Here is a 143,436-nt window from a genome sequence, read left to right as displayed (position 1 = left end):
GTACATACAAACTTAGAAAAGTTGCAGTGTTATTTGCCTGTCCTGGTAAGGAACCTACACTCATGCTTGAGAGGTTGGTACTTTATCCGCTTGACCACAACGACTTAATAAAAACAAATAATCGTATTTATATCGAGCGACTTTATAATAGAGTTCTTACAACGGCTGCAGATCTGACCTAATTGGACTAGAATGCTTAGTTACATAAATATAATTACATATTCCTATCGAGTTAAACTTGCTACAACTCGAGTCTGCGGCGATGCTTGAGATTTGACGATATTTTTTGTATTTAAGCATGATAATACATTTTTATATCTATACTAATATTAATTTGTTGGTTTGTAAGTCGTGGTGGCTTAGTGGGTAAAGAACAAACCTCTCGAGTATGAGGGCGTGGGTTCGATTCCAGGTCAGGCAAGTACCAATGCAACTTTTCTAAGTTTGTATGTACTTCCTAAGTATTACTTGGACACCAATGGCTGATAAAAAGGTGAAGGAAAACATCTTGAGGAAACCTGGACTATACAGTCCGAAATCACCCGCAATGAGCAAGTGTGGTGATTAACGCTCAATCCTTCTCCGTTTGAGAGGAGGCCGGAGCCCAGCAGTAGGACGATAAAAAGGCTGTGACTGTAACAGTTGTACCTACCCTAAAGGCTACTAAACTACTAAACCGATTTGTAAGATTCCTTCACTGTTGGAAAGCTACACTAACAGTAGTTCTAACGGGAAGCGGCTAATATTGCTGGAAAACGGCTAGTTAAACCATAATGTAAAGAGTGTTTGAATTTTCTGATCTCAGGATTAAATTTTAATAATAGGTACATTGATCGCGGAAGGCTATAGCTATTTATTCATATAATATTAGTGTTAAAAGTTTGATTAAATTCAGGATTACCTTCAAAATGGTGGTTGGTGGATGCAGTTTGCATCCACCAACTATTGGCCGACAGTTTTCAGTCTACACTGTCCAGAGCCTCAACTATGATTTATTTCACAAAAGCAGACAGCGTCAGGTGCTATAACGATGTTTACAATAATATTACAAATAACAACACGTCTAATGCGCTAAATGGAATTTAAAAGCATTGGATTTCTCAGTGCTGGGGACAGGGTTATGCGGTAGAGTGAGTGATTTCAAGCAATTTTTAAGGTGAAGAAAAAAATAACAATCATTCATGAATGGTGAAGGATTTAAGCATATTTTTCTTAAGCTTTTCTTAATATAACAACTCAGCAATTTATTGTGATCGTGATTTTTATTTTGCTTACTTTATTATCACTAAGAAAACCTGGATTAAGTCCAGGATTCTGGTCGGTGATGTGTTTTCCTTCTATCTGAAATCGCTAATACATCTTGAGCAATCGTGGTATTTAAAGCTTATTCTTTCTCTATATGAGGAAAAACAAGCTTGTCGTGGTGGCCTAGTGGGTGAAGGACCAACCTCTCAAGTATGAGGGCGCGGTCAGGCAAGTACCAATGCAACTTTTCTTTGTATGTACTTTCTAAGTATATCTTAGACACCAATGACTGTGTTTCGGATGGCACGTTAAACTGAAGGGTTGCGGCTGTCATTGAACATCCTTGGCAGTCGTTACGGGTAGTCAGAAGGCAGTAAGTCTGACATCAGTCTTACCAAGGGGTTGCCCGGGTAATCGGGTTGAGGAGGTCAGATAGGGCAGTCGCTCCTTGTGGCACACTGGTACTCAGCTGCATCCGGTTAAACTGGAAGCCTACCCCAACACAATTTGGAAGAGCCTAGACAGATAAAATATTATATAGGAAGGTATTAATTATCAATTAATGACATATTAATTACTTGACTAGGGTTTTTACAAAAATCATTTCTTGAGAAATAGATTAGAAATCAATTATTAATGGATATTACTTGTAATCGGTTTTATCTTATATCCTGCTTTGTTTTTGTAGATTATATCTTTGTTAACATAATGTAGATTTTTATCTGTATGTTGGTTGTTGCTACTGAAAAAACTTGATTAACGTTTATGTTTTATCTACTTGTAATAAGATATTGCAATATTTAGGTAAGTGCAGTACATTAAACAATGCCTGTTCTTAACTAACTTATTATGAAAGCTATTGAAGCGCACGCTATGGAAAATCTTCGTAAAAAGTTCAGATATAAATTAAATAAAATGTCGATGTTTATAATTCTATGTAAGTACAGAAATTATTTAATTCCTCTAAAATCACTCTTATATTCAAAATCATAATCACTTACGTAGGTGCACATAATTTTTTTATTTGGTTTATTTTCTAAAAAGAAGGTGTCCATAATTCCATGTACCTGCTTCTTATTAAATTCCTCTAAAACTACCATTTCACTCTACTAAATCATTTACTTATTAACATACGTATGTAGGTGCACACTTATTTTTTTAAATAACTATCTCCCTCGCCTTTTCCCAACTATGTTGGGATCGGCTTCAGTCTAACCGGATTCAGCTGAGTACAAGTGCCTTACAAAGAGCTGCTGCCAATCTGATCTCTTCAACCCAGTTACCCGTGCCACTTATTTTTTAAATATGTTTAGAAAATACCAAATAACGTGAATAATAATAAAAAATATTTTTCTTGCTCCACTCTTCCACACCGCCATCCCATCCCCCAACAATCAGACCGTGACTGCTCTGCCGGGGGATGAGACAACAAAACGATAATACCTCACGACTACCCTCGGGGATGAAGTTTAAAGTAACGGTAATGATTGTACAACATCTCAAGCGGTTCACGTGTTTTTGAGATGGATTGTCATGTAGGTGCAGACAGTCGCTTTAGCTTTTTTGGCTATGTTTTGGTCAGTAAGTTTATAATATATTAATTAGAGCTAAGTAAGAAAAAGCCAGTAATATTACAAATTAAATTACCAGTTTATATGGAATTGTTAAACGAATGTGGTAGTGACAACCAGTCTTACTAAGGAGTATCGGGTTGTACGGGTAACTGGGTTGAGGAGGCCAGATAGGCAGTCGCTCCTTGTAAAGCACTGGTACTCAGCTGCATCAAGTTGGGACATCACTAGATAGATGATGATGATGAAAGTCAGTAGGAGGAGCTAGCATGTGTTTGCTTACCCTTGCTGCCAAAGATGTTCAATGACAGCCGGGACCTACAGTTTAACGTGCCCTCCGAAACACAGTCATTGGTGTCTAAGATATATTTAGAAAGTACATACAAACTTAGAAAAGTTGCATTGGTACTTGCCTGACCTGGAATCGAACCCACACCCTCTTACTCGAGAGGTTGGTTCTTTACCAGTGGGTAGGCCACCACGACTTTTTACCACGAATAACAGCTTTGACAAAATCTAATAAGTTCAGCACCTACAGCCTTTTCCAATGGTTTCTCTCGCTTCGAGTAATAACATAAAGATATAGCAAATCCCTTGTAACAAGGGTGTAAGCAGAGTTGTAAAGAATCCTGACTTACATGTCATGTTGTCTTGTCAATGTGTGGTCGTGGAGGCGTTTTTGTATAGTCGGCTAGGAACGTATTGGTCGTTGTTTTTCGGTATAATATTTGTTAGATATTTTTTGTGTTTTTTTTAGGGTTCCGCACCTAAAGGGTAAAACGGGACCCTATTGTTTTCGCTCCTCTGTCCGTGGCTGTATCTCATGAACCGTAATAGTAAGAGAGCTGAAATTTTTACAGATGCTAAATTTTTGTTGCCGCTATAACAACAAATACTGAAAACTAGATTTAAATAAATATTTTGGGGGGCTCTCATACAACAAATGTGATTTTTTTGTCCGTTTTGTTAAGAATGGTACAAAACTCTCGCACTTGGCCGGTTGTGTTTTGTATTTTCTTGTATTGTGAGGTAAGTAATAGTTGCATGGTAGATGGAACATAAGGTTTTGTAACGCTTGGCATGGTCGGTTCGTGAGTGACTGTCTTGTCATGATGAGTTCCTCCGTGTTTCGGAAGGCAACATCAAATTATTGCGCTTTTTAAGAAGGTAATACCTACCTTTATCATTTGGTATCTTTACACCTAATTAACTTCCAAAAAGATTATAATATTTAATTAATATATTTGATCATCTTTCCATGATTATAATAAAACCAGATTAAAAAAAGAATTTTTTAACATACTATTTTTTTTCCCTAGCCTGAACTGTCTCACTGCTAGGCAAAGGCATAATATATTTGTATTTGCTTAGTTCAATATAAAATGTACATAGAATTCATGTTATATTTTTTTTATCATATCATGGCCAATACACAACAGTACGACTACGGATGACACTATAAAAAAGCTAACAGCCGTAAAAATACCGCGACGACTCACGGTACACATTGATACTTCAATATGTAAGGTGGTACAGGTCATGAGCGGGAGCGAAAATGGGTAATAGAGTTAATAGCGCACATAGAACTGAAGGATCCGTTCTCGTGATTAAATATCTAAGAAAACTGTAAAAAAATCTTAAAAACAATGTTTGTAGGTAAGTATTTAATGAACAAATACATGATGCCAATCTGGAAATATTTTCCTAAAACTAATACAATCCTATTTTAATTAAAAAATATATAAACTTTTTATAAAGTATTAACTTTATTAAGCTTTTTAAGACTATCGTGGCTAATTCAGAGTATCGGTACGTCCTTCCGTAACCATCTTATCAAAACGAGTTAATTCGAAGTTCATAAGGCACTGCCAGGACTGTGAGTACCAGTACAATCAATCTTACCAAAGGGTTTCAGGTTGCCGTATCGAGGAGGTCAGATAGGCAGTCGCTTTGTAGGTAGTAACACACTGGTACACTGGTGCTAAACTGCATCCAGTAAGACTGGAAGCCGACCCCAACACAATTGAAAAAAGACATACATACATGATGATGTTTTAGTAACGTAGTTTCCAAAATCGCTACCGCCTATGACACAAACCAGTTCCCCAGCTAATAACGTGTATTCCAATGGGCGAGTTTACGAGTAGCCCGTAACAGCGGGATTGGAAGGTGGCTCATGGCTCATGGCTTATTAAGATCCGCCTGTAATTGAATCCTGGTTGGATCTTTGCGGGAAAAAGGGTTGGTTTTCTGACTTGGATAAGTTAATTGAGGAATTTTAGATGTTTGTCATGGTTTTACTCGCATATTTAGAGAACAACTTTGCGTATCTGGATAAAAACAATTATGTTGTGTTCTTGCTAAAAATAAAATAACATAGGTACCTAAGCTATTTTCTTTTATATATTTTACTAGCCGTTTTCCCGCGGTTTCACCCAGGTCCCGTGGGAACTACTGCCCGCACCGGGATAAAATATAGCCTATGTTACTCGCAGATAATATAGCTTTCTAATTGTGAAAGAATATTTAAAATCGGTTCAGTAGTTTTTGAGTTTATCCATTACAACCAAACAAACAAAGTTTTCCTCTTTATAATATTAGTATAGAAGTGTATGTAGATTATATTACTTACCTAGTCTTATCAAATTATTTCAAGCTTCTGCCAGCGGTTTCACTCGCGCCCCCTGAAAACTCTACTTCGCATATCTGGATAAAAAATGACTTTCCTCTTCAATCGCGCTATCTAATACTGATTAACATTTTTTTAATCGAATCGATAGTCGTTAAAATTAGGGCGTCATTACTGCTACTTCTCAAATTAAAATTTTGTTTGTTTCTGCTGTCGTGGTATGGGCATGTGATGTGGAAGAATGAGAGTCATGTTGTGAGGAAGGTGATGAGTACGAACGTGGACGGATATAGTGGAAGAGGAAGACCAAAGAAACGATGGATGGATTGTGTGAAAGTAGATATGGTAAGAAAGAATGCTACTTGTGAGATGACGGCAGATAGAAGAGTATGGAAGGAGAAAACATGCTGCGCCGACCACGAATAAAATTGGGATAAGGGTAGGACGATGATGATGTTTGTTTCTCTCAAGCTTTAGAGTTTTTTGTTGCTACTGACCAGACAGTTAGCTAGACCAGCTAGAGTTTGAGAAAAGCAATAGGCTACTGCTTATCCGGGTGCGCGGAGTATCACTGCAGGTGAACAGCTTTATAAATTAAAATTAGAAAGATACCTAGGTACCACAGTTTTCCTTAATTTCTTACATTATCATTACATCCTAACCAGAACATACCCAAAAGCCTAAAAATCACCAATAGCAAATACCACAGGAATCGAACATCGAACATCATTAACGTAGGGTGAGTGCGCCAGTTATGTGCTCTGCGCACGGCGCCCTTAAATGTGCCCCGCGGGAACAGACCTTCATAAACCTGTTTACCTTAGATCGTGTCGCGTTGAGATGCAGGGTTCTGTGAGAAAAATTGGGTAGGAAAACCCTTTGGGTTGAAGTGGTGGTTTTGGGTGTGTAAGAAAATTGGGTGGAATTGAAATTATGTTATTGGTGGGGTAAAAAAAAGTATGTAAAAACTTATTGTTGACTATTCATTGTATTCTGGTTCTGTCATCATCTCCCGAGCCTTTTTCCGTCCATTCTGGTCCTGTAAAACCTATTATTACTACCACAATGGTGAAACAACTTTCATGAAAATAAACCATTTGCAAACCAGTTCATCTGTTCATGAGCTACAATGCCACAGATAGATATAAATAGCGGTAAAAGATGGAAAGAAGAGAGGCGTCAGAAACACCCACTTCTACCTACGTCGTAGGGGGTCAATAATACTTAAACCTATTTAAATTACATTAAAATTTCCAATCTACAGTACTTTTCTCTCTACACATATAAATCCACTGTGAACCACCAATATATAACTTCAGCAACAACACAAATACATCCATTTTTTCAAAGAATTCTAGAACATTTTCTCTCAAAATACATACGGAACCATAGCCCCACAGTTGTAACATTTGATCTCACCGCCCGGGACACATCTAGTGACGTGTGTAATTTATGACCATCTGTCACTCACATATTAGCTGACAGGGCTGCTACGAGGTGGAAAATGGAAAATTTTTGTTTAGGTATTTTATTTTTGAAGTGCTTTTGTACATAACACAATTAAAGGTATTTCTTAAATAAAAAGAGGTAAAGTTGTGTTGGGTTATTTCTTCCTCTTTGACTGGCTTGCTTATTTTTACCGACTTTAGAAAAAGAAGGAGGCCCAATTATTATGTTAATGAGACTTTTCTTATAAATTACCTGTTTTATGAAATCCCTATTTTACATGCACTGTAAAAGGACCATTTAAATTATCCATTTAAAAAGCATATAAAATCAAAATTAAACACCCATCCAATTGAAGAAATTACCTCAAAAACACATAAAACAATTTCAAATTTCTAAGATGAACTGTGCTTAAATGATGACCCGTTAAAACAAAAGTTTTATCTAAGTATATAAGACACACTTTCTCTATAAAAAAAAACATGTCTACTGCTATTTCCACACGTTTTCCCATCCCTGCCAGCCCTAACCTCCAACCATGTTTACGTAGCCCACCTCGAACAGTTTAACCTCTTTCTTTATTTATCATTCGGCCACATTTACATTCTGCGGGCCCCCAACCCTCAGAGAACTAAGATATTCTAGAGGAAATATTGTAACAGACAAGAGACGAACACTGGTGTTTTGACCCTATTTTTTTGTGGTACATATTTTGGGTAAAATATTTTTAGTCAAGTCGTGGTGGCCTAGTGGGTAAGGAACCAACCTCTCGAGTATGAGGGCGTGGGTTGGATTCCAGGTCAGGCAAGTACCAATGCAATTTTTCTAAGTTTGTATGTACTTTCTAAGTATATATTAGACACCAATGACTGTGTTTCGGTTGGCACGATAAGCTGTAGGTCGCGACATCTTTGGCAATCGTTACGGGTAGTCAGAAGCCAGTAAGTCTGACCACCAGTCTTACCTAGGGGTATTGGGTTGCCCGGGTAACTGGGTTGAGCAGGACAGATAAGCAGTCACTCCTTGCAAAACACTGGTACTCAGCTGCATCCGGTTAGACTGGAAGCCGACTCCAACATAGTTTGTGGAAACTGGCTGTCATGGTATGGGCATGTGATGCGGAGAAATGAGGATCATATTGTGAGGAAGGTGATGAGTATGAATGTGGACGGATATAGTGGAAGAGGACGACCAAAGAAACGATGGATGGATTGCGTGAAAGTCGACATGGCTAGAAAGAATGTTACTTGCAAGATGATTTGCGTAGCCTAGTTATCATCCTCCAAGCCTTTTACCCAACTATGTTGAGGTCGGCTTCCAGTCTAACCGGATGTAGCTGAATACCAGTGCTTTACAAGGAGCGACTGCCCTATCTGACCTCCTCAACCCAGTTACCGCCCGTAGTCTAGTAGGTACACGGAAAGGCTAGGTATATAATTGAAACCCAGAAATACCTACAACGTTCAGGTAACCATATACTTCAGTCTATCACCAATAAATTGCTCCCCAAAACTTCAAATTGACATTACGTTCCCCAGAAGACCACTAATACATCCTCCGAGCAATTATTTTGTCGGGAAAACGCAACGTATCAAATATACTTTTATTGCTAAACCCTCGTAAAGTGTTCGGAGCAATATTCTTGAGTGATCTTAAAAAACCGTGTAAGTATGGAAGCTGTAGTAAGTTTTGTATGAGCGGTAAACATGTTCAAATTGAAGGAAATGGGCGTTTTAGGGTGGTCATGTATTAACGAGAGGTAGCGGGGATTGTCATGAGAGGTAGCGATTTTAGACGTACAGTTCCATGAGAAGTAGAGATTTAGGAGGACACTTAAAAAGGAAGAAAGAAAGTGTATTTCTAATTTAAAAGAACATGTCGCATAAATAGATAACCCAAAGGTAAGAAGTACAAAAATACGCAAAAACTAATAAGGAGAGAAACAAGACCGAACTCAGATAAACAGCCTACACTAGACAGAGTTCTAATGCTGATTGTCCGTGAGTGAAAGCTTCTGGTCGAGTAGTTATTTGTCCGATTTCGGTTACTTGTGATTTCAAGATAGTCAAAATACATGAACGAAAAACCATCTGCTAAGCGTTTTTCCGACTACACTACTAAGTGACTCAAAACGACTTTGGTTCCTTGTTTACATGGAGCGTCTACCTATCTGATCTCTTCAACCCAGTTACCAGAATAACTCAATATCCCTTGATAAGTCTTCCTATCAGACTTTCTGCGGGTTTTAACAACCCGTAAAGACTGCTAAAGATGTTCAACTGACAACCTACTAACGTGCCTTCCAAAACCCATTTTTAAACAGATCATATCGCCTCTGCTTATCACGACTTGTAACCTTATAGCAATAGAAAATGTACTTAAAGTATAACTCAAGATATAGGATCTAAGTGTCTTCATCAAACTTCGTTATTTCAATTTTGGAGGACTACGAATATACTTTTTACGTTTCTCACTGTTTACTTTTTTTTAACGACGTAAAAAATCATCAAATGCCCCCTCCCGCTGTGGGTTAGCAGCGGTGAGGGAGTGTCAGACTCTTACTGACTAAAAACCGTCGTGTTCCGTCGTAGTCCGCGTATGTACCAGCGCCGCGGTAACTCTTTCGAACAACCCGCAGCCCCGGCAGGACCCGCAGCCCCGGCAGGCTCTAATTTTTATGTACAGACAAAATAGTATTTACACTAAAACTGAAACAGGCCAAGTGCGAGTCGGACTCGCGCACGAAGGGTTCCTTACCATTATTTCTAAAACGAACAAAAAAATCACGTTTGTTGTATGGGAGCCCCCCAAAATATATATTTAATTCTACTTTTGAGTATTTGTTGTTATAGCGGCAACAATAATTCATCATCTGTGAAAATTTCACCTCTCTAACTGTCAAGGTTCATGAGATAGAGCCTGGTGACAAACGGATGGACGGACAGACAGAGGAGCGAAAACAATAGGGTCCCGTTTTACCCTTTGGGTGCATAGGCATATTAAGGACATAGGTTATTTTTTATTTGGGTGCGGAAATGAGCTCTTTTGGAATGTAAGCAGAACTACGTTACATAACTAGTTCGTCATATCCATAAAAATCATCCATAAAATCCTTCTTTAACTTGAATACCAACCTTTTTGCTACCAGAAACGCCATTAAATAACTTAAAAAAGTAACTTCCAAATGTCATAACGAATATGGGAATAAGTACAAATAGGTAAGAGTTTTCTTTTGCTATCTTTTACAAGAAAAGATTAGGTAAGTGACATTCATTTTGAAAATTTTCAGAAGTGTCCGTGGTTTGTATTGTGATGGTCCAAAGCAGTTGAAATATATTTTGTTCCTTAGTTTGTGTTGTCATGTTGAATCCCCTAACAAGCTTTAGTGTCAGAGTTTTCTAAAATCAGCCTGATGGCTAGGGCACATATCTCGTGGTGTACTCGCTGTAGCAAACAGTAACACATTGCGCGCGAACATTACTAACATGGCCGCGACACTGCAGCTAGCTGTGGACTCGCGCCGTAGCTTACATATTTTTGGTGTAGGTTCTTAGGTAAAAAGTATGTAGAAACGCAAAATATTGAAATAAGTAGGTTTGTTTCAGCCATGAAAAGATCGATAAAGAAACCCAATCACCGCTGTTGAAGATATTTAAAGAAATTATGACGAGGGAGAAAGAGTAAGATATTGTTCGTTATTTCTATCATCATCTCCCGAGCCTTTTCCCAACTATGTTGGGATCGGCGTCCAATCTAACCGGATGCAGCTGAGTACCAGTATGCCACAAGGAGCGACTGCCTATCTGATCTCCTCAACCCATTTACCCGGGCAACCCGATACATTTCTAAAAATCTACACTGTCTATAGGTACTTACTAATATTGTAAATCTTAAGAGTTATTCACTGTTATATGATAGTCCATTTACCGAAGAAAGCCGTAGGCTACAATTTTTGGTTTGCGGTTCCCACAAAAAGCCTTTGAAATCATGGCTGGGATACAGTCTCTTGAATCAGCCAAACCTAAAATAGACACACTAGACACATAGGATGTCCCTTTTGACTTTAATGAAATGCTGAGAATCACTCTCTTATAACTGTTAAGTCTGTAAATTTTAAGAAACATGTGTTTTCCAGTGATCCCGAAAAAAGAAATCTCCTTACGGAGCACAAAGAAGATAAAAAGAGACGACAATATTCCGGATCCAGAAGCAAAACTGATCGAGTGAGTATGACAGAGCTATTTACAAGTGTATAGGTCCACATTATTCTTCTAACTGTGCCTGACCTCTATACGGTGGTGTCAGATTGCCCTGTGAGTGCACCTGTGTCTGCGCAAATGCTCGTGCACTATAATATGTTCTGCGCAGCTGGCTGATCTCACTAGAGAGAACAGTCGCTGTGACTAACAATAGGTCTTCAGGCCATTATATATTTTTTATCTTTATCATAGAACTGTCGAACTGTCCCCAATTTGCGGTTGTTCATCTTGTGTTTTCGGTTCGTTAATCGTCATTTTCTGCAAGCAGCTTCGTTTTTAAATAATTTTCAACTTTGCAACTTCTTGCAGAGATCCTGTGAATCGAGCAGCTCAGAACATCGCAAAAGAAGTGGACAGCAGCACGTTTACAAGTCCTCGTCCACGGAGCACAGAGACTTCAAGCCCAGGACTCAGAGCATAGTAATATACTTCATATTATTTCTATCCATCATCATCAGCCTTTGTATCGTCCCACTGCTGGGCTGCGGCCTCCTCTCACACAGAAAGATTCAGCATTAATCACCATGTGCACTCAATGCGGATTAGATTTGCGGGGGTCAGATAGGGCAGTCGCTCCTTGTAAAGCACTGGTACTCAGCTACATCCTGTTAGACTGGAAGCCGGCCTCGTAGTTGGGAAAAAGGCTCGGAGGATGATGCTCAATGCAGATAAGTCTTGCGACGAGAAAGAATAGACATGAAACCAAGAGTGTATTAAGTATGAATGTGGATAGATAGAGGAAGATGGAAGATATGGATTGTCTGATAGATGACATGATTAAGAGAGTGAATGTTAGTATGATGAGTGACAGAGAGGAATGAAAGCGGAAAACATATTACGCTGACCAGAAATAAGATGGGACACTCTAAGGAGAGCCTAGCCTACACATATGTTTTGGGTAATAATATCAGCAACTTGGGTTGTACATGACTAAGTAAACTATGTGTATGTTACTTGTGAGATGACGGCAGATAGAAGAGTATGGAATGAGAAAACATGATGCGCCGACCACAAATAGAATTGGGATAAGGCAGGAGGATGCAGTGAGACAGAATGTCTGAAAACCATTGTTTTATCAACATTCCGTGGGATCTACTATCCGTATCGAGATAAAACATTACCTATGTTAATCAGAAAGAATGTAGTTTTACAAAAGTGAAAGATTTTTCAAATAGTTTTGGAGCCTTTCAACAGTCAAACAACAAATGTTTCCTATTTATTATATTAGTAATATAGATAACATATCTGTTTCGTTGTTACAGCCTTACCAAAGTGAAAAGAAAGACAGTTGGTGGTTCTGGGTTAGTTACTTTCATCATCATCATCATCATCATCATATCATCACTAGGACCATTACAGCTTAAGATCCTCCATCATCACCTTCCGAGCCTTCTCCCAACTATGTTGGGGTCCGCTTCCAGTGTAACCTGAGGCAGCTGAGTACCAGTGCTTTATATATAGCGACTGCCTGCCTGACCTCCTCTAGCCAGTTACCCGGGCCACCCAATACCCCTTGGTAAGACTGGTTGTCAGACTCATGCTACCCGTAACGACTGCCAATGACAAACATTAAAAGCCTTACTACAAAAAGTTAAACATCTGTTGAACACTTGTCTAAAAAAGGTGTGGCTGCAAAATGGACCTTATTTCAACGTTATAATCGGACATTTTTTAGACAAGTGTTCAACAGACGTTTAAAAGTTTTTGTGGTACGACGGTAAAACTGTCAGCTGCATCCGGTTAGACTGGAAGCCGACCCCAACATATTTGGGAAAAGGCTCTGGAGATGATGATGTGACGAGGCAGTCCAACATGTTCATAAAAATCCATGATTATTTTCCATCCTCTCGACTTGTTTTTGACACTATACTAACGCAGAAAGACAGTCTTTCTATTCCCAGCAAAATACCAGAGAGCCTACGAAGAAACCACCGCCTGAAGAAACATGCTCGTGTGTGTCTTGCGCGTGAGTTGATTTTCATTAACTTTTGAACCTCGTCCTCAATGAGAATCAGCAAACACCAGTAGGACTTATCAGGGTCAAGGCCTGCCGGGGCTGCGGAATAGTTCGAAAGAGTTACCGCGGCGCTGGTACATAAAGGGCTTCAGAAGGAACATAACGGGTTTTAGTCAGTAAGAGTCTGACACTCCCTCACGCTGCACCTACAGTAGGGGTCATTTGATGATTTCCGCGTCGGAATCGCTCTATGGGTCTTAGAAATTTTCACAAATTAGCCCGGAGTCTGCAAGTTGGTGATTGATTCACCCATGCATCGGAGAGCACTTTAATGTCGACCCTTCTTCTTTCTTGTATTAAAAAAAAGTAACTTGAGCTACTTTACGACAAGTTGCATCTTGTAAGTACCTCTAAGTTTAACGATAACTGAAGTTGTCATATCGCTGATTTGATCAATGGGTGCCAAGTACACGGCTTGTAATCATTATATGGGTCACATTGTGTAATCAAAACCTTCAAAATTTACTTAGCCGTTTTGGGGAAATCTAACAGCTACGCTACCATAGACAAACCCACACAACTGATTCTCGTTACCCTCTTCTTGCATCAGGTTAAAAACACCACCATCTTTTATAAATTTTTAAATTCGCCACTGCATTTCCTGACAGATTAATACATACAGATATACTAGTTTCTGTAACAGACTCAAGAAAGTGGTGAGTACGGAGTACGCCTGCGTCATCTGTCTCCTTCTCCTGTTTACCATCACCATCGTTGTGGCCTTCCTCATCGTCTTCAAGAGCGTTCCCATGGGGGACAAAGAGTGCAAGTGCAAGACCACTACAACTACTACAACTACTACGTGCAAACCGACTACGACAACTTGCAAACCGAAGTGTATGTGTGATAGCGAGAGATTGAAGAGGAAGATTGAGATGCTCAATGAGAATAGGAAGGATATGATGATTGATGACTACAAAAAGAATGAGTAAGTTCTCTTTATTTGTTTAATATGTAGCTGATTAGAACCTGTTTGAAAACATATCTGGATAAGAAGTATAAAATACTAGCTTCCGCCCACGGCTTCGCCCGCGTCGAGTTCGGTTATATCGCATTTCAAAGAGAACTCTTCAAAAGTTCGGGATAAAATCCTATGTTCTTTCTCAAGTTCAACTCTATCTCTGTACCAAATTTTGTTAAAATCAGTTCAGTGGTTTAGACGTGAAAACGTAACAGACAGACAAACAGAGTTAATTTCGCATTTATAATATTAGTAAGGATTTGCTTCTGCCAGCTGAGGAGATCTGATAGACAGTCGCTCCTTGTAAAACACTAGTACTCAGCTGCATTTTAGAAGCCAACTTTGTTAGGAAAAAGGTAGGCAGATGATCATTTACGATTTACAATTAATTAGTATATTCCCGACATAAGTATTGGACGTATTAAGTGACTTCAATGGCTGATAAAAATTAATATAAACCTTTTTTTTCAGGAAAAAATACGATGATCCGTTGTCCAAGCAATATGGTATCCCGGGCGTGGCTGGAATAGGTACGTTATTTAACAAATAGGTCTAAACATAGTAAAGAAAGATGAGCGGAGGTACCGTAACGGAAACCCAAGCGGGGCACAGTAGGGCCAAGCCCTGCCGGGGCTGCGGGATTGTTCGAAAGAGTTACCGCAGCCTTAGTACATAAAAGGCCTACGACGGAACACGACGGTTTTTAGTCGGTAAGAGTCTGACACTCCCTCGCCGCTGCTAACCCACAGCGGGAGGGGTCATTTGATGATTTTTGACGTCGTTAAAAAAAAAGATGATGTTGGTATCCCTCCTTATACCAACCTTTTGAAACTGTGGCTCTGTCATTTGCATATGTTGCGTTACATTATATTATTAATAGTTATTTTGGCGGTCGTTACGGGTAGTCAGAAGACAGACAATCTGTCTTAAAAAACTGTTTGGATTTAGCAACAATTTTTATGAAATATATGATTTTTGCTTTCAGATTTCGGACCAAGTTTTCGTGAATTGGTAAGTGATTTTATTTTTGTAAAAAATGTTAAGTCTTTTATATTGTCACTCAGTGGATACCACAGGATGGCCACCGCAGACGTGGTAGGCCCCGGAAGAGGTGGCGTGACGATTTGGACGCCTACAACCCTGACTGGTGGGAGCACTCTAAGGATCGAGAGGTGTGGAGTTGATGAGGAGGCTGTTGCCCAGCAGTGGGACAATAAAGGCTAAGAAAAATTGTAATATAAACAAGTTAACTATATTAACTTAGAAAAAAATATCTAGTAAGTTTTCAACGTTAGGTTTTTTAAACTACCAATTATTTCACCTCACAACAAAAATATACCATAGCAAAAATACAAAAAACTACCCATAGATACATAAATCGATCACTAAAGTCAAACGCAGTAAACTCAAATCCTACCATTACTCTCAATAGCGTCACCAATTCCCCTTGGTGTTGCCACTAAATAAATAACACGTTTCATGGTAGTTTTGGGAATGATTTTTCACAATCAGTTGGTATGGTTTTTTGTGGTCTGTGTTTTGTTAAAAGATAGGAGACTTGTTTAGGTGCTATCGCTTGATTTAGAAGTAGGTAATTTGAATATGAAAAATAAGAATTAGTATATGATTAAAGTATATAGGTCGTAGGTATATGTGGGGTTTCGAAAAAGACAAAAATTACGTATTTATTTTAACCGTCTTCCTAAAATTGAGATTGTTCTTTATATTAGGATATTTATATTTTGTAAGGTTTCGTTTCTTAAAACAGGGACCCTTATAAGGTCACTTTGTATGATCGCTATTTTTTGAATAGACATTATGAGTAAGAGAATAGTTACATTATTTTTTGGGACTAGAAGCTACATTGTCAAAAAGTAATCTCATCAATACATAAGCTATCTACTCTGAAAGCTTTTTACAAGTTGGTCGAGCAGTTCCTTAGAAATGCACATTTTAACAAACATCTTCTCAACTTAATAATATTAGTACAGATAACTTGCAATATTAGTATGTTTGACCTATATATTGCAAGCAAGTCGGTCCCCTTGTAACTGTGGTATTGAAATCAACCCTCAGTTTAGGGTGACAGACAGACTGATGTAGTGAGCATGTTTTGTATTGGCCGTTGTTATATTGTTATTAAATCGGATTAAGTTACTTTTTTTGAAAGTTAGGACTGGTGTTATGGCTGCTGTTAAAAACCTAGCGTTCTCATTGTTGAAAAAAATTAAGGAGATTTTTTTTTGTTTCGGATGTCTTTGAACTTCCAGTGTGCTCAAGTAGTTGCTGTTGTTATAATATCGCAGCGCTATTTATTCTTTGAAAGGTTTCACTATTTTTTAATTAAGCGTTGTGAGCGCCTACACTTGGATGCTAACTGATGGGTGGACTGCTCTTTATTGCAATAGGAATAAAAAATCGCTTATTGATAAAATGGCCAGAACTTAGTCGAAAATTATTTATAGGTACAAAAAAGTTCAGTTTCAACACAAATTCAACTCGTACAGTCGTAGACTGATGTGGCAAGAAAACTATCTGATGTCCTTCTCCCGGGTCTAAGCTATCTCCCTTCCAAGATTTATCTTTATCGGTCCAGCCGTTTACGCGTGATGGCGTCACCATAAAGAACATAGCGATAAATTATTTATTTTTTATTTTTACGCCAACGCTCTCCATCCAAACTACCCTTAGTCTCATCATCGCAGCCTCTCTGTATTGCATCTCCCTTTGTCTCACTGATGTATTACTGCGCTTTGAGACTTAAAATATTACCTAGCTCATTGTCTAGACTGGACTGTAGACTGTAAGTAGGCACGATAATTGTGAGGATGACGGTTAGATAATTTTTTGTTGAAACTTGTGGTTAGCAGTAAATCTCAAAAATTCCAAATTATCTAATTAAGAGCAGGAGGTTAGTTTGAGATTAGATATTGGCTTGGCATAAGCTCCATGCAAATTGTGTCAAGTAATCTCAAGACAATGGATAGATCAGTTATAGAAATCCACAGTAAATAGGAAACATCAACGGGTTCATCAATCTTAAGGTTAAACAACACTTGCGGTCCGTGTGACCAACCTCCGAGTCTTTTCCCAACTATGTTGGGGTCGGCTTCCAGTCTAACCGGATTCAGCTGAGTACCAGTGTTTTACAAAGAGCGACTGCCTATCTGACCTCCTCAACCCAGTTAGCCGGGCAACCCGATACCCCTTGGTTAGACTGGCGTCGAACTTACTGGCTTCTGACTACCCGTAATGACTGTCAAGGATGTTCAATGACAGCCGGGACCTACAGTTTAACGTGCCATCCGAAACACAGTCATTGGTGTCCAAGATATACTTAGAAAGTACATACAAGCTTAGAAAAGTTGCATTGGTACTTGCCTGACCTGGGATCGAACCCGCGCCTGTGTGACCATCTTGTCATAGCAAGTTTCGGAAGCCTCCTAGAAATAGTTGGTCCGAGCTGTCGTTTGAATGTCTTAAGCAGTCAGAAACCAGGTCTCATCCCAGTCGTACTAAGTGTTACGGGGTTATCCGGGTAACTGGGTTGAGGAGTAAAATTAGACAGTCCTAGGCCATCAATAAGCACATTTAAAATAATAGAAGAATCTGAGTTCTGACTAGTGAAAAATTAGGTACTGTCATAGATCTACAAATAAAAGTCACGTACCTTTATAATCTCTTTAAAACAATGGTGACCCATCTACAAAACAACCGCGGTAAGCAAAGCTTAACCATGATCCATTCGACAGTTACGTAAAAAACTTTGGGTCCCTTTTAAACGTCACCCATGGGAACTTAATTAAGTGATCTATTCCTACCAAGAAAATACCGTAAGTTCACCCTAAGAAAAAAAACTTTAAAACGCCCATAATTCAAAATATAACACCATACACTATGGGGAACACATTTTATACTTAAGATTCTATGCAAAATTCATTTTGCAATCCCATTGATAAATATTACAAAGTTAACTTTGCTATTTTTTCTAAAAAACACTTTTAATATCAACCTTATATCTAGTTACACAAAGTTCAAAATATACCATCAACTTCGTTGTATTTTTGCCAAAGGAAATTCGACCTTATTGTTATAACGATAAGAGTTAAGTGTTCTTGTGTGGGGTGAATGTGTAAGTTGGTTTAAATATAAGCTACCCTCTAGAATGCGATAAATATTGAAACATTATGGTCCTAGGTACGAACAAGTCAATTGGTAAACGTCTTAAGTGTATATAGGATGTTTAAATTTAGTGAAACACTAATTTTATTTATTTAAAAGTCGTGGTGGCCTAGTAGGTAAAGAACCAACCTCTCAAGTATGAGTGAGTTCGAATCCAGGTCAGGCAAGTACCAATGCAACTTTTCTAAGATTGTATGGACTTGCTAAGTATATCTTGGACACCAATGACTGTGTTTCGGATGGCACGTTAAACTGTAGGTCCCGGCTGTCATTGAACATCCTTGGCAGTCGTTACGGGTAGTCAGAAGTCGGTAAGTCTGACACCAGTCTAACCAAGGGGTATTAGGTTGCCCGCGTAACTAGGTTGAGGTAAGATAGGCAGTCGCTCCATGTGGCACACTGGTACTCAGCTGCATCCGTTTACACTAGAAACTGACCCCAACATACTTAAAAAAGGCTAGGTACACATCTCACTCAAAACATTCTTCACTAAAACCCATCATTTTCTAACTGTATCACGTACAAAATCCAATTTAATAAGAAAACTTGTAAACCACACCCTGTATGTGTTAGGGCGACAACAAATCATGCTTGTCTGGGACACCTTAAGACTCGTCCCATGTGGATGAGCCCTAAATGATTTGTGGTCGCCCGACGCATATAACTCTTTTTTCTGTTGTTTGGATTTATTTGTAGTCTATTTATTTGGTAAGGGTGGAAATTGAAAAGCTGTAAAAAGGTGTGGTTTCCTTGTGTATGAGCAAAAGGTGTGGTATCAAAATCATAGGTTATTACTTCTCATGAATCAGTTACACGTTGTTATGCAATGTTAAAAGCTAGGTTTCACATGGAGCGACTATCTGATATCCTCAGCCCATTTATTGGGTACCACAAACTGGGTTCGTTATCTATCTATCTATTATTGTGTGTTTTGTTCATACATGGGCCACTACTATTTATTTTACCACACTTTAGAATACTTTACCCACACCATTCTTATTTCTCGCTGGTCACTTCAGACTACCCTCTAAAACGAGTGTTTAGTTACACAAGCGTTTAACAAGCCGATTTCTCGTGGTTTCTCCCGCGTTCCATGGAAACTACTGCCCGTACCGAGATAAATTATACCCTGTTACTCGGGAAGAGTGTAGCTTTCCAACAGTGCAACAATTTCAGATCAGTTCAGTAGTTTCAAAACTTTTAGGGTACAAACAAAAATGTAATACATGACCCACCCTTTTTCATTTTCTTCACCTATTTAAATCTACCACACTTTTTAACTACATTACCCACACCGCTCTTATCGCTCTACCGGTCATTTCAGACTATCAGACTACCTGCAAAACGAGTGTTTAGTTAGACGCACGTTTAAGGTGCACCGTGAATGGGACGTCTGGTCTGTTGCAAGTTGCAACACAAATGATGGGACACTTTATTTTTTTGATTTCCTCGTAATGTTGTGGTCGGGGAGTCGGGGAGAGTACTTATTGTGTTACTTTGATGGAAATATTTTTCTTTGGTTAAGTAAATATGTAATATATTTTTTGTTTATTAATTAGTCGAAAAATAAAATTACAGAGATGATTTCATTTAAATCAGTTCAATGGTCATGGCCACAGAGAGATAACCTTTGGTTACTTTTGAATTAAGTTATAAAATAGGAAAAAGATAAGAAAGAATACTATTAATATCAATATTTTTTTAATGATATAAAAAGTTCTCAGTTCTGTTTCGTCCAGTCTTGCCTAAAACTAATCTAAAGACGTACTAATTTAAAAGTAAATTTTGAAGTGACGAGTGAAAAGTAAATTTTAAAGTGAGTTTCAAAAGTTACTTTATTTAGTAACACAGTAGGGTAACAAAAGTCAATACTACGCTTTTAAATCGCTACAAAATGATATATTGATGTACTTTTAATATTACACCGTCGATGAAAAGCATATATTTTCCTCATTTCCATACGTGCACATTATAAAAACTCATACTTACATTATTATAATTTTATAAGGCTAAGATCCTAGCCCCCGTCTCTTAGCCTACAGTACATAGCGCTGAACACAAGTTGAACCGAGTTCGGACGACATTTTTTATACCTCGCCAACCCCTTTGTGTGGCGTAATGATAGTCTGATGTTTTTCATTGTTGTGGCAAAGCTATGAAAATATCAGTCCCGCCTGCCTTTTTGATGATTCCACAAGTTATTTTAAATGTAAATGTGTACATGGGTAAATGTGTTGTTATTGTAGTATAGATCATATACCTAGTTACTAATTAATTGTGCATGCTGGGATAAAATATAGCTAATGTTATTCGAGAAGAAGACTTTAGAAGAGTGAAAGAGATTTTAGTTTTTTTTTATTCTTATATATTCATTCTGTAAAAGTTACACAAAGTGTTCGCCAGCAGTTTCTGGAACTATTCTGCTTATCTGAATAAAGAGTCGACTTCCTCTATAAATGAGCTGTCTTACACTGAAACAATATTCAATCGCTCCATTAGTACCTGAAATCAGAATCACAAACTCTTCAGCTTTATAACATAAAAGTTTAAATATTTTACTAAACACATTCAAATTGTTCATTTCACCGACAACATTAACCACAGTTTTCTTAAAAGCACGCTCCACTATCAATTTTCAAACTAAACAGTTGTTTTCACGAAAAACTGCCACCAATATGGATCTAAGTAGTTCACAACCACATTTCACTCCCACAAGGTTTACCAACCATTCAAGTACTTATTGTACTTGTACAAACATTATACCTGTGTATACATATTTTATACATACGTATATACATTTATATATACATAAAACACTACTAACAAAGAGGTACGTCCGTCTGTCTGTCCACAACAATAGGATCCCTCGGGCACCTCGGAGATTAAAAAATTTCTTGTTGCTATCGTGATGAGAAAAAATTTCTAGATAGGTATACCTAGGTCTGGGTGGAAGATTTGGTATTATTATTTTTTTGTTTGGGTAAAAGGGTTTTTGAGATATAAAGTTATGTGTGCTTTTCGATCGTTAAGTTAATCAATGTATCAATAAGTTAAGTGGTCAAATTGAGTGTTTTTTTTTCGTGTAAAAGCAAAAAGGGAGGTTGTTGTAAGTTTGGCGGATATTGTGTGTTTGGTATCGTCGTAGCTTGGCAGTCGTTACGGGGTAGTCAGAAGCCAGAAAGTCTGACACCAGTCTAACCAAGGGGTATCGGGTTGCCCGGGTTACTGGGTTGAGGAGGTCAGATAGGCAGTCGCTTCTTGTAAAGCACTGGTACTCAGCTGAATCCGGTTAGACTGGAAGCCGACCACAACATGATTGGGAAAAGGCTCGGAGGATGATGATGATGGTATCGTCGTAGCTCTTGAATGGATGAACCTATTTGAATGATTTTTCTTAAGACGAATGCTAGTATTTTGCAACCATGTTTCATCGAAATTGGCTTAGCCGTTTTAAAGTTTATTAAAAATGCATAGGAATGGTTTAATGAAAACATTTTAATAAGATTTTTACATGTATCAAACCCTTAATAAGAAGTGCAACATTTACCTATTTCAAGATAATCCCATCTATAGGCCAACCTTACCAAGAGTTGCTTGACCTTATTATCGAACGACTGTTCCTCCGAACTACACATCCAATTAAATTAAAAACACACCTGTACTTACGACATAATTAAACAAAATAAATTGATCACCCCCTCTCTTTAAGACTCTATTTATAGTCGCTATAATTGCAAGGGTGGGGCGACGGGGCGAGGGGGTGATAGATATGCCATAAATACACTGTAATTACAATTTAGTGCCTCGTTGATCTAGCTGTCGCAAGCGCGGCTGCTGAGCACGAGGTCTGGGGTTCGATGCCCGAGTCGGGCCGCTTTGTGGGTTTTAAAAACTTTCACGAAGCAGCCCGGAGCCTGAAAGTTGGTGATTGATACACCCGTAAATGTCGGTCCTGCGCCTGATCTCTCTGGTCGTGGTGGACTGCTGTCCCATCGCGCTATGAGAGTGAAGGAATAGTGAGTGCGCCTGTGTTTACGCAAATGCTCGTGCACTATAATATTATCACCTGCGCAGTTGGCTTTTCTCCTTACATGAGAATAGCCGCGGTAGCCGATCATCGGCTAGGAGGACATCATCATCATTAATTACATCTTAATATACTGTCAGGTGCGACCTGCCGGGGCTGCGGGATTGTGCGAAAGAGTTACCGCAGCCCTGGTACATAAAGGGCTTAAGAAGGAACATGGCGGGTTTTAGTCCGTAAGAGTCAGAAACTCACAGCTGGATGGGGTCATTTGATGATTTCCCACTACAACACTTCAGAATACATTATTTCAGAAGCCAAAAAGTGTGCTCGGTGGCTAATGCCCGTTTTCACCTACAATCTCTTAACGTTTCTCTAACTAAGTGTCACTTAGAATAAGGGCTCCCCCAATAATAATTGCTATGAAATGCTATGCACTTAAACTTTGGTGATAACGAAATTCGTATTAAGTGTTCCCTAAATGCTCTTAAGGGATCCCTAAATTTAGGTATTTGTTGTTGAAAATGGGCATAAGTCAAAGCCAATCGATTAATCATAAGTTTAAGCAACGCGTGGTCGGTCCGTGGATGAGAGACCAAATAGTCATGACGATTCTTCGTGTTTCGGAAGGCACTATAAACTGGTGGGTCCTGGCTGTCATTTGAACATCTTTGGCAGTCGTTACGGGTAGTTAGAGGCTAGATAGTCTGACAACCAGTCTTACTACGGGGTATCATGTTACCGGGGTAACTGAGTTGAGGAGGTCAGATAGGCAGTCGCTCCTTGTAAAACACTGGTACTCAGCTGCATTCAGTAAGACTAGAAGCAGACCCCAATACATGTACCTAGTTATGTAGTTGGAGCAGACTCGGGAGATGAGTTTAAAAAAAATATTATTTTACAAAAATGTTGTCTCTGAGTTTGTTGTTTATTTCCGTAAAATATAAACAAACAAAATTATATCAAGACCTTCGTACGTTGAAAGGATTGGCAATTTTATTTTCTAGGGTGCGGTTCCACTGTTCAGTTTTAGTATAAGTCAAATTGTAATTGAACAAACAGGAATACATTATTATTATATTACATAATATTACACACTAATAATATAAAGAGGAAAACTTTGTTTGTTTGTTTGGTTGTAATGGATAGGTAAACTCAAAAACTACTAGACCGATTTTAAATATTCTTTCACCATTAGAAAGCTATATTATCAGCGAGTAACATAGGCTATATTCTATCCCGGTACGGGCAGTAGCTCAGTCTAGTATTATTATAAGAGACTAGTTTCTACCAGCAATTTCACTCACGTCCCACGGAAACTAATTCGCGCAATCGGATAGAATATAGCCTTTGTCACCTGGTGAAAGAATTTTTCGTTCAGCACTTTAAAAAATTAAACTAAAAATAATAATTCCTCTTTCTAATATTAGTTTTATTCAGACGGTTGGATTTGGATGGTATTTCAGGAAAGATGTTACAATTCGTAATTTTGTTCAGAATTAAGGAAATGTAAAAAAAATCAAGGGACGTTTCTGTAACGTTGAACAAGCAAACATTTTTCTCTTCAAAAATAATGTCTTCAAAAATCCTCTTCTAATTAATATAGTTTAGATTACATAAATATATCCTACTCAAATACTTACATAAAAAAATCTGCAGACAGTGTGATAATTTCTGTACCAAACTATCATTTTCTCAATTACAAATTATATTAATTTCCTTCAATCGCTTTCACTGAAACCCAACCAACCCCCAACTGGCAAGAAAACCGTGGAAAACAATTACTCTCTCAATATGTTACTGCTGACTCTATCTCGCTCTCCACTGAGCAGAGTGAGCGAGACGGAGAATGATTTAGCTCGACGCCCGTCACATGTTCTTAATGACCGGTTAATATAGACGATTTTGTTAAGGGAAAGTGTGTTTCAAAATGTATATTTTAGTTGCTAAGAATTTTCTTTGAGGAAAAGGAATATTTGAGAGTTAATGTGGGTAGATGCGAGTCGACGTTTCTCAGTGATAGACAAAGGTAAAGTTATTTTTTTTAAACTAATATCACAAACGAAAATAAATGCCAAAACGAATCCCTTCGATAAATGTGCTTCGTAATACAACGGTTTACATGATTCAATTGAAATATGAATACGGGGATAGTTTGATAGTAGCAACAGGGTAAAATATATTTTAAATCACAACAAAAACGATGGAAATTCTGAAAATATTACCTTCAAGAGACTAAAACATATTTTTTTCTCCGATGTAGGTAATATTGGAAACTGTATATCTACACCTATTAATGTAATTTTTATAGTGTCTACAAAAGTATGAAAATTTTAAATAGATTAATCGACGAAGCAAGACACTCTGAATTCCACTTTTGGCATTTATAATGCAATGTGTACTCTAAATAAATAAAATAAAACTCATTTTCAACAAAAAATCAATTTCACTTTAATCCATTATGGTATCGAAATAAACTAAGAATTCAAGATTTCCTCACTAACTTCCCCTTAACAAAATCCACACGAGTTAATACGCAAAGTTAATTCGGAACTGTGTTTTAACTGAACAAAGTTTCGGGTCAGCGCTTAACTGTAACTTAATATTAATCAGTTAACAATATAAGTGATCGCCATTATTGTTATAATCTTACGTTTTAAACGTGTGTGTTTCCGGGTTTTCTTCGAAGTGTTTGTTTGTAGAAACTTTGGTAAAATTTAATTTTAAGTGAAATGTGTTGTTTGTTTTGGGAGTATGGATGCAGTATTTTGTTAAGTTTTAATTTATTGTGTTTAACGTAGAAGTAATGAAGTAGCTTCCACGTGGTTTTATCTATGTCCTGGGGGTATTACTTCGCGTACAAAAAGTAGTCTATAGCTTTCCTTGATAATCGTCAGACCAGGAGTTCTTGTTAGTAGCGCATTTAAACGAACATCCACCCCCTTCTTATTTAGGCAGTCTATCCATCTTTTCCTCTCTATAATAATCTCAAATATCAACGCTAATTCGGAGTTAGCGAGTTAGTATATTTAAACTTTTCCATGTGGAGTTTATTATGCTTTTTACTGTCATGAAAAATGTATATTGACGAGATGATAATGCATTTATTATAAGTATAAAAAAAATACTGTATTCAATATTACATTAATTGTAGTTTGTAGTTAAAGGCTTTAACTGTATCATAGACTATAAATATAGCGGTAATTTTTAAAAGTAACCATAAAGCTTGTCTAGAAAATAAACCCGAGACCACAGCGTTATTATTATTGTAAATTACTTCGAACTGTCGCAACGCAAATTGCTTTTTAAAAGTAAGTCGCTTTTAATAGAGTAGACAGGAAATGGAGTATCAACTGCTATACTATAAGTTAGAGTGCTTACAATGGTTGACTCTCATCATCATCCTCCGAGCCTTTTCCCAATCATGTTGGGGTCGGCTTCCAGTCTAACCGGATGCAGCTGAGTACCAGTGCTTTACAAGAAGCGACTGCCTATCTGACCTCCTCAACCCAGTTATCCGGGCAACCCGATACCCCTTGGTTAGACTGGTGTCAGACTTACTCTAATATAAGTAATTATAAAGCATAATGACAATTTTATAACAAGAGAACTAAATTTTTATTTGGAATAGAGAAACAAGTGTTTGTTACGATCATTCTTTTAACTTACATATTATAATCTCATCGTCTTGTCCTGACTTAGAATTTTTTTCCCCAAATATGTTGGGGTCGGCCTCCATTTTAACCGGATGCAGCTGAGTACTGTTTTGCTATTTGTGACTGCATGTCTGTTAATATCAACATTTCTTATCTCTAGTAGATCATAAGATAGATAAGCAATTAAAACCCATCATTAGTAATGCAATTTTTTAATTGTCAATACGGAAGCAATTATCATTATTTTTTAAATACCTATCTACATAATTTTTCAGAGCTAAAAATACAGCACCCAATTCAAGGCCTGAAAACTTAGAATTTTATTGTTTATTTATTTATTAGGATTGCCAACAGGAGTCAACACAAGTACATAATTTATGTCATTTTATAGTTTAGGTTAAGTGTGCGCTCCCAATTACAGGCGACCACGTCATTTACATGCAATCCATAAATATTGCTAAAACTACATTATTTAAATAACTATTTTATACCAAACCTAGTCTCTCCATTCACACCATCCTCTTTGTCCCAGCTTAGTTAGTTAACCCTGCGAACGCCTACAAACGGTACCGTTACTCAAACTGTCCCGCGTACCACCTGGGCACTTTTAAATATACCCTGACATATTTATTGCAAGGGTTAATAACACAAAGTACCCCCTTTCACGGTGCTAATGGGCCCCAGCATTTTGGGGTTAATTGACCGACTTATAAATAAGTTGTAAGTTTTTGGCTGAAATTTTTATTGTTATGTATTTTTTGGTAATTGTTTTAAACAGTCAGTAAGTCTGATACCAGTCTAAGGGGTATTGGTAACTGGGTTGAGAAGGTTAGATTGGCAGTCGCTATTAGAAAATAGTAAATACTTCTTTTCTTTCGCGTCGATGACATGTCTTATAGTGAGACTACACTTTGTCAGCCCAATATGCCGCCACAGCGAGAGCCCGGCCAGTTGCTAAATATATAAAAAAAACATATAATTAATAATTCGTTTTGGTAACCTGAAGTTTGAAAACTTTTTGAACAAGATTGACCTTGGTTTTCGGCTTAATCTTGACTTTGTCATCAACTATTACTTTTACCTCTTTACTTGACTTTGATACCAAGTCTTGATAATTAACTTCTGTCTTATTGTTCACAAGTCTTGATAATTAACTTCTGTCTTATTGTTCCCAGAATTCCTTAGAAGAGTCGGATAGTAAGATGTCAAGTGAGATCGACTGGTCGAACGTTCTGGATTCCGACAAGAATACAGACTTTCAGAGTGCTGAAAAACTAAGAGGTTTGATATGAGCCAAGTGATTTATTACTCTAGGGTGTTAGTGATAGAGCTTAATTTTCTTTGTAGCTTTAAGGATTTATACACCTAAATGGTATTTTTGCTGAGGTATTTAGATATTTATTTCGTTGTACTATTATTCTAAAATATTCTTAAGATGTCCCTAGATTTTGTTTAAATGTAAAGTACCTACGTAAAACCTCTTTCTAGTTTTGATTCATTTTGCGCCCTTTCATATTCATCCCACTTCCTATTCCAGAATTCTACAAGAAACTAGTTCAAACAGATGCAAAAATAAAAACGCTAAAAAGACTCAGCGTACAAAATGACCCACCGTACATCGATGACGATTTTATGGCAAAACCTCCTGAAAGGGCCAAGAGGTCACTCAAAATCAACAAACACCCACCACGCTATGTCATCAGGCATAGAAGATCAGTCTTTAATAAACACCATAATATTAATGAGAAAAGAAAAGCAAACGGCACAAGAATGAAAAGATTTGGCGCCGACCCTGAAGAACCAACAGGCTTTGTTATAGAAAAGAAGAAACTTATAGTACAATACAAACCAGTAGCTAAAACGAAACTACCAGTGAAAAAGTGTTCGCACGCACCAAAAGACCAAATTTCACACACACATGAGAATCAGCTAAAACATCCTTTTTACAAAAATACTCAACGACTAGACGAGTTACTAGATAGGTTTTTGAATAAGAATCTACCTGAACTAATGACTGATCCTTTTGGTTTAGACACGCTTTTCAATAAAGACAAAGAAAATAAACTTTGTAAACATCCGAATCCTGCGAAAAATGTTAATATTATTGGTAGAGATCAGCTGGTTGATCAGATACCAAAACCGAGGCTGAAATATAAGAAGGTGAATGTAGTTGAAGATAAAATGGGTACACAGTCGGCAGATCTGGTGAAGATGCTGAAGCCAGAAGCTTCGACACAGTATGAGAAGGCATTCTATAATCATGAAGCTGAAATGATGGGACAAGAGAAACAGAAGATTGTCACTTCTAGTCCTAGTGACTTTGAAGTTTTGCTCAGTGTTTCGACAATTATGTAAGTATTAGTAGAATAAGTTTTCATAGACAGTTTGAAACTAATGACTAAGAAACAGCCGCGGTTGATCATAGGATATAGTTTCGAACAGTCGGTCCTAGGAGCAATATATCATTGTCTATGTGCAATATATCATTGTTTATGTGCAATATGTCATTGTTTATGTACAATATATCATTGTCTATGTACAATATATCATTGTGAGTTATTTCGTGTTTCGGAAGGCTTGTAAAATTGTGGGTGTCATTTGAATATCTTTGGCAGTTAGTCTGATGAGCAAGCTTATTAAGGTATATTGGATTGCTCGGGTTACTAGGTAGAAGAAGTCATATAGTCAGTCGCTACGTATGGCATACTGGTACGCGGCTATATTCCGAGTGTCAAGCATTGATTACATGCGTGTGTGAGTGACATTATTACGAACGTTATTATTATTTATTACTAGCTTCCATTCGCGGCTTCGCCCGCGTAGAGTTCGTCTATATCGCGTTTCCAAGAGAATTCTTCAAAAGTCCGGGATAAAAACTAACCTATGTTCTATGTTCTATGTTCAACTCTATCTGTACCAAATTTTATTAAAATCAGTTCAGTGGTTTAGATGTGAAAGCGTAACAGATAGACAGACAGACAGACAGAGTACTTTCGCATTTATAATATTAGTAGGGACGTAGGGATTTTATGACATACAGTACGTAGCTTCACAGCTTACAAGATAATATATTTAAACTATGGCTGTACTAATCTTAGTTATTTTTCAGGAACCCTGATCTAAAGAAAACTGGGAAGGTCCAACCTACCCAACCGTATAGGGACAAGGAGCCCCTTATAGATAAAGTGCCGAACATCAGAAGACTGATGCAGCTTGAAACTGGTGAAGATGATGAGAATCTGGGTTACGAGGACTTTAAAGAAGTACTGACGGATGATATGGAAGGCCATGATGATATGGATAAGGCTGGGGATAGGAGGAAGAGGATGAATGTAAGTGGAACTACTGTAGTACTTGCAAAAGTTGGGTAAGACGCAAAGGGTTGACTTGGCAAATCAGCTTTCAAATCGATTCATCAGTTTATTTGTTGCGGTTATGGGTACAGACCCAGACATACATAGTTTTTGCCACATATATAATTTTCAATTCTGAATTCAATCATTTGACTCTCTGCCTATTTGTTTATGTTGGTATTGTAGAAAAGCTTTTCTAGACCGTCCTTGACTTCAGAATAGTCTAAGAGTATTGACCAAGCGCGTGACGGAACTCACCGTCAGTTGCACAAAGCTGCATTAAAGTTAAAGCTTCTTTAAATCTATTGCTGTCACCTTTTTATCTTGTTGACAAAGAAAGAGTCAGCAATAGATTTAAAGAAGCTTTAACTTTAATGGAGCTTTGTGCAACTGACGGACAGTCTAACTTACAACACTCCTCTTTTTGCGTAGTTGGTTAAAAAAGCGAATGATGAGTGTGTGGTTTGCAAGTTAAAATGTAGTAATTAGAATTTGCAGGACCAACCGGCAACGCCGAATGAAAAAGTGAAGTATAATCCTCCTGGGGTTCATAACCCGAACTGGAAAGGTCCGATGCCTTTGTACCCTGATGAGCTGAACTCCATGATCAGGCATTCTGCTCTTAACGTTAATAAGGTAGGAATCTGTTATTATTTACAAGCTTTATATTCTCTGAAAGGGTAAACGCTATCTACTTAGTACAATCATAAAAATTCAGTGATGTTTAAGAGCTCGAAACACTCAAACGCTACTTAACTTGTAAGTCTTTCCCCCGCACTCAAAGATATTTATGATTACGTCACTCCTTAGTGACAGATTCTCATAGAAATTCTGCACTAAGGAACGGCTTAAGTAGGTAACCATATGCCATCTTATTATAAAACGTGGTTTAAATAAAGTACCAGCTATTGTACCACCTTTAAACCACCGTCCCGAAATCAGTGGACTAAAGCTATTACTAAAACGGGCACTTCTTTATATCACGTTTTATAATAAGGTGGTAAATGTCCCCGTGTCGACGGCGCGCGTTGTTCCACGCGCTCCTCAAAGAGATGTCAGCAACCCCAGCGGGGCCCAGCAGGGCCAAGGCCTGCCGGGGCTGCGGGTTGTTCGAAAGAGATACCGCTACCCTGGTACATAAAAGGCCTATGACGGAACACGACGGTTTTTAGTCAGTAAGAGTCTGACACTCCCTCTCCACTGCTAACCCACAGCGGAAGGGGTCATTTGATGATTTTTGACGTCGTTAAAAAAAAGGTGGTAAATGTCTCTTGTATCCATTACTCTCTATCTTTGAGTAGCACTTGAAACTAGGTTGGGACTTTTAGCCGATTCAAAATTGGGCCGTTTCAAAGCGTTTTCCAAAACGTTGATTAACGGCAAAAAGGGACTATACGACCTAGTCTTGTATCATCTATATAGAAGAAATATTATACATAAGTACTTCGTTGTACCTTTCTTGAAAATATGTGTCAGTTTCTTTATACATGACATTTATTTATTTCTCAGGTCGACAGTCCCCCAAAAACGCATGAAATCCAATCAGTATTCTTACAAAGGAAGGGCCGAGATTTATCAGACGTTGAATACGTAGAAGACTACTTAAAGAATAAATATGAAAGTCTAGTTGAAATGGCTCAAGCATACAGTGATTATGGCGTATTAGATGGTAAAAAAGATGCTAGGAATGAGAAAAACTCGCCATCTGAAGCAACGGCTACTGATCATAGAATCAAACTGTCGGTAGATGATGGTTCTTACAAAGCTGGTCTACTCGGGAGACTCAAAAGAGGTAATTTCGATTTGTATACTCAGTAAATGTTTAAGATAACGAGTTTGTTTGTACAAGCTAATTTATGGAAATACTAAACTGATTTAAAAAATTCTTCAACATAATACTGGTCGTTCCTCAATCACGTTTAAGTTCTGATTTTCGCCAGCGGTTTCATAAAAAGTAGCATTCCTCGATGAATAGGCTTTCTAAAAATGAAAGAATATTCCCAATAAAGGCCATTACCGCGTACAAGCAAACTCTTTAGCTATTTAATTTCATTTGTAGAGATTATGTTTAACAATTAATCATTGTTCTCCTGCCCCTATCCCAATTTTAATGTCTTCTTCTTCCATACTCTTATATCGTCATCTCACAACTGATATTCCTTCGACCTTACTATTGTTAGAATTAAAATATGCTTTTATTGGTAAAGGCAGACTCCCAAACTTACTGAAGACCACCAGTCCTGGCGTTCGTCTGCAGAGGACTGTCTTGGAAGATGAGATGGCAGATACCAGTACTCGTTTGTATCATTTTTAATCTGCATTATTAAGAGGAGACTTTGTTTGTTTGGGCTGCAAAACTACTGCACCGATTTGGTAAATGTTCGCTGTTGGGAATTGGGAAGCTACACTATCTTCGGGTGACGGAAGTTAAATTTTACCCGGGTGAGAGAAGTAGTTTCCATGAGACGCGGGTGAAACTGCGGGAAACAGCCAGACGATTATACATATTTTTCCTTAATTTATTAGAGTTATGTACTCAAACGGTATATGATATATGTAGGATCCTTTTCCCAATATTTCGACATCCAACTGTCACCATCAAGTTATGCCTCATGAACTGTGATAACTAGACAGTTGAACACCCATGCAATAAACATGTCATCGATATCGGCCTACAATCAGTTTGGATGTCAATATTATTCTTATTAATAATAGCTAAGTTAGCTCTATTTCAGATCCACTTAGCTTTCTTTCAGCTATATCGTTCATCATATCTCTTGTCACCAGAGCAGACCGCAAACATTGCTAGTGCAATTTACTACACCAGCCCATACAACTCGGAAGGCATAAGATTCGAATTACGACCAACAACCAAAGCAAGAGAAGACGATGCCATGAATGTTATCAGAATGCTCTCAAAACATCTCAAAATCAAATCGAGCTCCAAATCCAATTTCAAAGTACAAAACAGCAAAGATAACGCAAACGCCAAACAAACCAGTTTCATACATTCTACTCTAATCTCTTCATACCCAGATATGGAATTGGTTTACAGTACTAAATCTAATAGCTATAAGACTACTGAATCCACAACTATGCAAGATTTTAAAAGCCCAGAGGACGACAGTGAGAGCGGTGGACTAATTTTTGCTCTCGGCAGAGGCAAGAGAAATCTTCTGTCTACTGATTTTAATGACTACCCCGATGCTAATTTCTACAGGACAGGCACTCTAGCCAATGGAAGTGCTTATGATCAATTTGTTGATAAATTTAACATGAAACAGGACATGTACAATGCGACATATGAAAATGATCTCGAACCCTACATTGAAAGAGTTACACAGAATAATATCGAGGTTTTTAGTACTGCTCATCCATTTTTAGCGAATTATAGTGTACACGAACAGATTGTAACTTCTGCGACTACAGTGAGACAGATTAATGATGCTGATAGTAATGCTGCTAACCTTTCAGCAGCAGATACTATAATAACAATCAATAACAGTGAAATAAGACGAGATTTTTGTTCAGGCAATGGTTTTCTAGGAAAAATATTACTAACAGTAAAAAACCCTGTCATAGGAGTTGAAAATGTAGATGTCCAATTTGATTTACCTATAATAATTAACTTCAATGATGAACTGATGATGATGAATGATAATATAAATTTCCCGTTTGAACTATTTACGGAATCACCGGATTTAAGTGAGACGGAATTCGATTCATATTTCGGGACGGTACTTGATAATATTTTGGATACCAAAAGCTATTTACCAAACATGAGAAATAGAAGAGAGAGTAAAATTACAGCCACATTGGTGACTGTATCGAATGGTACAAAAATATCTTTTGATAATCCAACGAATGTTACTGATATTGAAGATTCAGCAGATACAACTACTCCAGTGATACCTGATAAAACAACTAATGTTACTGAAAAAACTACTACTAGTACAATGAATGTTACTGAAACAACAACTCCTAAGACTTCAAGTGGTAACGAAAGTACCACAATTTGGACCACAAATGTTACTTTAAGAACTTCTCCTGACTTACCTGCAAATTCCACTGGAAAATATTCAGTAAATTACAGTATATCGCTGAAACCTGATAGGTCTATTCGTTCAAGTGAATCAGAGAATATGACGCTAAGTGATTTCTTTTCAATGGTCTCTGATTGGTTCAAAGCGCTAGAAGGTGTTAAGTTAGAGAAACGGAAAGAGGAAAGTGATTCTCGGTTGGTATATTTTACTTACTTATGCCTACTTTAAATGCGAAAGCCTGTGTTTGTTATGCTTTTCACCAAAACGATTGAACCTATATGAATCTTTGAGCTGTGACGCGCACATAAATGACTCTGCTGCCTCTAGCAAAAATAATATCATCCAAATACATGGGATTTAACCCCCGCACTCAGAGACATTTAATGATTACTTAAGTCACTCCTTAGTGGCAGATTCTAACTACTCTAATGGACACACTCAGAGACATTTAATGGTTACTTAAGCCGTTCCTTAGTGACAGATTCTCATAGAAATTCTGCACTACGGAACGGCTTAAGTAACCATTAAATGTCTCTGAGTGTGTCCATTAGAGTTGCTCTTTAGATAAACGTACTACTACTACATTAGCAAGTTGACAACCAGCTGCTAATTCATGTTTTATAATAAATCCTAAGATGTCCAAATGACAGCCTGGACCTACCAATTTAACATGTCTTCATACAACAACAGACAAGATGGTCACCCATCCAAAGACCGACCGCAACTTGCTCAACCTTATAATTAATTTATCGAGCCTTACAGCTGTTACTTACCTTTTAAACACTTATTCTTTTCAGTCCGGAACGCTCAGACATGATAATATTTATAAATAGCTCCAATGAATCTAACTTAACAACAACAGAACCTACATATGCCGTGTACGATACTGAAATGATTGAGAACATCGGCCATCGGTCCAGGGTTCTACTCTCCGTTGATGATGATGACAAACAGCCGAACATAACAAGAGAAATGACTACTTTTGAACATACTAATATAACAAGCGTCAGAATATTGCCCATCGATGGTAATGGTAGGTATGTTCAACTTTTTATTTATCTGTCCTTGTATATGTATAATAAAGAAGAAACATTTTTGTTTTGGCGATTTGAAAAATTCTTTCGCTGTTGGAGAGCTACACTCTTTCCGATTAACATAGGCTATATTTTATCCCTGTACGGGCAGTAGTTGAAACCGCGTGAAACCGCGGGTGGAAGCTAATATTAGGTACAGTTACAAACGCAATGCCAATTTTATTACATTGCGTGGTGAAATTTGGTAATGTATTTATGGAGTTACAGGCTTCGGAGCTATAAATAAGTCTTTCTATTGTCCCACTGCATGGCATAGGCCTCTTCTCATACATCAAGAATGCCACCAATGACTGATTAAAGATGAAAGAAAACATCTCGAAAAAACCTAAACTGTAAGGCTGAAATCATCTCCACATTGAGCGCACGTGGTTATAAGCGCTGAATCCTTCTCTGTGTGAGAGGATGCTGAGGCCAACAGTGGGACGATACAAAGGCTAATGATGATGACGACTAACTTATATTTTCAGACGAACCTATGAACATAACATCAATGGCACCAATTTTATCTAACATTAAAATCAACGTAACTGCTATAACAAGCAAGGCTCCCAAAAATACCTTTACCCAAGTAACTAAGAAAAAAGCGAATCGAAAAGCCGTCTTCAAGAGAAATGCTGAAGATAGTAATTTAATATTTTGGAATGATATTTATGATGACGAGTATGGTATACAGAATGATAAATTGGATAATTCTATCAGAGACAAACACTCTGTGAAGGAGAATGATTTTATTAAGAGATCAGGTGAGTATAGGCTTAAAGATTTTTAATTAGAATTGTGGGGAATTAAAAGCCAATATTTTTTAATTTATCTACAATGATTTAGAAATATAATTGTAAATGGATGGCATGAGAGAAGTAAGTTAAAGATATGTGGTGATGATTGCCGAGGCCAAGACTCTACTAAAGTGGAGCGAGTAAGTTTTACGAAACCGCATAATTCTCCTCAGTGGATACCACTGAAGCTGTTTGAATTGAACTCTATTGGTTGTATAAAAACACCGCTCCACTTTGTTAGAGTCTGGGCCTGAAAGATGAGACGAGATGAGATAAATAGTGGTACAGGTGCTAGAGTAAAAACATCCTTAATAATTTGTTTTATAGGCAGATGGGTACACGACAAAATAAAGAAATTTGCTGAAAACCTAAAGATAAATCCACACACTGATGAAGTGCCGATCCTGAGAGCTGATGAAACTGTCAAGCAGCGGATGCGAAGATCTGTCAAGCGACGTGGGTAAGTTCTAGAGATCACGAAGTGAGTAGTATCTATATAATCCAGCTGTTTCCCTACATCATCAACGTACCGGGAGTTCACCCCCATTTACGCAACTGGGTAAAAAGTAGTCTCGATACGTACTTTCCCAGGTTCAAGACTGTGCTGTGTATTCTTTAAATTTTAATCGTGTACGAACCTTGAGTAACTGCCCTCCTCAATCATTAACCCAACTTGGACAACACGATACTCCCTGGTAAGATACCAGTTGTCAGGTATCTTCTGAATACCCGCAACAACGGCCTAGAATATTCAAATGACAGCCGGGACCCGGGAGGAACTGATCATGATTTAAACAGTCTTCTATGGACCGAGTGTTGTTTTACCGTATGATCGGTCAACCCCTCCAAGTCCCTTCAGTTTTATTAAATAAATTAAACTCTTGTTTGTTTTTCAGCATGGTCACATATCCTAGGTACATCTATGATAGACTTTATGATCATAGAAGAGAAGCCGACGAGGAGGAAGTGAGTATAGTCACCGTTTTAGTAATACAATAATATAGCCTATGCAATAAATAAAATTCTTTAGTAAAGCATCTTAAAATAATTCCAGTTAATTTGCTCATAACAGTCTTGGTGGAAAAAGTTTTTTTTTATAGATAACTTTGCAAAATAAATAGTCCGTTTTTTGTGAGACATGCATAAAAATTGCATACATAGAAAGGTCTGAAAACGTCAATAAAAGTATTCAATTTGACTAGTGGTCAACTATCCCATTCTGACGTTAGAAAGCCTGACTACAGTTTTATTTTTTGAAAGCCTTGATAAAATAGAAGTTATTGATAATGACATTTTTCAGGAAGATTACGATGTAGACCAGAAGACCATATTCACGCAGCTGTCTGCCAATATGAAGAATGTTTGCAAGCAAGCAGCTAAGGCAGTTGAACAGACGAGAAACGTGCCAAATTCTAATGACAACCCAAAAGCCGGTATGGAATTAAATGACTAGATGTTAAGTAAGATAGATAAGAATCCTAGTTGTAAGCCCGACGCGGTGAGTATGGGTAGATTGTAGGAGGCAGTAGTCCAGCAGTGGACGTCTTTCAGGTGTGACAACGAGATATGGAACAAGCAATACAAATAGATATACCTAGGAAGATATGAAGGTAAACGTGCTGATGAGAGCAGGAAACTTTGTCAAAGCTGGGAATCTGGAAGTTGGTAATTGATACATCCGTGCATCGGAGAGCACGTTAATGTCAGTTCTGCGCCATATCTCTCTCCGGTCGTGTCGGATTGCCGTCCCATCGGGTTATCAGAGTGAAGGAATAGTGAGTTCACCTGTGTCTGCGCTAATGCTTGCGCACTATAATATGTGCTGCGCAGATGGCTGATCTTAAATAACTGCCATGGCCGGTTAATCAACTTGGACACAATTCTTACATACCTACATATACGATGACGTCTATAATTTTATATTATTTGGTAATTACACAAGTATATAATTTTTCTTGCAGGCAGAGAAGAAAATACTCAAGGATCGATAGCGTCAGCGCTGATGCAGCAACTGGTTCGTCTGCTCACAGACTTGGTAGACTATCAGGTTCAGCAGAAGACTTGCACCAGTAAGTTGATCATCATATAGATATAATATAAAAGAAAGTCGTGTTAGTTCCACTGCCTATGATTGAAGAACGGCTGAACCAATTTCGGATACTAAACTTGAGGGGAAGGACTTAACTTTTTATCCCCTCCAGGGTAATAGTTGTTCTTTCCCTCCGGTGAAACCGTTGGCAAAAGATAGTTAAATCATACGACGTTTAGAAAGATATTGCAGCATACCAAGGAACTGACTTTATAACCAAGAAACATTGCTAAACCAATTAAAATGAAATTGGTGAAGATAAGTACTGACAGTTGCCTTAATTGAATAAATCCGTAAGTGGAAAGAAGACATAATTCGATGAACTCTGGAATCATAAGCATGTGTTTTAATTTCACGCAATCCTAAATGCCATTGTGAATCTTTGGCATGCGTAAAGGATAGTTCTGAAACCAATCTAACCAAGAGGTAGGTACCAAGCTTCCCAGATCACTAAGTTGAGGAGATCAGGCAGTCAGTCATCATCATTAGCCTAACATTCTTCTTCTCTCTTCAGAACTTCCACCAGACCTCCAAAGCTTCTTAGAATGGCTCACATACCCCAAGGACGATGCTCAGGAGCATGAACCGGACATACAGACTTTCAGGACTCCGTATCAGGAAGAAGAAATCATGGAGGAGTTACAGGATCTTCAGAATGAAGGTTGGTTCTATATGGTGATGGTATGATGGTGCTGGGGAGTTTGTTGCGCCACTTCTTCCCACCAATAACATATGGGAAGTGGTGAAGGGCGGGCGTTTTGAGGGCTGCTTTTTGTTAATTTTTGACGTTCAAAAAGTGTTATTTTGCAGCCAAGTTTGAATAAATGATTTTGATTCCTAAAACTATGTACAGTCGTGGATGTTAATGGTTTTGCAACTTTTAAATCTTACTATTTCCAAAAAAGGAGCCGTTAGTCTTCCAGCCCACGTCAGACTTTTTGTAAGACAGATAATGGGGCCGATTTTTGTAGGACATTCTAACCGGGTTTTTGTAGGCCGGGTGCATTGCACTATTGCTATTAGAGTGTTTTACTTTTCTCCTACAAGAAATCGGTCACCGATTGTCGGACGTGGGTGGAAGCCTTATGCATAAATATCGTATTATACAGCTAAAATATAAACAATCGCAAGTATCTAGACGTTTTTATATGGTTGATTTTATTGCCATCTTATTTCAGAAAAGGTAGATCGCCTTGAAGAACCCAGACCAGCTGACAAAGCAGCGTCGATGGATATCAGAACACATTACCTGGACTGTTTACACTCGGTCCAGGATCTGCTGGACTCCTACGAGGAATTGAACGATGATGAGAAGGTGACTCTTCAATTTTAATATTTATTGATTCATTGTCATCGTCGCTGCTATCGTCATCGTTGGCATCATCAGCCGCTGAACGTGCTGAAATAATTAGTACCTATGTGTATTCTTCTAGAAAAGATATATGAAAGATGAATCATACATAAGAAGACATCATACAAAATTACTCTCCCTCTAGAAAATATTTTCACTTTGACATATTAATCCCTACTGATATTATAAATGCGAAAGTAACTCTGTCTGTCTGTCTGTTACGCTTTCACGTCTAAACCACTGAACTGATTTTAATAAAATTTGGTACATAGATAGAGTTGACATTGAAAAAGACCATAGGATAGTTTTTACTACCCGGACTTTTGAATAATTCTCTTGGGAACGCGATATGACCGAACTCGACGCGAGCGAAGCCGAGGGCGGTAGCTAGTATTACTTATACCTAACTTTTAAATTAATCTTGTTTCAGAGTAAAATGTCAGGCGTGAAGACTTATTTAGAAAATCAAATGCAATTTCTGAACAGGCAACTTTCTGGTTACGATTTATTCACAGTAAGTACCTATTTCGGGAAACAGTCTCTCATCTTCATCAGCCTTTCTCTATCTTACAGCCTCTTCTCATACAAAGAATGAATGAGTCTAAATCACCACTTAATATGGATCAGTGATTTCAGACTTTAAAGTCCAGGTTTCCTCAAGATGTTTTCTTTCATCTTTGTCTAAGATATCTATACTAATATAATAAATAGGAAGCATTTTTTTGTTTGTTTGTATGCATCGGAATCTACTGAAATAATGTAAAGAAATCTTTCACTGTTGGAAAGCTACACTCTTCCCGAGTAACTTAAGCTATATTTTATCCCGATACGGGCAGTAGTTCCCACGGGGCACGGGTGGAACCACGTTAAAATGGCTAGAACATACATTTAGAAAAGTAAGTCTGACTCCAGTCTAACCAAGGGGTATTGATTTGCCCGGGTAACTTGAGTTGAGTTCAGATAGGCAGTCGCTCCTTGTGGCACATTGGTACTCAGCCGCATCCGGTTATACTGGAAGCCGACCCCAACATAGTTGGGAAAAGGCTCGGGAGATGATGACTTACATTTTAGGAAAGTGACATTGGTAGGCTTGCCCTGCGCAGCGTAGAACGTCCACCAATAAGGTGGACAGACGACCTTATAAAGGTCGCCGGAAGACGCTGGATGCAGATCGCCTCCAACAGGTATCTGTGGAGATCTAAGGGGGAGGCCTATGTTCAGGAGTGGACGTCCTATGGCTGAGATGATGATGATGATAATGAGGCTTGCCCTGAAGAGGCTGGTGGTTTTTTTCCAACTGTTTCACTTGATTTAGCAACAGATGTCGCTATTAATACTGTAGTATTATATCCCACAGCTTTTCGAGAAGAACAACTCACTAAGATACAAGAGAGAACTTCATACTAAAAAGGATCATTCCACAAAGCACAGACCACGGAGAAAATTACACAAATTCATTAAGAACTTTGGCAAGAAACACACTAGGACTACAGCGAGCTATTACGATGGAATTCAGCTAACTATGAAAAGGAAGACAGTTAAAAACTATGAAAGGATAGACTCTAGAAATCAAAATGATGGTGATCAGAAACTCTCAAAGCGTAATTTGAAAGACGTTTATTATAAGGCTGTAGCAGAAGCTAAGAAATATGCGACAGTTAAGAATATTCATAAGAAAGATGAGATCACTCATTTTCAGACTAGCACTTCAATAGTTCATCACTAAAACTACAAATTTCAATAAGCTATCAATCTTTTCATTTTGTAACTGGAGATAGGAGTATAACGTTACTTGTATGCAGCTAATGTTGAAAGTTCTATCTCTAGTAGTCAAACCAAAAGATGGATAAGTTATTGAAATCGGTTGTAAATAATCTTGTGTATATTTTAGACTAGCTTCAGCCAGTTCTTTCAGCAAATACTATTCAGGATACATGGTCTATCTAAAACTGAAAGATTTTTCAAATTGACCCAGCAAGTCTTGAAATTAGTGTCTTCAGACAAACACTCCAGTTTTATAATATTAGTATAGATTTACAATAAAGATAAAAAAAACGAAAACTAAAAAACTTAGTAGGTGGTATAGATTGTATAATTTGCCCTTAATTTTATATCCGTGTATCTTTCCATAACCTATCTATTCTTTTTTTGAGACTTCGCAAATCAATGGATAGCTAGCTAGATAATCGGTATTATTGATATTTGATTATGAACCTTATTACAAGGTGTTAAGTTTGATTTTTGTCTGCCACTTGTCTGATCTTTTCTCCTTAGACAGTATCTGTCGATTACGTACTAGCTTTGTAAATGTTTTAAAGTATTTGATTTTTTTAATGGCATTATTTGTAGTAGAGTTTATTTTTAGGATTTATGCGACATAGAAAAAAATAAAAATTATGAATTATAAGTTTTCAAGTTGTTTCATTTTTGTTCACACACACAAACATATTTACATACCCACCTACACAGTTACCTCTTTTATTTGAAGTCGGTAAAAAAAACTTACTGTTACAGCCTTTTTATCGTCCCACTGCTGGGCTGTGGCCTTCTTTCACACGGAGAAGGATTGAGCGTTAATCACCACGCTTGCTGTCTCTTTTGCCCTTTTGTCTGCGGGTTGGTGATTTCAGACTATATAGTCCAGGTTTCCTCAAGATGTTTTCCTTCACCTTTTTATCGCCATTGGTGTCTAAGATATACTTACGGCCAGTTTCTTATCAAAAGTTAAAGTTAAAGTAATGTCTAAAGTTAAAGTAACGGTCAAATTCGTTTTTTCAAGGCTAAAGTGACAGCAAAATTCATAGAAAAATTGAATTTAACCGTTACTTTTACTTTAGACATTACTTTGACTTTTACTTTGGCTTTAACTTTTGATGAAGAAACTGGCTGTTAGAAAGTACATACAAACTTAGAAAAGTTGCATTAGTACTTGCCTGAGCTGGAATCGAACCCACATCCTCATACTCGAGAGGTTGGTTCTTTACCCAGTAGGCCATCACGACTTATTTTTAAAAAAACTTCAGCAGTCGTTGTTACAATGCCACGTCAGAGGCCGTCAGGTGGATTTGAGAAAACTCTGACACTAGGGCTTGTTAGGTGATTAAACCTGCAGCTCACTCGATAAGAAGACATGTTAATTTGACCTTTATGCATCTATTAATAAGGTACAAATTCTAACAAACACGCCAAAAACCCTAAGGACACATTCTTCAACTACAAACAAACTAATATATTTTGTTCAGTTCATGCAATAAACTGCAGTAATAAACGTAAAAGCATTCGTTTGAAGTTAAATATTATATTTGTCCGTCCACCCTGTATGTGCTGGCTATAAAATGCAGACACACTCTGTATTATTAACTAGTTCAAGTCTGGAAGACAGATTAAAAATGTTTACGAGGTTGCTAAATGGAATTTAGATTTGTTTAATGTAATTTAAATAGTAAGAAAACTTACTTACTAGGCCTAGGTAGAGCACATTTGAAAAAGTTATTTACAGTAGGATTAAACTTTACAGAGTGAAGAAAATACGCCAAAGGTTACCTATAGGAAAAAATATTTATAATTGTAAGTTCTACGGAAAAGTTGTGCGTGAAAAATTAAAATCTACAAGATCGTGGTAAACCAATTTTGAAACCAAAAATCCTACTAAAGAGTCTACAGATGAACAGATGTCTAACTTTTATGTTTGTATGTATAAATGTTTATTGTTCTACCACGCAAAAACTATTCGTTCGAATTATATGTGACTTATCTGTATTATAGCTTGTATATCAGAATAACATAAGGCTCTTTTTTATGCGTTTGCGAGAAGCAGTTCCTTCAAGAAACGACATGCAGTAACGGCATGCTCGGTCAGCAGTTGCAGCCAGCACAGAAAAACGTACCTTAAAGAATTGAAGAATTCAATTTTATTTATTAAAACCTTCACAAAACAAGAGTTATAATCCATTTTATCTTCAAAGGTACAAGCTTGTAAAAAGTATATAAAAATGGTTTTAAACCCAAACGTGTATGTTATTCACTTTGAGAGCTGTTATACGCCATTTTGTCTACTTAAATACCAGTCGAACGGTTTTCATTGCACATAAAATATAGGGACCAGGAATTGGAAAATGTGAGTACTTCCATTTTTTTACCTAACTGTAAGTTTTTATCTTACAAGCTTCGTAAAAACTACTCTGTGCACTTATAAAAACTAAATATATTATTGATACATACCTATAGTCTTCTATACTTATGTAAGAAAGATGACACATTTTTTGTTTGTACATCTAAAGGCTTCGACATTTTTGAGCCCATTCTTATTCAGCCTCGTGCTGGACACGCTCACCGAGGACGCTCAACAGAAAGCATCGTGGACTTTTGTATACGCGGATGATGTAGCAATCTGTACAACGACTCGTGAGGCTCTGGAAGACGCTCTGGAGGCATGGAAGAGGCAGTTGCAGGCAGGTGGCCTAGTTCTGAGCGTTTCGAAGACCCAGTATATGGAGTGCAATGTGCCTATCCCTCGTACTGACCCTATAGTGGTTGATGGACAAGTAGTTCAACAGTGCGAGAAATATAAATACCTGGGTAGCATAATTGCCAAATCCGGAAGCCTGGAAAATAACATTCAGAACCGAATATCAGCCGCCTGGCTTAAGTGGCGCGACCTTACGGGAGTTACCTGCGACAGTCGAATGCCCATTAAACTGAAAGGGATTATTTACAAGTCAGTCATAAGACCAGTTCTCATTTATGGAAGCGAGACGTGGGCCGTAACAAAAAAGCATGTCAGTACCATCCAAGTTGCCGAGATGAAGATGTTGCGGTGGATGTGCGGAGTAACGAGGCTCGATAAAATCCGTAACGAGTACGTACGCGGTAGCCTTGGAGTACGCGATGTCGCCGACAAAATACAAGAAAAACGGCTGCGATGGTACGGACATGTTAAAAGGAGACCACCTGAGTACATCGGCAATGCGACACTCAATCTCGATATACCCGGTCAAAGGCGCAGAGGCAGGCCAAAACTACGGTGGTTGAGGGTCGTAAAGAAAGACATGGAAATCTGCGAACTCAAAGAGGAAGATGTCCAGGATAGAGCGAAGTGGAAGAAGAAGATACGGAAAGCGGACCCCGTCACAAGACGGGATAAACGCTAAGAAGAAGAAGAAGAAGATCTAAAGGCTTCGACACTACCTACTGAACCGATATAAAAATTCTTTCACTGTTGGAAAGCTACACTATTCCCGAGTAACATAGGCTATATTTTATCATGGTCCGGGTAGTTAAGTAGTTAATAAGCAATCTTGCATTGAAATAATTTTTCAAATCGGTCTAGTTTTTCCTTAGATTAGCCCGTTCAAACAAACGATATAAACTTACTCCTGCCAGTGTTTCACCTACATCCCAAGGGATACAAATAAATCCCCGGATAAAAGTAGCCTACATCCTCAACAATGTAATTTTGGAATACTAATTGAAATCGCTCCATTAGGTACTTCCCGAGTTCAACACGTTCAAACAAAAAAACGAAATATAGGTACAGCTTTATAAATATATGGACAGATTTTTACACCGTGCCCAGAATATCCTCCACCATCTTAAAGCCTCGTCACCCTACTGTAAGCGCACTTGATAAATGTTTATAGTTGTGTCCCACGCGATCGCGCCCGTCACGCCGCCGTCCCGGGAAATTTGCTCGAGATGTACACCGGTCTAAGAGATTTGTTTTGTTATAGCCTCTTTTGAAGATTATTGGTGATTTTTTACAAATATTTTTATAACTCTTCATTTGAATAGTTACATAGGTACCTAACATTAAATAAGTATTGATAGAATTGTGACGCGCTTAGATACTTAAAAAAAAATCAGGTCATCATGGGCTTCCAGTTTAACCGGACGCAAGTGAGTACCAGTGTTTTACATAGAGCGACTGCCTATCTGACCTCCTCAACCCTGTTACCCGGGCAACACGATACCCCTTGGTTAGACTGGTGTCAGACTTACTGGCTTTTAACTACCCGTAACGACTGCCAATGATGTTCAAATGACAGCCGGGACCTACCAGTTTATCGTGCTTTCTGAAACATGCTAGCTTCTGGTAGCTGAGGTGAAGAGGTCAGAGAGGCAGTCGCTCCTTAAAACACTGGTACTCAGCTGCATCTGGTAAAGGCTAGGCAGATGATAAAATGTATTTTATATAGGTTTTAGAGTAGAACATACCAATATTTCCTTAACCACTTTGTCGAAACGCTAGCCAGACTTAATAGTGATGTAAACTAAATACATTATCGATACGACGACTGCTATACGATAATTAGTGGTGTACATTATCGACATTATGATGTCGAGACTGCACTTTCGACGGACTATTAGGCTAGTGAGGGGAGTAAGTTTGTGAAATTTATCGATTTTTAATGATGTTCGTGTTTTGGGTATATTGGAAGTTTTAAACTAGTGTTTTTATTTGTAGCTTTGTTTATGGTTTTAAGATTTAGGTAGATACTTATTAAGATATTAAGATGAGGATATTTGAAAAAGAAAAGAATATCCTTTGCTTTTGGGAAGTCGGTTGAAAATGTTTCTAGATTTTTTAACCATTTTGTTCAATTAATAAGCATTGGTCCAATGAAAATAATGCGTCAGTAAAAAATGAGATTATGACGAAATAATACTCCAAATATGTGACGAAATATTTAAACATACCTCTGAAAATATATATCAAAAAGGACGGATTTTACCAAGTAATAGATACACTAACATCTCTTCCACACCAATAACAAATTCTTTTTAAAAAGCCTTTTACTATATTGTCGATATCAAACCACTCAAAATCATCGACATTCCCCCCTCACTACACAGTACCAATGCTATAATTTTCGTACAAAATACAGCACTTACCGCGTTGGTTACTTTCGATACAAACTCACAACCCTAACGGATACAGGGTGATGTTTTTTTGACATTTTAAAATGCAGCTTTTTAAAGGAAGTAATGGATATTTTCTGAGAGCCTTTGTTATGTCAAGTTGTAGTACAGTTCATAACATAGAAAAATGATTATACAAGATATTTCATATTTGAACTATTCAGGTATGTTCTAAACTTATTAAAAAGTGGTTTCATCTATTGGCGGATGAAAACCCGTGTCCTGAGTTGAGAAGTTTTTTTGTACCAGTACTTATAAATATGGACTATGACACTAACAAACAATGTGACTTTCAATTGTTAAAAGAATTAAAATATCGAAGAATTGTAATGGATATCAGGATATTTTAATTAGTTTGAAGATGAGAAATTCAAAAATGAGAAAATTGGCGTGCCTATCTGATAAACTATATCTATCAGTCTATCTTATCATTCAACAAAACATATTTTTCTTAAATTTAAAAAGTTTTCCGTTTTAAAACACCCTTTACATAAATAATGAGTGCGCACGTATATTCAGCATGTATATTTAAATTTGATGCGAACAGTCGGCTACATTGCTAAGTGTATGTATAATGTATAAAAGTATACATGTATGTATGTACCATGGAGAACATAATGACTAGTGGAGATGTCATCTCCAGAGCCTTTTCCCAACTATGTTGAGGTCGGCTTCCAGTCTAACTGGATACAGCTGAATACCAGTGTGCAACAAGGAGCGACTGCCTATCTGACCTCCTCAACCCAGTTACCCGGGCAACCCGATACCCCTTGCTTAGACTGGTGTCAGACTTACTGGCTTCTGACTACCCGTAACGACTTCCAAGGATGTTCAATGACATCCGGGACCTACAGTTAAACCCTCTGAAACACAGTTCTTGATGTCCAAGATATACTTAGAAAGTACATGCAAACTTAGAAAAGTTGCATTGGTGCCATACCTAGAATCGAACGCACGCACTTTTATTTGAGAGGTTGATTCTTTACCCACTAGGCCACCACGACTTTCCGTTCCTTTACCGTTCATAATTTCCAAAATGAAATCACCAATCTGTCAAAGATTTTGATTTGACAAGGAACCCGACTCGTTAGTTCTAGAAACTGATCACGCCTACCGTATAGCTTGGCCTACAAGAAGGCGCCTGACCTACCTTCCTTATAGCATCTCTGTTATATTTCTTTCTCCGTGGTAAATACACCTGCATGTCTGGTAGGAAATGTGGCTACGTGAGATGAATCCGGATCATCTTAGATACAGCTTACATGAAATTTTCAAATTGATTTTTGTCGATAAGTATTTCTTTTAGCTTTTTTATTTTGTGGGCTCTTGCAAGTGTGTGGTGTTGTTAACTAATTAAGTGGTTGAGATCGTGGAAAAAAATGCATATCTGGGCTTAGAAGGTCGAAAAAAATGCAAAGCCTTTAGGTATAAATCTATTTTTAAGTATTTCTAAGGAAGTGGTTTTACAAGGGGTTTTAAATAAAGCAAATTACATACTTAGGGTAAGTGTGTACAAAATAAAATAATACGTTAAACGTTTCTCATTCATAATGTTTTTGAAAAGGTTTTTCTGAATATCGAATGACTCTCCGAGTTTAACCCACGTCTTGGAGGAACAACTTCCTGCAATCGAATAAAAATTAGGCTCCAGCCTTTCTCAATAAATGGACTATCTGGAACTGAAAGAATATTTCAAATCTCACTCCACGGGATGCGGGTGAAACCGGTGGCAGAGTTGAAAAATTTTCAATATTTCGCGATATGACATATAATATTATGATATACAAGCCCTGCTGCCCGTACAGGGATAAAATATAGCCTATGTTACTCGGGAAGAGTGTAGCTTTCCAACAGTGAAAGCATTTTTCAGTAGTTTAAGAGCCTTTAGTGTACTTGAAACAAAAAAAAACTTTTCTCTTTATTATATTAACCAGTTTTATTCTAAGCCTATGTAAACCCCCGTTATTTTCCAATCGTTTTATATCGATATAAAACCAATACATCACTTCGAAAATGGATAGATTACATTTAATAAATATACGCGGGCAGACATGACTTGGATTATAATTATATCTGTACTAATATTATAAAGCTGAAGGGTTTGTTTGTTTGTTTGAATACGGCGCTAAACTCAGGCGGTTTTAAAAAAAAATGCAGATTTAGACAAATAAAAAGTTTATCTATAAGTCTATCTTCATCTCTCGGGTACCACTAATTTTTTTTCAGCATTTCATCTCAATTATTTTCTAGCAGTTTTTAATATGTAGTAACATGCAAAATTTAAAATCAATTTTATGTTTTTGTACGTATTCATACCCAATAAAAGCAGGTGCATTTTTTTTATTATTTATCCACTTAAAAAAAAAATAAGAATATGTAGAGCTCTACACTTATTCATTTTGATAATTTTTCCAAGATTTTTGCAATGCTCGACAAGAGCTTTTCAAAAATCAAAGCTGTAAAACAAATATTACTTCCCAAGATTCTACTACATAGAGAAACATGCAAAATAAACCTAAAATATACTTACTTAAACAAAAATAAAAAAATATTAAATCCCCAATAAAGACCAACTCCCAAACAGCTAATCTTTTTGCTCCGTCCAATACAAAAGTTATAAGTATAATGATTCTATAACAAAATTCTGAGACACATGGGGCCCAAAGTTCTGAAAAACAATTGCTAGTATAATCCCTATATTTGACGGTGAACTGCAGTTTTGTTTTTGTTTTGTTTGCTGTGTTTTTTGGAGTCTGGCTTTATTTTATTTATGGGAAAAATATGGATGTGAAACCAATATTATAAATGCGGAAGCGACTTTATCTGCACCGATTAAATATGTATGAAGATAGTTTAGATTCTGAGAAAAGACATTAGACATTTTTCTCAGAATTCGGGAAGTTTCATCAAGGCGCGGTAAAAATCGCCGGAAACTAGCATACAATTTAAATAACTACATAAGTATTTACGTATATTCTGTTGTTTTAGCTAGGAAAAACTGCTGAATTGATTACCTATCTAAAACTTTGTATTTTTTTCTAAATTAGGTACCCCTCGAAGTATGATCAAATAATATGACGACTGACATTCTGATGTCAAAAAAATTGGTAAATGATCCTGTCTATATCCCTATACACCTGTTATACACATATCTACAATTTTTCTTAAAAAAAAATTATAACTTAAGGCTACTCGTTCACGTCAGACTTTTTATACAATAGATAATAATCGGGCCGATTTTTTATAAAACGTGAGCTTTACACTATTGCTATCAGTTATTCTACGATTCTCCTACAAAAAATCGGTCACCGATATAATCGGACGTGTTAACCCTAATCAATTTCATCACATTATCGACCACCTTGTCAAAATTAACAGAAACATTTCCAAAATAGGGTAAAAACACCACAAACCAGCACTAGGACCGCAGTCATAGGGTGAACACACCAATTGTCTCACCTTCGACGTTTCGTCTATAAAAGTCGTTTGCAGTGGTATCAAATATTTACAGTGCATCACCCTCGTGCGGGAAGTCGTAAACTTGCAGCAGTAATGTCCAGGGGTCAGTTGCAGTCACGTGTGTGAGAGGTAGATATGGTTTTCTTATTTTTTTGGATTTTTCTTTGAATTTATGTTTTCGGAAAAAAAAATTTGAAGTGAGACTTGACTATTTTGTAAAAAAAAAGTTTTTATGCTAATGTATTAAAAAATCGGGTAATTTTCTGATCATACCTACATCCTTGGCAAAAACTTACTCTCGTGCGCGGCTCGGTGTCTCGTAAATTCTTTTAATCAGGAATGGTGTAGGATTCTAATAGAGAAATAATTTTGTTTTATTTAATCCGTTATTTCCATATTTTTTTTTCTGTTTAGATAAAATTAATAAGAAGAAAAAAATATGTTTCTTATATTTCTTTTACTACTTATACATAGGTAGATAAGTAATGTTAATGTTGTATTAATAGTTTGATCCAGGTTTCGTCATCACCCTCGCACATCATTTTTTTTTAACAAATCCGCTTTAATATGGGAAGTCGACAAGAACGTAGAGTTGTTTTCTTTTGCGTTTATGGTCAACTTCGAGTCTCAAAATTTGCAGCTGAGTACCAGTATTTATAATCCACTAAATATCATATAGCTTGGTCCTGAGCTTGAAACATAGGTAGATACAACTTCAGTCTGCTACTGTCTGCCTGTAGCAGATCGATACTCCACCTTGTCTTAACGTTACACTCGTTTTAGCCGTGGTATTACCATTAAATATACGACTAAAGGTCTCTCTCCATCTCTGTAGAGCTGATGGCTAGGGTAACAGCCGCATAGATCGCTCGAAAATAGGATAAAGTAACGCTTGGCGCGGTCAGTCTGTAGATGTGCGACCATTTTATCATGACGAGTCCCTCCGTGTTTCGGAAGGCACGTTCAATTGGTGTGTTCTGGCTGTCAATTGAACATCTTTGGCAGTTGTTACGAGTAGTCAGAAGCCAGAAAGTCTGACAACCAGTCTTATCAAACCCAGAACTAAGTTGAGTAGCTCAGATACGCAATCAATCCATGTGGCACACTGGTAGTCTGCTGTGGCAGACTGGACGCCGACCCCAACATACTTAGGCAAAGGCTAGCCAAATGAAATTCCCCCTGCTAAAACTTACAACCTATCCAATACTATTCAAAAAACATACATTCTACAGAACATTGAAAACAAAATCAATAAAAAACTAACATAAAGCAACTTCGTAGGCAAAACTGTAATGGTTGACGTAGAAAACTTTTCAGAACTGACTGTTTCATAGACAAAGGAAACATTGCAGACAGCCTATGTATTCAAGCTATGTATAGTTTTATCTTTTCCGTGTTTAGACCACGCCTAATTTGGGCGGGGCGATCGTGGGCGTGTTTTTAAAGTGTAGCATGTGAGAAGATTTGGATGTGGCGTTTTAAGAGGGATTATGTTAATGTAAAATTGCGTTTGTTTTAACATAAGCAGAGTTTGATATTATATCTTCAATATCCTTTAAGATTATGTATATTTTCACAGAACGAAAAGTCATCCGAATTTAAAAGAGCTTTTGGAAATTGAATTTTTACATTTTCAGCTTTTCGTATGATTTGTAAACATGGCTTCTTTTTAAGCAGATTAATCGAGTAATTAATTGAATCTAATTTGCCGAGCCTTTTGCTAACTATGTTGGGGTCGGCTTGCAGTCTAACCGGATGCAGCTGAGTACCAGTACGGGCTACGGCACTTGGAGCGAGTGCCTATCTGATTTTCTCAACCCAGTTCGTCAATCAACTCTATAATAGTTTGAGAAACTCGCTTCTGTATCGACTGTCAGGACTGGCAGGCTGTTACTATTTGATTATTTTTTAGCTCCATAGCTTAGACGAGCGGGTAACTCTATTCCTCCATTTCCATCTGTCAGTTTATTTCTTCCAGATTGATGGGTTTTGGCAGTTAAATAAAATGTTTCAGTAATATAAACTTTTCAACTTATTTTCATTATCAGCATTTTTTGTATGGAAATGCAGGGGTGCAGCCTCGTCTCAAACAGAAATAGCGGATGCAATTCCTGACTTTATATAAGTCCAGGTTTTAGAAGGCATTAAAGCAAACATAATATCACTTTATAGAAAGATTTTTTATAATTTATTTAATCCTTTGACATTTAGAGCTTGAAAAACAAATTCAGAGAGAGTAGTAGTAGGTAATATGCAAATAAAAAACTTCACATTTAAAATTTTCAGAACCTTTTCCTAATTTCACATGTTTATCCACTTTTAACTATGCATTCAAACGTACAATCCAAACAGCCCACAAAAATCAACCAACATACCAACTCAATTCACCACCTCTGCTCTCTCCCTTCGTACCTCTAAAAAGCTTTTCAATGGGCGTATCCCTACCATCTCATTGGCCGCTAAAATGTAACACGAAAATCAATATCCAGTACATTTTGTCCATAAATGTTTGATCCAGCAACTTGTATGTGGCACATTTTATGGCTCCGAACCCTGGATTTATCATTACGGACTCTCTTGGGGTATGGTCGTGTCATATTTCTTGGGTATAGCCTTAGGAGATAGAAATGGACTTGTTTGTGGACGTATTGAGGAAGTAGAAGAAAATTTATGGTTGTTTTTTTGAAAATATTGGTACTTACCTATATGGGATCATGGGTAAATAATTATCCCGGTCTGAGCTGACTGCTTATGAACTTCACCATACTCATCATCATCTATATAGCCTTTTCCCCATTACTTTTCCCAAAATGTATAAAAAGAACTACAGGTTTCGTTAAATATGTATCTTCGCGTTTCTTAAGTGACTTGCCACTTCATGGCACTTAAACATCTTTGGCAGTCGCTACGGGTAATCAGAAGCTAAAAAGTCTTACAACCAGTCTTACCGAAGAGTATTCAGTTGCCTGGGTAACGGGGTTGAGGTCGCTGAGGAGGTCAGATAGGCAGTCCTTGTGACACACTGATACTCAGGTGCCTCCGGGTTGGCTGGAAGCTAGTGATGTATACAGCCTCTTCTCATACAGAGAAGGAACGAGCGTTAATCCCGAGCGATGGCAGACAGGATTCCTCAAAGATGATTTCCATTACCTTTAGACAGTCATTGGTGTTCCCCTTTTCGTCAATACGTTTAATAAAAATCTGATTTAAGTTATTAAGTACTTAAAATTAGTAATACCTTAAGATCTTCTTTGGGAAGCCTCAATCAACTGTAAATCCTACTTCTTAACAACTGAACAGTGTTAGAGTTTTATCAAATCCTGATGTGGAATTGTAACAACGATTGCTACTGAGTAGCATTCGAAGACGCCGGCTTTTGTACAGTTTAAATTACATATTATCTCGCTTGAAACGTAAAATAAATAATTATAATATTAGCACATAAGGCTAAATAAAGGAAATTCTATATTTTCTTAAAAAAGAAAAAATGCTGGCAGCATTGCCCATTGAATGGCAATAAGCATAAGTATATTTTAATTTCTTATTCGATTTCAAGATGGTAGCTTACTCTAATATACCTATCACCAAGAACTTTATTGATCTATACCTACATAATATTTATTACTTTTTTCTATCTAAAATATTCCACATTTCAGTCGTACATTTCACCTCTAACCTCCTTCGATCTCACCCCACTCGATACAGTTAACGATATAACATGCATTTTATTGCAGTGTATTTGTGTCGTAAACTGTTTCTACCCCACAGCATGCATTTTATATTGATACTGTTGGTTGTGGGTTTACCTGCGTTTTGGGGTAGTATTTCGCGTATCAGGATAGGCAGTTTTGTAATGGTATAAGAATTTTTGAAATTGTGGCAGTGGTCTTTGGGATTATTTATTATACATCAAAATATTTTATACTAGCTTCCGCCCGCGTAGAGTCCGGTTATATCGGTTCGGAGAACTCGAAACTCGTAACAGGATGGTCACACGTCTTCGGATCGACTGGGCCAATATTACTTATCCTTAGGTATACCTACGATCGATCGACCCGTATGTCTTTTATCTACCCACGGGCCTATTAAAACTATAGAGACTAAATACTTACCAAGCAAATAATATTGTCTATTCATCTCCCGAGAAATTTCCTAACTATGTTGGGGTCGGCTTCCAATCGAACCAGATGTAGCCGAGTACCAGTGTTTTACAAGAAGCAACTGCCTATCTGACCTCCTCAACCCAGTTACCCGAGCAAACCAAAACCCATATGCAAGACTGACTATAAAACTTACTGGCTTCTGACTACCCGTAACGACTGCCAAAGATGTTCAATGACAGCCGGGACCTACAGTTTAACGCGCCCTCCAAATTAATATTGTCTATCCAATCTCTTTAAATACATTTAATCCAAACCAAAACTTCTAAAACACCAATAAAAGACAAAAAACAAGAACAATAAAAACAATTGCAACTCAAACGTAAAGTAAACAAAAACAAAATACAGAATAAATGTTAAAATTAATAAAAAAGTATCAGAGACTTATTTAATATTCCGGTAGCGACAAATAATTGGTATTTTATACAGATCTTCGGGCCACGCCGGCTGTAAAAACCAGTTTGGATTTGTGTGGATATGACGCTTTATTTTTTTTTTAAATAAAATTGTACTTGAAAATCAACCAGTTTCAAATACACATTAAGAGCTTAAAATCTCTTCACCCTTTATCACATACAAGTCGAAACATGATTTTCTTTCAGGATTAATCATTTTAATAAACTGTAAAAAAACAATCATCGGCGTCCAGATATAGCTTTATATGCGGTAAGGGGTTAAGACGAGGTCAGATAGGCAGTCACTCCTTAGAAAACACTGATACTGAGTCCGGCTAGACTGGAAGCCGACCCCAACATAGTTGGGCAAAGGCTCGGGAGATGATAAACTTAAAACTCTTCAGTTGTAAACTCTTCATCTCCTACATTTATCCACAAAAAAAAATCAAACAGGTGTACAATAAGTTACATACTTTTCAGTTGAAAATAAAACTCAAAAATATACCTTTAAGTTAGTTATCATATCCACGTTAACCTACCGCCGCTCATTTCCCTAACCCCCGCTCTCGCTGGAGCGGAGACAAACAGACACGATACTGCATCTTATTACCAAACCTTACTTGTTGCTTTGTCTTTATTCTTTCAAATGGTTACATCTGTTTGTATGGCAGCATCTTTGGGGTTATAAATCTATCTATACTTGTACCTATACCAATATAATAAAGATATCTTAACTTCTATACTACCTATTTATACTAACTAGCTTCTGCCCGCGGTTTCTCCTGCGTCCCGGACGGTGACAAGAACTAGGTATCCGTATCCCTTGTCCTTTTTCCTGGTCTAAGCTACCTCCCCTCTAATTTTCAGCTTAAACGTTCAACCATTCTTTAGTTATCTAATGTGTAACTAACACGACTTTCTTTAAGGTATAACAAAGTTGTACCCTAAAGGCTCCGAAACTATTGAATCGATTTGAAAAACTCTTTCACTGTTGGAAAGCTACACTCTTCTCGAGTAACATAGGCTATATTTTATCCCTGTAGGAGCAGTAGTTCCCACGAAACCGCGGAAAAAGCAGATAGTCCCCAGTATTAATATACCATACCTAAAGCTGAAGAGTTTGTTATCTGTTTTGCGGGAAATAGAGTTATTGAACAAAAAAAAAATATTTAGGTAAATAAGTTTAGCAGTTTTGGCGTGAAAGCCGGACAGACAGAGCCAATTACTTTCACATTTATGATATTAAATTAATAATTAAAGATATTAAATTAATAGTAATAAGATATTAAATTAATTTAAGGACTAGCTAATTGCCAGTGGTTTCACTCGCATCTCAGTAGAACTTCGTACCCAGAAAACATAATGACAAACAGTGAAATAATTTTTCAATTCAGTTCAATACTGTCGGAGCCTTGGATTAAATTACTACCAAGCTTAATGTCACAAACAGCCCCAAGTTAAAAGTCTCAAAACAATAACTACTTATTTGATATTAAAAACTATAAAACGAAAATACCCGTAAAACAGTTTAACGGTAATGTTTCAGAAACCGGTTAGCATACTAATTGGTTTTAAAAAGATTTTTATCGTCTGTTTAAGAAATCTGAAATGGTAATTTTAGCTTCATAATAGTATGCAGTTTAGTTTTTAACCCCCGTCGCAGAAAAGAGGGTGTAAAAATAATGATTTGGTTTGTTTTTTGTGTGACTGTGTGTCTGTCTGTGAAACTATAGCTATTAAAGGGTATTAAAGTAAATTCCTTCAACTTATAGAGGGAAATCTATAGGTTTAATAAACAGAAAACATTTTATGGTTTGTTCGTTTGTACCGTAAGGGGTCCGAAAGTACTGGACCGATTCGAAAAATTCTATCACTGTTGGAAAGTTTTACTCTTCCCGAGTAATATAGCGTAATATAGAGTAGAGTAGAGTAGTAATATAGAGTACCTAATATATGTATAGCGTATTTTTATGTTTTTTATACTTTTATTTATCTGTGAACAGTGTTGTGGGCTAGAATATTGTTAATTTTAATTATGCATATTTTTATTTCTGCTGTATACTGTATTTTCTAGCTGTTTGCAAAGTAAGGCATATTTATTTATCAAGATACGTGCAGTAGTGCCCGCGGAACACGGGTGAAACCGCGGGAGAAATTCTAGTACTTATCTAACAACCACATACAAGACTTTAGTATCGCTATGATATCGACAAAATAGTAGGAAAACAAAAGTTCACCTTTTAAAATTGAATTAATCTTAAAGTATTGTGTCTGAAATTTCAGGACTGTTTCCATTGTAAAAATTGTGTAACGTTCTTTAAAAGTTTTATAGCGAGACTCCACCAAAATTGTTCACAAACAAAAATGAGTTAATGGAAAAATTTAAGAATTTCCTCACGAGAAAAAATATGGAATCAATGAACGCTTTTATAAAATTTGCGCTTACGTATAATTTTAACCGACTTCAAAAAAGGGAGGTTATCCTGAATTGCGCGTGATTATCTCACGATGGCTTTAGCGATTTTGATGAGGTTTTTACCATAGTATTTGTCAAACTTAGGACAAAATTTTTGGTAAATCATTAAAATCGATTATTTTTTTACTTTTCCAAACTACCCAAGATGAAAAATATCGTATTACAATGGAAACGAGTTCCGATTCTCGATAAAGCACGCGCCCGCCATCTTATAAAATCGTTTGGCGCGCAAACGGCTGTCATCTGTCAAATGTGACAGGTCGATTTCGCGGCAACACATACTTAACCCTCTCATAGACTAATGCAAAGAGGTTGTTGTGTTTAAAGAGTTAAATGATTATGGTATAGCGTTGGATAAGATTTTAAACACATTTTTGATTTCGATTTTTTTATAACTTTTTTCACATTCTTTAAATAAGGTAGGTTTAAGACATTTTTTTCTTCTAAAGATTTTTGTATTTTTTATACATTCTTTAAGTAAGGTAGATTAATATGAGATAGTGATCCAGAAGAATAAATTATGATTTGCAATAGGTATATAATTAAATAGAAGATAAAAAGTAATTTATTCGAAGTAGGCCAAAAAATCAGCAATTTTGAATGTCAAGTTTACAAAAGACAGCCATAAAATCACCTTCCCTTCACCACGTGTTTTTACTAGAAAGAAAAAATGGTGGAAAAAAATCACTACCTATGAAATTCGGAAATAACGGGGCTTTCTATTGGTTAAAGTGGTTTCAAAATCTCTTCAGGAGATCCAGAGATTAGACTCTGAAACGTCACAAACACACAAACTTTACTTCTTCATAAAATAAGCAGGTATATACGTACATAGATATACCTACTATGCATAGGCTACCTTCACGTCCATTCAAAACCTATCCCACACAGGTACACACATACGCTAGGCCTTTACAAACACCATACATTCATCTAAATATCTGCACCTACCCGTCAAACCACAAATTCCAAGTCTAAACGTACAACGGAACGCCACCGCCGGAACCGTCCGACATCGCATTTCCGGTCAACCGTTAAATTTGAATTTCGAACTGATAGCGCATTCCGACGCAGACTTTTGTTGAGAGCGGACGTGTCGCCGGGCGGTGAGCTGCGGAAATTATCATGGGTTTTTGTTTTGTTGTAACCTTGTTGGTTTGGTATGGTTAGGTTGGTAAATGAGGGAGAAAATTTTATTTTGAGTATGAGTTTTGAATGACAAACTATCTTATACATCATTACTTTTGATATTAAAAATGTTTAAGTTACTGTTCCTGCCTGTCGCACTTTCAAGCCAAAACTAATGAATCGATTGAGATGAAAATTGGTACCTACACAGACGTTCTAGGACGTGAACAAAGTCGTAGGCTACTTTTTATCCAACTGCAGCAAGTTAGTTAGTTCTCATGAGATACGAACTGCGTAAAAACCTATTTAATAAAATATATTTTAAAGAATACAAGACAAACAATTTAAAGCTACGAATTATTATGAAGACATCACCCATCCATGCAATAACCGCGGCAAGCCCCCTTACTCATAAGATGATGATGTCCTCCTAGCCGATTATCGGCTACGGCGGCTGTTCTCATGTAAGGAGATCAGCCAATTGCGCAGGACATATTATAGTGCACAAGGATTTGCGCAGACACAGGTGCACTCCCTATTCCTTCACTCTCATAACCCGATGGGACGGCAATCCGACACGACCGGAGAGAGATCAGGCGCAGGACCGACATTTACGTGCTCTCCGATGCACGGGTGTATCAATCACCAATTTCCAGGCTCCGGGCTGCTTTGTGAAAGTCTTCTAAAACCCACAAAGCGATTTCGGCCCGACCCGGGAATCGAACCCGAGACCTCGTGCTCAGCAGCCGCACTTGCGACAGCTAGACCAACGAGGCAGTACTCATAAGATATAATATATGCAACTAGTTTCCGCCCGCGGCTTCGCCTGCGTAGTGTTCGGTTACATCGTGTTTCCAAGAAAATTCTTCAAAAGTCCGGGATAAAAAATGTCATATGTTCTTTCTCAAGATTAACTCTATCTCTGTACCAAATTTTATTAAAATCAGTTCAGTGGTTTAGACGTGAAAGCGTAACAGACAGACAGACAGAGTTACTTTCGCATGTATAATATTAGTAGGGATTAAAGCGCATTTATCGCATTAGGGTAACCTGTAATGGTAAATGTATGTAAACACAAACCCAAAATGATACATTTCGACTACAAATCGTAACTTTTCTCATCAAACGCCCAACCTATTAACATATACATAAGATAATAATTTTGACAGTATGTCATGTTTCAAACACTGAATAGGTGCTGGCTACAATACTTGGACTCGGGGGGACGGGGGAAGGGAGGGGGCTCGGGAATGAAACAAAACGGGGGTAGGCAGGAAATGTTGTGATATCGTCGGGAAAAGGGTGCTACTATTGTATCTCGATTGTGAGTTTTATGTCACTTCGGGTTGGTGTTGGAAGTGAGAAAAAAGTTTTTTACACTGGGACAAAATTTACCAGTATGTTTTTCCTGTGTTATTCCGTATTTACAAATATAGAGAGATAGAGCATCTCGACATTCAACAATTTTAGGTAACCACGAAACATATAACTTAATACCTAATGTAATGTGTTAGTGAATAAGTCGTTGGTGTGTCAATAAATAAATAAATCAATAAATAAACAGCCAAAGCATCGACAATGTCACGCCAAACTCGAACAATTCTCACGCTCTCAACACAAACAAATAGTACCCCCACAATACGCTCACAGCCACGCGTCGGAAGTAACAACTCCATTGTATTAGATAACGTGACATGACGTGTTTTAAATTAACCGTATGTAGGTCACATATCACGTATTGTTAGATTTGTATTCAATTCTTTTACAAAAGTACCCTTGAATTTTTTACAAAAGTAATTCTGTCTTTCACTGCAAAACTTCGAATTAAAAAAAAATTACAATGTATATTATGCTAGCACATGGCTAGCACACAGTTGCTACCTAGTTGCTACCTAGTTGTTACCTAGTTGCTACCTAGTTGCTACCTAGTTGCTACCTGCTACCATTAGTTGCTGCCCTCGTTGATTTGAAGATATTCGTCATCTAAAGTATCTATATTAGTTACTGGTAGCCACAGTACGCTCACAGCCACACGTCGGCAGTAACAACTCCATTGTAATAGATAACGTGACATGACGTGTTTTAAATTAACCGTATGTAGGTCACATATCAATTGTTAGATTTCTATTCAATTCTTTTACAAAAGTACCCTTTAATTTTTTACAAAAGTAATTCTGTCTTTTACAAAAAATACTAAATAAAAAAGATTTACAATGTATATTATGCTAGCACATGGCTAGCACACTGTTGCTACCTAGTTGCTACCTGCTATCATTAGTTGCTGCCTTAATTGTTTTGAAGATATTCAGCATCTAAAGTATCTATATTAGTTACTGGTAGCCACAGTACGCTCACAGGCACACGTCGGAAGTAACAACTCCATTGTAATAGATAACGTGACATGACGTGTTTTAAATTAACCGTATGTAGGTCACATATCGCGTATTGTTAGATTTCTATTCAATTTTGAGAGTGTAACAATTGGTAAAAATTATGAGTTTGTAGTTTGTCTTTCTCACGATTCTCCCACTTTTATTTTTTTAACATTAACTTCAATAAAAGTAATATTATGAAAGTAAATAAATAACATTGAATTACGTTTACAATTCTGACTAAAATTATAAATGCTAAAGTAACTCTGTCAGCCTGTCTCGCTTTCACACCAAAACTAGGTACTGATTTAAATGAATGAATTTACAAAATAACATATTTAATGGAAGTAAAAATACACTCCACTACAAGAACATTAAGTTATGTATTGTAATACATCATTCTAAGTAATCGATTAAAAAATGCTTTCAACCATATACGTATTCCCTAGCACCTTACATACCCCGGTATATCTTATTAACATCACACCATACTTTGACAAGCAAAGAAAATTGACAAAAAAACATCACAATATAACAAGCTTAAACCTTAATTCAACTTAATTATCACACCTATATCTACCTTTGCAAAACTTTGCAAATTGAATCACAAACCATATGCATTTCACCAATAAGTACATTTCTATCCATCGCCTTCACACAATAGCGTGAATATACTTAGTTAATAGTTTACAAAGCAAACTGCGAATCGGTTATTTTAACTTATTGTTTTAAAGCTACGGGTAAAAGGGTTAAGCTGTGGAGTTAGGCCAAAAATCATTGCTAATATTATCAGTTATAAGTGTTTAAGTATAACTCTGTCTCTCTGTTTCGATAAAACTAATAAAAGATACACAGATGGTCTAGGGCCTGAGAAAGGATTTAAGCTACTTTTCATCCAGGTGAGGGAATGCAACTTTTCTAAGTTTGTATGTCCTTTAAGTTAGTTTGTAAGTATGTACATACCTATATCTTAGACACCAATGGCTGTGTTTCGGATGGCACGTTAAACTGTAGGTCCCGGCTGTCATTGAACATTCTTGGCAGTCGTTACGGGTAGTCAGAAGCCAGTAAGTCTGACACCAGTCTAACCAAGGGGTATTGGGTTGCCCGGGTAACTGGGTTGAGGAGATGAGATGGACAATCGCTCCATGTGGCACACTGGTACCAAGCTGTATCCATTCAGAGCGGAAGCTGTTGTAAATTAGGATATATAAGAACGTCTCTTGAATAATCCTATTAATGCCGCCTCACGGCGTATTTTATTATGATACAAGGTATTTATGCATTTCTTGTCCCTTTGCGATTTGAATGTTGTAGCAAGTTCTCATCTCGTAATAAATTACACAATATTTTATAAAATACACGTTTTATTTACCATATTCCTACCATACTCCATATTAAAAGGTGTTATAGACCGATTTTGGACCAAAAATGTCTGAAGCCCAGAGTTTTCGCAACAAACCGTGGGTAAAAGCCAGCGGATTGAATTTCCACGTTCATTGTTACACGACACTATTGTCTGTTTGTCACGTTATTGTGAAGTTAACTATAAAAGTTAGTTCACAATACTGTAGGTAGACATCGAAGTTAAGATGATATTTAACTTGTTTTAGTTTGAGGTGTGTCTGTTAACTTCCTTATTTTGCACCTGTAGTTATATTTAAAGCTGAAGAGTATGTTTGTTTGAACATGGTTATCTTAGGAACTAGAGGTCTGATAAAAACAATGTTTCAGTGTTAGAAAGTCCATTTATAGAGGAATATTATAGGCTACTTTTGATTTGGGTGCCTGAAGTATTTCCTAGAATGCGGGGGAAACCACTGCTGTGCTTACGTTAGTAATTTATTATTAAGGCAAAAACGTGTGAGTGTGTTCATTACTTCTCGTATTCAAATTTCTAAACCAATTTTGGTAAAAAATTGTTCGTAGAAAGTTGATATCTTGGATCACATACATTTAGATATCACTTATATCATACTTATCATTTTTATTTTGGGATTCTTCTATATAATGTCGACCAGACGGATTGTCAGCCACTGCGAGCTGCTTTGTGAAAGTTTCTAAAACCCACAAAGCTTTTTCAGCCTCACCGGTAATCAAACCTGAGAACCTGTACGTACATAGCAGTTTCGCTACTACTAGTAGATCAACAAAAGAAGCTAGTATTAGATCCCTTTCAATACCCGTTCACCTCAAACAAAATATTCTAGACCCCTCGCAATATACTCACTGGTTTTTAAACAAAATATTCTCAAACCTATTGACGTTACCGGTCAAGTGACGTCACAGTATAGTGTTAGCGACAAACAGACACGACACACTAATATACACGTTTATTGTGTTTGTGTGTTTATCTGTGTGTTTAGGATAGTGTCCAAAGCTAGGGTCAGGTCCGATGAGGTAACTTAACTGTACCTAGTTGTTTAAAATTTGAAAGATAATAGAATAATTGATTTGAAAAAATTTCCACTTTTTAGAGTAGGTGCCATGCACAGCAGAGCACACTGCAAACTAAAATGTTGCAAAATAATATTCTTAGAAAACTGTGAATCAAATCAAAGTCGATCTGTCTGATACCGGATAAGTCTAATCGTTGTTATGTGTACACTCCCCTATATCTTCGTTCTTATCAAGCGCCCGATCAAACTAAATAAATATTAGATACAATATATTTTGCTTATTTCTAAATAAGTGCTGTTATATGACTACTAAATGTCAGCCGACTTAAACTCTGCAGTGTACCAGCACTCCAAAGGTATAAGTATTAGGTTCCTTTTCAATACTCGTTTCTAAACAAAATATTCTCAAACCTATTGACGTTACCGGTCAAGTGACGTCACAGTATAGTGTTAGCAACAAACAGACAAGACACACTAATATACACGTTTATAGTGTTTGTGTGTTTATCTGTGTGTTTAGGATAGTGTCCAGACTGTAGGGGTCAGTTCAAATGAGGTATAGGTGTTTAAAGTTTGAAAGTAGTGCTGAAAAATAGGAATCTGCATTTTGGAGAAAGCCATTTACAAACCTACCTACAATATGGGCAAAATATTAATGATTTTTTGGAATTTAGAACAGTTAATCCGGACATATTTTTTGAAATAGGTACAAAATAGTTAACACGTTAATTTGGGATTTTATTTTTGGAAAAAAAAAACCTAATTAGCCAAGTCAGTCATTAGCCTAGTTTATTCCCAAGGGGTCGACTTCCAGTCTAAAAGGATGCAGCTGCTATTTGGGGTTGGCTTCCATTCTTCTAACCGAATGCAGCTAAGTACCAGTGCTTTACAAGGAGCGACTGTCTATCTGACCTCCTCAACCCAGTTACCCGGGCAACCCAATAGCCTTAGGTAAGTAAGACTGGTATTTTAAAACTCATAAAGAGAAACCAACCCAACAATTAAACTACTTATAACCACATATTTCATCATTTGTATATTTCTATGAAACATCTACTACCTCTCAGTTTACCATACTCGGGCATCGAACCTACACCCTTCAATCCCCTAACCGCCGTACCACCGGAGCATATAAAACTATTTCTATTAAACGATATGAATCAAAGCGTAAAGCTAACAGTTACGATGTGAAATTGAGTGTCGCCACCAGACCTCAGGTATTGGCCGCATGCCAATTTAGTTGGAGCATCTGTTCTCCCCTTTACTTTGTTATAATAGGTAAGTAGTATTAGGTAGTTTCTGTGGCATCTCTCGTTTTATTCAGTTATAGTGTCTTTACGGGACCAGTAATTTGTTTATCTTCAGATTTCGAGAAAAGTACTGTCCACACATGGATAAAAAGTAGCCTCTATATCATTCAAATCAAATCAAATCATTTATTTCATTTAGACCTTTACACGCACTTATGAACGTCAAAAATTATAAATAAGGTTGACTCTAGTTGCTCATTCCAAAAGTAGCTTCCTATAGAGAAGAACGGGCAAGAAACTCCATTCTAATATAATAAGCTTTATATTGCCTAGTTTCATCGAAATATGTAAATATGTAAAAACAACGAAATATATATCTATATGTATATAACCAGTGGTTTTACACATACACATACAAATTTCCGTATCTATAATATTAGTAGGTATTTTCCACCACTTTCACCTGCATCCCGTGGACAGTCATCTGACTTCCCAACCCCTTAATAAGACTAGCTCAGATAAGTAGCTCTAGTAAAGACTGCCAAAGATGTTCAAATTACTCCCTGGGCCTACCAATTAAACGTGTCTATAAAAACACGAAGCAACTCAAACGAATATCCTGTATTTGATGTTAAAAAAAGCATAAAACTAAAAATAAAACAACCACCAATATATCTACACTGAAAACACCGTTTATATTGATACACAATAAACAGAAAAGTGCCCAAAAACACCAAATACACTGCATTTAAAAGAAACATATTCACAATTGCCGAGCCGTCATCACCTTCTTTCCCATCCGAACGTTTCAGACACATTCTATCAAAGACTGAACAAAAGACCAGGTATTTTATGCAGATTATGACTGATAAGACCATATTGACGACGGTGAGACCCATGCAGCAGTGAACCAGACAAAGACTGTTAAACCAGCAAGCGAAGAACAGGGTACAGCTTGTGAAGAATAATATCCACATTAAGTAGTTAATGTAGGTTAGTAGCGAGCAGTATTCGGGCTCCGTTTTGCAGGTGACTGCCATTTCTCCTTCAGGACCTGAAAAGAGAGAGAGATGAGACTGAGGTCTATTTGGTCTACTTGGTCTACTGAGTTTGGGGGTTTATCCTTATTTATTATTACAAAGCTGGGCAGACAGTTGCTTTTGCATGTATCTATACTAATGTTATATATCGGAAGAGTTTGTTTGCTTGAACTGATGGGTCCAGTTGGTCAGTTTTAAAAATTCTTTCAGTATTAGATGGCTCATTTATCGAGGAAGGTTATTATAGTCTACTATTTCACTGGATGCGAGTGAAGTTGATGACGGAGCTGGTTTATAATATTGGTGATGTTGCTCTCCTAGACGATTGTCGGCCACGGTGGATGTAAATGTAAGGAGATCAGCCAACTGCCTAGGACATATTATAGTGCACAAGCATTGCTTGGACACAGGTGCAGTCACTATTCCTTCACTCTCATAACCCGATGGGACGACAATCCGACACTCGCGGAGAGAGATCAGGCGCAGGACCGACATTAAACGTGCTCTCCGATGCACGGGTGTATCAATCACCAACTTCCAGACTACAAGCTGCATTGTTGTTTGTTTATAACATTAATAAGGTAGACTAAACTTACCAGCAGCCACAAAAGCTACATTAGCTACAGGTCCAAAAATCCCAGATATTATTATACAGCATACAGATAGCAACCAATTCATAGTTCTCCAAGCTGTTGGAAAAGTGTATGTAGTTTTACACATTATTGTAAGTCTTTATCAGGCCTTAGAATTTCCAAAATGTTGTCTTAAAGGGCACAATTTTGGTCCAAATTTGCCTGGACAAGCAAATAATGGTTGTTTGGTATGTTTTACATTATTTTTTATTCGCGTTTGTGTAATTCTGTTGTACTTGCAATTTTGACAATGATTTTGACTTTTGTTTTTTTTTTTCTTTGGAGTAGAGAGAAGAGGAGGAGGAGGAGTTTTTGCTGTCTTTGGGGTTTTAATAAGATCTCTTTTTTTCTACCAAGGACTATTTCACCAATAGGTCCTAAAACTGAAACTGACTTCAATAGTATTCCTATAAACTTCTTATGATATAAGCCTGACAAATCCTGAAAACTCGGCTTCAAAATCGTTTAAGCAAAACGTGAGATAAACGCGCACAGACTTACATAACTTCATGAATAGAGGTAAAATTGACAACCACCTTTTAGGAAGTCGGTTAAAAATACTTTACCACACCGTGCCATCAATGAGCATTAGAAAAACTGGCAAATGTTAAAGAATCTCAAAAATAAAACAACACCACACAGCTCCCTAATTTGCTTCCTATAATTCCACACAACATACAAAAACAAGAATTGCATTACCAAATATATAAAACCCAACATAAAAAGTACTACAGACGCAAAAGTATCCGTATTGGCTCCTCTCCCTGGTGTATGGTCAAAACAGTACACATCAAATTTGGTACAATACTGCAAATAATATAGCGATGTTACTAAAGATATTAGCATGGTTGCTATGGTAACGCCTATGTAGAAATCGAGGCCACACGCCCTGTCTGCTATGACCATTACAAGAACGGCTGCGTTTACTATGAATGTCATCCACATAAGAGAAGTCATGACTATTATTACATTGGCGTATTGAGCCTCTTTTTTTAGCATTCTTGAGAAAATTCGGGAGTGTTCTGTGGACAATATTTATTATTAATAACTGGCTGTTTGCATGTGGTTTTACGTGGGAACTACTGCCTGATAAGATATAGCTCATGTTACTCGGGAAGAGTGTAGCTTTCCAACAGTGAAAGAATTGTTCAAATTGGTTCTAAAATTTCGGAGCCTTTCTCCTTCATTGTATTACTAGCTTCTGCCAGCGGTTGCACCCGTATCCCGTGGGAACCTCTGCACGAACCTAGATAAAAACTATAGGTAACCTACCTCGGTAAATGGGTTATCTAACATTGAAAGAGTTTTTCAAATCGAACCGGTAGCTGCTGAGATTAACGTATTACAGCAAACAAACTCTTTAGCTTTATAATACTAGTATAGATTCAGCCTTTTTGTGGGGCTCGTGGCTAATTAACAACCACACGGGTCGCTTTAACAGAGCAAAGCTTGGCGCGGTCATTCCATCTTGTCACAACGAGTTCCTTCGTGTTTCGGAAGGCACGTTAAATTGGTGGGTCCCGGCTGTCATTTGAACATCTTTGGCAGTCGTTACGGGTAGTCATAAGCCAGAAATTCTGACAACCAAATGAGTAACTGGGTTGAGGAGATCAGATAGGCAGTCGATCCATGTAGCATACTGGTACTCAGCTGCATCCATTTAGACTGGAAGCTCTCAGTTGGGAAAAGGCTAGGCAGATGATAACATAGGGGTATTTACCTTCAAAACCTACATTCATCATTAGAGTATTTAATGGACCGAATACAAAGGATGTGACACCAAAAATTACACATACGCCTAAAGTGAAAATTCTCCACTGTTCATGATCAAATTTTCTACACATTTCTGTCGAGTTATTTTCAGCTGTATGTAACGAAAGTTCTTATAACTACTATAAATAAATATATGCGGGAAATTAGGTAAATAATTTTGAAATGTCAACAATTTTGACAGTGGTTTTCTTTGTTGTTGGAAGAAATTTTGTTACGAGGGGTTTTAAGCCTTATCTAGTCATCATCACCATCATTTTCCTGCCCTTATCGCAATTATATTTGTGGTAGGCGCAGCAGGTTTTCTCCTTCCAAACTCTTCTGTCTGCTGTCATCTCACAAGTAACATTCTTTCTAGCCATGTCAACTTTCACAAACACCTAAAAAATATTTCTTATAATGTGCAGCTTAAAACTAATAAAGAGTGTCTAAAAATGAGTCCTCATCGCTGTCACCCGGCAGTGTACCCAAAAGGCCGGCTGCATTGCCACGTTGAATGGTAATGCTTAAACGTTGAGCGAAATATAAGCCAGCCTTTGGGTCACGAAAAATACAAGGCGCTTAGAAATATAAAATTATTTAATTGATTCTCTTTTTCTCATCAAACCATTCTTAGACTGCCTCGTTGGTCTAGTCGTTTATAGCGTGACTGCTGTATGCAAAGTCTTGGGTCGATTCCGGGGACGGGGTGAAATCGCTTTGTGTGTTTTTGAAATGTTCTCAGCATGCAGCCCAGAGTCTGGAAATTGGCGATGTTACACCCCCGTGTCCGGGAGGGCGTAAAAGCAGCGTTCCCGAATGCAGTAGCAGTCGTTGTTATAATTCCACGTCAGAGGCCGTCAGGTGGATTTGGGAAAACTCTAACACTAAGGCTTGCTAGGTGATGAAACCTGCAGCTCACTCGATATGAAGAAGATCAAACCAATTTCAGGTTTTGCACACGTTGTAGAACCACAGCCTAACTGAAAAACAGAGTAAAAAAAAACTTAGAGCCAGCCGACTAATATCCCCATAGGTGTTGTTTGCCATAATGAGAATATTTCCGAGTCATTTAGTTAAATGTGCTGTACAAGTGATTTTACTGTACACAAACAGACAGACAAATGAGTTGAGTACTTCATTATGACGGGCAGGCGCAGGGGACGGTGGAACGCGGTGAGTTTTTAAAATGTTTGGGTGAAAATGGTTAAAGTGTAGCTGATGAAAATTGGTAAGTAAAGAAATATTAAGGCTGTGGTTAAAAAAGCTTTTTTAACCAAAAAGTCGTGGTGGCCTAGTGGGCAAAGAACCGACCTCTCGAGTATGAGGGCGCGGGTTCGATTCCAGGTCAGGCAAGTACCAATGCAACTTTTCTAAGTTTGTATGTACTTTCTAAGTATATCTTAGACACCAATGACTGTGTTTCAGATGGCACGTTAAACTGTAGGTCCCGGCTGTCATTGAACATCCTTGGCAGTCGTTACGGGTAGTCAGAAGCCAGTAAGTCTGACACCAGTCTAACCAAGGGGTATCGGGTTGCCCGGGTAACTGGGTTGAGGAGGTCAGATAGGCAGTCGCTTCTTGTAAAGCACTGGTACTCAGCTGAATCCGGTTAGACTGGAAGCCGACCCCAACATAGTTTGGGAAAAGGCTCGGAGGATGATGGTTAAAAAAGCTTTTTTATATAGAAGGTAGCGCCAAGACATAAAATACTTGGCAAAAATTAGATCATCAAGATGGGATTTCCAAAGTAGACAGCAATTTTAACAACATTCAGCTTCGGTTTTTTATAAACTGTTATCATTTACATACTAAGTATATTCTGCATTATGACTGAATATGAAACTAATTACCATTTTTAACACTTTTCATGTAATTTTATACTTATGCAACTAAATCTTTTTACTTTGAAAAAGAAACTATCTGCTTCTCACGATATCACCCTCGTTCCAACTGAGCTACTAAATATAGTCTATGTTAATCCAGCATATTATAACAGGTGACAGAATTTTTGAAATTCCTTCAGGTATTTTAATTTTTTTTCATCACAAATTTTTCCTCTATGTATATCAATCGTTTTGTAATTTTCTCTTCACAATACTAACGTATTTACAGAGCAAAAAACAATTTATTTTTTCGCCACAACGATCCAATTTCTCCTACCCCTATACACGAAAGTATGCACAAAAATGTTCATTAACAGCGAGGTAGCGTTAGACACAAAACAATAACTGCAACACATAGGTACGGTCAGCAACGCTTGTTTACCAAATTGAAAATAACTGCCAAGTAAAGGCTTGTTCGTTGTGGGTGAAAATTTTCGGGAAAATGGTGTAATTTCTGAAGTTGTGGCTAGTTTTTTACCTGGCGCGAAGTAGTTCCTGCAGGATACAGGTTAAATCATGCGTTGAAGCTTGTTTAGAAGTAATCTATGTACTTATATAATAAAGAGGAAAACACTTTTTTGTTTGTTAACCTAAGTCTCCCTAGCTACTAAACCGATTTGAAAAATTAATTCACTGTTGGAAAGCTACACTCTTCCCGAGTAACAAGGGCTATATTTTATCTGAGTACGAGAAATAAATCTCGGGACACGACTAAAACCGCGGGAATATAGCTAGTTTATAAAATATATGATTACCTACTAGTAAGGCCTTTATATTTTCTTATTTTCAAACAAAACTAGCTATTTTTTGCGGTATCAGCCGTGTCCCGTGAAACGTTCACACTTCCATTCAACCATCCAGACATGCTTTTCATGTTTGGGTCTACTTAATGTTTATGCGCTATTGTTATTAGTTTTGTTAAAATGATGTTGAAAATAGTTGTTGTGTAACTTTGTTAATATAATGCCGTGGATATGTTTTATGTTACTCTTAAATAAAAATCTCTTATGATATAGAGAATTATTTTACAGTTGGTTACAAATGATGTTCACAGTAAAGTCAGTTTATCAATATTTAGTTACTAATATTAACATTCTAAAGCTGAAGAGTTTCGCTAATCTCAGTAACTAGAAGTCCGATTTGTAAAATTCTTTAAAAAAAATCTTTTTACTGTGTTTCAGTGTTAGATCGCCCATTTGTTGAGAAAGATTACATTAATTTATCCGGGTGCGTTTAGTTCGTACAGGACTCGAGTGAAACCACTGGAGGAAACTAATTTCAAATGTTGGTACCTATACGAAGCTTAAAAAATACGAAGTAGGATACTTTTCAGATTCTTACTTAAAAGGTATAATAATTATGTAGCTCAAAAAGTACCACACAGAATACTTTTTCTCTGAATTCCTGTAACATTTTTTTCACAGCAAGAAAAACTTACTGCTAAGCTAAAACTATTTTGCGCTTAGTTTTTAATTACACTGGCTTGCAATAAGTCGAGCCTATCCCGAGTTGCAGACGTATTGCATTTGTTTTAGTTCTGTTATCTCTGCTATGAGCTCTGGACTTCATAAAGGGTTAAGTGTGAGTCGTGTAGAGTAGCGTGGATCTATCGAAACATAGTTCTAAAAACATAGTTCAAAGCTGACGTGGGATACTAGTATTGAGCTGTATCGGGTGAGACTGGCAGCCGACCTTTACATAGTTTTGAAAAGGCTGGGCAGATGATTATGTACTTACCTAAGAATAATGTAGGTAATTTCGAGTTATCTAAATCTTTAAGTTTTATTTAGCTACACCCACTCATTATCATCATTGTCTGTATAGTTTTTCCCAACTAGGTATGCTGGAATAGGCTTGCAGTTTAACTGGTGGCTACGATTACCAGACTTTTACGTGAATAGAATGTCTGTCTGACCTCCTCGTCTCAGTTACCCGGGCAACCAAATAACCCTAGGTAAGACTGTTTTTAAAACCTAACTCGATACCCCTTGATGTATATGTAAGAGATGCAGATACTTCTACCTTCTGACTACTCGTAACGACTGCCAAAGATATTATTGTAACAACAACCGAGACCAATGCTTTTGAAAACGATGACAATTCAAACGATATCAATTAAAAACTTACCTTTTCAAAAAAATGCGATAATACCAATATTTTTACTTCACGGATCTCTAAATCGGAAGCGCGAAGTTTTTTAATATTCACCTGTAATGCTGGTATGTTGCAAAAAATGCCTTCCTCGTATGTCGGTATGTGCGTTAAGTGTTTGCAACGGCTGCACCGAATGTAATGAACACATTGTTTTAGAACAGTTTCCTGGAATCTACGAGTACTTTGTGTTGTTTTTCAGTTTTATGGACTGTGAAATGCACAGTTTAGGTTTTTTTTTAGTTTTTATGGTGTAAAACTGGTGGGATGGATTTCTGAATTAAAAAAGTGAGATCCGGAAACGAAAATGTTAATAGATAAGCTTATTTTTCTTTTCAACACACAGCTAAACTGAGCAACAACAGCTTTCAGCGAAACTGAGAAAATTAAAAAACCCGACGGTTCTGATTATTTTTAGATCCTGAAATCATTGCTTATTCTATTTACTAGGTAGGTACTGATGCAGCATATACCTATGTTTCCGTTAAATATGTAGGTATAGGTTATTACCTAAATGAAAATTGATTAACCATTGCCAGTCATCATCATCATCATCCTCCTGCCCTTATCCCAATTTTATTTGGAGTAATGGTTTTATTAAAACAGTAAAAAATAAATGACTACCTATATGTTATCGTTCTATTCAAGCATACCAATGCAGTCATAATAATCTTTTCACAACTCGCTTTTTCTCAATTCGTCGAAATCATACCTAGCGCCATCTAGTATCGAGTAGCAAGACCAATCATTTTGATGTTTTGCGAATTCGATGTTCTGTAATCATATGAAGTATTATATTATAAGCTTATTATTTTACTTGTTCAGTTTCATATTTTTAATATAATAAGGAGCATTAAATTAATAAATTATTCTACAAGCTCACTAGCGCCATCTGTAAACGAATAGCAAGAAGCTAAACCTTAATAAAATATTCAACGCGGGCAGAAAGTTACAATGTTACAAAAATTGGCATGTTCAACTCAAATTCGACTTTATGACTCAAGTGCTAAGGTTTAATATTTATTTGGCAGAAACATTAAGGAATAACATTGCTAAAATATTTAATGCTGTAGACGACTGAAATACGTGTATCGTTTTCCTGCGCTATTGAAAAAGAAAATACTTTCAGAAAATTGTTTAGACTAACATTTAGAAACTACCGAACAAAAACCTAGAACCAAAACCAAAAAAATACTCAAAAAATCTACAATTTTTCAAAAAATTAATTGCAATGACGAAAAGAAAATCAATTTTTTTCCTGCAAATTTACATCTGTCAACCGCTGTGCAACCGAAAGAGATGGCGCATGTAACTCTATAGTGTGTGAAAAGGAGAGCAGTATTCGTCGATAGAGTATCCTGTGTGTGAAACAATAGAATATTTCGACTGGAACACGAAGAAACACAGTGCGACTCTGTGCAAGGCGTTCCTTTACAATTCTTGAGAACAACGCCATCTGTGTTTGTAGATGGAAAACTATAGTTTGTGTGGCTGTGTGCCGTATGTATAGTCCGGAGGGTTTGTTAGTGTGTGTTTTTGTGAAAGTGTGAGTAATCGGAGGGTTGAAACGGACGCAGCGAGAGGTAGGGTTAGAGAAAGAAGCTTGTTTTAGTATTTTAATTGATTTTAGTGTACCTTGTAACACTCATGATTGCAATAAAGATTTGAAGTTTGAAGTTTGAAGTTTGAAGTTTTGAGAGTGACGATTTTGGTGAATTTTGTTATACTCGTTCAATTTTGAGTTCTTTTTATTCTAGTGCGCGACACTGAGCCAAGATGTACCTACCTATGTGTAATTGAAATCAAAACTGTATTTTTAATGATACCCAAATACATAGTCACTATTTCCTTATACAGTTTTTACAACTTACAGAAAGTAAGTGAGACAGATATTCGGATGACGATGAAAAATACATTGTAGAGACTAAAACTATTAAAAATCCCTGAAACAAGGTCAGCAGTAGAGATTCTGAAATTATCAATTAGGTATCTACTTTTAGTTATCTACTAGTTGTTGACTACAGCACGTAAATGTCCACAGCAGTCAATCGCAGCAAGTCACAGTCCAATGTACAGCACGTTGTACTAGAGCACGTAAATGTCGGTCCTGCGCCTGATCTCTCTCCGGTCGTGTCGGATTACCGTCCCATCGGACTATGAGAGTGAAGGAATAGGGAGTGCACTTGTGTCTGCGCAAATGCTCGTGCACTATAATATGTCCTGCGTAGTTGGCTAATCTCCTTACATGAGAACAGTCGCCGTAGCCGATAATCGGCTAGGAGGACATCATCAGTTGTTGGGTAAAACATTTTTATAGCTTTGACTCTTTGACCTTATTATTTCCTAATAATTATTATCAGTTAATTGTGTAAACGATAGCATGGGCTATATTGATATGCCACAAAAAATTTTTGGTTATCATCAAAAAATTAAATTACTTTTTAGGGTCCAAAATTCATTTACGTTTTGCATACAATCACCTAGGTGCAGTAGATGCAGGTTGCTGAAGATCGAGCAAAGTGCCCTGCAGTGGATGTCCCTCAGCTGACTCGACGAACGACAATGGTCACAAAATATGTATCAGCATTAGAATCACATACTTGTTTGTTGAACAAGATAATACATATAATAAGGATATTAAATGTAAATAAAGATAACTAAAATAAGGCGCAAGCATTCGTACAAAATGAGAGTCATCTGTTTAAAATTATATTAGTATTTTTATACATATTTTTCAAAGGGAGTTTCAAACTTACTAAATAAATTAAAATAGTGCTGAACTTATTGCTCCTGTTGCGAAATGTGTTTGCTTTTATACGATAAACTACGTTTTTATAACAATAATAAACAACCAAGAAGGGTTTCTTACAAAATTACTATAATTTTAGCAGGATGATGAAAAATTGAATTTGGCGCCCAACGTGGGCCTTCAATATTATAAACTCTACGGTAGATTTTCGCATAATTAAAAAGAAAATGCTTACTAAATTGTGGTAAAAAACATGACTTCCTCATTTTCTAAGAAGATTACCCCGTTTATTTAATCTAATCTCCAAAACTGTTAACCTAATTTAATGAAACTTTTTCCCAAATAAGAACATTTACAAACGCAATCTAGAGAAAATTAACCGAAAAAATAACTAAGTTCACACCCAAAATACCCAAAAACTCACTAATTAAACCACGCGGATTAGCACTAATTAATTTATTGTCAAACAAGAATTAAATTATTTTTTTAATATCATCTCATAAGGTTCGGCTGCCGATCTTACGCCTAATCTACGCCACCCTCCCGTAATAGGCCATCTCCTCGTTGCCATGGCAACGGCAAAGATGGCCGCCGCCCCGCTACCTCTTCCACCCGCCGGTGGGTATATAAACGCGCCCCCAAAGGCTTTGGTCCAGAGAGCCACTACAGTTGTCAGAGGCATCTGTGTCGCGATTTTCTTTTCAATTCCCGTAAATTTCGCAAAATTTAATTCCCTCTACCATTTTCTTTTCACTTCCTACTCTAAGTTCCGTTTATTAAGTTCGAACATTAAAATCTGTTTTTTCCTTATTTTTATTTTGTTTTATTTTTCTGTTTTTCCAAATTTTTTTAAGTTTTTTTTCCTGTGGTCGGTGCGAAGCGGTCTCAAAGGTAAGTGTGCTAACCCAAACGTTTTTTTCAGAGATTTTTGATGTATTTTCATGAAACCGCAGTTTTCTAAAGCCTACGTTGTATTTTTAAACACGTGCACTGATTATCGATTTCGGTGCAGATGCGAAGGGGAGTAAAAATAGCATCTACACCTCTCAAACTTAGCGTACAAAAGCCGACTGTATTCTGAAGACTTTAAGGCTTATTATTCTTTGAAGAGCTACGTTACTTATTACGTTTAAGACACTTCAGCGGACAAATTAATACTTAATCTTGCTACAATTTTTGCGGTGGTCTTCATCTTGAAATATAGCTATATTTGCCCTTTAAACTTCAAGATGGTGTCTCAGAAATAGGTTAGTTTTCAGAGGCAGAGGTTAGCAAAGGCGTCCATATTTTGCCTAATGGAGGGCACACAATGGAGGCTGTTTTCTCGCGCCACAACAACTTGGTATATTATTCTCCGTGGCAGCCATTACTTGGTGAATTGTCACCCTATTAACGGTTCTGTGACAGGAAATTAAGTAGCGTTATGATGCATTGCTGGAATGATTTAGTTCACGTGTTCATTTGTCTTACAAATGATATATTAATTTATACAGATCTTTAGTATAAAGCACTAGATATTTTACTAACATCATCAAGGTATACTTCTTACTTTATCGTGAAAAATATTCTTATAGTCTAAAATATTCTATTAGGAGCGTTGGTGGCTCTCGATACGGTAAAGAAGTCTCGTACATAACCAAGAAGAGACAAATAACTTTTGTAAAAGCCTTAATGAGACCAATAACTCAAGACTAGCGCGGGAACTCATAATTTTCTAAGTTTGTCGTGCTAAGGTATGATCGATTTTCGTCTGACAGTCTGCTAAGTTAGAAATAAGTCTACTTTGTTTAATGCGAAAGTATAGACTGTTATTTTACAAATTATCCTACTTAATATTATAATCGCAAAAATTTGTATGAATGTACGGATGTTTATTTCTCATTCGCGTGAAAACTACTCGATGGATTTTAATGAAACTTGGCTATACTATAGCTTAAATATCAAAATAATTTATAGGCATTTTTGATTAATATCTGGGAAGTAGTTCCTTAAGAAAGCGGGTAAAACCGCTGGTGTTAGCTAGTTACAAATGAGTCTACTTTCTATATAAAATTACAAAAGTATACTGTTACATTACGAAAAAACAAGAATATATCCACAAAATTAAAGGTTTAATAAACCTGCTTTCCTTAACTGAAAACCTTAACTTAATTTCCTATATCCGCTAACCGTCAGCTTCCGTAACAGTTAAATCTTAATAGGTTTAAGTGGAATTCGCAATTAACTACGGGATTGAGTAAGCATTTCCTACTCCAAGCTGCAGAATACTGTAACTTAGGTATATAAGATTAACTTGTTAGATGCTAGGTTTTATATTGGAGTACAATTTTTTAGTTTGGTAATTATTTTAGTACAGATTATGGTAATATATTCCTTCTCTGTATGAGAAGAGTAGTGGGGTGGTAAAAAGGCTCATGATGAAACAATGATGATGACCGCTATATTTTTGAAAAAAAAACTGAACTTAAATGGATGGACCTAAGACGTTTTCAACAAATCTATTGTTAAATATGTTTATAACCTTATGAAGGTAAAATATTACTAAAATCTATTAAATTCTACCAAGAAAAAAGACGAAACATAAATTATCTCTTCTACATTCCAATTAATACCTACAAGTATCTAATGTGAAGACACTTTTACTATTGTACCTACTTATTGGAAATATCATTGAAAGAAAACATGAATTTCAACGCCAGTCTATTTCCTAAAATAGAATACAAAATATCGGACAGTTCCAATTATAATGATTGTGCCAGTTCTGCCGAGAGCTGTACTATGAATACGGCACAACAATATCACTTTGCAGTTCTATATTTAGACACAATTTTATTTAGATACTCCTTCAATAAGAGATTATTATTAGAAAGGGTACTGGGCAGTTGTATATTATTCTTTTATACTATTTATCACACACTAAATAGTCGGCCGATAGTTGATGGCTGTTTTCTAAGAAAATTGAGATTTTAATCAAAGTTTTTAGTTGAACTGGTACCCGCCAAATACTTGATCGTTTTTATATGCGCATTTTCATACATTTAAGTACTTATCAAACGCCCAATCAAAAAAAGTCTTAAAGAAAGGAGACTTAGTTACATTTTTCTCTATGACATAACATAATTTAATATTACAAATCTGCCTTCCGTAATTTAATTCATACTACTATATTTAGATAGTAAAAAACATTTTTAATTAAAAAAATAATCACTTAAACAAATATTAATAACTCGACAATATTATATAACGATTCTGCCGAGTTCCAGACTATGAATAAGGCACTTTACTATAGGCAGGTGGGAAGCAAGTTAGGTAATATTTCAAAAGGATAAGTTTTGCATAAGTCTAGCTATCTATAGCTTTGCATAGCTTTGTATAGCTTCCCCATTCTATCGCAAGCTATGCAATATCTCAATAGTTAGCGTCCAAGTTAACTTAAGTAGTTTAAGTTGCAGTAAAGTATTAATTTATAGAGAATGGCCTTTAGTAAAATTAAGTCTTTAAGAATCTTTACTAATATTATAAGTGAGAGTAATTTTGTCTGTCTGGCCCCCAACCAATTAATAATGTAACATATGTACCTATGGCGAAATACTTGGCCACTAAAATATAAGTCTAATGCCATCGACTCGACAAGAATAAGAACAGATAAAAACTCAATTTGGTAAATAATAAACGATAGGTGAATGATATTTTATATTAGGTTTTAAAAAACACTTATACGTCAAATTAAAAAGGTAAAGTAGGTATATTTATAAAACAGAACAATAATTTATTCCAGTCTAGTTTCTCTATAGAGTGAGTGTTAGTCTTAGGAACTTAACAAGTACATATATATTAGTTATATAAAATGGTAATAATTTATATAGCCTAGAAGCTGAAAAAAGTATAGAGGCTACTTTTATCCGGGTGCAGAAAATTGTACCTTCCGAGACGCGGGTAGAAGCACGAGTAACAACTAGTTATTTATACAGAAATAAAGATAGATAATAACGAATTTATCTTAAAACTTAAATCTTTGATTAAAAATAAACTAACAAGAAAAATTATTACCTAAGCCGCAAAAGTTCCGAGTTCCAGACTATAAATAGCGCTCATCAATATATTTAGTAGATATTAGTTATTATAGAAATCATTTAATATCTTAGTTAACTATTATAATACTTACTAACTACCTAAAGTAAAGAGGCTACTGGTTTGAACTCGATTAAGTACCTAAGAGTTATTTTTAGAAATGCTTTTCAAAATAACATAGAGCAAGGTTATTTTTGAAAATGATTCACTAGTTTACAGTACATTTGTTGCCGGGATTTTTTAAGCTGTTGTTGACTACTCATATTTAACCATATTTAAAACTATTAGTAGTTTTTCTTTATCAGCTCTAGTTTTTGAGATTCAGCTAAGTGCGGTTTACAGAGAAAAAACGTGTATTTACCTTAAAGAATATTTGTTTAAAAATTATATTATTTGTTAAGTTCCAAAAAACTTGGCTTTAAAGCTCTTCTCTTATGTGTAGACTTTGGGAAATGGCGTATCAGAGACCAGCAATAGTCAGACATCATATTTACATCCCAGAAACCCTGATAACGTTCTTCCATGACACGTTAATCTTGATGCATACGTTCTCCCTGCTCTTCGCTCATATCTCCTAAATTTTCCGGAGATCTGTCCAGATGACTGAAGAGGAAGTGAGTTTATGCTCAAATTGCATCCCATATCTCTTAATTGTAAGAGCAGGTCTTCGACAAGTTCAACATAATTTTCATTATAATTTTTCAAAATTCAATATAATTTTTATTCTCTGAAAGTTCAGGTGAATGCTGCACTGGACGCTGAACACATGTACTACTTCGGTTTTGAAATTTAGCTCGATTTTTGGTGTTTAAGCTGTTTATGTTCACGCTACAAAAGTAAGAGTCGTCGAGATGATTTTCCGATTCTTTCCAAATAGTTGGTGTTTTAAGTTTAAAAGTACTTCTTTTACCACTTTTCCATAATCTTAAGTATTCAACGCACGATTTACAAACACAATCAGGAGCCCAAGATTTGTCATTTTTATCTAACAACATTCCAAAATATAAAAAATAAGTATTTTTAAGCGTCTCTGATGACATTTCTACACTTCTCGAACACATATTCTCCACATAAGTAACAAACATGGTTTGGATTGTTCAAACAACGCCTCCTTGAACTACTCGTGTTGTAAAAACTTCACATATTTGTATAATTACAATAAAATACGTACTTTAGCGACTGAAAAAGGTTCAGAAAAGAGAAAGTCAATAACAAGTAAAGTCGAGCTACAAAAAAAATTTTGCGGGTGTAATTAATAAAAACTAAACATAAGTGAATGTTACCAGCCATTAAATCCACGGCAACAGGCAAAAAGTTTGATTTTGTAAACTAGTGTTATGTAGGTATACTTAATATTACAAAGCTGTATGGTTTTTAACGTGGTAATCTCAGGACCTACTACAAGAATTGAAAAATATTTCAGTGTTAGATAGCTCATTAATCGGGGAAGTCTAGCAGTAGTCACTATATCAGTCAGACTTTAACACCAAAACTACTTCAACGGTTTCAATGAAATTTAGTACATAAAAGCTAGAACCCTAAAACCTAAAAGAAGTCATAGGCTACTTTTTACCCACTCGCGGTAAGTGGTTCTCCCAAAACATCATCATCTCTCGAGCCCGTTTTCCAACTATGTTGGGGTCGGCTTCCAGTCTAACTGGATGCAGCTGAGTACCAGTGCTTTACAAGAAGCGACTACCCTGCCTGACCTCCTCAACCCAGTTACCCGGGCAACCCGATACCCCTTGGTTAGACTGGTATCAGACTTACTGGCTTCTGACTACCCGTAACGACTGCCAAGGATGTTCAATGACAACCGGGATGCGGCTGAATACCAGTATGTGGTTCTCTCGAAACAGCTAGGTAACATATACCTATCTGGTTACCCCTTTTTCATACAACGTACCGATAGGAAATAGCCAGTTATTCAATAACGATCAATCTATGGGAAGGAATTACCATAAAATATTCCATAAGAACCCATCGATGTTATTACCATATAAAATCATATTTTTTTTCGTCCTTGTTTACCCACATTTTTGGGTAAATTGTTTTCTGTAGAGCGTCGGTTTGATTCCCGATTGCAACAAAAGGATACAGATTTTTTTGTAATTTAACAAAACTATAAGTAGGTAATGACTGAAAATTAAGAAGCTTCCAAGTGCGAGTCGGTCTTGATCACGAAGGGTTCCGTACCACCTCTATCTGTAAAGGTACTAATCTATGTATATCAATACCTACTAATACTAATATAATAAAGAGGAAACATTTTTATTGGTCTATTTTGCTCCGAAACTACAGAACCGATTTGGAAAATTCTAACACTGTTGGAAAGCTACACTCTTCCCGAGTTACATAGGCTATATTTTATCCCGGTACGAGCAGTAGTTCCCACGAGACGCGGGTGAAACCGCGGGGAAACAGCCAGTTAGAAATATATGAGTGATTATGTAGGTAAAAGGTTATATAAGAGTACCATTTAAAAGGAGAAAAAGGTCAATTAAAAACATAACCTTTTCTTCTTTGCAGGCTTAAAAGATATCCCACATGACAGCAATTATATTGTAGGTTAATTATTTAAATTAAAAAACAACACCACAGTTAAACCGGCTCATTAAATGAATGTTTTAATTGCAAAGGAAGTAATTTCCTTGTGGTCTGGTGGTTGAAAAGGTAATCTTGCGATCAGTAGCTGGATCAATTCTTGTATCGTGCTGAAATTGCCATATTATGTGGTTTCTGAAAACTCACCTATTAGGTACTTAGTTGATACTTAAAAGCGATTTTTTACCTTTGTATTAGTCTAATTACACCAATCTTTTATACGAGCATTGGCCAGAGGGAACTACTTCGCGCATGCATACAGATAAAAAGTAGCCTATAATCTTAGTTCATAAATGGCTAGCTAACACTGAAATGAAAGCAAATCAGGCTATCACCTGGCATATAATCAGGCTAGTACCTGTGATTAGCGCGATCTAAGAAAAAAATTCTCCAGCTTAACATACTTACTTATAATAATACTTTAGCTTTATAAAAACCAATAATTGAATTACTTCCTGTAGAATTATTGAGCAATCTACTACTGAGAAAAACATACATGCTTACATCATTTTTTGTGAGGTCATCTAAGGTCAGATATTCTAAAAATAACTTAAAAGTCAGACGATAAGGGCTAAACATATTTAAGAACATATTTTTATGTTACACATAGGTACCTATTATATACGGTAAATATTGCAACTGTGTTTTTTATCTTATTACATTCTACAGCTAAACCGGCTAAAAATCAAAGTTAATGAATTTAATAGATTCACATTTCACGTGTAGGTATTATTATACCTATCAAAAATGACAGCTGTCTCTAGCACACTTTGTCATAAATACTATTTTTATTATTTTGGCAAAAATGCTAATATAAATAAAAAAATACCCTACTTATAATTTAACCGGAGTAAAACTATGACAAAAATACACAATCAGATATTATTTTACACCGATTTTTTTCTCCATATTTTTTAAATTTTTATACACACATGTATGTTTATAAATGCTAATGTATAAAAATGCCTACTTATATTGTAGTAATAAAAAATAATAATACCGACATTGGGTCACGGGGTCATCGACCGATAGTGCGGAGGTGCTCCACGGATGCTGGATCGATAGGGACGTCTGTGCTCGCCTAGTGAGGTGACACTACTGATATCGATAAAAGTAATTTTTCTTTTTTTTTTTTTAATTTTTAAATGAGGGGATCTTGTGTTTAAATCACATTATGTTAAGTAAGTAGTTAATTATTGCATTTTTTACTTACTTTATACAAATTATTTTTTTTTGCGTTATTTCGCAAGTAAAAACAATTGGATTGTAATTTTTTTAACAATCAGCCTAAAATAAATAAATTTTAAAATACTTGTCTAAGAAGTAATTCCGAATTTTTAAAATAATTGTGACTTCGTGAGAATTGATAAATTGTAACTCTTAACAAATATAAAATAAGTAGCTCTTATTTCAGACCCAGTCCAAAACCCAGACCGAACCTAACTTATTTGCGAAATAAATCTTGGATCCCGACAGTTTGATGGTGGGGACCACCTTCTAACAATTATTAAGATAATTAATATCGTAGAGACGGTCAATTTATACCTAAAGACTAACAATTATGTTGATTTAGCATTTAATCATGATTTGTTATATAAAGTCTGAAATCACCAACCCGCATTGAGCAAGCGTGGTGATTAACGCTCAATCCTTCTCCTTGTAAGAGGAGGCCGCAGCCCAGCAGTGGGACGATATAAATGATTGGTGATTTTAAAGTCATTTTTTATATAGAGTAAGCAGCCTTTATAAAATAGACTAGCTGTTTCCGGCAGTTTCATTCACGTGGGAACTAGTGCCCGTACCAGTATAAATATAGCCTATGTTACTCGGGAAGAGTGTAGCTTTCCAACAGTGAAAAATTTCTCAAATCGGTTCTGAAGTTTCGGAGCCTTTAAGGCACGAACAAAAAAATATTTCCGCTTTATTATATAAGTGTAGATTTCCATAAACTAAGAATAAGTGGGAATATAAAGTTAAAATTGTCATAAAAGCTCAACTAGCACACTGAAAATAAAATTCAAGAAACCTAATATAAATAAAATTACTGGAATAAAAACTCAAGACTGTTAAAAGTAACTTCGTAATGGCTTAGAATCCAAAAATAGCATACTTGAACATTTTCAAAACGGTCTGAAACAAGGCTATCGAGTGTTCTAGATTCCCTTCACAAGAGTTACCTGTATTTTTCCGCTTCTTGAGAATATACTCATCATCATCCTCCGAGCCTTTTTTCCCAACCATGTTGGGGTTGGCTTCCAGTCTAACCGGATTCAGCTGAGTACCAGTGCTTTACAAGAAGTGACTACCTATCTGACCTCCTCAAGCCAGTTACCCGGGCAACCCGATACCCCTTGCTTAGACTGGTGTCAGACTTACTGGCTTTTTTTTTTTTTTTTTTTTAACAGGGGGAAAATCCTCATGGACTACCCTCCACCTGGGGTCGGTGGAGGGGGTGTGCCGGACTCTTACCGGCTAAAAACCCACCCAGTGTTGCCACCAATTACCTTGTGTCGAGGGCACGGGTATCGCCTAAGCATTCTTCCGCACCCCCGACAGGTATTGGCCCGCCAGATGTTTGAAGGCGGGCCCCGTCACCGTAAGTGGCCATCAGCCAGCGGCCACAGTGAACTCAACTAGGAGAGGCGCGCGCAACACTACGCCACCGTCTCGAGGCCTGTTTCTGTTCGGACGACAGACGCCCCTAGTCTGTCGCCCGCAGGCCGCGCCCTATGGTGGCCGGAGATCGGCCACCCTGCGACGCCCACTACGTCTACTGCGGGCGGGGAGAGTGGTACTAGTTTCCCTCTCCCTTTCCGCCGTCTCCTTTGCGACCATCACATCCTCGCAAAAGGAGGCGACGGCGTTCCACCCTTCTTCGCTGCCGACCATGCAGGACACGACAGCCGGCAGCGAAAGACTACCCGCAGCATCTACTGCTGCTGCCAGGTCACGGCGCTGCGTTGCCCATGCTGGGCACTCCACCAACGTGTGCAGCGAGGAGTCCTCGCTGCAGATCCCACAGTGGTGGCATTCGGGCGTAGGCTCCCGGCCTATGCGACACAGGAACTTTCCGAAACACCCGTGTCCGGTAAGAACCTGCGTCAGCCGGAAGCTGAGGGCGCCGTGGCGTCTCTCCAGCCACTCCTTTAGGATGGGCCTTAGCGCTGCGATAGTGGCGTGCCCTGCCGTGGGTTGCGCAAGTCGCTGCTCCCATTCCGCAATTACCTCTTGCCGGAGCTCTGCCCTGCGCGCCTCAACTTGCCGAGGCGCGAGGCGCTCACCCCGCCCCACCGCTTCCTCGCGCCATGTATAGAGTGACGCGAGGGCTTTCCCGTCCAGGTCCCATGGTGGGGATCCGGCTAGGAGGCAAGCCGCTTCGAAGGAGATCGTGCGGTATCCCCTTATGGCTCTGATGGCCATCGCTCGCTGAGGTCTTCTTAGCACTGCAAGGTTGCGGGCCGTCAGGGTGTTCGCCCACACTGGCGCGGCAGACTTACTGGCTTTTGACTACCCGTAACGACTGCCAAGGATGTTCAATGACAGCCGGGACTGGGACCGATCTTGATAAAATACTACTTAATCTAATTTCTTAGTGGTACAGGATTTGTTCCTTACGCTTTTGGTACATTTATTTCTGTAACACTTACATTTGTTCAATCTTTCCTTTTTTTATTTTAAAGCATCGTAGTGAAGCTTGATTGTTGTTTATTGACGATGACGATGTCTATTGACTGTTTGTAAGGTTAAGCAACGCTTGGTGCTGTCAATCTTTGGATGGGTGACTATCTTCTCTTGAAGAGTTCTTCCGTGTAGAGGCACGATAAATTAGTGGGCTGCCGGCTATCATTTGAAAATCTTTGGCAGTCGTTGAATAAGAAGCCAGAAATTCGGACAACCAGTCTTAGCAAGGACTATCGGGTTGTCCGGGTAACTGGGTTGAAGAAATCAGACGACCTCGATGGCGCAATGGTCACCATGCCGGACTGCCGAACCTGAGGTCCCGGGTTCGATCCCCGGTTCGGTCGACATGTGTGTGATGAGCATGTTTGTTGGCCGTGGTCTGGGTGTTACAATATGTATTTATCAATATGTATATATGTAGCTATGTGTAGTTTATCAGTTGTGTTAGCACCCATAACACAAGTTAATTAATAACTTACCATGGGGCTAACCGACCGTGTGTGGAAATGTGTCCAGACATTATATATAGGCAGTCGTTCCTTGTAAAACACTGGTACTCAGCTGCATCCAGTTAGACTGGAAGCCGAACCCAACATAGTTGAGAAAAGGCTAGGCAGATGAGTATAGATGTTTTACCTCACGACAGCAGGAGAATTATACTTGTATGTGTAAATGTATCATGCTGCATGCACATTGTCTTTGTATGCGTAAGCTTATAACCCTCTGTATTGGTCGAGTCACTGATACATACAAAGACACTGCAAACGTACATTTACACACACGAGTGAAGCTCTCCCGCTCTTGTAAGATAAAATACTACTATACTACATCTATACTAGTATTCCAAGGTTTAGGATGTACTCAAGAAGTTTTTATTGTATCTTAAGTAATGTTGAGATTTCTCTAGATGTTTTTCTTTGATAAAAATACAATGTTCTTATTTTTTTTTTGTTTCTATACTTCAGTAATGGTTTCTTTGAAGTTTGGAAGATCTAGAATTTCTAATATTTGAAGACTTATAGTAGTATAATGATGTGTGTCTATTAATTCGATCTTAAATAGTCGTGAAGTTTCCAGTTACAAATTAAAGGATCAGCTTCGGTCAATGTTTCACCCGCGTCCTCTTTTGGACTTCTTCACGTACCTGGATAAAATTTATCTTATCACCCGAGGATGGAGGAGGTAGAGCTTCCCAAAACAGCAGGTTTTTTAGATCGGTTCAGTAGTTTCGAAACCTTCATGGTACAAGCAAACAAAGAAAAAAATGATTCCTCTTCATCATAGATCAGTCCATTTCTCACTTCAACCTGATTTCCAAATATTTTCTCTCAAACCGTACTAAGATTTGAGGTCATTTCCATCGTCATAACAGCCTATACCTCTTAAACTGCTGGTCTAAGACCTCGTAACGTGTACCATATGGCCTGTCCCTCGGTTCCTGGTGTCTAACGACTGCTATTACATTAAAATAATTGGCAGGAGTCCAGTTGGTCCAAGAGGTGAGGGAGGTTCATATCGAGGGTTCAAAATATTTGTGTTTACCAAAGCTTATGTATCTATAGAAAGCGTCTGTGTGGTAGGGCTTTTAATCAAATCATCTAAATATACTAATCAAATGAAGAAAAAAATTACTTGTTTGTTTGTGGGTCCAGTATTGTTGAACTGATTTGAAAAAGCCTGTCATTTTTGAGAAGCTACTGTATCGCTTGGTGATATTGGTAAAATTTCAACCGGTATGGGAAGAAGTTGTCACAGGATGCGGATGATATTACGGGGAACTGCTAATGTTAAATATTTGGAACATAAACTAATTTAGCTGTCCATCCCAGTTGATTTGTTAGGATATGGAAATCTTGGAAAACTACAAAAGATACTTCTTACTCCACTAGCACATTTCTTTTTTCCTGAAGTGCAAATAATACAACATGTTTTAAATAATTTTCTAAATATTATTTATGTCAGTCTTTTCCCATAACTGATGTCTACGATGACACCTAATTATCTCCAAAGATTATTACCCAATACACACGCTAGAATACACAACACCATTAAAATCTTCACAGGTTTAGTTCCCAAGTCCACCTAAAATTATAGTTAACTATAGTTACCTCTATTAATTTCCATGAATTTTCTAGCCATTACCTGACTTGATGGACTTTCGTTAAATATAATTTAATTGGAAAGTAGCCTTGCTCCGGCGATATCTATGTAATTGAATTTTCTTAAAAGTGATGGAGTCCCATCGTCTTATACCTCTAGAGAAGGGAGTCTTGGTTTTAAGTAATTTTAGGTTAAGGTATAATTAGTAAAAAATATTAGTAGATAAAAATACGATTAATAGAAGAAATCTTTTCAAAGACAGATTAGAATATACAATTTAGTTTTTTATGATATATTTTAGTCGAAAAAAAAATACCCACTACAAGTCGATGCTACAATTCCACGTCAGAGGCCATCAGGCGGATTTGAGAAAACTCTGAGACTAAGCAAGCAAAATTATAGTTCCACCTATAATCAATTATAAATCTAAAATATAAAATTAATTATCATACCGTATCGCATGTAACGAATTTAAAACAATAATCTGAAACTATTATAGAGCCATTAATGAGTAACAGAGTAAAAATGCCATCACATAGGTAATCGGTAGAAAGATGTCAAGTACGTATATTATTTTAAAAACCAAAACTCTAACATTAACGGTAACTTACCAAAAAGCCTAAAATTTCACATTCAATAAAATCCGCGGGTTGTTCTCACAGTAAATAATGCTAGAATGAAAAGGGGTGATTTAATTCAATTCGTTCACTTTATAGACCTACTCTCTGCGCTGTCAATTAATGCTTTGACAATTGATTTTCGGTAGGTCTTTTGTTTGCTGTTGGTATACTGTTTTTGTTTAAGTTGATTTTATGTGTATTTTAGGTAATTAGGCCTACATTTCTAATACTGTAACATCATTTAAGATTTTTAAAACGTAATTTTCCGGTGAAAAAGTATAAACTTGAATCACGGATAGATATATGAAGGTTAGTTTATTTCGACTGCGTTTATACAAATGATCGCTATGAAAATAATGTAAGTGAGAGACAATATACATAGGTAGTTAAAGTTCCAAAATGATTTTGTCACATAGGTAAGTACACAGTTTACTAGTATGCAAATATTAAGAATAGTTGACTTATTAGACACTCACTCATTTTCTATTATAGTTACTTAAGTATTTGACTTATTATTTTATTAAGAACAAAACCATTTTATTATTCCAATCATCAAACTAAATCATACTTAACAATAACATACATACTTAATAAAAAATCTTCCCACACAAGAAAACATCGATACCTACACATCCCATCTCTACTCCAAGCCCCCTTCTATACACCACACATTCCTCCACGCACACACACACACACACAGATTACACCAGTGTGCGTTCACAGAGGGGACTGCTAGCAAATTATTTATTATGCCTACCTTATCCGCCGGATTAGCGCAATATGGTACAAGGATAATTTGGTTGTTACTTGCTTTTTATGGCGGTTTTGTATGGGAACAAATCCGTGCACCTGGATAAAATGTAGTCTGTAAACTGCCTTGATAAATGAGCTATGTGACAGTGAAAGAATGTTTCAAATCGGTCCAGTAGTTTCTGAAAAAAAAAGCTTAATAATGTAACTAGCTGTTTCCCGCGGTTTCACCCGCGTCCTGTGGGATCTACTGCCTGTACCGGGATAAAATATAACCCATGTTATTCGGGAAGAGTGTAGTTTTCCAAAAGCGAAAGAATTTTTCAAATCGGTTCAGTAGTTTCGGAATCTTTACGGTAGAGACAAAAAGACACATTTTCTTCTGTACCTATTATATCAGCATAGATTTGTATAGCTTAATTAACTAACCAAATTAAGTTAAAACTTAACCATAACCCTATAAAAACTAAACACCGACCATTAGCAAAAAAAAAAACGTAAAAAAATTTCAACGCATTCAAAAGTTCTCGCTAAAATGTCTTAGGCATAATAAAAACGCCCTCTGTGAAATTACTCTATGACACAAAAGAACGGCCCTTTTGAAAAGCCTGCTAGGTAAATGAAAAAATACAGCAGATTAAACGATAAACGCATTGTGAAAAAAAGTACAAAAAAAATAGGCAGAAATGACGTCTTTGACGTACTTAATATTTTTATGATTGTTGCTGGTTGTCGTATCTGTTTCTTTTTACGTATTTTTTAATCTTTGACCGATGATTGATATGTTCTGATGTGAATTTAATGATATTTTCGCTTTTATGTACTGAAATTGAAATGTATTGAATGTATGTTTGACACCATCTCTATTTCGCTGTAATGGCCTCCAGACCATTCTCTGATGATCAGCCAGCTGCGCAGGATATGTTATAGTGCACAAGCATTTGCACAGACACAGGTGCACTCTCTACTCCTTCACACTCATACATAGCGTGACGGGACGGCAATCCGGCACGACCGGAGAGAGATTTGGCACAGGACCGACATTTACGTGCTCTCAGATGCACGGGTGTGTCAATCACCAACTTCCAGGCTCTAGCCTTGTTTAAATAACATAACCCTATCTTTTAAGCACTAGGGTAAAACCTACTTCTGCCGATTGTTCGAAAGAGTTACCGCGGCGCTGGTATATAAAGGGCTTAAGAAGGAACATGATGGGTTTTAGTTAGTAAGAGTCTGACACTCCCTCACGCTGCACCCACAGCTGGAGCCGTCATTTGATGATTTCCTACTTAAGTAGACAGTATTATTATTAAAAGTATTTTCCTAAGAAAAAATAGAGTCTGTTAAGTAGCTACATAACTTAATATTAATATTTATTATCTTCCCCATATAATAATCGCCTATAGTGCAAAAAGGGCACCATGGCATTTTCAAAATGGCGTCAACCCCATAAAGGATCCGCCATTGTTACTGAATGACATTTAAATGTCATAATTATAGGTTATGTCTAATATTTCCCGTAAGAAAACATGCTTTAGCTTCTAATTTCTGCACTATTTTTATTAAAAAAAAATGTAACGGGTCGTGTTATGAATATTTTTGTAAAAATTGCAAGAAATAAACCTTTGTAACTGTAATTATAGACAGAATTATCATCAACATACTTTTGACGGATAAGAAAAGCAAGATTTTTTATCTAATGAAAAAGTCTGTACTACCTACCGTGGTAAACTATTCCAAAACCTTGCAATTTCGAGCTAAAATGACAGCAAATATCAACAGCATAGCTCAAACAATCAATATGGCAATTTCGAACCGAAATTATTCCCCCAAATTGCACGCCAAACATTTTTACCTACAATAAATCACTGCTGCATTCTTCGCACAAAGCTATTCGCGCTATCCGCCGCTAGATGGCGCTGTACACAAATTCTGGCTGCCAACTATTCTGAATAGCATAGTTTGCGTTGCTTAGGCCAAAAGTTGCCATTACCTGACTTGATGGACTTTCGTTAAATATAATTTAATTGGAAAGTAGCCTTGCTCCGGCGAAATCTATTTAATTGAATTTTCTTAAAAGTGATGGAGATGCAGTCCTATCGTCTTATAGAGAAGGGTTCTCTTGGTTTTAAGTAATTTTAGGTGAAGGTATAATTAGTAAAAAATATTAGTAGATAAAAATAGGATTAATAGAACGTTTTCAAAGACAGATTAAAATATACAATTTAGGTTTTTATGACATCTTTTAGTCGAAAAAACACCAACAAATCTGTCGTTGATGCAATTCCATGTCAGAGGCCATCAGGCGGATTTGAGAAAACTCTGACACTAGGGCTTGCTAGGTGATTAAACCTGCAGCTCACTCAATAAGAAGCAAAAATACAGTTCCAAATTTTCTTATAATCAGTTAAAAATCTAAAACAAATTTGAAATACAATTTAATTATCAGATCGCATCGAATGAAATAAATACATGTTAATCTGAATATATTATTGAGCAATTAATGAGTAGATAACAGAAAAATAACAAGTACGAGTCGTTATATCTTATTTTAAAACCAAAATCAAAACACAAAAATTAACGGCAAGTTACCAAAAAGCCCAAAATTTCACATTCAATAAAATCCGCGGGTTGTTCTCACAGTAAATAACGCTAGAATGAAAAGGGGTGATTTAATTCAATTCGTCCACTTTACAGACCTACTCTCTGCGCTGTCAATTAATGCTTTGACAATTGATTTTCGGTAGGTCTTTTGTTTGCTGTTGGTATACTGTTTTTGTTTAAGTTGATTTTGTGTGTATTTTCGGTAATTAGGCCTACATTTCTAATACTGTGACATCATTTAAGACTTTTAAAATGTAATCTCCGGAGAAAAAATATAAAATTGAATCACGGATAGTTTTATGAAGTACATATTTGTTTTATTTCGCCATCATTTCATACAAATGATTGCTATGAAATAATTCAGTGAGAAACAACCAAGTATACTTAAATTCCAAAATGATTTGTCACATACAAAGTTAACCTGTACTTAAATGTTAATTTTACTTGACTTTTTAAACTCACTCTCATTTTCTATTATAATTACATATCTACTTATTTATCTATTATTTTAATTAAAAATAACATCATTTTACCATTTAATAAAAATTCAAAGAAAATCACCCAGAAATAATTTTAAAATCTTCCCACACAAGAAAACATCGATAAACACACATCCCATCTCTACTCCTAGCCCCCTTCTATACACCACACATTCCTCCACGCACACACACACAGATTACACCAGTGTGCGTTCACAGAGGGGACTGCTAGCAAATTATTTATTATGCCTACCTTATCCGCCGGATTAGCGCAATATGGTACAAGGATAATTTGGTTGTTACTTGCTTTTTGTGGCGGTTTTGTATGGGAACAAATCTGCGCATCTGGGTAAAAAATTGTTTAGAGACTGCGTGAATAAATGGACTGTGTGACAGTGAAAGAATTTTTCAAATCGGTCCAGTAGTTTTTGAAATTTGAGCGTTTAAGCAAATAACAAGATTTTTAATAGGTATTGCTAGCCATTTTCCAGCGGTTCTACCCGCTCCTGCTAAAACTTCTGTCTGCAGCGAGATAAAATATAGCCTATTTTACCTGGGAAGACTCTAGCTTTCCAACAGTGAAAGAACTGTTCAAATCCGTTCAGTAGTTTCGGAACGTTTAAAAGGTACAAACAAAAAAAAAGGAACAAAATGTGTCCTTCCCTTATTATAACTATTAGCATAGATAGATTAATTCACTGACCAAATTAAGTTTAAACTTAACGATAACCCTATAAAAACTAAACGCAAACGTCTAAACACCGATCATTAGCAAAAACACACTTAAAAAAAAACAGAAAAATCTTCAACGCATTACAAAAGTTCTCGCAAAAATGTCTTAGGCTTAATAAAAAACGCCCTCTGTGAAATTACTCTATGACACAAAAGAACGGCCCTTTTGAAAAGCCTGCTAGGTAAATGAAAAAATACAGCAGATTAAACGATAAACGCATTGTGAAAAAAGTACAAAAAAATAGGCAAAAAAGACGTCTTTGACGAAATATATTTATGATTGTTGTATCTGTTTTTTTTTAACGTACTTTTTAATCTTTGACCGATGATTGATATGTTCTGATGTGAATTTAATGATATTTTCGCTTTTATGTAGTGAAATTGAAAAGTATTGAATGTATGTTTGACACCATCTCTATTTTGTCATAATGGCATCCAGAGAATTCTCTGTAAGGAGATCAGTCAGCTGCGCAGGACATATTATAGTGCACAAGCATTTGCTTGGACACCGGTGCACTCACTATTCCTTCACTCTCATAGCGCGATGGGGCGACAATCCGACACGACCGGAGAGAGATTTGACGTAGGACCAACATTAACGTACTCTCAGATGCACGGGTGTGTTAATCACCAATTTCCAGACTGTTTAAACTCAAACTCAAATTTTTTTATTTCAGATAGGCCTATTAAAGCTCTTTCGAAACGTCAAAGTTAGGTGCACGGTTCCAAAGAGTTGGTCTCATGAAGAAGAACCGGCAAGAAACTCCATGGACACCATTTAAACCATATAACCCATTTTTTTAAACCGCAGGGCTAAACCTAGCGCGGCCCTGGTACATAAAGGGCTTTAGAAGGAACATGATGGGGTTTAGTCAGTAATAAGAGTCTGACACTCCCTCACGCTGCACCCACAGCGGGAGCCGTCATTTGATGATTTCCCATAAAAAATGGGTAAATCCTACTAAGTAGCAAGTGCTTTTTTTAAAGTACTCACCTAAGAAAAAATAGTGTCTTATAAGTAGCTACATAACTTAATATTAATAGTATTTATTATCTTTCCCATATAATAATCGTCTATAGTGCAAAAAGGGCACCATGGCATTTTCAAAATGGCGTCAACCCCATAAAGGATCCGCCATTGTTAGTGAATGACATTTAAATGTCATATTTGTAGGTTATGTCTAATATTTCCCTTAAGAAATCGTTTAGCTTCTAATTTCCGCACTATTTTTATATAAAAAATACAATGGCTCATATTATCAGTATTTTTGTAATAATTACAAGGGATAAACCTTTGAAAGTGTAATTACAGACAGAATCGTCACTAACGCATTTTTGACAGATAAAAAAGCAAGAATAATGATTTACCTAATCAATAACGTCACCGCAGTTAACTATTCCAAAACCTTGCAATTTCGAGCTTAAATGACAGCAAATATCAACAGCATAGCTCAAACAATCAATATGGCAATTTCGAACCGAAATTATTCCCCCAAATTGCACGCCAAACATTTTTACCTACAATAAATCACTGCTGCATTCTTCGCACAAAGCTATTCGCGCTATCCGCCGCTAGATGGCGCTGTACACAAATTCTGGCTGCCAACTATTCTGAATAGCATAGTTTGCGTTGCTTAGGCCAAAAGTTTCAAATTATTCTATAATAATGTCTATAGATGGTTTAGACGTCTAAGTTTGTGAGTTTGGCAACTGTTGATTAAAGTTTCCTTTGGTACTTAAGCCATTTTGTTGGGCTGTGGTTGAGTTTAGATAGCAAAAATCGGATTGTGGTGTAGGTATGTTTTTGTCAAATGCTCGGGTTTTCGAGTCCTGTTCGTTTGGAGTGTGGTAGATTATTTATGCAGTAGTAGTGTAGTGTAGTTTTATGTTTTAGTTAGATGACAGAAGTACAAGAAAATCATGTATTGCTTATAAAAGACTTAAATATATTAATTTCGCTAAGTGAACTTTTTATACAGACAAATACTTTGATGAAATGTTGTACAAATTATAACTTTAATACCGTTACAATAATAGTCTTTTTAATCAGAAAATTTAAGCAAAAGTGTGCTCTTACATTGACTGAAGCAATTCAAATAAAAATATTATTTATATAATTATTTCAACATACAAGAAAACGAACAAACCATTACCTAAAAACAAAAAATAAAAAAACTCTATTAAAAAAAAGCATTTCTATTCAAAAATAGAACCTAAAATCGACCAAAGAGCAACCGAATGTCTACTAATGACATTTACGCGTCGAATGTCAAATTTCCCGCCAAAACCGATATGAACTGTCAATCGTCCGCGTTGGAAGGTAATCTAGCGAGGCCTTTTGGAAATGGCGCTTTTTTGATAATAATTCTTTTAAAAACGACCTCTTTTTTTGTAGGTTTTTCGCGTTGAACGTTGAATAATGTCGGTGTAAGATTTGATAGAATAGTTGGAAAAGCAGATAATTTAGAATAGTTAGCAGTTTTCTAACCTTAAAAATGAAGTATTTTTAGATATAAGTTATTGAAATGTGTCTGAAACTTGAACAACAAACCTATTTGCAAATTTCGGATTATAATATCTGAAAAACGATTAAAATCATTGAAACAAAGAAAATTTATTTGTAAAAATGTAGTACAAATATGGGTGTTTTATATTGAATGGAATCTGACACATTCTACCGAATTGGTGTGCAAAACATTTAAAACATTTAAGAGATTTTTTCACAACAATTCTTAAAAAAACTGACTCTTTTCAAGAAAAATAAATATTGAGCTAAAGGTACATTAGTTTTTCTTTTATATAAAATATGCAAATGAAAAATACCTAAACAAGTCAGAATTTAATATACCGCCATCTATTATCGAATAGCAGAAACATTTCATACATTCGTTTGAATGCATTATCTGTTAACAGACGAATAACTCCGCCTGCAAATGCATACCGCTAAAGATTACAAGAATAAGCGTTTAGATATTATTTACATCTCAGCGAACACGCTTGCTTATTTTAAAATAGTAGAAAATGTAAAATGATAGCAAACAAATGTTAGAAAAATGACAAAAAGAGAGTTGGAGGCGCCGGGTATCGATCCCGGTACCTCTCGCATGCTAAGCGAGCGCTCTACCATCTGAGCTACGCCCCCTGATGTTTGGAAGGTCGAAATAGTTCATTATAATTAGACCCTTACGATTTGATGATCATTGAATTCGGCATTGAAAAAATATTTTTGTACAGATTTCTATAAATTGCCATCTGAAAAATATACAGTACTTATGCATCGATTAACACTAATTAAAAGTCCAAATCGAACACAATAAAGTATTTTGCTGAACGCCATAGAAAATAAATTAAAAAATACGGAGAATAAACTTATTTACTTAAAAAAATTACCCCCTTTACAACTTTCCAATACGCCCCTAAAAAGTTAAACGTTCATTCTAAAATTTCAATCAAGAGTATTGTAAAGTAACACAAAACTACCAATTACAGGTAGGAGCCAACGTTTATTTCGTCAACTCGAAACTCCTTCAAAATCCCCACTTATTAATTAAAGTTTTCTGCGAAAATGTCCCCTAATTGGTGGAGAAATACCCCCCATTTTCTCTTTAAATAAGAAAAAAGAGGAAAAAACCAGTTTGCGCTCGCTCGAAGCGGTCATTAAGCGGTTTGAACTGGTTCCAACTGGTTTTAGGCTTGTGAGTACAGTTGGACTGAGTTTAGGCCTTTTGTTATGACCTGGGCTGGGGTTGACTGTTTTTCTTTTATTTTTTTATTATTATTTTTTACTTGATATTTGAGACGAGAGACTTGATCGGTTGTAGAAATTATTATTTCTACTAATTGTTGCTTGCGATTATATACGTGTTCCGTGAAAACTACTTCTCGTACCTTGATGAACATGTGCCCTCGAGATAGTCCCAACAGTGAAAGAATTTTCGTTTAATATAGTATCAAGATAAATATACTTAGTGTAGGTAGGTGTATAGATAACTTCCATAGGACTAATTTAACTACACAAAGCCTGAAAAGCTGCAGCTACAAACTTGAAAGACAGCTAATGCCTTATGGGTAGTAGATCATGCTACCTAATTATGTTGAGATTTTTGAAAATCTAGCCCAACAAATGGGTGTTTTCTGCAATATATCAACCATAGTCAATGGCACTTAATATTATGTATATAGTGAAGCTTTTAATAAACTAGCTTAATAATTAACATCATGTTTATGACTGAATGGTTTTCAAGCGTGTAAAAAACCCTGCTAAGTTAAAAAACACATAGGTAAAAAGCTACTTAAACTAGAAAACACATACAAACATCAACGTAGATACTTTAAAGTTAGCAAAATTGAAATTACCAGCATCCCAACATCAAAGTACCATTGAAAGCCAGTTCAAACCGGTCTGAAGCGGTTTAAGCCGGTTATTACAGGTTTCCACTGACCGCAACTGTGTAGGTTGTCCATGCGTTTTTATGAGAACAGGACGTTTACATGCGGTCATTTTAAATGTTTGAGGCATAAAGATAATGAGGTTTTGAGGTCAAAGGGGGGTAGGGGGGTAAATAAAGGGGTGGGTACGGATGTGGGGAATTTTAGAAGGTTTTTGCGATTGTTGGGGTGGGGTGGAAAGCGTTTTGTGCTGAAGTGTTAAACGTTATTTTTTTAGAGTTCTTATCTAGTATTTTTGTAATGATTTTTTAAGGCAAATAGGTGTTTGTAATGGAAAATACTGGTACTCAGTTGCGTCCGGTTAGACTGGAAGCCGACCCCAACATAGTTGGGAACAGACTGGGCAGATGTGTAAGGGACTTGTAATTCAATAGAGATAATCAGTGCACGTTATTTAAAATACCTATTGTTTCAACTGAAATACGCTTTATAACTTGAATTCCTTGAATTGCAGCAGAATTAATGTAGGCTATAGAACATATTATTCGTAGTGCTTGAAACATTTTGTTGAAAATTTTATTCTCTGTAAATTATAAAACCTAGCCCTACCTAGTTTTATTCATTAGTACCGAGAACTTTCTCCCAAGTCTAACAAATTCTATGCTTAAGGCATCGTTCAGACCAAACGTATTGTCGGCCGCTGACTGTGAGCGCGCGTTACGCAGTTTATTGCTTTTCCATATATATTGAAATTGTCGTTCACACCGAACCGACTATACGCTGTTACGTCGTCTGTTGTAGCTGACTCTCAGTGGCCGATTATTTTACTACGCGACTATGCACGGCGGACGCGGATTGGCTACGCGGACGCAGTTGCCGAATAGCGCCGCTCCGCCGCGTACGCACCGCCGCGCCTCGGTACAGCACGTCGATAAATTAGTGTCCCTTTTATACAAACTTAAACGTATTAAAGATAGTAACTCATCGAATGTTTTATTGTCATACGAAAATATTTCTTGATCTTATTTGGATAAAGTCTATATTCGAAATATAAACTATGAAATTGACCAAGAAAACATCTCTTCAAATTTAAGGGATGTACCCACAACCTCTTCTTTTTATTATTTTCGTCTTCCTTTAGAGCTTCGCAAATGGCAACTATCTGAATGCGCATCATTTAATTGAAATATTAGTAAAACGTCTGATTTGAAAAAAATAAATTACGCTAGTTTTATCGTTTATAAAATACTACGAGCAACTTCAAATACTGAATCCCTAAATCCTAAAACCCTTTTATGTGTAGAATAGTCAGCCGCTCAGCGTACGCATCTAGTGTGAACCTACAAGAGCCGATTCTTTTGTTCACACATGTAGCGCATCGTACGCTATAGCCTATTGTCGGCTTGGTGAGTACGCGTACTGCAGATTGAGTCGACGTTCACACTGGGGCAGACAGTGAGTATACTCACAGTCAGCGGCGGACAATACGTTTGGTGTGAACAATCCCTAAAATCTCATCAAAATCAGGCACACACAGCTCAAATTACAACCTCTTTTTACAAACTCAGTAAAAAACAAAACACAATCTACATTTTCAACCTATCATAAAACGCAGGAAATATCCCCCGTATTAAAATATGTAAGCACCCCCTACTGTAAAGGTATATACTCACTCAGTGTTTCTGTTTGCAGAATACGCGTACGAGATCATATGCATTGGTGAGTACGATTCTTTATTCATTATAGGAGTTTTTTTTTTGCTGAAAAAATGTGTATTAATAAATGATTTATTTACTGTATGTATGAAATATGAAGTGGGTTACCTATGTCTGTAGTAATGTTTGAAGGTGAAAAGATTTTTTTGTGGACGATGTACCTAATTTTAGGTGCGATTTGAAAATTTTATGAAGGGATAGATAGCTCATTTATCTAAATCTATACCTAGTCACTTAATATTATTGTAATGATGAAGAGTTTGTTTGAAAGCGCTAGACTTATTAGTTATTGGTCCGATTTTTTAAATTATTTCAGTGTTAGATATCCCATTTAACGAGGAAGACTATAGGCTACTTTTTAGCTGCGTGAAGTAAATCTAATGAAACGTGGGTAAAACCGATGGCAGAATTTAGTTTTATTTATTTTTTTATAAAAAATAGGTGTTTTCCAAGATTTCTCATACCGGGATAAATTATAGTCCATGTTATTCGTGAATAGTGTAGCTTTACAAACAGTAAGAGAATTTTCCAAATTGGTTCAGTACTTACCTAGTTTCGGAGCCTTTTGGGTACAAAACAAACAAAAGAATTATTCCCTTTTATTATACATATACTAGTATCAATTGAAGAGGTATATCAAGTTAACGTAAATATTTTAATTGGCACGAAATTCAGTGAGTTGTTTTTCGAGATTTTTACTCATGTTGGAATCGCAATGTTTTTCATTGTATACGGGCTCTAGTGTATTGAAATAAAAGCTGAAAATACTGTGTTTGTTAACCAATATTGTTGGATAATGGTGTCGCAAATAAATATACAGTTCTTTGTGTGTAACTGTGAACGGTTGTGGAAAACTGAAAAACTTTTGAATAAATCTCCGCTTAATATAATAAAGACATATTTTTTTTTGTTTATTTGCATCCTAGAGGCTCCGAAACGATTCTACTAATTTTACTTAAGCGACATACTTACGATTCACATTCGACTGAGATGCAATCACGACTCGATTAAGATTGAAGCGTATGTGACATTCCGCTATTTTTTCAAAAGATAAACGTTTTTATCCACTTCTGTGATTCTATAATGAATCATATTGTCGGCAAATGATTTGCAAAATATGATTGTAGAACAAATGGCAGACCAATGGCATATCAATAAAATGTTACAGGAATACGATTGGTCTTAAATTTAAAACTGCTATTGAGATTAAGTTTCTATTCAATTTTTACATTATTAACTTAGCAGAATCGGGTTCCTGTAGTTCCTGAGAAAAGTGCGTTTAAACAACATTTCATACTGTCCAGCTTATATTACTAGTAAGAATTATTTTTATCTTAATAACTGTAAGCATTATAATAATAAATATATTCCCAAAACCCTTGTTTTTAAGGGTACGGAAACCATGAGATAAGGTTCGTAACTACAGTACAGGATATGACGTCATAACGAGCTCAGTGTGGCCAGTTAACAAAATGTGCGAAGATAAATATTTTAAATGGCAATAGCTAAGGTTTATTTTGTGTTTATGTAACTGAATCATCTGCCTAGCCTTTTCCTAAGTATAGGTCGGCTTCTAATCTACAGCTGAGTACCAGTGTGCCACAAGGAGCGACTGCCCTATCTGACCTCCTCAACCCAGTTACCCGGGCAACCCAATACCCCTTGATAAGACTGGTGTCAGACTTACTGGCTTCTGACTACCCGTAGCGACTGCCAAAGATGTTCAAATGACAGCCGGGACCTACAGTGTATCGTGCTTTCCTAAATACGGAATTAGTATAGAACTTATATTCTCTTGTGTTTTATTTTTAACGACGTTCAAAAATCTTCAAATGACCCCTCCCGCTGTGGGTTAGCAGCGGTGAGGGAGTGTCAGACTCTCACTGACTAAAAACCGTCGTTTTCCGTCGTAGGCCTTTCATGTACCAGGGCCGCGGTAACTCGCGCGAACAACCCGCAGCCCAAGGAATGTTATAAAATAAATAGGCCTGAACATTATGTAGATCAATTATTTCAATTCTGACACGATTATTAATTATTGTTATAATGTTATCATACAATAATTTTACTATCGCACGCACACAGATACGTTAGTGACACATTTCGTCACAATATTATGTCAATGTGTGATAAGAAAGATATATTTATATTGTCACATTGATAAATGGTTGTCAAAGTTTTTTCAAAAATAAATAAATGAAAAAAAAAATGCTTTGACCGTTAGATCAATTGCATATTACTGAACTAGGTTTGTTTTATTTTTTTCTGGTTTATCTTTAAAATGACTGTGCATATTCTTATGATATTTTCACTAACTTAAAGATAATATTTAAAATATAATTAGAGTAAAAATACCGTCAAGAAAAAAACACATGCATCTGAACTCCTCTTTTTGGGAAATCGGTAAAAAATCCTTAAAAACTAAAATAAACGCAAGAAATACCGCGTGGAGTGACTAGTATGTGTGTTTAATGGAATCTCTTGTACGAAAATATCAATAAAAGTATATACAAATGTTATTCTTTTAACGATAATAAGGGTTTGGCGTAACAAAATTTTATGTATATAGGTATATAGACGTATAAATGGAGTAATGTTATTTTTAATACGGTTCGGAGAGAAAGAAAGAGTGAGTATTCAGTCATTGATACTAGCATACTAGCATATTGATAGCAGCATTTTCCCGTAGAAACCACTCCGCGCACCCGGATAAAAAGTAACTAAGAGCCTTCCTGGATTAATAGGCTATCCAAGACTGGAAAAAATCCTTCTCCTAAGTCTGAGTACTATGCTGAAAACCGTTTCAAAATCCGTTCAACCAAACGTGAGATAATCGCAAACAAACATACCTCACAGATCTAACTAAGAACCCCCTTTCTAGAAGTCGGTAAACAAATCTTAAAAGATATTTCTTCAACTAAATTAAAAATACAAGGAAGAATACCCACCACAGTTTTTACTGAAAAATATAAATATTTTTATAACTTCAATATCCTTAAGTTATTACACAAAGAAAATAACCTATTTTTCCGCTTTTTTAATAAAAACCACGAACAGTGTTGATTAATCTTAAAATTGGTAAAAAAAGGTTTCTTCGTCTACTTAATTTGTATATTAGGATAATCCTAGTTTTCTTTTTACGGAACTGCTTTTCTTACATTGTTTTAACAGTGTTTAATTAACAGACCTTATTAGTCTTGTTTTTTTAATAATATTTTAATGAAACATTATCTAAACAGATATTTATAAAAAAAAAGGTTTTTTTTCTAGCAAACTGAATTTAGCAGACACTTGCTGAATACAGTGTTTCGTATAGAACACAATAAGTTTTTAGGAACAAGAAATATTCTTAAAATATCTGTCTTTTAAATACTTATCAACGTTTCCCAGATTAGATAATGCGTTTGAATTTCCTTCTAATTATTATTATCTACTCATTTACTCCTTTTCTTTCATAATATTGTTAAAAAAAACACAAATAATTATTACTAGAAATACATAATTATTATTAGAGTAAAAAAAATATTTTATTTTTATTTTCTAATCAAGTATCATCGGTAAGCGAATTCAACACACAATTTATTACATTACAGACCACGGGTAAGCAGTGAACTTTCAAGCTGACGTCACAATTTCACAGCATACATTATGCCTTATTTATTTGCAGAAAGACCGACGGTAAAAGATCTATGTAGGTCAGTTGGAAATCGCTCGTTCATGTAATGATCCTTCTAAGATTCAAATAACAACGTTAGTCACTAACCAGCTTGACAGTTTACGTTACGTCAAGCTGCGATTACTCACAGCATTTTATTACTCGTCGACCGCTGGAGCATACATTATGCGACTTATTAGTGGCGAACACATTTGCAGAAAGACAAAGCGACGGTAAAAGATCAGTATGGTATGTAGGTCGGGTTAGATGCCGTTGGTAACGACGCTAGAACGTATCGCTGTGTATAAGTTTGTTATGATCCTTGGTCGAGAATATTTTGTCTTAACTATATTTTTGTTTGTTTACTACTTGGCAGTGTAACGCCCTGTATGAGGTTTAAAATTTTATAAAAAATTAAGAAATTAGCAAATAACGGCTTTTAAATTGTTTGAACTTTGCGTTAGTCACTAACAGTCTCATAAAATCAATAGGTACTTAAAATTAATTTTGCTTCAAGCAAGCTTTTGCAGACTCTTTTAAAAGTCAGACACGTAGAGAAAGAGTAAGGAGTGTCTATGGAGATTCTCTATTAATTAATACTCTGTTATATAAGATCAGATAAAAAATTTGCGTTAATCAATGCTTTGGATACTCGACACACCTCCACGGGGCATTTTCAGGATGTTGACTCGTCGACCGCTGGAGCGCCTGCTGATTTTTTCCATGCATCAAGTCATGAATTTCCGCAAAGTAATGCCTGATTCCATAATTTAACAAGATCAAAGTTTGTTATAAAATTTTGTACCAACCTGCTTAAAGTCAGAAAGACTACTCTCATGAATGAACCAGAAAAATAATCTATTAACACCGCTACTCGCTCTGCTTATCACCACATCCTAACCCTACTTTACAGCCCAAGAGAGCATAATTACAGCGCAGTTTTCAGACAAACATAGTATTTGCTTTACGCTGTCCTGTGAGTGTTGCCAGACGGAAATATTGCTTTTTTTAATGTAATTTAATGGCTTAGATGGGGAAGTGTTGCGGGGTAATGGTAGAGTGGGAGTAACAGTTTTTTTGTAGCTGTTTCTTTTACGGTGTTTTTAGGACGTTAGATTTTTATTGGGATTTTTCCATTGCAGTACCTATATTTTTTTACGATGTGGTTAATAAACTATTGCAATTAACAGAATGTTTTAAAAGTCCATATAGACAAAATTTCTGATACAATTTATGAGTACATATTCAGCTTTTTCATGACAAATGATATATTTTGAAATCAAAGAAGTCATGAATTCACATATTTCTAAAACGAATAACTTAATTACTCATTAATCTGTATTTGTTTATAAATATTCTACACAATAAAGATATTTTTTTACTAAAAATGCAGCTTATGATCTCAATTTTTTTTTGCGCACTGTTTAAAAAAATATCCTTTTATACGCATGTAGGGTTTCTCATTTTTTCTAAAAACAGAACATCACACAGTCTGTTTTCAAAAAATACGAAACCCTTTACAAAAAACGCCTCTTCACAATGTTTCTTTAAAAAAAAAACTCAAAACTCATTCTTTAAAAAAGTTTTTAACCACCATTGATTCAACCCTATTATGACAGTGTTACTTTCAAACCACAAAAAAAAACTGCTAAGCCTAAGTTCGGAAACTTTGTAACATTGGAAGACACTCAACTGTTACATGAAAAACAGGGAAAAGGACTTCCAAACGCCTATTGGCTTCATCAAGACTTTTTTTTTCTTTTTTTTTTTGAAAACTTTTTTAGAAAAAAAAAATTTTGAAGCTAGCTAATCTGACAGTTGCAAGACTGGTTTTTAGTATGTTATTATTGCAATTTTATTTATTGCTAATTAGTACATAGTTAAATAATTAAAAAAATTTGGGTTATTAACTCTAAAGATTTTTTTTTCATACAATTTCACCTATTTTCATAACTTACTCTGCAATCTAAAATACCTGTCAGTCGTGTGAGCATCCATAATATAAAATAAATAAATAAAAAACCAATCAAATTAATCATTTCTCACTCAAAAATCAAAATCAATATTCTTACTTCCGCCGTCTCACTCAATACAAAAAAAAATACGTGTAAGAGAGCTGCCCATTGAAAATTTCGCATAGCAACAGTCACTTCAATATTATAAACCCACTCTAAGAGAAACACACTGAAAACTAAAAAGTTGGCCGACATTTGATCCGATTATTAGCAAATTTTTTTAAAAAACCAATCTATGATATTAACCAATCTATCTAGATATTTAAATATTTACGATACATATTAAAACTATCTTAGTAAAACAAAAAAAAAGCGTCAAAAAATTCATCCCCATCGCTGTCAACTGGGAGCGTACCCAAGAGGCTGGCAGCATTACCTCGTTGGATCGCCATGCTGATCCTTTGTCCGAGGTAATAGGCAAATCTTGATTCCAATCAAAGTTTTCAGTCTGATACCGGCTGAATACCTGATCTTTGTAATGTACGTACTACCATTCATCTTCGTACTGATTTATGAGCGGCTAGCCGTTTTCTCGCGGTTTCGCCCGCGTCCTGTGGTAACTACTGCCCGTAACGGGATAAAATATAGCCTAGGTTACTCGAGAAGAGCGTAGTTTTCCAACAGTGAAAGAATTTTTCAAGTAGTTTTTGAGCTTATCCATTACAAGCAAACAAAAATTTAAAAAAATCTTTTTTATAATATTAGTAAAAAAACAATCGGCCGACTAAAAGTTTGCAGTGTACTCTAAGACCCGGTTTTAACAGCTGCAAAACGCCCCTTAAAAGCGACAAAAGGCAGAAATTTGTACGAAATTGTACAACAAATACCGAGGGACATAAAAATTCTCTTTTGCCATACATCGGGAAGTTAATTTTTATTAAAATACTTACTCCCTTTGATGTGTAGAAACTTGGTATTTTTAGGTTATGCCACGTTTTGAGCGCGCGTAAATGTTGCAAGAATGTTTAAGGTTTTAAGAATGTCTGGTTTGTGTTGTAAAACGTTAATTTTGGGGTTGAATTGTGACGTTATTTTGACTATTAGTTTACGCCAAAATTATATATAACCCGTTGTATATCAGAGCGCTGATATACCTACGCGAGACTCAATTGATTTTCTTTTGTTTTAAAATTTGCGATTTACCAGCAGTTAATACAACAGATATCTTTTAAGGGAATAATTTGAAATATCAATCAATCAATTACAATATATTACATTTAAGATTTTACATAATACTATGTAGGATAATGTGACAATGTAGAGGATAAAACTCTATATCTGCAGACGCCATTTTGAAAATTGTTTTACCAAAAACACATGTAAGTATACCTAAATTATTGTGCATGACGTATGTATGCTATATTTTAACCATACACGGGTAAAAGTTCCCTAAAAACGCGAACAAAACCACGCATCACAGCTAGTTTTAAATAAAACAATTTTACTCACAAAATAATAGTAAAGCGTAAATGCTCAGAACTTTAAGAATCGCTGTAATTTGCAAGCGATTACGTGATTGGTCGAACGATACTCGTCACTTCAAGCGTTGCAGCGCTGTTAAATATAGAGCGCTTTTTTCATTATTGTCTGTTGGTAGGATATTTTAAATGTAGCTGAGAATAAAAAGTTATATAGTTGATCTTTAAAAATGTAGGTCACTAGATATAATTTCGATATTTTTTCTACGTAAAATAATACAATAAGACGTCACATAGCATAGACACCTACCAAATATTTAGTAAAGTCGCGAACAGTATGATCTTTAACTACAATAAAACTTTGAAATAAAAACTAGTTGAAACGCCTCTACCTAAAAGTCTATAACATTTTCAATTTAAAAGAAAACATTGAAAATTCTAAGCAAAATTAAAATTGAAATACGCCGCTGTCCAAAGCGCTTTACGCTGCTTACACAATTCACACCCTTCGACTATTTCTGATAGTCATTCAGTGCTCCATTCAAATTACATTTCAGTACGAATTCGTTCCCCACCGACGACGGGCGTCTTTCCCGCTCAAAAACCCAACAAAAAAATGTCATATTCTTTTCAAAATTAGAACGTTAAGAGCCCATTTCGCGCGCGTGTGTCAGTTTTTGACGTATTCCTCAAAATGGCGGGCGTTCAGTGATTTTTTTTCTGTTCTTTTTTTAAAATGCAAGTGTGACTGTTGTGCCTGTTTTAATAGTAGGAAAAAGGTGAGTAATGTTTTAAAAATAGGTTTTTTAGATGGTGGGGTGTCGTGTTCAGAGAGAAGTAAATAAACCGAATACTAATTAATACACTTTTATTATCTGACTCCAATTAGGTTACATACGATTTGGTACGGTCACAATATTTAGTAGCGTGCGTTGGTAGTGCGATATACGGGACAACTGGGGAGGCGAACACAATGCAAGTACAGTATGAACAATATTGATGCGTCAACAATTAGTGTAGGTCCCACTACATCATTCCTCCCCTTTTTTTAAAAAAAAATTTGACAAAAGATTTTTTTACAAAAAAAAATATTCTTATCCAGTTACTATATAATCCAAGAAGCTTCCAATGTTCACAAACAATATTATTAAATTACAGTCTCAACAAAAATTTGCTTACAGTATACATTTATACAATAACAACTTTGAAACAAGATGCTTGACGGGTTGTGCGATAAGCGCATGTTTGTCTCAGTACTACTGGCTTTGTACCTAATGGCTTAGTGATTAAAAGATACACCTCTCGTGCCTGAGAGTGCGGGTTCAAACTTATGTTCATTATTACAAATTGAATATCAAATACAGAGTAAAAAATCTATCTTCAAAAAGGATAAAACTTTCTAAAAAAAAAATCTTAAACTAAGTACAAAATGTTCTTAACCTTTGTGTTATACTCTGTTCTCCTCTCTTGGAGTCATTGTGGCCGGCCGGTACCAACAATACAAACTATGCAGAATGTCCTACGATCGAAAAACAAAATATAACACAATACATCCTGTAACTGCCTTAAATCTATGTAATACACTACACATATTCGTCTATTACAGTTGCGGAACACTTCTAGAGAGTCCGTCTTGACATTTAATGTGATTACATACATAATAGGTAACATGAAATATACATAATCTAAGTATATATATACGAAATACGTTAAAGGTAGTTATCATGCCGGGTTACTCTGCTATACATATTAAAAAATAAAATTACACGCTTGACCTACTCGTACGAATGACCAAGAGTCTCCAGTATCCGACATGATGACGCCATAAAAAATATACATTCACTACTGTTTAGCGTTCACTACACATTCACACAAATATAATATCACTTGAGAGAACGAGGGTTTTTGATCAGAATATTATTATCAAAGCACAACTTTGGCTGCTGACGGCGGACTCATTGTATGTTGAGGTTGCACAGTTTCGACCTTAATACTTGGTAAGGCTACAGAACTGGCTACCATTTCTTTTCTTAACCATTTCCTCACGCCTCTAATGAATCTTCGTTTCAGTGCGTAGGCAAATACCATGATTAACATTATTATAATAACTATCATCACTATGCCAATAATATTTAGCTTATTATGCATATGGGCCACATTAGATACATTTTCGTTTACAATTACGTTCTCTTTCGTTTGATTAGAACCCATTTCGCTAATTTAATCCACTATACTGATGTATCGTCTCAACGTAAATGAAATTAAAGATCACGATACCACAATTTGAAACTTATGTCCTAAATAAATCTGCAAAATTGACATTTTAACAATAAAATAATTTATCGGTATTTCAATGGCTTTTTGCTTACTCGACCAGTTCGCGTAGTATAAACTTTACTATCGGGTTCGTCCGTTTGAATTGTTACTTTTTTCGTAACTTTTCGACAAACGGTATCCCTATTACTATTATCAACTACTTTAGATTGCGATTCATCCTCTATTAACATGTACGCTGGTTTCAGACGATCTATAGAAACTCTAACTTGTCGGTCGGGCAACTGAATACAAAACACTTTATTATCTCTACTTATGACGCGATATGGTCCGTCGTATGGTGGTTGTAACGGTTTCCGTACTGCGTCATTACGGATAAAAATATATTCACAATCATACAAGTCTTTATGCACAAAAATCTTATTTGGTGACTTATTTTTCCTATTAGATGGCTTTAACCCGTCAATTACAACTTTTAACTTGTTTACGAAATTTTCTGAATCGCTAATTTTTAAATCAGTTGTATCATAAAAGTCACCGGGTAATCTAATATTACTGCCATACAACATTTGTGCAGCGGTTACACCTGTATCTAATTTTATCGTTGTGCGTAACCCCAACATTACAGTTGCCAATTCGTCAACCCAGCATTTATTGTTTAAGCGAGCCATTAACGCGGCTTTTAAAGATCTATGCCAACGTTCTACTAAACCATTACATTGAGGATGATACGGAGTTGTACGTGTCTTTATAATTCCCATTAAAATCATTAATTCTTTGAATAAGTTACTTTCGAACTGACGACCCTGGTCACTAGTGAGCTTTATGGGACAACCAAAACGACTAATCCAACCTTCATATAATGTTTTCGCTACGATTTCTGCAGTTATCTCTTTTAGTGGAAATGCCTCTGGCCAACGAGTGAATCTATCGATAATCGTTAAACAATATCTATAACCTTCTGGCGAGGTTGGTAACGGTCCTATAATATCAATATGTATATGCTCAAAACGTTTAGTACTTTTAAAGGACTTTAAATCAGAAACCGTATGTTTTTGAACTTTAGCTCTTTGACATTTTACACATGTTTTAGCCCAATTACCAATATCTCTATTCATTTCAGGCCAAAAATATCTATCTTTTACTAATTTTTTACTTGTCTTAATACCAGGATGACTTAAATTATGAATAGAATCAAAAGCTAAACGACGAAATTTTTCAGGTAAATATGGTCTTGCACTATTAGTAGACATTTCGCAATAAACATGTTTATCAGTATCGAGTAACGTTACACGTTTCAATATTACTTTACTGTTGTTGTTTGACGCCCTCAATAATTTTGCAAGCTGTTCGTCAACTTCCTGCGCAGTGGCGAGTTCTGCGAAATCTAACGTCGTGGGACATGTTATTGTTTCAACTCTAGATAATGTATCAGCAACTATATTATTATTTCCACTAATGTGTCGTATGTCAGTACTAAATTCACTAATAAACATAATTTGCCTAGTTCGCCTAGAAGTTTCTCTATTGGTACCTAATTTAGTAAACGCGAAAGTTAATGGTTTATGATCTGTAAAAATTATTAATTCTTGCCCTTCAACTAAATTACGAAAATGTATGATTGCTAAATAAATTGCTAAAAGTTCTCTATCATATGTACTATATTTCTTTTGTGCTTCAGTTAATTTCTTCGAAAAATATCCTAAAGGTTTCCAATTGCCATCAACTTTTTGTTGCAATACTGCACCTACACTTGTGTCTGATGCGTCCGTCATCAATGACAAAGGTGTATGTGCCGATGGGAAATACAATAAGGTAGCATTTTTAAGATCATCTTTACATTTTTCAAAATTTTCCGTAGCTTCAGGTGTCCAATTGATTTTACTTTTATCCTTACGCCTTGAATTCCCTAAATATTTATTTAACGCTGCCTGATGATCAGCTGAATGAGGTATATGAGCTCTATAAAAATTTAACATGCCTAAAAATCTTCTAAGTTCCTCTATAGTATCTGGCTTTGGAAAATCAATAATCGCTTTAACTTTATCTTCTAATGGTTTAATTCCTTCTGTAGAAACCTCAAAACCCAAAAACTCTAATTTATCTTTACCAAAACTACACTTTGAAAAATTAATCGTTATACCAAATTCATTAAAACGTTCAAAAACTTTTCGTAAATGTTCTCTATGCTGCTCTTCATTTTCCGATGCAATGATGACGTCATCTACGTAATTGAAAAGAAAATCTAAGTCTTGTAAAACAGTATGATGCATAAAACGTTGAAAAGTTTGTGCAGCATTTCTTAATCCAAATGGCATACGCACAAATTCGAATAAACCAAACGGTGTTATGACGGCAGTTTTCTCAATGTCATTTTCCGAAACTGGCACACAATAATAGGCTCTATTTATATCTAGCTTTGAGAAAACCTTTTTATTATCTAACATATACGTAAAATCATGAAGACGGGGAACTGGATATCGATCAGGCTTGGTAATCGCATTTAAACGTCTATAATCTCCACAAGGTCTAATATTCCCGTCCTTCTTAGGAACAACATGCAAGGGACTTGCCCAAGCGCTTTTACTCGGCCTACAAATCCCAAGCTCTTGCATAATCTTAAACTCATTTTTAGCTTTTACATACCTGTCTGGAGGTAACTGCCTGGCTCGTGCGTGCACTGGAGGTCCTGTCGTCTCAATGTGATGACAAACATTATGTTTAGGCGTTTCTTTGTACGAAACTGGTTTAGTTAGTTCTGGAAATTCACATAATAAATCATAATAAGGGCAATTATTTACAATAGTTTTCAAAGTGGGCTCACTAGAATTAGAAAGATTGCCTTTGGTGCTTAAATTAGTTACTTGATCGATTAACCTTCGTCCTTTCAAGTCAATTAACAACTGAAAATTAGCTAAGAAGTCAGCACCTAATATTGGTTGCTGTACGTCCGCTAATGTAAATAACCAACGGAATGCTCGTCTTAGGTTTAAATCTAATTCTAAGTACAATGTACCATACGTGTTAATCTGAGTTCCATTTGCGGCAAAGAGTTTATAACAACACTCACTTGTATTACCTTTCATGTAGGCTACTTTCCGCGGTAACACTGACACGTTTGCACCACTATCCACTAAGAAGTTTAAGCCCGATTTCCTGTCTCTGACACACAGACGGTGATTCCCGATGGCACGGTCACAGCCTCCCGTCGCAGACTGCACCGACTCTAGTTTTCCGCTGACTTGTCCTTGTCGTGTTTTTTCTTCCAGTTACATGGATCCACGCATTTAGTTGCCTTGCTGCGATACTTATAATGGTAAAAACATAGCCAATTTGGATCTTCGAATTTCCTTGTGCGACTTCTTGACCCTGACCTTGATCTGTTGCGTCTAAAGTTATTCCTTCGCCAGTTATTTGAACGGCCTCGTGATCTTGACTCTAAATTTTGTAATCTATCACTCAATTTGTTTATCGCCGAAATAATTTGGTCCTGAGAACCCGATGGGCCTGGTTCCTGTTTGACAGTCGCAACACTATTTATGGAAGTCGTTGTTTCCATTATTTTATCCGCTATTGATGCTAATTTCTCTAGATCTTTTTCTTCCGTTACAGCTAAAACTCCTCGCACCGAATTTGGTAAATGATTTTGCCACATAACTATGAGTGTTTCGTCATTTATTCGTCCCCTGGCTAGGTCTTGCATTTTTCGAAGTAATTGTGATGGTTTCTGGTCGCCTAATTCCATTTCGCCAATGAGTTTTTTTACTTGCCGCTCTTCCGATTCTTGATATATAAATATTAACTTATTCTTCAAGGTCTCATATTTATTTTTCTCAGGGGGATTCACAAGGATCTGTGTAACTTGCTCAACTGCGTCCGGGGGTAATTTTGAAATAAGGACCTGGTACTTTGATTCGTCGGACATCTTCTGAGGATTTAGAACTGCTTCTGCTTGGATAAACCATGTTCTAGGCGACTTCTTCCAAAATTCCGGAATTCTAGCTGTGATGGAGATGGACGACAGTTGATGTTCTTCGATAACGACCTTCTTGTCTTCAGACGACATTATAATTTTCTTAATTTGACGCGCACTAATATTAAGCCGACACTACGTACACTTGTGTGAGTTGCCCCGGTCGTCCGATTCACTGAATTACAAGTCCAAATTCACTGATTACAGTTCACACTTTCTCCACACGGGGTCACCAATTTAGATGGTGGGGTGTCGTGTTCAGAGAGAAGTAAATAAACCGAATACTAATTAATACACTTTTATTATCTGACTCCAATTAGGTTACATACGATTTGGTACGGTCACAATATTTAGTAGCGTGCGTTGGTAGTGCGATATACGGGACAACTGGGGAGGCGAACACAATGCAAGTACAGTATGAACAATATTGATGCGTCAACAATTAGTGTAGGTCCCACTACAGTTTTATTTTGTTTGTAATTTTTTTAGGTTGGTTTACGTACTGTTACTGGGCGGGTGTTTAAGAATTTCGTGTAGTATGACTGTGCGTTTAGCGGGTAAATTCAGGACATTTCCTTGTTATAGTAATTTAGCTGATTAGTGTTACTAATGGTTTTCCTGTTGATTTTTCAACGTTTTTGTATTGGTATTATTTATTGTAAAAAATTAATATAGTACATACATAGTTACATGGAACATTAATGTAAATTGTTAGTGTAACTGTCTCCATACGTTTCAAACGATTATCATCAAGCCATTTTACTGTAGACAAACTGTTTCCCGCGGCTTCACACGTGTCCCGTGGGCACAACTTCCCGCACCAGGATAAAATGTAGCTTACAACACTAAAAAATAACGTGGTTTCTCTATTTATTAAAGATTTTTTTAAATTGGTGGAGTAGATCTAGCGATTACAATGTACATTTTAAAAATTGTTTATACTGATCTAGATATTACCCCGTACAATGTTAAAAACTTTACCATTGACAATATTAATAGCTATAGAAGTGCTGTTTTTTCAGTATTATAGTCACGTGCACTAAAATTAATCAGAAGTACGTCTGTTCATTATTTCCCATGAGACTATAGAAATCAGTTCTCGAAGCACCCTGATTGGTTGCCCACGCATTTATTACTTAACTAGCTGTATCCCGGGGTTTCACCCGTATCCCGGGGGAACTACTACCTGTACTTGGATAAAAAGTAGTCTATGACAGTGTCTGTGGGAAATTTTATCTTCATGGGAAATTTTATCGGAATTGGTTAAGCCGTTTGGTTGTAAAAGTGTTATAATAGTAAGTTCGTTAGGTGAGATCCTCTAATGTAAGGTAAATCCAATACCCTTATGTAGTTTTCACTTCACTTCTTCTATATAACTAAATTCTTAACTATGTCAATAAATAGAGCTTCTTATTTTAAGGATTCTACACTTCAAATCATAACTGTTATGTATTTTTCTGAAATCTTCAAGCCATCTTGATTAACCAAAATGGCTATATCTTCTACACATACTTGTCATATTTTTATGTATTTTTCTAGAGTAGGATAATGAGTACCAATTTCTTTTTTTTACCAAGGAGACTAATACCAGTATTTTTATCAAAAGCTCTCTAATCATTTCTAATTTGCTTCTCTGTAAGTATTTCTTCAAGTACCCAACAAATACATAGGCGAAGGCCTAATATAGCTGATTCAACGTCTAATTTCTGAGAACGCGCCTACTTGTCGCCTCATGTCATTTGTCATACGATATTCCACCCTATGTGTTACACAATATTGTATGTATAGTAACACAATCTCTATTAACTATTTAAGGTTCACATTCCATTGAATTAAGAGCGTATGTTCATTTGTTTTTCTTGTCCGGAATGCCTTTGGTGTTTGTGATATTGTAACATTGAACCGATTTTAAAAAAGGAGCAATTAGTTTGACCTATGTCATCATCTTCTGAGCCTTTTTCCCAACTATGTTGGGGTCGGCTTCCAGTCTAACCGGATGTAGCTGAGTACCAGTGCTTTACAAGGAGCGACAGTCCTATCTGACCACTTCAACCCAGTTACCCAGGCAACCCCTTGGTTATACTGGTGTCAGACTTACTGGCTTCTGACTACCCGTAACGACTGCCAAGGATGTTCAATGACAGCCGGGACCTACAGTTTTACGTGCCATCCGAAACACAGTCATTAGTGTCTAAGATATACTTAGAAAGGACATGTAAACTTAGAAATCAATTTGACCTAAGTGTAGTTAAGTATATTTGTAGGATTATGTCGCCTTAGCTGAACTGATTTTGATGCATTTTCATCATAGTAGATATTTGTCTTTCTTAGGAGAAAGGTTTTATAACAACAAAGTCCGATTTATACTGTTTTTAGAGTCGACCCTAATAGTTGGGAAAAGGCTAGGCAGATGATGATTTCTCTACCAACACACAAAATAATATACTATTCAACTAAATAACATTACAAAAATTGAATACACCATATCTATTAATCTTCCAATCCCCTACAAAATTATTATTACCCAAAAATACGGGATATTCCACCCAAATTTTGAACCAAGGGTCACCCTAGTGTACTTTTTTAATTTAGACCGAATAGTTGTATGTAAACCTCTCAAAGCTGGCATTTGTAATATGCTGAAGGAACGACTGTATATTAACTGACAATAATATCAACCTTATTCCTGTAGTATTAAGAGTCATATTTGCTTAACATGTGATAGAATTTAGCTCAGTTTTGTGGTGAGCAAAATTGAGCTTTGTGTCTACGGATGTAAGGTTTAAAATTGATTGTAACAAAATATGCGGGTGATTCGAAAAGGGGGATGTATCATTGATAGAATTTTGTGATGATGTTTAATTAAAGTAATTAATTTATGAATTTTGAGAGTTGAAATGTATGGGATTCACGCTAACTCGAAATTTCGGTAAAATTTTAACACTTGTAGCTGAGGAAAATAATTTATTTTACCTTATTTTGAGCGAAACTTTGTAACTATGTACTAGACAGCTAACAGCTATCAATTCTTCATTAGGATTTAACGTCATACTAGATAATTAGAAGGTTTCTAACACATAAAAGAAACAAAAAAAAAATGTGAAGGGATTCTCGGGCACTGAAAAATCATTATTTATATATTTATTTATTTAACCATTTATATACACAACAGTGAATACATGAAAGAAACATAACATAAAATAGTACAAAGGTACTGCTAATTTCTAATGAAATCTCTTCCAGCAGACCCGTAGTAGGAAAGTTAGAATAAAGAGAAGTAGACAGACTGTGTGTGTGACTATTATATACGAAACTAGCAAAATACTAAATTCAAAATAAAGCACAAATTCTAAAGAAACTGACAGCAAACATCAAATATTTTTTTTAATACTTTTCGCGTCATTCTTAACGGTAAAAAAAATGGCGGCCACAAAGCACGTGGAAATAAAAATTGTAGGTAGTTAAAATAAAAAATATTTAAGTTAATGAAGAAACGTTTTTAGTTCATTGAAACATTAATGAGCGATAAAAATACGTGCGCATACGCATTGCCTTATCGACGGGTTAAAGGGCATGGAATTAATAATAGTATAGTTTGTTATTGAGTACAAACTCTACTGACTAATCATTATTAATTATTAACTTTAGAGTTTTAGAGAAAAATTATTGTTTAGAAGTAGGTTTTGATAGCAGTTTTAACCGTGTTTTGAAGAAAATACCTCCCGCAACTGGGTAAAAAGAATGAAAGCTGGACACAAAGTCGGATTTCTAAACAGATAGAGTTACTTTTGCCTTTGTAATATTAGAAAGGATAAAGTTAAATTAAATTAACAGTGAAAACATTACATATGAGTAGTATTTCGTCATCATCAGTTTTTTTACTGTCTAACTGCAGGCCACAATGTTTTCTCATACAGAGAAGGAATGAGACCGAAAATTGGGCTAAAAAAAAACAATTTTGATTGAATTTACGATATCATTTTTCCAACCACCGGCCTAGTCAGACCATGTTAGTCTGCACTGAGCGCGTAAGCTAAAACTCTTCATTTGTCAAAACTTACATAATAATAAAATACCTATTTCAGAGAAAACAGCGTCAAAAATTTCAAAGACCAACCCATCGAAAATCAATGGTAAAACAATTTGTAGGTTCGTGGACCCCATAGAATCTGCACACAAGCAATTAAGCCTGTTTCCCATGGTTAAACCCCCATAGCTTTGTGTGACCACGTGCATGGCAGATGTGCGCAAGAGTTTATTTTAGTTTCGTGCTGTGACCATGGCGTTTGGATTTTGGTGGACACGTTTTTGGGACGGTCAATTTGGTGATGTGTGAGTAGTTTAGTTTTGTTGTTTCTAAAATAATTGACTGTGTTCTAGTAAAATTAATTATTTTTACCTCGAGTATATTGCAAGTACAATTATTGAACCTATTTTTAAAGACGTTATAATCTCTGTTATTAACGAAATTGTTCACTTTTGTATTTTCCTTCGGCTTAGTCAATTTTTTTACTGTTTAGGGCATTACGTGGCTGGACATGAAGTGGCTAAAATCCCTTAAAATCAAACATATATTTTTTAATTTTATTATTTTAAAGATTTTGTCGTGGTTATTTTAATCCCGATGTTTCGGATCCTTTGCTGCCATAAAAATCCGTAAAACTAGTTTTATTTAAATGTCTTATATTCACTAGATGTTAGAAATCAATATATTCTTAATTTGACTAACTTAACAAAAAAATCCAATATACATTCATAACACCACATTTAATTCAATCACCTAACATTCATCATATCAGCACAACATATTTGTACATACATACATACATAATACAACATATTGACAGATAGCCAGTTCCCAGTATTAACACAAGATAAGCAGACAGCTGTGTGTGAATCAACTGTGGTTTTGTCTAGCTCAGTTATATGGAGATATGTTTAAAAGTATAACTAGGTTAGATGTTTAAAGATTAGTTATTGATTATACATTAAATATTAAACTGAGTTTTGAACTGAGAATATGCAATGACTTCTTATTTATATTGTAAACCGATTCCAAAAAATAAATTATGTCAAAATTGGGCTAGTAGTTTTTGAGATGAATCGTGTGAACATACAGAGAGTATGTTCACACGATCTCTCCTCAAATACATACATACTTTTTGTACTACCTTGGGTAAAAATATGTTCTTCAATAATTGATTAAATGTCAAAATGTTTTAACTACATGGATTATTATTTAGGTTGGTAGATATTCCTACAATAATTAAATTAAATAAAGAGTTAAACAAACACCATTTAATAAAAACAAAGAACAAACATTTCGCAGCACACAAAATTAAAAAAAAAGCATTCACAAGTTTTTTTCCACTAAACCATCCTTTCAAAACCACCGAAAAAAATCCAACAACATCTAAATAAACAGCTATCATCTGCCAAAAACGCAAAAAAAAACTAAAAAAAAAATGTCCTGCGACCATTCAAAACGATGGTCACCGCACATCTTGTCACCACGCTACCAGCAGCTGTACCACACATCCGGGTCTATTATGAATACAACAAAAGGACTATATCCTTCTCTTATTCAAAATCATGGTGAACCTATTCAGTATTGAAGACTGTTTTTTTTTTTGTATTTTCTAACGTTTGGTAAGACATCTTTACCAATATTTATTTATATTATGTAGAAGAAAAAAATGATTTTTTGTTGTGTTGTAATAAACTAAAAAAAAAACTACCGTTTTTAAAAATGATTTCTCTGATAGAAAGCTACACTTTTCCCGAATAACATTATCTATATTTTATCCCGGTGCGGATAGTAGTTTCCACGGGACGTGAGTGTAACCACGGGAAAATGGCTAGTTAGGTAATAATTTTACACGGCGTTTTATTAAATTAAATTATTTAAAAAATAGCCATTTAATTTGGCATTTGTGAAATTCAAGATTCTGTTTTGCATAAATGGTTAATTTAAAAAATATACTTACATTATGTATATAGTTTTTGTACTTACTACGTATCTACTTTTAGTCTTAATATTCCTACAAAATAACCCGAAAACAAGCCGCGATTATTTATCTTAATCTATCCTCCATTAGACATAATATTTCGAGTGCCTACGCCAAACATTTTTGTGCAAAATCATTCAGTAAGGGCTTTTACACACTCCCAGACTTTTAATCGTAGCGACTTGCGATTTGTTGGTAAGAGAGCACCTTCGATTCAGCTCTACCACACTACTTATGAGTTGATATACCATTTATTTATTTAACTATTAATGCACACAATAAACGCATGGCAGAAGAAGTAGGTTATAACATAAAATATTACAAAGGTACTGCTAATTTCCAATGAAATCTCTTCCAGCAGACCCGATTCTTAGATACACTATACAACACATCTTTTCTATGTCAATATGTTTAAAAATATACTCATCAAAAGTATATAACCATCTCTAGATTACAGCCTATCTCAACACCCAATTGAATCTCAATCGTTTCAGCCTTACTGTGATAACTTTCTCTCTAAGAATATTAGTCAGGAAAACTATTTTGTGTCGCATATTTTGACGACTTTATTCTTCTTAACAATACTTTGTCGACAATGTGTTTTCACCCTAAATGACTTTAGTAACTTCAATTTATTGTAAGTGGTCCCGATCGATGGATTTTTGAATGACCACGCCCAGGTATGGTGTAAGTCATAGAAATAAAGACTATAAATCAAAAACGTTAAAAACTGTTCATGCACAGTTTCATCAAAATTCGTTCAGTAGTTTTTAAGTGAAAGAGGAACACATAAACCTTCATACAACTTTAGAAACTTTCGCATTCATATTGTTACTAGGATAATATTCTCTTCAATAATTGTCTTTTTTATAAAATTTTCTTAAGATTCATGGTAAGTAGTCAGAAGCCAGTAAGTCTGACACCAGTCTAACCAAGGGGTATTGGTTTGCCCGGGTAACTGGGTTGAGGAGGTCAGAAAGGCAGTAGCTCCTTGTAAACACTAGTACTCAGATACATCCGGTTAGACTGGAAGCCGACCCCAACACAGTTGGGTAAAGGCTCGGAGGATGATGACTTTGACAATTATAAGTGTTCAAATAGCGTGTAGAGATAATATAATCGCTTTACCTTATGTTTTGAACCACATAAGTCCCTAGGATCGATAACTGCGTGTTAGGGGAAGATATTCTAAATAACTAGTTACCTATGTATAAGGATAATAGTACTAGCTGTGCTACGCAGTTTCACCCATTTCCAGAGGAGAACTTCTTCCTTCATTTTGATGAAAAGTAATCTATGCTTTATCTCAGGCTTTAGACTATCGGTATACTGAATTCAATTTAAATTGGTTCTGTAGTTTTGGTGTGAAAGATTCGACAGACGGATAGAGTAACTTTCGCATATAATTTATAGTATTAGTAAGGGTATCTATTTTTAACCAAAAGTTAATGTTTTTAAAAGTTTTAGATTTAGAGTGCTTCTACAATTGGGATGTAGTAGCGTTATTTATAATAGCCTTAATTTAACTTTTCGGTTGAACGAAAATATTTTTCACGCAAAAACTGCTAAACAGATTTTGATTAAACTTTTCAGTAATATAAGTCTTATGGTTACAGACCAGGATATAAATTCAGTATTTAAAACACAGCAACTTATTTCAGACTTTTCAAGTCCGCTCCTAATCCAAGATGGCCGCCGATGACGTAATCCCCATCTGTCATTGAAGTTAATAGAATTTTATAACTACATAGAACACATTCCTACTAAAGTTTTTCGTAATATTACGTAATGGGACCATGTGTTTGTAAGTTGATGTTGACCTCGAAAATTACTGGACACATTTTGCAGTCACGGGTTTTTTTTTCAGGAGTTGTCAAGGAAAATAGTTTTTTTCCTTATGCTGGTAAACGGTTAATTAATAATTAAATGTAGCTTTTTTAGAAAATAAGGCATTAGTTTATCGTTGTAATAGAAAGTTCCAGGTTCGATTTCAGAGTAAAATATTTCAAGCATATACTACCTAAAACCTACTCCTTAGTGTGACAAATAAAATATGCTGAAATCTGCATCAAAATCGGTGCAGCCAAACATGAGATCATCGCACACAAACATACATACAGGTCAAACTGACACCCTCCTTTTTCAAAGTCGGTAAAAAACGAGCCTAAAATTGAAATACATAAGTAAGTAATGTTAATATCAAATAAATGAAAACAGTTACACAATGCTACGTTTGACAGATAAGCAGTGGCCTTCGCCCAATGATAACGTAGGTATTGATAAAAACTTTATATGTATTCTGTATTAGCCAATGTTAGATATACATATGTAAAAAATCTAATTTTTAATATAGGCTGTATGAAGAAGAATTTTTTTTTTTTGGTGAGCTGTCAAATAAGTGTCAATGTCAAAAATTGAACTGTCAAAACGTAGATAATAGAGCAGGATTTTTTTTGTTAACTGACTTCCCAAAAAGGAGGTTATCAATTCGGACATTTGTAATTTTTCTTTTATTACAGTCCCTGTTTGACTAATGCCCATTTTCACGAACAAATACCTAAATTTAATGATCCCCTAAGAGCATTTAGGGAACACTTAATACAAAATTCGTTTTCACCAAAGTTTAGGTGCCCCTTATGCCTTTAAATATTGGGGGATTCTAAGTGAAACTTAGTTAGGGAAACGTTAAGAGATTGTTAGTGAACGGGAATAAACGCCCTAATAAGTTACTAGCTTTCTCATTCTGCCTTCCAAAACCCTGAGGAATTCGTCATGAAAAGATGGTCCCATCAAAGCTTTGCACTTTATGATTGATCCGTCGGGCTGTTACTTAGTCATGAATTCCTCTCATAGTATAACGTCATGAATTCCTCTAATAGTATAAGTATGAACATTATTAAAATCAATAAACTCCAGCTAATAATAGCACGTATGACATTGCAATCAAGGACAATAATACAATACATGAATTAATAATTGATTGCAATAGTGAACTGTTTTTTACTCGGACCATCTTGTCATGACGAGTTCCTCCGAGTTTTGGAAGACACGTTTGTGGGTCCCGGCTGTCATTTGAACATCTTTGGCAGTCGTTACGGGTAGTCAGAAGCCAGAAAGTTTGATAACCAGTCTTACCTATTGAGTAGCCCGGGTTACTGGGTTGAGCAGGTCAGATAGGGCAGTCGCTCCTTGTAAAACACTGGTACTCAGCTGCATCAGGTTAGACTGGAAGCCGTCCCCAACATAGTTGGGAAAAGGCTCGGCAGGTTTGGATTCTAGAGCACAGCTACTTAGTGGTATAATTATTATGGGTCTATTATTTACCTAATTAACAATTTACTCTAGCAGATAAGTTAATAACTCAGTATAACTATGGTTTAAACACAAACAATGACAAATGAATGAATGACTATTGTTTGTACAAAGATAAAAGTAAAGAGATAAGAAACAGTAACTTTTACTCTAGTAATATTATTTACTAGCTGTTGCACGCTGTTTTACTCGCGTCCTAAAGCACTACTCTCCGTACATGGATAAATAGTACCTAGCTTTTATCTTACTGTGATGTATAAGCTACATTGCAGCCAAGTTTCAATAAAAATACTAAGCTGAAATTCTGTTTATTTGAACGCCCTTATCTCAGGAATTACAGGACCGATTTGAAAACTTATTCCAGTGTTAGATAGCCCATTTATTGATATAGACTATAAGGTATTTTTATCCAAGTGCGTAGGCTACAAGTTAGTACTGAGCTTAAACCATCGTCCCGAAAAGTTAATGATCTAAACCTAGTACTAAAGTGAGTACTTTTTAAGACTACGTTTTATAATAAGGATTCTCATGTTTTATATTTTTAACACGCTTATATTAGCTTCACTTGTAACTATATACGTAAGAAAATCTTGCAATCTTAATTCGACCCACTTCCCGGTCTTCGATTAGGATGAAATTTTCAACACAAAGTTACCTGTACCTTTTAACATGGTACCACAAAAATACAGGTCTGTAAGTCCTTTTGAAATCAATACTCTTTTTGTGAAGTAAGCCGAATTGAGGTGCTCTTCAAAAGTATATTGAAGAATGTGAAGTCTATACTGGCCCTTTGTAGATTTTCTTTTCTGTTGGACTTCTTCAGATTTATTTGGTTCGGCCCCCCGGTAAAGCTAGTCTTGCAAAGCTAGATTGGTATGTCAAATAGGTTGGCGTGTTGTAAATACGTTTGGATTTTGAAATAAGTAAAAATTTCAAACGGTTTTAAAATTGATGTTTTTTTTTTGCAATATTTGTGTTTCGGATGGCACGTTAAACTGTTAGTCTCGGCTGTCATTGTAGTGTGTCAGTAAGTCTGACAATCAGTTTTACCTATTAGGGGTACCGGGTAACTGGGTTGAGGAGGTCAGATAGGCAGTCGCTCCTTGTAAAACACTGGTAGACAGATCTTGAGATAAAAAAACTTGTTATTAAACTACAATGACAGCTGTCAAGCGTCATTGAAATGTCAAAATTGGCGGGGAAAAGGATCATGTTTTTTTTTAACTCGAATTACGTTTCGTTACACATAAAAGTTTTTAACGGTCAACTATTTTTAAACAAAACATTTTATTAAAGAAAGCTGATTGTTTGAGATTTGATACTTTGTGATGTTTTTCTTATCGCTTAGTTTAGGCTGCGGAATGTGCTGGGTTTCAATAATAAATTAGTAGTGGGATGCAATGAGAGCTATGTGTGCTAACAATGACGGTTATATTGCGGTGTACTAGTTCTTTTCTGTGATTTCATTTCTAAATAAGAAGAAAGAATTTACCGAATGAATAGAGTTGTTGCCTACAATTTAGCAATCTTTTTAAGAATAAGAAAAGGAGTTGTTTCTTTCATTGTATATTGTCATTAGCCACAAACTATGCCTGGATTCTAGGTGCTAATTATTTAGGGAGGATTTACCCCAATGTACTAAAAAAACAAGTTTGGGTGGACTTTAGTGAATGAACTTAAATCAAATTAATTTAAGTTAGAAACGAAATTTTGAAGAGGTCTCACGTGATACTTAACATTCAGAAAGTGCCGCTTTTTTGCGTTTGATTATGATTTTTTCAGTAAACAATAGTAAATAATTTAAGAATAATATTAGATTACCACATGGGGGAAGCAACAAGTTTCTTTAGAAGGCACCCGCCTTCCAAAACCAATTGTTAACAATAAATCCAGCTGATTACAAACTTAACACCGAACAACAATTCTCAAAAAAAAACAAGTTTGACGCAACAACTAAAATTGCAAGACGAGAAAAAAGGTTCTAATAATAATTTTTGCACATGGCAACCCCCGGACGCCGTTAGCAAAGAGGTCGGCCATTGTTGATTTAACAATAAAATCCAAACTATTGTGTACTTTGCAGCTGTACAGTATTATTTTAAAATGGGCCCTTTTCTCGTTTATCCGAAACTTAGGGCTTGTGAATTGAGAATTATGAATTTTACAACTGGTTTTAGAGTTTTAATATGTAGTAATAAATAGACTAGACGTTTTACCGGTATTACTCGCGTCTCGTGGGAGCTAATGCCTATACCGGTATAAACAATAATGTATGTGTACCTAATAAAGTACCTATATATCTATCATCCATCAGAGCCTTTTTCCCAACTATGTTGGGGTCGGCTTCCAGTCTAACCGGATGTAGCTGAGTAGGTATCAGTGCTTTACAAGGAGCGACTGCCCTATCAAAAAAATTATAAAGTATATTACCTATCTATTTATCAATTTCTCTTAAAATAACTTAACAGAAAATACGATATGTACCTATTTCTCTAAGTTATTATACAATAATAAGTCTTACTACTTACTACAAAACCAATATGGCGTCCGAGCCAGGTTCCCGCCATATTTGTCCATCTGTCACGCACAGAATCAAGATTTGAAATTGGAATCAATAGCTGCTAGATAAATCGCACAATGCCATTGGCAGTTGGCAATATGATATTTTTAAGATCTTTCGATATATTTAGTTTCAATTATAGATTAGTTTCAGTAAGAAATATAACGAATTTTAAAACCTCTTCTTCTTATCGAGTGAGCTGCAGGTTTAGTCACCTAACAAGCCCTAGTGTCAGAGTTTTCTCAAATCCGCCTGACGGCCTCTGACGTGGAATTGTTAAAACGACTGCTACTGAGTAGCTTTCGGGGGCCTATTTTATACTGTCATCATGCCTATTCTATATCCTAATTTAAACAAATAGGCAGTTGGGTGATTGTATAGGAAACGTAAAATATTTATCTTTAGACAAGGAACATTTACCTATTTATTTTTCTAGACCAGCTGATGTAATTTATTGTATTTCAAATAGGCCTAAAAGAGCTCCTTCAAGCTAGTTGTACGGTTCCAAGGACTTGGTCTTATGGAGAAGAACGAGCAAGAAACTCCATATCCACTCTTTTCAAAGCGCATCACAGTTCAACCAATTATATAAAAACTCCGCAATAGGCACAATAACACTCCATTTCATGTCTACTTAAAAAAGTACGCCACCAAATCCCGAACAGCCAATGGCGAGCGTTCCCGCCGAAACGCGTTCCATTTCCAAATTATTTCAAACATGGCTGCCGTAACGAGGCGAATGGCAAACAACAATTGACCTCAATTTGAGGGCTAATGGCGTTCCCCGCAGACATTTGTTGTGTGACATTGATATTCGTCACATTCGTACGATTCTCTGGATATAAGTTTCATTATTTTTGCGATATAGACGTATTAACATAACTGTTTTACTATTTCCCGTACTTAAGTAAAATATACTTTAGGTCAACTATTCAACATCCGCGTCAAACAGGGGCCCGATTATCGCAATAGCAATTTTAACCATGTCGGACATTCTTGTACCAATATATATTCGTATACCAACGACATTCGATTGGTTTGCGAGTGGTCTGCCATTTTGTCTATAGGGTAGTTTGCTTTGAACATGATTGTAAATGTTGCAATCGTAAATCATTTGCAGACAAAATGATTCATTATTGAATGACAGAAAACGTTTATTTCAAAGAAAAAATTGCGGAATGCCACATACGCTTCGATCGTAATTGAGTCGGGATTGGATCTTAGTCGGATGTGAATCGTATGTCGCTTAAGTAAAATAGCAGAATCATGCCCCAGTTGAATATGAGTAGCCTACGTCACCCAGAGATAGTGTGGCTTCTCGACAGTGAAATAATTTTTCAATTCGGTTCAGCAGTTCCTTAGCTTTCAGGGTACGAACAAAAACAGTATAGAACGTATAAATAGATTATATCTAATATATATCTGTAACTAATCGTGTTGTAATTTATTCGCCATTTAACTTTAAAATCAATAAAAAATCTGACCTAGAAACAAAAATTTTTTCAAACCAAATTCACAAAAAATTCTTATACAAAAAATCGGAACCTTCTACGAATTTAAAACGCGACAAAAAAAAACCTCAGATATCCGGTATTGCAACAACAAAAAAAACTTTTTGAATTTAAATAAACATGTATGTATAACAAATAATAATGTTTTAACGGAAGTTCGTAAAGATAAGGTGGCCTCGACCTGATATCGGGTAGTGTCGATTTCGGCCTATTTTTATTTTTATTTTCTATACTCACTGTTTCCTGCGGTTTTACACGTCATGAGGTAAATTCTCTGTACCTAACTAAAGTACACATATTCGAGTAAAAAGTAGACTATAATTTTGTAGAATACCTACTAAATTGTATCAAAATTAAACTGATTCTCAATCAGAAAAAAATCTATGCTTTTTTCAATAATATTTTTATGCTAGCCTTTTCTTACAACTTCTCACAACTGGATTAAAAGATGGCCTATGTCCTTTCTCAGGTTCTAGACTATCGATCGGTGTACCAAATAACATTTACCAATCGTTTCTGTAGTTATTTTTTTTTCTGAAAGCACAACACATATCTGTCTAGCCTTTTTTTACATAGAGTTATTTTTATTCAATTATTTATTATACTTTTGCACTCATTTTACAAAAACAATGTATAAAAGCGGAATTAACGCCTTGGGTGTCTACCAGTCAACCAGTCAAGTCAGTTATTTTCGCATTTCATTTTTTATCTAGGCTATACATATATACAAACCCTCTGAAAATTAAAAACGCAATTCCCCATTACACTCTAAAACAAAACATAAACCTAAAAATCACTATAAAAAAACTTCACTCACAAAACAAACGAAGATCCCACCAAAAAATTGAAACAAAGAATTCCCAGCGAACAATTCATAATTAACAACAGAGAAAAAAAAGTACCACCAGTGAAAATCTTGACTGGCTCGGTACTTGCCTACTCGGTACTTCAGCACGAGCTCAAAGCGACCTCTGCAAACAGTCGCAAAAATTCTTGTAATTATCGCTCCCTGTAAATATGCTTTTCAAAATATAGTTGGCGTTGGCTACAATGGGTAAGGGTTCCGTAGTTTGAATAAAACTATTTTTACAGATTATATTAATATTATTTAAACCCGTACCCGGTTCCGTATTTTTTAAGGATGTTTGTGGTCGGTTATCTCATGTAAGCTTTAACCGATTTTTATGCGATTTTCAGTATACTAGGTACTTGTTAGACTTAGGAGAAGGCTTCATATATTTTTGAAAAAAAAGCTGTGTGTTTTTGACCAAATAAGTGGGTTGTGGAGGTCAGATAGACAGTCGCTCCATATGGTACTGGCTGTGGCTTCCAGTAGTGTCTAGTACTAAGCTGCAACCCAACATAATTGGGGAAAGACTATCATCCTCCGAGCCCTTTTCCCGACTATGTTGGGGTCGGCTTCCAGTCTAACCGGATGCAGCTGAGTACCAGTGTTTTACAAGGAGCGACTGCCCTATCTGACCTCCTCAACCCAGTTACCCAGGCAACTTAATACCCCTTGGTTAGACTGGTGAATTGGTCAAAGACAGATGATTAAGTGGAGTTCGCGTAGGATGTTCGGTTCCATTACTGCCTTTCTTTCTACGGAACCCTAAAACGAAAACGAGTAAATAAAAACCAATGACAAAGCTCGATGGTATCGCAGAACCTTTTTAATTAAAAATAAAAACTCTAATTTCCAAAATGGAAGCCGCATTCGGAATTCAAATTTTGAATGTGTTCTCTTTTTAAAGATGGCATTGTCAACGGTATGCGGGTAGGTAAGTAATTGTTTATGGTTTTTGATTCGTTTTTTGAAATTTCAAAGGTAACGTTAGCTCGAGTTATTTTTAACCGTTTTCTTATTGCAAACGGTAAGCCAGTTTAATATAAGACGTGATTTTAAAAAGTACCGGGTTTAGTACCAGGTTTAGACCATCAACTAAGTTTTAGACGGTGGTTTATCTATTACTAAAGCAGGTATATTTTTAAGAAAAATGAAAAATGTTATTGAGACTTACTATTTATCATTTAAACCACTTAAAGTATAGATTAGAAAGTTAAAAAAACAAATAAAAATACATGAGACAAAGTTTATTTCCTTCTAAGCAAAATAATTCCTACAATATAAGAAAAAGTTTAAAAAATACCCAATATTATACATTTTAACAGCAATAACTTAAGAAAATCGACCGTTACTGTTTATTTTAAATGCCTAAAATGAAATATGGCCGCCGTTGAGTTATTTCAGCTATTTGTAACTTTCTATAACGTTATTGGCAATATTTCTTAGTTCATTAAGTTTAATACTCAAGTACAGATGTTACTTTTAATTATTTTACTAGCTTCTGCCCCTAAGTTTGCTCGGATTAGGAAATTTTGTTGTGAAAAGTCTCTGTAAGTTTTAACATTTTTTCATCATTATTTTTACAACATTCATATTGTATGTGTTTTTTTTTTATAATAAATTCTACTTGCACATTGTTTTTGGGCTCATATTAGAGTAGATGAATTATTTTTAAGCTTGTTGAAATTCAAAACTTTTGAAATCTACGCTACCAAAAAAAAAATCATTCCGGAGACTTTTTTTAAATTCCAAACCCAAATCCTACAACGTCAAATGTTTTATAACCGACTTCCCAAAAAGAAAGCCCTTAATTCGGATGTTTGAATTATTTTTCTTAGTACAATTATTTTATTTTTTAACTTTTTAGTACCATTTATTCAATCTATTTACTTTCAACAGTAAAAAACGTCAGACGTTTTGTAACCGACTTCCCAAAAAATCAATTCGGATGTTTGTGTTATTTTTTCATTCTCTTAAAGAGTTTTCTTTAATCTATTTATTTCTAACCGTCAAACCCATAGACATCGAACCATAATGTTTTAAATACAGCCAGCAATGGCGGACATCCGTACAGTTGAAATTGTCGGCGGAAGAGGCCAATCGCGTTCCCGCGGTGACGCAGCCAATGAGAGTTGAGATAAAAATGGGCCTGTGTTGGCTATGGTATATCTATGGATTAAAGAGATTAATGGAGTTTCTAATAGTAGGATAATCTCGTCTGTTTCACTCATGGTTTGGGAGACTCACTTCCAACTGTCGGGTAAAAAGAAGCATATGGTTTTTGTTAGGCTCTAGCTAGGCAGTCTTAATTTTTTTACTTAGATTCAGTCGAAGTATCAAAAACTCGGTAGTTTTGGTGTAAAATCGCGATAGACTAACAGAGTTATTTTTGTCATGTAGTCTATTAGCACAGATTACTAAATATTTTGAGTATTAGTAAGGAGTACATTGAAAATTGCAATTTACCGTGCCATCTGCAACACAGAAGAACTAGTTATGACAAAGATGGCCACCAATCCACTGACCCAAGCGTTGTTCAACCTTATAATCAATCTACCATCTTCAACATAAGATCATCCTCCTGCTCTCATCCCAATTTTATTTCTGGTGGGGACAGCATGTTTTCTTCTTCCATACCTACTCTTCTATCTGCCGTCATCTCACAAGTAACATTCTTTCTAACCATGTCGACTTTCACACTACAAATACCAAAACGGAAATAAAAATCATCGCACGCGCAGGAAATAATCCAAAGACAATATAGCTCTATTTCCTCATATCCTTGTTACAAGCTCGTTGTCTATTATCATAATAATATTCAATATACATATGTATTTAGTTATTTACCTAGCCTTTTCCTACTATGTTGGGGTCGGCTTCCAGGCTAACCGGATGCAGCTGAGTACCAGTGTGTTGCAAGGAGCGACTGCCCTATCTGACCTCCTCAACCCAGTTACCCGGGCAACCCAATACCTGTTAATGTGTCTAAAATACTGGTCGTCAGACTTACTGGCTTCTCGCGGTTTCAATCGGGGCCATACCGGGATAGAATATAGCCTATGTTACTCGGGAAGAGTGTAGCTTTCCAACAGTGAAAGATTTTTTCAAATCAGTTCAGTAGTTACAGAACCTTAGGGTATAAACAAACAAACCAAAAAATGTTTTGTCTTTAGAATATTTCTGTTTAGACGTACATATATAGATTGTACAAATACATACTCATGACGATTTCTTGTATTTGTCCTTTTGAATACATTTCAATACATATATGTATTTAAAGCAATCCTAATCTTTACATCTTTAAAAAGCAAGAATGACTAAACATGCAAAACTCAGAAAAAAATACAAAAAACACAAAAAAAACCGTTAAAATTCAACAAAAACTGGGACACGAACAGATTCCAATTTTAAATTCAAAATTCAAAAAGCGAACTTCAACGCAAAAAAAAAACGAACACACTTTTGAAAAATATAAAGATCGACATCGTATCGTTCGGGATTTGAAATTTAAATTCGAATATGGAACGTCAAGGAGCGCTTGACAGTTCAATGCTAGTGTTGTGTTGACCTGATTTCTTAATAGTGTAGTGTGACCAAGTAATAAAATCGGGATGTGTGTCATAAAATACTCGTTACGGATATTTGGCTTGATATAGATAGCACGGAAGTAAGCTTTATAGGTAACTGTTTTTAACCGACTTCCCAAAAAGGAGGTTCTCAATTTTAGTATTAAATGCGGTGACAGTTTTCATTATTTGATTTGATAGTAGTAGGTAGGTAGTTTCAGTCTTTGGTTTTTACGAAACTTAATTTACACATTTTTTGCAGGTTTTTAAATGTTTCATTCTAATTGAATACGAAGGTAACTTGTAATTTTTTAAAATTGTTGAATTTTTTCCATCATTTTTTACGACTTTTGCTATTTTTAGACAAAAATATAATTTGAAAACTATTTGGCTCGTTCTTTTTCTCATTATATTAAAAAAATAATAATTTCGAAACAAAATTCAAAACAATTCATGGATTTCACTTATTTACGCATTTGCAAGTAAAATATATTCCCTAGTAAGTAAACATGGTCACCGTATCATAATAATTATTCTGTCCCATATAGACCACACACGATAAAAACATACATATGCGTTTTATTTTCAAATGATTCTTTATCTATAGTATTTAGAAATAGGAATACAGACGCTTTGTATTTAGCATGCAATCATAAGCTAAATTCTGCTAATTGAATATTGTGTCAATTGGACATCAATTGAATCTCAATAGCAGTTTTAAACTTAGCGGGAATTCTGCTACTATAAAAAAAATCCTCTTTATTATATTGTTTAGATAGTATAGATTAAAACAATTTTCTATTTTTTTCTAAACATTGTATACCCATTGAAATATTATACTAACGGCCAGTTTCTTCATCAAAAGTAAAAGTCAAAGTAATGTCTAAAGTAAAAGTAACGGTCAAATTCGTTTTTTCAAGGCTAAAGTGACAGCAAAACTCATAGAAAAAATGAATTTGATCGTTACTTTTACTTTAGACATTACTTTGACTTTTACTTTGGCTTTTACTTTTGATGAAGAAACTGGCTGTTAGTGAATTTTGTTAGTAATTATCATATTGTATGCGTATTTAAATATGTACATGTAAAGTCACAATGTCAAATACTTGTGTACGTCATAGCCTACATTGTAGACAATCCAATATAATCTATACGAAAATGTATTGAACGTAACTTTCTATAAATAAATCAATCAATTCAGAAAATAATTTCTTACTTTTATGTTATAGGTAAATGCGAAATTGACTCTTTGACAGAACCCATTCGAGTGAAACCCATGAATTATAAATTAAGTGTTTTCTAAATATTATTTTTCTTCTTTACAGATTTCAAACGGCTCGAAGGGAAAAATCTGCAGCTACTAAAATAGCCGAGAACTTTGTAAGTTTCATATTTTATTTGATACTTTTCATACAAGAAATAGTCATCGTCTGCCTAGCCTTTCCCAACTATGTTGTGGTCGGCTTCCTGTCTAACCGGATGCAGCTGAGTACCAGTGTGCCACAAGGAGCGACTGCCTATCTGACCTCCTCAATCCAGTTATTTCGACAACGCGATACCTCTTAGTAAGACTTGTTGTCAGACTTAGACTTCTGACTACCTGTAACGCCTGCCAAAGATGTTCAAATGACAGCCGGGACTAACGTGCCTTCCGAAACACAGTAGCTACAAAATATTTTATATTTAACAAAAATACAACAAAATAATATATTTCCTGTAATATACCTTCAATTGGTGACAGTCCCTTTGGTCAAAGATTATATTATGTATAGAAGTACTATATACGCCTCTACTGAAAAAAGCTAGACTGTGGATTATGAAGTTTTAGGATCAAAATTGCGTGGCCATTTAGATTCAGACTAACCAATTTCTAATGTATTGGATAATAAAATTATGTCAAATTCCAATAATATAACTAATATTACTGCGAGCGAACGTTAGTTTGTATGTTTGCAACATTTAGATACTTATTTACTCTGTAATGCAAATACTGTTGCATAGATTTCAGCTTTACAGTAATGAAGAATTTGTTTGTTTGCTTGAATGCGTTGATCTCAGGACCTAAGACTCAGGACCTAGACTGAATTGTAAAATTTATGCGGGCTCACAAATTTTTATCCACGGGACGCGAACAAAACCACTGGCGGAAGCTAGTTCAAATTATGATGCTACTTACTTCACATCCAGATTTTCGAAGTATTTTCACCTCGACTCGGGTAAAACCACGTTCAATTATCTAGTTATAAATTAAAGCACCTTCCATGCTCTCTCTATCAGTGAGCACCACACCTCGCGACAAGTTTTAGGGCGGGTGTCAACGGAGGTCAGCCAATCGCTCACGTTAACCTCACTACAATGTTATGTCTTTTAGACTAACTAATACTAGCTAATTTCCGTTGATTCGCCCGCGTTTGAGGGGACTATTTCCAATATCTGGATAAAATATAGTCACTCAGGGATAGTCTAGCTCCCCAGCTTTAAGCCGAGCAGTTTCAGAGCCTCTTAATATTAATATGGCAGTACTAACTATGTAATTGGAATCACTTGTACCCGGATTTGAGCAGCCTAATATAAGTTATTCTAATGATTTACTAGCTGTTACCAACGTCCCAAGGGAAAAGTATTCTTGGATCCGAATAAAAAGTAGTCTCTAGCTATCCTATCTTTAAATGGGCTAGCTATCTAAAACTTTAATTATATTTCAAATTGGAACTAAGACTGTTCCTGAGATTAGTGAGTTCACAATACTTACAAACAAGCTGTTCAGCTTTTTATTCTCTTCTCATCACATCTTTCTTTAGTGAAAATCTCATACACTTTTTGGGACAACACACAAAAAATAGTTTATTGACATGACCCACCTTTTACCTCAATTTCGCAAAACAATTAATCAATTATTTACTCAACAACCAATGTTTGTGATACAAAACAAATAGCGGGGGATTGAGGAAATAGTCTATAATAAAGAGAAAACATTTTTTTGTTTGCGCCCTAAAGGCTCCGAAACTACTGAACCGATTTGAAAAATTCTTTCACTGTTGGAAAGCTGCACTCTTCCCGAGTAACATAAGCTATATTTTATCCTGTTACAGGCAGTAGTTATTATGGGACGCGGGTGAAACTGCGGGAAAACAGCTAGTATAAAATACAAGTCGGTAAAAACGGGCTAAGTGCGAATCTGTCTTTCACTAAGTAATCCAATAATCTCGCACAAACATACATACATACATACAGCTCAAACAGTGAACCTCTTCATTTCAAAGTCGGTTAAAAACAACAAAATAACTCACAATTAATTTCAAAACGACATTTCAAACTGAATACTCATACATTTTGATACGCCTACGACTGAATTTTGAAATTAACTCTAGATTACGTCAAAAACGCTGTCTATCAAAAACATCTTTATACATTATTCACTTTAAATACTGCTTTCCCCCCTCCGGAGACGAGCCGTGATGAATTCATTAAACTTTCCACTCGGATGACAGGTCTGATGGGAAATTAGCGCCCGGCTAGCGCCATCTAGCGGGGAGTAGCGGCAACTTTTTGCTTGGGCAGGCTCGATTTGATTGAGTTAGGTACCTATGTTCTTTTTGTGTATTGTAATTCAATTTCTATAATGTATAATAATATTTATTGATAGATAGATGTTTCTGAAAACAATTACAAAAATAATGCTAACTTTGATTATCCGTAATATCAGTCAAGATAAAAATCTTATCTTCACCAAAACAAAATAATGAAACCTAATACTATCTTAATTACATATGTACTATACATATATAAATATCGAGATTTAATATAAAGACAGAAATATTTAAATTATGTAAGCTCATTATAAATTACACAAATAAATGAAGCGATACTCAAACCAGCGCCATCTATTATCGAGTAGCAACAACACTAACCCTAATTGAAAACAAGTTTAATAATCTAAACTACCCCTATGACTCATCATGCGCTTAACGCGATCAAACGCCCTCAAGCTTTTCAAAATGCGGGTTCGACCCCTGTTTGAAGCGATTACTTAATTTTTCAACCCCTAAGCTTATTTTTTAAGTAATTTAAATGAGAGGGTCGAAATTGCTACAGATCGGGGTCATTGCTGTTAATTAATTTATGGTCGATTGATCTTTTGTTTTTCGTTAATAACTTAATCATTGTTTATAATATAAAAAATATAGGAAAACTATATCCAAAAAAAAATTAACCTACTTCAATAATATACCTACCTAACACTTTCTCCTAAGTCTAAAAATTACTATGCTGAAAACCGCCTCAAAATCGGTTCAGTCAAACGTGAGATATTCGCCTACAAACATACATACACAGGTCAAACTAAGAACCTTCTTTTTGAAGTCGTTTAAAATCTACTCAGAATCGTTCACCAGCTTTTAATCTATGTCCATTTTAAATTTTATCCAAATCGAAGTAGCCATTTTACCAGGAAAATGCTAAAAATTTTGATTAAAAAAATTGCTAAAAATCACCAACGCAATTTCAATACACTTTAGTTCCAAATTACGATAACAGATGGCGTTAAAAACAGTTTTCTGTCAAAACTGTTTAGAAATTCACCTAAGTATGTTTACAAAACCACTGTTACGAACCTAGTTTGGCTTAGTTTGATGTATTTCATATATTATTCTGTACGTTATCTAGTTTACTCCGTAGTACAGCTTAACGACGCCCAAGGGATGGTATCCTAACTCGCTATGGTTATTTGAAGGAGACTAGCTGAAACAATCATGGTTTTCATAAATATGAATTAATATTTAATGTTCTTATTATCGAGTGAGCTGTGAGTTTAATTACCTAACAAGTCCTAGTGTCAGAGTTTTCTCAAATACACCTGACGGCCTCTGACGTGGAATTGTAACAACGACTGCTACTGAGTAGCATTCGGGATTTAGTGAAATTACTGCTGGTTTGTTTGAACGCGCTTATTTAAAAAACTACTGGTCCAATTTGGAAAATTCTTTCAGTGTTGGATAGCCCATTTATTGAGGAAGCTTACAGACTACTTATTATCAAGATGTGCGAAGTATTTAACTCCCGCTGAACCGTTTGTCAAAGCTAGTGTTCTATATTTTACATGCCTCTTATCGTCTACTCATTCCCCCCCTTATGTCATATATGTACACGTACTTACATATTCGCATACCGATTGAGCTGTGAGATATGCTATACATAAATGTTGCTTAACATCTGTAGTACAGTTCTTTATTCTTTAAAATCTGTCAGTCTCTCGAAGATGTATTTCTGCAAATAATGATTTATCTCAACATTTTTATGTTACCATATCAACTGCGTCAAAAGCTGACAAACAATTAACCGTAGGCGTGAATGTACACACTTAATTATGAAGGTTTTCACCCTAAACGCCAGGCCTCGGGCGTTTCGGTACCAACGCGGAATGGACGCCCGTACTGAAAAGTGACGGAACTTTCTGAGTTTTTTTTTTGTGAATCTGTAGATGTTTTAATGTGTAGGTTTGTTGTAGTTATGGATTATGGAAGAGATGATAATTGTACGTTAGAATTATCTTAAGAAGAGCTTCTTTGGGGAACAGTTGAAAATAGTATAAACTTCATAAGACTTAATACCCAATATATAATACTTAATATCCAAATTAAAACTCTGAATTAGACTTGTTAGCATCATTCGTGCCCAAAACGCAGGCTGCACTGCCAATTTGGATGGTAACGCCATTTTTTGGTAAAACGTACCTATTGTCTAGCCCTTTACTCAAATATGGACTAAACTCTTATCTGATCTTACTCATTTTTTGAAAGTGTTTTTTTGTAGTGTAATAGTGTATAAAAATAAAGAATTGACAACATGTATTCATAAAATAATCTCTATTTAATAACAGTCCCCAAAAAATCTCAAGAAAACCTGATCAAAAAGACGGCAAGCAATCCAGTTGATTAATAACACAGACTTAAAGCAGACAGAAGCTTCACAGCCCTCAAAAAAGATAAAAAATGAACAATAAACCGAGCATTTCCAGCTGTTTAATCTTCTACCATTGTACTCCGTAACCAGAGGTTTAAGCTTACATTGTAAACGACACGGCTACCTGTCCCCCGGTCCCCCGAACCCCGTTTCCCCCAAGTTTTGTTTGTCCACGCCTCCCCCGTAATCATGTCGTCCTGTGTAAATAACATAAAATTTAATACAGTGGCTTCGTGTTTGGGTGTTATCGTTGTACGCTGTTGGGTACCATGTGGGCTAGTTGCCGATTAGATTTCCATGGTTTTTTGGCACTGAAAATTTGTGTGGTGTCTTTAAAATCTTGCAAGACTTAAGTTAATAAGGGATATTTGAAAGAAAATTGTGAGGATAAAGATTTGTAAAGATTTAAGGGTTTTTTTATGTATTGTATTTATAATTTTGTAAATATTGATGATTAATTGGGTTTTATCAATAAAACAACAAAAAATATACAAACATCCGAAATTGGTAACCTTCTCATTTTTGGGAAGTCGGTTTTTTAAACCGACCGATTGCTTCAGTAGGTATCTGAAATCAAACTTGAAAATTTAAGAATAACAGCATACCTATACATACAAGAATCTTTACTATTATGATTTTATATCCCTTGCAACATCCCTTGAGCAAAAAATAAGATAAAACTTGCCAAAAATTAACAAACTCACAAAAAACCGACTTACATCCTCCCAAAAAAATCTTAAAAATATCTATTTAAATCTCTTCCTAAATACTAAGCCTTAAAACACCGGTCTAATCTCTCTTAATACCAGCGGTTGGTTTAATCAGTTGGGTTCAGGTGTGAACACATTATTGCGGCGACGGCCTCGCTAATTACAGCGTGTACACAGACCTTTATGTTGGTCTTGTGTTTAGATTTTTAAAGCAAGTTTTAGATGTTTGTAGTTTGTAGGTTTCTGAAGGTTTTGGTTGGTTGCAAATTGTGTTGCTACATGTAAATGAAGTGTTAAAAAATAGTTATTCTTACCCGATTTCCAAAAAGGAGAAGGACTTTAATTCGCGTGTTTGTCAAGTACCTATGTATTTGTTTTAGTATCTGCTTAGTTTACATATTTTTTTCTCTGAGAGGTCAGCTTCTAGTGTGTATTTAAAAATCTAAGGGAAAGTCTTTTTGAATGTCTTAAGTGTCTATAGTTTATTTCTGTCAAATTCAGTATTGTTAGGTATTCTCAATTCCAATCAAATTAAAAACTAAAACAAGAACAGTATAGTTTTCAATCAAATAACGACTTTAAATCAAAATCCACGCTTACATAACTCAAATACACAGCCAGAAATCCCCGAAATCTAATGGAAATTGTTTACAATAATCTAAAAATCCACGCGAACCATCTCAAACATCGAGCGAACGAGTGAACTCAAAAAAACAATGAAAACCAGATAACAAGGGGATCTTTTGTCTGAAAAAACTGTTGCAACGTTTAAAAAATTCGTATAAAAATTTCTTTCGTCTCACCGTTCGCGATGGTAGGCACCTTTCATGTTTCAGTATCGAAGTTTCTTTTTTTATCGCTGATTTTTAGCGAATGAAAACGGTTTTTCAGCGACCCTCCATCCGTTTGCGAGCTTTCATTCCTCCTCGCTTGTATTATATGTCTCGCTCGTAATGAGATTACGTGGCGCCCGCGGCGGCGAGTAGCGGAACTAAAAATTTTATTATTGATAACGTGATGATGTAATTGGATGGAATTGTGTGTATAAGCGTTAATGAGGTTGGTTGAGCGCAATGTTATACAGTGGGGGACGTGATTGATAGTCTGCGCGCTTCACTTTTATTAATTTTCAACGATATTGTTTACAATGTGTGTATTGAGCTGGTATGTATTTTACTCCGCGCCAATTTAATATAAAACAACGCTTCGCTCTCACATTTACTCCATCAAAATTCATGCTTTAATTTCGCATAAATATTTGCTACAAAAATTCACACTGTAACCAAAATTTCTCGCATCAAAATTAACAAGACAACTAACACCATCTACCGTCGAGTAGCTAAACAACAGCTTCTCATTCTCACCGAGAGATGCCGCTATACGCAATTGACAAGACGTCAATAGTAGCCCCATGCATATTTTAGCACATACAGCGCATCATATCATGCTCCCAAAGCGAGATATATCATCAAAATTACTAGCGTTTCGCCCGGAATGGCTTGTAAAATATTCAGTAACTGGGTAACTGCTTTTGTGCCCACCTTAATGAAGTATAGACCGAGTTTGGTTAACTTTTTCTCGCGGGCTTTTATTTATTTTTATCTGTGCTAGTGTTGTTGAAGCCTGGTCATTCCAAATAGGATTTGTTAGTGGAACTCTTTTGAAATAAAGATTTATCAAATTAGTACTAACAGTAGTATTAGGTATTTTCGGGAATAACTGGTACTTGGGTGGGCGGTGTTTTTAAAATACTTATAGGTATGTCCTGATTTTTTATTTATCTACAAATAATGAAAGCTTTAAAATCCTTATAGGTTCTATTATAGAAAACAAACTTCTGTAAGAAATAGAGTAGGTACTTAGGTATATTTTTGGGTAGGTATATTTAATTATGTTATAAAAATAACAATAAATGAAGTCATTAGCATTCATGTCATTAACTTTGATGTAAATATCGAAACCCATAAACATAATTTCGAACTAATTATTGAAAATACACAAATCATTTTTTTATTTTCGAAAATAAATTTTATTTCATTCGATATCCTAAATGATGGATCATTAGCAACATTTTATGACACTTACAAGTAAATTTTATCGGTTTTTGTAAATCATTTAGTGATTTTATGATACCATTAATATCTGTCTGTCATTAGGTTACTCCCATTTATAAATATTTGGATTTGGTAATAAAAATAACTGAAAATTACTTTCAAATTGTGAGTTTGAAATCAAATCACATTTGGTCTCGCTTATGCCTATCTTCGTATCAATAAATTAACACATTTGTCTTATTAGGATAAATGATTTAAATGACTTAGTCGTTGAGTTAAATATGTATATTAAATCCAGGATTAATTCCTGTTTATGATTTTGAATTTAGATTAACATATACTTCATTAAAAATGCATCCGAACCTTGGACATCAATTTAAATATTAAAGTAACGTGTCCTAGGTCTACCTATTTTCATGCACTAGCACTTATAATGAGATTTTATTCTAGAAATCTTTCATAAAACATAAAGCTACATAACCCCTAAATACGCTGACCATCATTTACCCACATTACGAGTAACACCGCGAACTATAGATAGTGTAACATCAAACACAATTAATAATAATGACCAACCCATAACTGATGACAAACTACCCACTATCGCCTTCAAAATAACTATACCACCATATCTACACAATAACAATTGTACTAGCGATTCTCTAGATGTCGCATCACATATTGTTGAACTTATGAATCAAAAACGAACCCTAAATCTTGGTAGTAAAATTCAAAATCGTGCAACAGATAACAATACCAGTAATTCTCCAGATCTAACATTACATTTCATTGATGGATTTGACCCAAAATATACCATAACTTTTAGACATAAAGTTCAAAATCCCGTATCAGATGACAATGCTAGCAATTCTGGAGATGTAACCTCATATACGGTAGATGGTATCGATGAAAAATTAACTGTAAATCTTGGGGATAAAGTTGGAATTCGTGTGGCAGATGATGACAAAGGGTTTGGGGATATCAATTGGGTGCCCAGTGCAGTTCAAAGTGGTTCAGACATGTTTGTTTATTGCTCTGCATGGTTAGCAGAACAAACTGGCGGTCGGTATAATGGGATGGGCTGGTTCTTAGGTCTAGGATATGTTGGGCGTTTTGAACTATAGTATGAATCTACTGAAATACTAAAATAGTTAGTTTTCGTAAGGAATTTGGAAGAAAAGCTGCAGTAAAAATATGGATCTTTCACTAATATAATGAAGAGGAAACATTTGTTTGTATTGAACTGATTCGAAGAATGATTTCGTTGGTTTAAACCTACACTCTTACCGAGTAACATAGGCTATATTTTATCTCGGTACGGATAGCAGTTCCCACAAAACGCGGGTGAAACCTCGGGAAAACGACTCGTTTCTTATATTATGACAAAACTCATACATGAACTTTTATTTGGTTACATAAATACAATTAAGTTTAAAAACTTACAGAGTTCCCTATTTTTAGATAGACTACAAACTGCTGACGAAAAGCATCAATCATATATCAAAATAACGTATTTATGTCTTACCTTATAACGTAGCAATATAAGGCAATTAATAGATTTCATATTAATTTACTATCTGGTCACTACAATGTGAACTGGACAGTCCATAATGGGTGTTTATTGAGTGCAGCACCATCTGTCGGTGAGTGGCCGAACTAATGTTGTGTGCTACTCAACAATAGATGGCACTAGTTTGTATGCGATTAAATATTTTATACGATCATGGCGTTTACTTTGCAGCTGAGTTAAGTGGGTGCGAATATTATGATACGCTAAATTTATGCTGTTTGAGTATCGTTATTAAGTATTGTTTATGATCTTTGCTGTTTATAAACTAGAAATGTTTTAAACGCCATTCCGTAGTGTGTTTGTCAGCTATTTCAAAAGGCTATACGCGGTTCATTTTAGAGTTGGAAGTATCAAGTAGGATGTTACTTATCAGTAAATTGAAAGTGGCAAATGACAAAAGACAAAATAATTAATAAGTGTAAGTTGTCAGTATATTTTAAACTTAGCTACGAACCCAAACATATTACTTAACCAATACTAGCTTTACAACATTAGTACAGGAGCTATATTTTTAAAAGAAATTCTTGTCAGTTAGACGACTTAAAACTCAAGAATGACTAAATCATTTAAACTGAAAATTAGAGAGGGAGTAGCTTAGCCCCGGGAGAAGGACAGAGGATAGTTTTTGTCACCATCTGGCTACAGGAAGCAGTTCTCTCGGGTGAAACCGCGAGTGAAAGCTTGTATACTATAAAATCAATAAACCTAAAATGAGCACCCATTTTAAAAGAGTTACTAAATTAATAATTATAAGTGTACAAAACTGCGAGCAGAATTAAAAATTGATTTAGTGCCGTTTCGGCCCCAATAATGACTGTAACGACCCCGTTTGGGTCATTTCGGGGGCTTAAACGGTCTCTTATGAGTTTGCTGTCACTGCTAACTACCTTATGTTATTAATTGTCGCGATAATATTATTATATTTTTTTGGGAAATAATGTTAGGAGTTTATTTTTGAGAGTGTGCAGTTTTTTGGTCCATTCTCTCTGTTAACCATACTAAAGTCCACTCCCTTCTTATTCATGTCCTCTTTCAGGCAATCAATCCATCTTTTCTTCAGTCTACCTCTGCCTCTCCATCCTTCCACAATCATACTTAGCACGTTTGTAGTATGCGTTTCACACCGTCTCATCACATGCCCATACCACGACAAACGCTGACCTCTCATTTTTTCTAACACTGGCCATCCTTATTTTTGCTTCAAAATATCATGTTTAATATACTTACATTTCTATGGTTCAAAACAAGTTCTCCAGTCATGCAAGTTTCATAATAATCTTAACACTCATAGTCTAAATCATAGTTACGCAGTCACTCATTTCGCCTTTCAATTTAGCTTGTAAACGCTGTCGGAATTCATTAATCGTTTTGAGCGTTCATAACCGAACTATAGTAATTTTAACGGTGCCCTGAGTGATGGAAGGGCTCGAGGTTCAGAATTCAATTCCCAGTCACTGCCTGACGAGGGTACAGTTATCTATCAACTTTTGCTAATGGCACCCAAATGGGACTGTTTAATATTTTGGACTGTTCAGAAGAAATGTGTCTTTAGCTGTTTTGTTTGGCTTTTAGCTGGTTTTTGAGATGGATTTTGGTAATTAAGTTTGGGGAGTACGTTGGTGATGTTTTACTGCAGATGTAACTTTAAGTTCATTAGTAAGACCTTGCTTGAAGACCATTTCTAGATTATAATATGTTGTTTGGTTAAAACCGTCTTTGTAGTCACCTTTATAAAGCTGAGAATATAATTTAAAATCCTTTTTTCTGACTAACAGCTGATTACTGAAATGCCACTTAATGTTATAACTGCTCGAATATCATTCTATATCGTGCTCTCGCTGTGGCATATTGGGCTGACAAAATGTAGTCTCAATATATGACATGTCATCGACACGAAAAAAGAAGAAGAATTCTATCTTTGTCACATTTACGTTTCAATGACTAAAATACTTTTCAGATCAACTCAAAGATACATATGAGTAGGTATTTCTGAGCTAAAGAAACACAAATCAAACATCTTAAAAACTCAAACCCACAACTAAACTCCAACGTTGTTTAACCGTCAAAAAACCGAGTTAAAATTGGCGTGAGGCTGCAAGGCGGGTCAAATGGACCACGGTCAGATTTACGATCGGTGAACGGTGGCCGGTGACCACTCTAGTGGACCGTTAATACAGGGGTCTAATCGACCGGCTGCGGTGTGTTAAGCGAATGGTGCAATTGATTTTGTGGGGTTTTTTTCTTTAGTTTGGTTTGGGTTCATGTTTTGGTCGGTTACAGGGTTCTTGGGTGTAAGTATTTTTGAAAGGTGTGAAGATGTGGGTGAAGGAATGTGAAGGAATGTGATATAAGAAAATAGGAACAGAATGGGTGTTAATGAAGACGTGGGTGAAAGGATATGAAATTGGTATAATAAAATAGATAGTAAAGAGTTTAAAGTACAGTATTTGGGTGCCGATGGTTGTTACAATCAACAATTAATACTCTGCATACTGCTATAATTACTAACTTAATACATGGGCTATGTGACAATGAAAGAAACTCTCAATTCCCTCCTGTATTTCCTGAGATTGGCGCGTTCAAGTTAACAAACAAATCAACTTCAGCTCAAAATACTCGTATAGATCAACTTCCAAATAACAGCCTAACCAATAACATCAAATCCCGTATCAGAACACTCCCAGCAATATCTACAAGATCATCCATAAAAATAACATTTCAAAACCAAACTTTCTACCCTTCAGAAACTACTTCCTATCCTCCAATTAATGAGATAAGCAGCATCTTTTATCTCGATACCAATCGTCTGCAAAGGATCTTAGATCCAATGACACATAACATGAAAAATTCCAGCCTACCCTCAGTTTGGTCGAACGATTTTATTTTTATAAATCGTGGTCCGAGTCGTGGTCGTGACGTGAAGCGATTCGATACAGTTTGGGAGGTAGTTAAAGTAGTTATGTGGTTTATAGAGTTTTTTGTTGTTGTTGAAATTGTGGTCATTTTAGACGTTATGAAGGATTGGTCGTTTGGACATCTTTGGCAGTCGTTACTGGATAGAAAGTCTGATAACTAGTCTTGCTAAAGGATGAAAGGTTGCTTGGATAACTGGGTTGTAATCAGATAGGCAGTCGCTCTATATAGCACATTAACTTCATTATGATAGATAGGAAGACGACCCTTAAATCGATGTTTTATTATACAATTTCTTTGATCTGAGACTAAATTATATCATTTTCTCACAAAATCGGTTCAGCTGTTTAACTGTGATTTGGGAAAAGGCTATGCAAATGATAAAGATAATGATAAACGTATAACTACATTATAACCTTTTTAAAAGTACTCTTTACTATAAAATCAGTTTTATATTCCATAATTTCCTATGAAAATTGAGGTCAAAATACCCACACAGCAATGTAGATACCTTCTAAGTCAACTTACAATTGACCCCTCAAAGATATCTTAAAGAAAACCACCACAATACCTATATAATGACGCCTACTAAAATACTAAAAGGAAAGAGAGTGAAAACACAGCGTTTTTTTGACAAATTTAATTAAAAGATGGTTGTTAGTACAATAGGTCCCACGTTTGGGTGCCATTTCGGTGGCCGCCATTTTCTTTTTATTATAATTAATCGTTTGTTCTTTTGTTGCAGGTACTCGCTGTTTATTAGTATTAGAATTTAGTTTGTAGTGTATTTTTGGATTGTATAGAATCATTCAAAAGCAACTCATTGATTAGTATAAGTTTTATTTAATGTCGATAATCTCTACCAAATATAATTTTGTTTAAAAATTATGTAAAACCACGATTTTAAAATGTATCAATGTTTAATATTTTCATAGGTATCCAGATTTACAGCTGACAACAGAGAAGAATACTCACTTTCTGCATTTTACTCTGTGACAAATCCCCAATTTGCTCACACTTAGGATGCAGGATTTGAAAAGCACGCCATCTCTCGACTAACCACGGAACTAAAAGTTGCTTGCTACTCGCTACTAGATGGCGTTACTTGTACCATATTTTTTACTACTAATGGAGTATTTTTAGAAGAAAGAAGATTATAAATAAATGTATTGTGCTGTGCCCTTGTCATTCTTCTTGCCTGTGTGCTTTATACTACTGGACGGAGAACTGATAAGGGCATATCCAGTACGAATTCATCGCGGGAAAGAAGATTTTGAAGAAAATCATAATTCTTTGTGTGCTTACGTCTGTCTGTGCTTGTATGTTTTTCAAATTTTTGTGTACTTTATGTTTTTGACAATTAATTTGTTTGTGTGTTTTAGATTAATTACTGTTTTAAAGTTAAGATTAATATATTTACCTACTACTACTTAAATGTATGTCTACCTAGTTTGCAAATGTTGTTTAATGGTAAATCTATAATATCATAATTAAAAATTAAATAAATAGTATTTACTCGCATTAATTAAAAAAATAGTGGCAAGAAAATTAATTGAACCCTATTTTTTTATTAATCAATTATAGTGTTTTTTTTACAGGTAGGTACTTGATACTTTAGAAGCTGTGTACCTAAATACATAATTTGTTTAATTGTGTCTCATTAACCGTTGTGCAAAACTGTTTTTAAATAAAAAAATATTTTTCAATTCCATGACATTTTTTATTTCATTTCCCAATAGATATTTAATTTTTCGTACTAAGTACACTATGACCTTAAAGTGTTATATGACTGCCGTAATAATACCTAACGGGTTCGATTCCCGTTTGATAGATATTGTCAAAGACATTAAACATAATTGGCCTTACTACAAAAACTTAAACATC

At 35.9% G+C, this 143,436-nt stretch overlaps 1 protein-coding gene, 2 long non-coding RNA genes and 1 other non-coding gene across 7 annotated transcripts; 2 read left to right on the top strand and 2 right to left on the bottom strand.

Annotated features, from left to right (window-relative positions):
* The first annotated feature begins 10,027 nt into the window (after window positions 1–10,027).
* On the top strand, window positions 10,028–41,094 carry LOC110374901 (uncharacterized). 4 transcript variants are annotated; one of them, XM_064042208.1, is made up of 26 exons: window positions 10,028–10,109; window positions 10,497–10,571; window positions 11,027–11,114; window positions 11,460–11,570; window positions 12,413–12,451; window positions 13,037–13,116; window positions 13,811–14,095; window positions 14,600–14,658; window positions 15,114–15,139; window positions 27,166–27,271; window positions 27,528–28,341; window positions 29,100–29,322; window positions 29,833–29,979; window positions 30,853–31,135; window positions 31,551–31,640; window positions 32,131–33,580; window positions 34,184–34,419; window positions 34,948–35,223; window positions 35,584–35,716; window positions 36,153–36,222; window positions 36,557–36,689; window positions 37,218–37,325; window positions 37,860–38,006; window positions 38,524–38,660; window positions 39,127–39,210; window positions 40,039–41,094. In XM_064042208.1, the coding sequence occupies exons 1-26, from the start codon at window positions 10,090–10,092 to the stop codon at window positions 40,420–40,422; spliced, it is 5,604 nt and encodes a 1,867-aa protein (XP_063898278.1). In that variant the 5' UTR covers window positions 10,028–10,089; the 3' UTR covers window positions 40,423–41,094. The 4 variants fall into 4 exon arrangements, with proteins under 4 accessions (XP_063898278.1, XP_063898277.1, XP_063898279.1 ...); XM_064042207.1 differs by having other exon boundaries at window positions 13,799–14,095; window positions 29,842–29,979; XM_064042209.1 differs by having other exon boundaries at window positions 13,799–14,095; window positions 40,054–41,094.
* Window positions 41,095–63,923: 22,829 nt separating this feature from the next.
* On the bottom strand, window positions 63,924–65,149 carry LOC135118886 (uncharacterized). The gene is made up of 2 exons (XR_010277829.1): window positions 64,890–65,149; window positions 63,924–64,307 (listed from the first exon to the last, which is right to left on the bottom strand). It is a non-coding gene; the product is annotated as an uncharacterized LOC135118886 (long non-coding RNA).
* An 8,979-nt stretch (window positions 65,150–74,128) lies between these two features.
* On the top strand, window positions 74,129–142,830 carry LOC110381851 (uncharacterized). Its single transcript, XR_007511359.2, has 4 exons — window positions 74,129–74,351; window positions 97,183–97,209; window positions 129,670–129,724; window positions 142,298–142,830. It is a non-coding gene; the product is annotated as an uncharacterized LOC110381851 (long non-coding RNA).
* Trnaa-agc (transfer RNA alanine (anticodon AGC)) lies at window positions 94,171–94,243 on the bottom strand. The gene has a single exon. It is a non-coding gene; the product is annotated as a tRNA-Ala (tRNA).
* Window positions 142,831–143,436: the final 606 nt, after the last annotated feature.

Source organism: Helicoverpa armigera, chromosome 27 (genome assembly GCF_030705265.1).
Source record: "Helicoverpa armigera isolate CAAS_96S chromosome 27, ASM3070526v1, whole genome shotgun sequence".
Taxonomy (NCBI): Eukaryota; Metazoa; Arthropoda; class Insecta; order Lepidoptera; family Noctuidae; genus Helicoverpa; species Helicoverpa armigera.
Note: the sequence above shows the minus strand (reverse complement) of the source record. Positions and strands in the feature narration are given on the sequence as shown.

Bases quoted from the DNA above. Each gene is read 5' to 3' on its own strand.
- LOC110374901 (XM_064042206.1), top strand. From the start codon at position 10,090: ATGGGAATAAGTACAAATAG. The intron at 33,581-34,183 runs GTTGGTATATTT...TATTCTTTTCAG, and splicing joins AAAGAGGAAAGTGATTCTCG to TCCGGAACGCTCAGACATGA. The intron at 35,224-35,583 runs GTGAGTATAGGC...TTTGTTTTATAG, and splicing joins TGATTTTATTAAGAGATCAG to GCAGATGGGTACACGACAAA.